At 36.4% G+C, this 144,179-nt stretch overlaps 1 long non-coding RNA gene across 1 annotated transcript; it reads left to right on the top strand.

The window, feature by feature from the left end:
- Positions 1-36,433: 36,433 nt before the first annotated feature.
- On the top strand, positions 36,434-123,434 carry LOC144377549 (uncharacterized). Its single transcript, XR_013438544.1, has 2 exons — positions 36,434-36,579; positions 123,110-123,434. It is a non-coding gene; the product is annotated as an uncharacterized LOC144377549 (long non-coding RNA).
- Positions 123,435-144,179: the final 20,745 nt, after the last annotated feature.

Here is a 144,179-nt window from a genome sequence, read left to right as displayed (position 1 = left end):
TGGTGGGACTGCAAATTGGTGCTGCCAATCTGGAAAGCTGTATGGAGATTCCTTAGAAAACTTGGAATGGAATCACCATTTGACCCTGCTATCCCACTCCTCAGTCTATACCCAAAGAACTTAAAAACAACATACTATAGTAACACAGCCACATCAATGTTCATAGCAGCCCAATTCACAATAGCTAAACTGTGAAAGAAACCTAGATGCCCTTAAATAGATGAATGGATAAAGAAACTGTGGTATACATACACAATGGAATATTACTCAGAAATAAAAGAGAATAAAATCATGGCATTTGCAGGTAAATGGATAGAGTTGGAGAATACCATGCTAAGCAAAGTAAGCCAATCTCAAAAAAAGGCTGAATATTCTCTGTGATAAGTGGATGCTGATTCATAATGGGGAGTGGGGTGGCATGAGAAAAATGGAAGAATTTTGATTGGGTGAAGCCGATAGAGGTAGGGATTGACATTGGGGGAAGGAAAGATAGTGGAATGAGATGGACATCATTACCCTAAGTACATGTATGACTGTACATAAGGTGTGATGCTATTTTCTGTACAACCATAGAAATGTAAAATTGTGTACAATGAATCAACATGTACTCTGCTGTTATATATACCTCATGAAAATAAATAAATTAATTTAAAAACCATTTTTTTTGTCTATTCAACAGGTTTGGCTCAAATATCTTTTGTCTGTTTTCAAAAATCAAATCTGCATTTAAAGGATAGAGATTCATTACAAAAATATAAATTAAAAAGATGCTATGACTTTAAAAAAAACATACCTTGGGTTCTGAGGCATTCCAGGAGACTGCTTCCATACCAGCTTTTGCTGGAAAGAACCCAGTCTTATAACTAATTAGAGTAGATAGATAGATAGATAGATAGAGAGAATCTAGCCTTCTAAACTGAAGAGTGAGGTGATGGCACTCCTGCAAGAATGCCTTCCCTGTGCTTGTCATGCCCAAAAGTGACTCTTGCAATGCAGAACCCAGAAGTTCTCTTTTAAAGGTGACATCTTAATAAATTAAAAGTATCGGGTTGGGTATGGTAGCACAATCCCATAATCCCAGCTGGTGGGGAGGCTGAGAGAGGAGGATTGCAATTTCAAAGCCAGCCTTCGTAAAAGCAAGGTACTATGCAACTTGGTGAGACCCTGTCTCTAAATAAAATACAAAATAAGGCTGGGGATGTGGCTCAGCAGTCTAGTGACCCTGAGTTTAATCCCTGATGCAAAAACAAACAAAAAAACAAAACCCTTCACTTCATTTTTATAAAGATAATGAAGACTTAAAAAAAAAAAACTACATTTAGATTTCAAACTTGAAATGATCTGACTTAAAATAATGAAGAGGCATACTAGCCAACACTGGAGCAGGGGTACCTCTAAGAAAGGGAAGGCATTGTCTAGGTGGATGATGGTCTTCCAACCTCTCATATGTGAATCCAGTGTTGGGCTTTGTGGTGCTTTATGTGTTTAAGGATGATTAAAGCTTCCTAGAGCAGTGTGAAGAAGCTGGTTTTTAATAAGATCCTCAACTGTAATGTAGTGCTGTCTCATTTTAATTTATCTGCTCCTTTTTGAAAATTGGATTAATAATTGTAAGTGACTTTGCCTTTGGTTATTATGTAATTTTTTGGAATGAATCACTTAACCATGTAAGTAAAATGGCTAATTCTGTCATGTAAGTCATACTGTTATCATTGTTATTTTTTGGAGCACTGAAGTAGAAATCAGAATACTTGCATTTAAAAGACTACATTTCAGCTCTAACTCTTCTTCCACAAATCTGGGCCACTTTCATAGTTTTCTGAAATGAGATGGAATATAAATAACTAATTAATAAGTTTTTTTTTTCCTGTGTGCCTGGGGAATTAATTCAGTTCCCTTGAAACTGAGTTTTATCATTTATGAAGTAGGAATAATAACAACTATTCCATCTCTTGGGATTGTGATGGGAATGTAATGAGGTAACAAATGCTGTGGGAACTGTGAGATACAAACTGTGAAGTTGTAGACATCAGCCTTTTGTCTTTGTTGGGTTTTCTCCCAAGAAAATCTTGAAATAGATAGTTGTATGCAGAGTTTGTTATGGGATGCTCTTAACAACAGGTTTTGGGAGAGAATGAAGAGACCAAGACTGAGCAGAGGAAGAAATTGAGCTCACAGCACAGGTCTCAGCTAATTACAGGTGGACGCTGAATGGTATTTTCCAGGATTGTCTTGAAAGGAAGTAAGAGGCCAAACATTTGTACACCCGAATCAACCCATCAGTAGCCCATGGGGAAGAAGGGTGATCTGAGATGAGGAAGTTTCTATGAGAACATAAAAGTTCCCAGAGAAGGACTCAGCTTGAACTCTCTGTAGGATATATACTGCCTGAATGAATGGCTGGGTCCTGAAGGTCTTGTGGATGTACCAGTGCATCCATTATAGAGCACCACTTAAGTCCATTTGATCTGAGAGTAAGTTCACTTCATCTGAACACAGCTCCTCCAAAATTCTAGTTTATCTCTCTTACTGTGGAAATTGCCAAAAGAAATTTATGAGATGTACTAAAATCCCTGTCCCTGTTCCTGTAGCTGACTTTGGGACAATGAGACAAAATTCATGCTTCTCATTACTTATTCTGGATTTTCTGTATCTTCAGCTAACACCTCTATTGGCTTGGGGGTGCTTTTCTTGGTGTGTGTCTACTTCATTTGCCCATTTTCTGTCAAATTGGGTAAGAGAATGCCAGTGGGCATCATTGCATTACCTATATACCATATATATTTTTTTCTTGACTCTATTTTGATGATCAGAGTACATTACATCTGCCAGGACTGGTGACTTCTTTCCTTGCCTGTTGATATTTTGGTACAAGAAACCCCAAGTAACACAGAATCAGATATAACTTAGAATTTCATGGAACTCTTGCTGTGTTTTGTGGTGGGCCAGGGGTATATAGATCCACAGAAACTAAAGTTGTAGTTCTTGTGAAGCACAGATTTCCCAAGGTAATTTTCTTATTGCCTTGGTGAATGGAATGTCTTTGAAAGCTTCTTCTAGGAATCTAGTCAGCTAGTCAGGGTTTTTGACCTGCTGTAGCATGCCCACTCTAGCCTCCATACTTTGTCTTAAGTTGGTCATGAATCATTCTCAGTCTATTCTTTCCTCTACCACAGAACTTCTAGGGTTTTTTTTTTTTGTTGTTGTTAGGTAGCATGAACCATAGGTTTTTCTTCTGTCTTCCAGAATGTTAGCACCATCAAGATGTTAAATAATGCATCATGGGAGAGTACTCTGTGTAGAACCTCCTTCTTTAATTTTATGTTCTGTGTCTTTCCATCCGGCATCCTTAATATTCATCCCCATACATGTGATTTGGTTCCTGTTGCTACATTTTGGCTAGATCCTGCAACTCCTTTCGCATTTAGTCCTTTTTCTTTTTTAGGAGAACTATTTCGCATAGATTGCTTTATTATCTTCAAGCAAGAGGGAGCATTAGCCTTTAACAGGTAAGAGTGGGGCTATTTTGCAAGTTTAGTGGTTTCAGAGAAATCCAGGTTTTAAAGATTTTTGAGTATATCAATCCTGATGTGCTGATCTCATATCTGAGCATATTCATCTAAACAGGGCCTTGATCTTGGCATAGGAGACTTGCTGACACAGAAATCTGAACTGTTTCTACAGTTGCACTACCTTTAAAATTATTCCTGGCCTGGTCCCCAGTGCATTCTGTTCTGTGGCTGCAGGAGAAGTGAATCTATATTAAATACTACCAAGGAGGCTCTCTCAGCTTCATACTCTTCCCTAAATTGGTGATGAATTATCCTTAGCCTTCGTCTTTCCCTAGTGCATCAGTGGCAATATCAAAAAGCCATGAGATATCGTTATCTACATAGTTGCTAGCATCCCATTGCAGTTCACATGGTGAAGGTTGAACAGCTGCACCACCCTGGCATGCCACGGGCTATCCACATTCCTCCCACTACCAGACATGGGATCCTCGTGGCCAGTTGCTGGTAGGTGATTCAGATTGGAAATCCTAATTTTAGATTCTGCTTCCTCAGATCATTAGAGGCACCACCTATTTTTGGTTAGGTTTCCCAGGAAACAAGCTCTGAGAAGAAGATTTGTGTATAGGAAATTTTCTAAATAATGCTCTCCTGTAGGCAGAAGTTATGCTAAAAGCTCTGGATGGTCCTTCAGAGAAGTCTTAAATTAAGGCAAGGTGATGGGGCCCCAGTACCCCTCATTTAGTCATTGATGCAAATTTGCGTCAGGGAGGTTATATGACCTCGGCAAGGAAGAGCCTTTTAGATGAGGGCAGTGAATCCCAGGGAAAGAATGAGCTGCAAGTTGTCTGTAGTCAACAGGTGACACTTCCAGGAGTTGGAAAAATAGATACCAATTTTTTTCTTTTTCTTTTCTTTCTTCTTCTTTTTTTTTTTTTTTTTGTGTGTGTGAAAGGAGCACATCTTAGCATCTGCTTTAGTCTTCAAAACCACAGGGGCAATTCTTCTTACTTACCAATTATTTTTAGAAGTAAAATTTAATAATAAAAAGTAAAATTTATTTAGTTCAGAGAGAACACAGGATACTTGTGGAAGTTGGCATTTGTGTTGTCTGTTAGAACCCAAACCCTTAAACTAACTGTTTTATGTACAGTTTAAGTCAGAAAATACAATAATTTTAAATAAGGGGAAATTACTTTAAAGATATAACATTGACCTGGAAATTTACCTGTCCACCATGATGCATAAGCCTTGAGTTGAAATGGGTTTAAGCCAACTGCCTTCATTACAGAGTGTAATTTGGTAAGGTGTCTGTAGAAAAGCCAGGTGAAAAAAATCATGTCAGTCGTCCAAGGAAGTGTATAGATTACTCTTTAAATCAGTGAAGTACAAGTCAAAGCAATCCATGCTTTGTTTCTTTCTTCCAGGAATTTGATAAAGGAGTAGGAAAAGTTGAGAATAGATAATATATTGCTTGCAGAATATTTGGTGAGGTGACATTTGATTCTTAAAAAGCAAATTATTTTTCATTATTATGCATATCTTGTGGCTGTTAATTGAATGTTTTCTGCCTGCAATATTTCTATTTTGTTTCTGTAAGTATTGAGTGCCTAGCATGTCCTCCAACTAGAATGTGTCTTCTGAATATTCCTGTTTGGCAATTTTTTGCTGCCACTAAGAAAGGATTATTATTCTCGCTGCCCTGGGGCTTGTAAAATTAGTCTTTGTTGCCTGCAGTTGATTGGCAAAATAACATGAGAAAAATGTAGTCTCAAAACAAGGCACTGGTATCAACTTGAAAAGTGATTCTATTTTAAATACTTAGGATTGTCTTGCATCTGAAGTATAACTCAGGTATAACTTTTTGTCATATTTGAATCAATTTCTGTTGATTTATTTTTTCAACAAATATTGAAATGTTAACAGCTGGAGATGTGCCTGATAAAGATTTTTCTTCTTAATATTCCCACCTGACCTAAAATGAACAAAATTTGAAAATCTTGGCAAGATGATTCCATATTACGACTTCAGATGTGCATCTATTCCTCCCAATATTCTAGTATTCACTCAGGGAGCCAACTTTTGATAGTCTTTCTTGTTCCAATTTGATGTCTCTTTGGTGAGGGATCTGACATTTTCTCATAGCTCTTGTTTAATACTGATAGTGTGTTTTTAATTATTGGAGAAGCCACAGGCAATGAGATGTAATTATAATGAGGTGAATTATAGAACCTTAGACCATTTCACCTTTTGCCTCCTGGTGAAGATTGTATAGTCTCAGCATCAAAGCATCTGATGCTTGTTTCTAATCTCCCTATTTGGATGAGGTGAGGAGAAAATCTGGCTGAGAAATTACCTGTTGTGCTATCACAAGATGAATCTTTGAGACTGACATTCTGTATATGAGATTTGGTGTGAAGTGTTATCCTGCTTACTTCAAGGTACAGCTACCTGCAGAGAAAAAACTGCCTGGCTTTTAAAGAAGTAAAGTCTTTCCTTTTTCTTTTTTAAAGCAAGTTTCATTTAGTAAGAAAAAATATAAATGCCTATATTCTTGGGCATAGTTTTAAGTAAATCTCTTTATTATCCCAGGAAACAAATAGTTTAAAAAACAACAGTTGAATTAATGTTAATGATAATTATATTGTAGCAGCCAAAAGTTTAAAGTGTGGATTCCACTGAAGAGATCACTGAAGGTCTAATGTTTTTTGATTTTTTACTATAGAGGGCATTTACCAATTGTGAAGTGTGGTTGCCTCTTGGGTGAGTGAGTTTTGGAAATCATGCATCTTCTTACCTTCTTTAGAATTCTCATTTGGCAGGCTTTGGTGAGTAGAATTAAATAGATACTGAAGCTAATTAACTGCCAAGTTATTTAATAGACCAACTCATCTCTCCTGATTATTCTACAGTCACTAATCCATTCTTGGAGGATTAAACTTCATTATCTCATATTTTCTGGAGAAGGTGTTGAAAAGATTTTGACTTTACAAGGACATTAAATTGTTCACATACTTGTTGAAGCATTTTACTTTCTTGTCTTGGGACACATTCACTTATGGACTTATAATGTATCAATGGCAAGGTCGAAAGCTTTGGTCCAAGAGGAGACTTCAAGGAAATAGGTTATGTGACTTAATAGAGTTTCTCAACTGATGAGATGACAAATTATACTCACTGAATAGACTCACAGTCTGGAGAAAAAGTAAGGGAAGTAGGCAAAGTACACTAGACCATTTTTCCATGGGGCACATGTTCCAGTGCCCCCAGTGAAAATCTGGAACATCAGATGGTACCAAGCCCTATCTATAATATTTTTTTCTATACATACATACTTATGGTTAAGTTTAATTAATAAATTAGGCACAGTGCTTTCTCGTGCATCATCTTGCCATCAATTGGAATGTGTTTTCTGTTCATATCTTCAATCTGCACATTTAATGCCTTTTCCATTTTAATTGGGTACATATCAGGTGACATGTGACAGCAAACTAGCTTGAATTTCTTTCTCCATTTTCACAATTTCATGGATAAAAGTTTCATTCTTACCAAAGAGTTTCGTAACCTCCACATATGATTTTGTTTTTCCTTATTAGGTTAAGACCTTTCACCTCTTCACTTAAAGGGAGCATTTTATAGTATTCTTCAAGAGCATATCTAAATTGTCAGCATCACTATTCTTGCACTTTAGGAACATCATTAAATATAAAAGTGTAGCTTGAACACAAGCACTTTGATAATCATGGACCATTGATCTGATAACCAAAACAGCTGTTTGGTCACTAAATGATGGTTAATGAATACACATCGGATAGCCTGGATAAAGGGATGCTTATGTCCCAGGAGGGACCTGGCAGTGTGAGATCTCATTACACTGCTCAGAAGAGTGTACCATTTAAAAATCATAAAATGTTTACTTCTGAAACTTATCATTTAATATTTTCAAACCTCAGTTGATTGTGGGGAAACTATACCATGGAAAATGAAGTCATAGATTGGTGATACTATTATCAAAGTTTATATCTAATATGATATACTTTTCTGTCTGGAAAGCATTCATTGGTTACTCCTTCCTATTTTTCTGTGAACAAAATATGTATATATAACTTGAAATTAAACTCTAGTGTCAATAAGGCCCAAATGATAAATTTTAGTTTTTTAAAGTCATGATTAAATCATTTTTATTTTGCAATTGAAATTGAATAAAGCACCTATTGGTAAATAATTGTTAAAATTTTTCTATTGGAAACATCTCTCAGTGAGATATTTCCTCTAATAAATTCATATATGTGTGAATGAAAAGTTATTAGACTGAGGAATAACTCAATGCTAACTTCTGTTTTAAATTTCTGTAATATTGACAGCTGAAACCTCATTCAGATTAAAAAGTAGATTGGGAGCTTAGTGGGTAACTCAATGATAGAGCACTTGCCTAGCATATATAAGGCCTGGGTTTGATTCCTGACACCACCACCCCCATTACACACACACAAAGAGCTTTTATACCAGTATGTGTGTTTGCTATTGTTTGCTGCTTCTAAACTCACCCCTCTCTATTCTGTAGGATGCAGACGCTGGCATCCTACAAAGTGCATTTCTTAGACCCCCTGCCCATTGGCTTCTCAGGAAGACTAACAGGCAGGAGAGCAAAATGGCTCTAGGTCAGGTTTTTGGTGTACTAGCATCTTCTGGTACCATTAGAACCAGTCTTGACCCCAGGTTCTGGGTACCAGCTCTCCTCAGTTGCTCTTCTGATACCCTGGATCAGTTGCTCTTCTGAGCCTCTAAGTATTGGTAAGCCCACCTTTGCTTGTAAGCCCACCTCTCGCCCTTGAGGTTGTGGCTGCATCCTGCAGTTATCTGCGTGCACCCTTGCTTTTTAACTGCACTCTGTACAGTGATCCATCATGACAAACTATTCTGAAAACTTGATTTGATTCGGCTTTAGTATTTTTTTCTCTTTGAAATCCAAGAATTGAGAGAGAAAGGAAAATGCAACTTGTAAAACTTTTTGTTACTTAGTAATAGGTATTCTACAGACCCCGCCCAGAAAATAAGATTTTAAGACTATTTGAATGGCTATGAATTATAGTCGTTAATAGTGGTATCTACTTTCATTGTAAATGTACAGAAAGCATTGGGAATAATGTTAATTTTATATCTTTGTCATTATCATATTTTCCATAAAATGCTTTTAATTATATAATATACTTTACATATGTTTTATCCTTACAGGAGCAGAATTAAATATTAAATTTGTGGAAAGTTGTTTTGCATTAACCTAATGGACAAAGATATTTCTGTCAATAAGCCAATTCAGACCTATTTTATTTTTCAGTTTTTGTTGGTCAAAAATCTGTTTTCAGATTCTCTAGCTTTTTTTTTAATTAACAGAAAATGCTTGTTTCCTAATATATAGGTTATCTACTATGTTTTGCTGGAAAATGTTTACCAAGATCTGTAACAAAAAATAAAACTGGCATAGGTTATATTTTCTTATATCTGTAATTCTCATGTTGACCACTTCAGTGTCAAGAGGGTGAGGTAAAGGAAAAATAAGGAGACCACTTCAAAATCTTCAAAGGGAGAAGGAAAACTACTTTTGTCTTCATTTTCTGCTTCTTAGATACTTTTTAGGGAAGGATTTCTCCCCTTTGATTGAAAGAATATTTCTTTAAAATTTCAAAACATGAACAAGATTTTCATATTGCACTGCTGTCCTTAAGATGTCACAACTACTTTATTCAAGAGGAGAAATATTCCCAGTGTCTCAGGAGGTCAAGGTAAGAGCACCACAAGTTCAAAGTCAGCCTCAACAACTTAGCAAAGCCCTAAGCAACTTAGCAATCCCTATCTCAAAAAAAAAAAAAAAAAATACAAAGGGCTGGGATGTGACTTAGTTGTTGAGCACCCCTGGATTCAACATCTTGTACAGAAAAAGAGTGGGGGTGGGTAAATATGCTTAATAAATTTTAAAATGTGGAAATGTACCATGTAACTAGAGGCATCAGTGTTGCAATAGTGCTTATCTCTGAAAAATAACGTACTATTGTCAAAGAATATAGGGTGTTGCATTCAGTTAGAATCATTGGCTCTAAATGGTGGTGCCATTACTTGGCAGAAAATTGCTGAAGTACTTCAAGTCTCAGTGTCTTCATCTATAAGACGAGCTAATAATGTTTACATTGAAGGATAGATTTGAGGATCAAGTGAAGAAATGAGCATAAAGCACTTAGGGTGGTTGTCTGGCAAAAGGTGGGAATTCAATAGCCACATGGTGTCTCCTATTGAAGGTCGTTTCTTACCTGATCTTTCACATGGATGTCGCATAAGGGTCTTAGCAGCCTGGTAGAGTGCACCCCATTCATTTCTATCTTCTGCTGATCATCTTCCTGATGCCCTTCCTATTTTTGCCCTGTGCCATTTTACTTTGGGATACATTTCACCTACATATATCAGGACAGACTTTTTATGATTGTCTTTTGATGGAAGTTTTACCTTAAGCTGTGTGTCTTTCCCCTGCATGCCTCTTTTGGCACAGGGTGTGACTGATACAATTGTGTCCTTCTCTTCCTAAAACAAGTGGTTCGTCGTTCATGCCCTCCTATACACTAAAATACCAGGATGTTCTTATATTTGTAGATCTTTATCTGCTATATGATCACCCTTTTCAAGTAAGCAGATGAGAAAATACATTCTTAAATATGGTAACCTGAATATTTGATATCCAAAGATAATTAGTTTAAGACACAGTTGAAAAACAATTACAATGATTTTTCAATTCTGCTTGCTTTTTATTGTCTTAGATTATAGAGTGGCTTTTAGCTTTCTTTTTAATTGTGTCTCAAAGATTGGTATTTGGGGAATTCTAAAAATTAAAATTATACTTCTGATTTAGGAAAATGTCAATACTTTCTATCTTGGTGATGTTAGAATCACAGAATAAATTTTCTTTCTCTCACCTCACAAATCCTCTATCTTTATTATCATTCTTATTCTTATTCTGGATGAAGGATTTCTCCATGTCTCCTCTCTTCAAAATGACAGACTGCTTCCAAAATGGACTGGCAAAAAGGAAATTGGAAAACTTAATGTGTCTCCTCTTTAAGTTAGAGGAGCAACCATGCCAAGAGTGACCCTGGCTTTGCCCTGTGACTGTAGTACCTCAGTGATATCAATTGATTTTTAAGGGAAAAATGAGAATCACTAAGGAAGAAAATCTTGGAAGAATTTATGTAAGCATCTATGTTTATTATAAACACAGGATCATTAAAAGTTTAAAGTGAAATGGACTCTTTAGAATTCGTTTTCATGGACATCAAAGAAAGCACATCATCCAGTTATTGAAATAGCCCACGTGATTTTCTGTATCATCTTTCAAACTTCCATAGAGGTGTTGTTCTCTTGGATTTGGTGGGTGTATGGATAATGTTTTCCCTTCAAAATGCAGTACATTAAAAATGAAAATGATTACTATGAAAAGCCCTTCTTCTGTTTCAGTAGCATTATAAGGTTTCTATCTCCTTGGTTTCTATTTCAATTTATCTTTTGAAATCAAATTAAATCTTTTTCTTTCTTTGAAATGCCGGGCTCCATTTGTGGTAATAGTTTCTGACAGTCCTTAGCTTTTACCAAAACCTCTCAGTGAAAATGTGTTAGATGATTTCTTTGTTCCTCATATTGTTATTTAAAAATGGAAAACAAAGACAAGACTGCTTTTTCTTTTTTACATGAAAGTCTAACAGAGTGTTGGCACTTCCCAGTAATGAGAATACAGTACCTTGCTTATCAATTTAATTAAGTTTATAAGATCTAAGTCTAAATATGCTTTTGGTTATGCTGCAAAAGAGAAAATTCAATTATTCCTACACTCTCACTGAAAACTGAAAATGAATACTTAAATGTGAATGATCATAGTCAATTACAAGCCTCACATATATTAGGATCAGAAGTGCTATTTTTAACCTAACAGATTTTTATAGGTGTTTTATTTGTGAAAACATCTACATATCTGTTAATCTTCAGAGTGAATAATATGAATATGCACATATATATCCATGCGTATGTGCACATTTAGTTGAATCTACATGTAGAAGTTAAATGTTGTGTTTAACGAGTGTTACCCATGTTAATTGAGGAAAGAAGATGGTAAATTTATAAAATACTTTGACTTTGTGATGTAGCCAGAGCTATTTAAATAATGTGTAGTTAATTTTGTTCTCATCCAGTGCAGATTTAGAGATCACAAACATTTTGAAGCTTGTTGGAAAATTTTAACTGTATTAAGGTAGCCAAAATATTTTACCAATTTTTCTTTTTTCTCTGGCTTATACTTCTCTTCTTGATGCCAAATTGGCATATAGGGACTACTAGTAGTTACAACACCACTAGCCAGTCTCTTGGTAAAGGGAGCTGAAGCCTTCATAAATACAGAGCTTTGTTTAATCATTAAGCCTTTAGTACTCAGAATTCTCTTTGGGTTCCTATATCTTTCAATTTAAGAAAGTGGGACAACTGCCTATCATTCTTTCAGTTACTTCTGAAAACATTTTAGACTCTAAAATGAATGCTAAATGTACTTGATGAAAATGTTCCTTTAATCAATGGCTGAGTGCTACCATGTCTAAAGCTTTCTCAGACATTCAGAGAAAAATAAGGGAGTGATTTTATAACATGCCAGGAAAATTGCAAATTAATGTCCAAAAATGTTAAATCTTGAAGGAATTAAAGGAATTTTGACTCTTGCCCATATGAGTCAAAAATTCTAAAGAATTAGAATTTCATGCTCTCCATTTTTTTATTTGATGAGTCTGAGCTGGGATGCTTGTGATAGTTGGAAGGTCTTAAAGAACTTTTAGCAGCTGTGGGCCAGCCCACCTTCCTTTTGATTATCTGTAGCTTTTCAGAACCTCAGAAGAGGAATCATTCTTGCCTGTGTGTCACTTTTAAAGAAATCAAAAATTCAATGGAGCTATAAGATTATCATATCATCAATGTCATGCAATAAATAGAATCGCTGGCATCATGAGTTAGCTGAGGCTAGGCCCCCTGCATTCTGTGGGAAGAATCACACCCAACTTAGCTTCCCTGGGGCCCAAATTGTTTTATCTCTGACTGGGGAGAGTAACGTATGCCCCGATGATGCTGCTAGTTTCTGGGTGTTTGGTTTTCCCAGTGTACTTCTATAAACAGCTGGGACCCCAAATCCAGGCTATTTGCTACCAGTAAGTCTTTGTGTTCCCTCATGGTTAATGGGGATGTCTCATGGGATGCTGGGGAAGGAAGAGGAGCCCCTGTGCTGGAATTTAGAGCTACACCGTGAGCCCAGATTGCAACTCACCTCTTCTTGATGATGGGAGGTTTGTGGGCTCAAGCCTTCTATTTTCCTCTTGATTTTTGGCCTATGATTTTCCCTCCTTTCTCCATTACTATTCTTATTTCTCAATCCATATGACAGAAAAGTTGTTTGGAACTTTAGTTGATAACAAGTGGAAAGCCAGAGTTGCCACCTTATATGATGATACTCCTTCCACAAAATAGAGAAAAAACAAATGACCAGTCTCAGAAACACCCAGCTCCTACTACAGTGTACATTTGTTTTACTATTGAAATGATTGAGCAGGCAGAGAAAACTTTTATTTTACCTGCATCAGGTACCAATTTATTATGCCAGTTTTTAAGACTGTATGATCTGTGAATTTAAACCCAAACTCAGGTTGGGGGGAATCTCTATTTGGGGATTAACTATGGAGCTGGCTTCCATCTTTGTCAGTTGATGCAGTCTATGGGGAGCAGCGAGATCTATGGTGGGATGTTTTCACCTGTCTATTAGAGACTTTCTTATTGCTAAGTTTAGAAATTTAGAATGATCAGAGCTGTTTGTCTTATTAGTGAAAATTTACAGCTTACAGCATCTTGAAAACTTCTTAATTTCTGGTTTGCCTGTTAGAACTGAGATTCTGGTGTCTTAGTTCTAGACATTCTCCTGTGCATAGTCATTTTTAAAATTTAAATTTTTTTTTTTGCCACTTGCTGGAGGCCACTGCTGCTTGTAGAATTGCTTAGGTTTGGGCCACCTGATTTCTGGGGCCAGTTTTCCCCTTGTCCTCACACTTGTTTCAGCTGGAGAATCACGCTCAGTGGTTATCTCTGATTGCTGAACTGAAGCTCAGTTGATTCCTCTAAAGCCTGTGCCCACAGGACCCTGGTGATGGCTGGGGCCTGTGCCATGTTCTGTGCCTTTCCTCAATTTTTGAAAGTCACAGATTTGAGTAGCTTTTCTTTCTACATCGTTCTCTCAAGTAGCAAGTCATCTTTTGTTCCTTTCAGTTCCTCCCATACTCTTCCCTGTCATTCCTCTTAAATTGACCTCTTTTCTTTAATAAATGCAGTATAAATATTGCTTGTTGTATCTCTGTATCACATTTTCTTTTGAGTTCTGGCCTAGGAATTTGTTTTTTTTTTTTCTAAAAATTTCTGGAGTCTTCCATAGCAAGAGAGGTGATATGAAGGTTCTGTGTCTGCTAAATGCACCTCTGGTTCAGGCAAACTTGCCCACCCCATCATCCTGAGTTGGGTAGTCCCACCTGAAAGAAGGTTTCCCATCAGTTCAATATCTGTGTCAGGTTTGGACTCAATCTATTGTTCTTTCTCTTGCTCTCATTTAACATATCTTCTCTTTTTGGTGCCTTTAATTAAATTTCTAATTCCTGAGCGCTCTTATGCATGTTCTCCTAGATAGAGGCTCACACAAAAATTCTTTAAAATTTTTACATTGATTTTTTTCTGCTGTTTTCCTTTCAAATCTACTTTATGTAACTTATTTTTTTTTAGCTCTCATTAACTTTAAAAATGTACATATCCAGTTATCTATTTGCTGAGATCCTACTGTTAATCCCTTGATGTATGTCTTTGGCCCTGGTCACCATTTTTGATCTGGAATAACTGAAGCGTCTTTTCCTTTCTCTCAAAAGACTTTGGGCGGGTGCATCTTCTTTGCCCTTTGTGTCTGTGGTCTTCTTTCAGCATGCCATTCTTTCTTTAGCTTTGGTCTGGACTGTCTTTCCTTTATCCCAAGAAAGTCTTTTTTCAAGTTTAACCAACTACCCTTTCCCTCTCCTCCTTCCTTTTTTCTCTTTTCATTCTACTGCCATTCCTGTTATGATAGACTAAAACTCATTTTTATATAGCTGCAGATCCACCTTGGTTTCCTAGTTGATATGACTCCAGAGAGACAGAGTTGTTGAGGTGCAGCAGCTGTCCTTTTTAATTACAGTTTTGGGCCCTTGGATTTATAGAAATTTTGTCTTCACCTCCCAAAGGTGATATATTCTTTTTAGAACCTTCATTCTTTATTATTTATCAATATAATCATTCCCAGAGTGAAGGGACAGATTGAATCTCTAACCTGTAAAGCCAGAGTAAAATAATGCAGTTAATAAATCCAGAGAAATGTTAGAATTATGTGGTTGTTTTAATAACCTTTAAGAGCCTGTAGTTAGCCAATGAATCTGGAAGGCTAGCATACTTAGCTTTCTCTGTTAGTCCTGGATAAAAAAAACAAAAACAAAAACAAAAAAAAAACATTAAGGTGAAAAGAGGAATGATACTTGGGAAATCTAATATAGCCTACTAAAGTACAATATTAACAGTTAAACATTTTTTTTTTTTGGTAGTAAAACAGACATAATGTGAAATGTATTATTTTAACCATTTTTACTTGCCGCAGCCCGGCTGCAGCAAAATAACCAGGGGGTGACGAACAACTTGTGTAGATTGATACAGCAGGAGTGGAAGCTGTTTATTGTAGGACAGGAGCAGTATTTATACACTCCACACAGCTTATCTAATTAACATTAACTAGATACAGCAGTCAACCAATAAGGAATCTCCACACTCAATGGCTCACTGGCATTACCTCACAAACCACTCCCTCTGGCAAAATGCCAGGCGCCATCCTGACTTGTTTACAGACTCTAATGTTTACTGACACAGAGTTTCATGCCATGAAGCCTCTTCACTTGGTTGTGCCTGTTACAATTATCTACCTCCAGACATTTCCATCATACCAAATTGAAACTCTGTCCATGAAATAGTTACTCTTCATTTTCCCTCACCCCTACTAACCTTGGTTTGCTTTCTGTCTTTATGAATTTTACTATTCTAGAAATCTCATGTAAATAGGGTCACAGAATATTTGTCCTTTTGTATTTGGCTTATTTTACATAGCATAATGTCTCATGGTTATTGGATTGCAGCACACATTAGAATTCTTTCCTTTCTAAAGCTGAATGATAATGCATTGTAAGTGTATGCTACTTTGTTCATTAATTCATCTACCCATAAACATTAGATTATTTTACCTTTTGGTTATTGTGAATAATATTTACATGAATATCAGTGTATCAATATCTATTTGAGACCTTGGCTTTCATTCTTTGGAGTATATAAACAGAAGTAGAACTGCTAGGTCATATGGTAACTCTGTTTATTTCTTAGGAAACCCCTTCTCCCATACTCTGCTCCATTGTGGCTTCACCATTTTATCTTCCTACCAGCCTTGTATAAGGATTCCAACTTTTCCATATTCTTGTTATGTGGTATGTGAAGTTGTATCTTATTGTTAGTTTTGATTTGCATTGTCCTAATGATTAGCAGTGCTTAGCATCTTTTCATGTGCTGTTGATTATTTGTATATCTTCTTTGGTGAACTGTCAACTCATTTCCTTTGACCATTTTCAAATTGGTTGTTTGTTGTTTTGTTGTTGAATTGTAGGATTTTAGAAGTATATTCTGGATATTAATCCCATATCAGATATATGACTTAGAAATATTTGCTCCCATTCTGTGCATTGCCTTTCCACTCTGTTGATGGTGTCTTTTGCACAAATTGTTTAATTTTGATAGTCTAATTTATCTATTTTTTTCTCTTGTTGTCTGAGCTTCCACGAAGCTGGGGCAGTTCAGAGTTTCCTCTTCAAACCCCAGTTCTTACAATCATGCCAGAAAGATTTCAGATGTGTTGCTCAGAGTAACTGGCATGAGTTTACTTACTTAAAAAATTTTTTATAGTTGTAGATGGACAGCATGCCTTTATTTTATTTGTTTATTTTTATTTGGTGCTGAGGATCAAACCCAGTGCCTCACACATGCTAGGCAAGTGCTCTACCACTGAGCCAGAACTCTAGCCCTAGCATGAGTTTATTAAAATGGATATTAAGAAAGGGGAGAAGGAGATGAGCTCAATGAAGTCAGTGGATCCTCTCAGAGAGAATAGAACATCAATCTTGCTCTCTAGTTTTATTAGGGATCCCACAGAAGTTTCCAAAGAGTCCTATCCAGGCCCATCTCTTGACTTTTGATTGATAGCAGGATGATATCAGACTTCCAAGTCCCCAATGCCATGACAATTCTAGGTCACTTTGGCCCAAGCTGATTGGTTCTAATTGAAACTTGTCCTCACAGATTTTATGGTCAGGAGGAATTATCCTTACCTTTCTGAGTTCCTGGATGTGGTCTGTATAAGGGCCACAAAAAATGCCCCTCTTCAGGGTAACTTGTGTTGTTCTTATCAGCATTTCAGGCCTGCATTTCTCTTGAAGATAACAGGTAGTTTGCTGAAGAATGTAACATATTGCAGGTGGGGGTCAGCACAGTGGACCCAGTGTATAGAATTATTCCCTAACCTCACCTTCCCACAGCTCCCATCTCTCTGTTCCTGGTCAATTACCAAAGCCAGTGTTAGAAGCTTTCCCCCTGGTATTTTATTAGCACCCAAAACATAAAGAACAGAAATCTCACATATGTTAGGTAGTATGTGCCAGTTCAAAGATCTTAGGGCTAAGTCCAATGAAGTCACAGAATATTTTTCAGGACACAGAAGAAATAATTAAGAAGGAATGGGGAGAATCTCTGTCAGGCAAGCAAGAATTTTCCAGAAATCCACAGTAGGCTCTGCTTCAGTCTGTTGACTAGAATGGTCACTGTTGTAGTAACAGAAGGTGGCTGGGAAATATACAAGTTGTGGTTTATATTCAAGCTGGGAACATCCCATCAAGGGTCTGCTGGTGAGAATGAAGAAAAAACTTGATATTAGGTAGAAAACATAGTGTCTGCAATGAGTTTTAATTTTCAGTTGATGCATCTAAAACTTTTTCATCATAACAGTTTAAAACTCATGGGCATATAAGCATTTCTCTCCAGAGACCAGTGTTGACATAGGATTTTCCCTATTTCTCTTTTTGTCTGTTCCTGGGGGTGAGAAATTGGTGGTGGTGGGGGGAGAAGCCAGTGAGAACAGGTTCAGGATGGGTATGCATGACAATATCATGTTCTTTCTGGGAGTCTATAAAGTATATATTATGAACTACATCTCTGAATGATGATTTTTTTTTCTAAGAAGAATGTAAATATTCTATCTAGCTTTACATACTTGATTTTCACTTTTACAATGAAGGCACTCTACAGAGCACCAAGCAATGACCTATGCAGCACCCAAAACATAGATACGGTTCTTTGCATGTTAGGGTTTCCTGTCAGCGGCCTCCACATTGAACAGGGTGCCCCTATCAGCCTAAGGGTAGAGCTCTCTTCCTACAGCAAACTGCACACCTTGCTCCCAACTCTCTTCTCTTGGAAAGCTATTCAGTTCCTCCTTAATCTGGTCTGTATGCTTGGGCATCAAATAGTGCTGCTCATTTGGAAATCAATTTTGCTTGGCTCTACTTAATTCCTACAGAAACTCTGGATTTGAATTTCCTTTCTGAATTTCAGAGCGTGTATATTTACTTCTTTAAATATATAAAATACTGCAGGCATTGTGATTTTTTTTATTGTTGGTTGTTCAAAACATTACTTAGTTCTTGATATATCATATTTCACACTTTGATTCAAGTGGGTTATGAACTCCCATTTTTACCCCGTATACAGATTGCAGAAATACATCAGTTACTCTTCCATTGATTTACATATTGACATACTCATATCTGTTGTATTCTGCTGCCTTTCCTATCCTCTACTATCCCCCCACCCCTCCCCTCCCCTCTCCTCTTCTCTCTCTACCCCCTCTACTGTAATTCATTCCTCCCCCTTGTATTATTTTTCCCTTGCCCCTCACTTCCTCTTGTATGTAATTTTGTATAACCCTGAGGGTCTCCTTCCATTTCCATGCAATTTCCCTTCTCTCTCCCTTTCCCTCCCACCTCCCACCTCTCATTAGAGACATGGCATCTGATAGAAGAAAAAGTTGGCTATGACCTACATACTGTGGGGTCAGGCTCCAAATTCCTCAATAGGACACCCATAGCACAAGAGTTAACATCTAGAATAAACAAATGGGACTTACTCAAACTAAAAAGTTTTTTCTCAGCAAAAGAAACAATAAGAGAGATAAATAGGGAGCCTACATCATGGGAACAAATCTTTACTCCTCATACTTCAGATAGAGCCCTAATATCCAGAGTATATAAAGAACTCAAAAAATTAGACAATAAGATAACAAATAACCCAATCAACAAATGGGCCAAGAACCTGAACAGACACTTCTCAGAGGAGGACATACAATCAATCAACAAGTACATGGAAAAATGCTCACCATCTCTAGCAGTCAGAGAAATGCAAATCAAAACCACCCTAAGATACCATCTCACTCCAGTAAGATTGGCAGCCATTATGAAGTCAAACAACAACAAGTGCTGGCGAGGATGTGGGGAAAAGGGTACTCTTGTACATTGTTGGTGGGACTGCAAATTGGTGCAGCCAATTTGGAAAGCAGTATGGAAATTTCTTGGAAAGCTGGGAATGGAACCACCATTTGACCCAGCTATTTCCCTTCTCAGTCTATTCCCTAAAGACCTAAAGAGAGCATGCTACAGGGACACTGCTACATCGATGTTCATAGAAGCACAATTCACAATAGCAAGACTGTGGAAGCAACCTAGATGCCCTTCAATAGATGAATGGATAAAAAAAATTGGCATTTATACACAATGGAGTATTACTCTGCATTAAAAAATGACAAAATCATAGAATTTGGAAGGAAATGGATGGCATTAAAGCAGATTATGCTAAGTGAAGCTAGCCAAGCCCTAAAAAACAAATGCCAAATGTCTTCTTTGATATAAGGAGAGTAACTAAGAACAGACTAGGGAAGAAGAGCAAGAGAAGAAGACCAACATTGTAATTTTTTTAACATTTTGTCTTGTATATCAAAGAGACAGTTATAAAGAAGGGAAGTAGAAAAAATTCGATTTAAAGGGTAAACCATAAGTAGAGAAAAGTAACCAATGTTTCTTGATGCTTTCAGGGAATTTGTTAGTTGAAAAGCCTCAAGAATAATTTGTTATATTGGTTTTTGTATTTTCCTAATGTTGGTCTTACAGTAAAATATTACCTCCGTGTATAAGGAATATAGCCTCTAATTTTGTTCCATTCAGTTTTCCCTTAAAGATCATTTGGACCTTTTGAACTATTTTAAGTTACTCTGAAGTTGCAGAAATGACAGTGTGTTGTGTAGCCTCTTGTTCCTGGATGGCCCTCACACTGTGACCACTTGCCTTTAAATGGAAATTTAAATCTACATCCACCAGCCATGGGAACAACAGAACCCTTAATAAAGAGAAATTTGAGAAATTCAAGTGTAGTAGGCTCAGCATTTTTATCCCTTTGGCTTATTTTACTCTGATTCTGTACCTTAATCCTCAGACCTGGAAGTTGGCTGTATTTTCTGATGCACAATGCCCCATTTTAAACTCTATTTCGAGAAAATGAGTCCCTGTTTCTCATTTCTCTTTCCATGGTGCTGATTTTGCTGGGATTAACTTCCTGTGTCTAATTTCTGGGCCTCAGCAGCTGATTCCCTATATTTGGGCAGGCTTTATTTCCACAAGTATTATGGGAAAGTGGAGTCAGCCTAAAAGTTAACCCCTGGCTGATCCACACATTGAATGGAACACTCTTTGAGAAACTGATTTGGGAGGGAGTTCTTTTAATTCAGTGTCCTACATTCTGCAGTGGTTTGACCAGAGAATATTTGGAGTGATGTTAGTGCAGAGAAGTGTGACAGCAACAAGCCTGTCCCTTGTTCACTTTATTTGATTTGATTGCCCAACCAAAATGGAGAGGTAGTTTTTTGATACAATACAACAAAAAGTTAATGTTGCAGTAATTTTCTGTTTTAGGATTTAGTGTAAATCTCAACATTTTGCTATATATTAGCTCACTACATGCTTACAACTACTGTGAATATTTGCTGTGGGGTTTTCACATTTTATATATGTGTATGTGTCTATATATATATATATTTTTTTTTTTAATTTTTAGTGACTTTTAATTAGAGAGGGAAACATATACTGTATCACCTATGCTGGTCTAGCATTATATCCTCTGACAACGTAGTTATTCAAAGCTTCAGTCCTAAGCTTTTGTTTCTAACTCCTTCAATACTATCTACAATCTGCCAACTTCATGCTTGCTTTATTTTTTCATTACATTTAATAGCTATGTTTAGTTTGGTTCTCTGTTTTTTCTCTTTTTTAATCGGCTAACTTGGAGTCTGTGATTTGTGGCTTCAGCATCTTGCCGTGATGATGAGTGGTATTTCAAATATGTTTTGGTGGGAAGGGTCATGCCTACATTGTGCTTAGAGCTGAAAGCATTTCCCGTTGGAGGGAATGATGACAAATCTGATATATCCTCTGTAATACCATCAAACAAACTGCTTTTAGAGTAACTCAGAGGTTTGTTTTTCTGCTTGTCCTTTCATTTATTCATTCATTCAGCAAATATTTATGGGATGTCAGCTACTGCTAGACCTTTTTCTAGACACCCGGGATTCAGCAATGACCAAACAAATTCCTTCTTGTGTGGAGCTTATGTTCTAGGTCAGTGGTTCTCAAACTTTGTTGCATATTAGAACAGCATTTGAAACTCCCAATATTTTGGTTTTGCTGAATGTTAATTAAATCAGAATTTGTGGGGATGGACACAGAAATCAGGTTTTTTTTTTTAAAAATGTCTCAGATAATCCCAGTGTGCATCTAAATTTGAGAACCATTCATCTACAGCAGGGTTTATCACATTTTAACAAAAGTCACAATGACCAAGAGGGCTTGTTAAAACTCAGAATGGTTTCTGATTCAGTAGTCTGGAGCTTAGCCTTGGAATGTGCATTTTTAGCAAGTTTCCTGGTGATGCTGCTCATTTGGGGACTAAAGTTTGAAATTAACTGATACAGAGGCTTGATGCTCCATGTGTGGCAACAAACATCATGGGTTTTGCCTAAGAGCTTTTTAGAAATGCAGAATCTCAGGCCCACCCCAGACCAAATGAGTCAGAATCTGCATGTGAATATGATCTTCAGGGGAATCAAAAGCTCCTTGAAGTTTGCCAAAGTGGGCTCTAGTGGACCTTTTCATGTGCATGTAGACAGACTACAGATTTGTTCTAGACCGCTGGATACATTCCCTTTAAATAAACCGATATCACTGTATTTGGAAGCCATGCTATACTAGTGATTTATAATGAGAAAACCTGTTTTTGTACCTCCTTCTACCACAAAGAGCTGGCAAATACAAAATGACAAATAAGAGGCTTAATTTGCTGTGCTGAAAACGCTGGAAGAGACCCTTGTCGGCTTTTCTTACTTTGAAAACTTGTAATTTCTTTCTCTCTTTGAAATGTATGCAAAACTTTTAAAAAGTGAAACAAGCCTCTAGCCAGCTTTATGAAGCAGGACTATCTTTCTCAAGGACTTGAGAACCACCTTGTTGAAATGTAAGATAGTGCCTCTGTTGCTGGGCTTCAGGGGTAAGGAGGTTATGAACCTTGCTTTGGTGGGTCCCTCTCTCCAAGTTTCAAAACTGCCTCTTGTCATAAGGATGTGAAAAGTTTATTTTTCTTTTGAATTCAAGCCAATTAACTAACACAGTGGCCACCTCATCTATCTAGTGGATTTAGGATGAATTCTGTGTGACAAACGGTGCCCTTAAAGTCCTCCTTGAGGATTGGTTATTGTTCACTTGAAAAACATGTGTAATGGGAGGATCTGCTTGACTCTGTAAGAGGGTGAGGTTTCTTTGTCCTTGTAGTCTCAGCAGATTGCCTATGACACCGCCCAGCACACACAGTTGAATGATTACTCAGTGATGAAATTGTTTTCTTTCTCTCCTGCCTTTGTGGAGAAGGTAGGGGATAAATTTTATTTTTAATTGTAGTTTCCCAACAAGATCTAGGCAGTATTTTTATTAACTTTCTAGTCTACTCATCTCCCCCTAACTAGTTGTGTGGTTCACATTCTGTATACATGACATTTTTCTTTCTTTTTTTTTGAGGGAGATACATTATATACTTGTAGAATATATTAGTTAGTCTTATGAAAACAAAATGGTCTAATTCAAACCTTCTGTTTCTAAATACTTAACAAAACTCAACAAACTTTCTTGTTAGATGTGGTGGCACATGTCTGTGATCCCAGTGACTCAGGAGGCTGAGGCAGGAGGATTACAAGTTTGAGGCCAGGGCAACTTAATTTGACCCTGACTCAAAATAAAGTTAAAAACAAAGTCAAAAAATTCCTCTTAATTATGGAGTTTTTCAATCATATGTAAAAGTAGGGAGAAAAGTACAATAAACTCCACTCCTCCATATACATTTCCTAATTTCAATAATTATCAAGATTTTTTTGATCTTACTTTGTATTCACTTTTGTTGTTTTGCTAAGGTGTTTAAGGCAAATTTTAGGTATCATACTTACCCTGGAATACTTAAATATGTGTTACTAGGATAGTACTTTAAAAAATAAATATAACTGCAATTATTCAGAATGACCCCAAAGTGGAAATAGCACCAGTGTCCATCAATGGGTGAATGAATTCATAAGCTGTGGTGGATACATACAATGGAATGCTATTTAGCCACAAAATGATGCTACAATGTGAACAAACCTCTAAAACATTATGCTAATTGAAAGAAGTTACACTTAATAAACCACACATTGTTTGACTCCATTAATATGTAATGCCCAGAATATATAAATACTTAGAGAAGCAGATCAATGATTGCCAGGGCCTAGGTGAAATTAGAAAAGAAGAAAATTCTTTAGCTGGTAAGGGTATCATCAGGGTGAGGGAACTGTTTTGAAAATAGGTAGAGGTTGTAAGACATTTTGATGGAAGTTCTTAGTTCTTAAGGATCTCTTCTAGGGCTCTAAGAAATGAAGTGGCAATTATCAGAGGCATTATAAATTATTAAAGGTTATACTAAGAACATTGGGCTGAGAGAGAAAATAATTGGGAAATTCTTTAGATGGCAAGGTGCTATAGTTTCAATCTGGAATGTTTCCCAAAGGTCTGCGTGTTAAAGGCTTATTCCCCAGTGTGGTGCCTTTGTAGGAAGTCATCAGATTATTGAGGGTTTGCCCTTGAAGGAGATTGTGGGACCCTGCCCACTTCCTCTTCCTGTCTGTTTTGCTTCCTAGCCATGAGCTGAGCAGTTTTGCTCCTCTGTGTGTTCTGCCATGATGTGCTGCCTCATCACAGGCCCAAAACAATGGGGCCAATCAATCATAGACTGACACCTCCAAACCTGTAAGTCAAAATACATGTTTTCCCTTTAAAAGTTGACTTATTTCAGGTCTTTGTTATAGTGATAGAAAGTTGGCCATAGAAGATCTTTTTTGAGGTTATAATGTTTAAACTAAGTCTTAGGGATTGGAGAGAGAGGCTACTAGCAGAGTCCAGGGGCTTGGAAAAGAAGAGGTTGCTTGGTTGAGGGACTAAGTGCAGGTGTGGGTAATTGATGTGTCTCTGCAGACTTTCTCCACAATCTGAGTAGGACTTTATCTGGCTTGTAGTGGACCAGGATAAATGGAACTCCATGAATGAATGATGGGTTGTTACATACTCTTCTCTCAATTCACAATATTACGTGGATATTTATGTAGAGTGGGTCAAGAACAAGTTTATTTTTATTTTATTGCGTTTTTCTTGTGTGAGAACAAGAAGTTTGAGAAACACTGATAATGTTCGACTAGAATGTAGTAATAAAATAATTTTTGAAGAATAGGATGAAAAAACTGCAAATCCTATTATCTGAGGAACCTAGATTTGGAGAAAGAAGTGGAAGACTGAAAAAAATGGCATGCAGAGGAGATATCCAAGCGGAGAGAGGGAAACCATCATCTCTCCTGTGTGGTGGATAGAAGAGGCTGGCCTACTGTGTCCCCCTACCAGTGTGCCCATCAGCAAGTCACTGTACCTCCAGATACATCACCTGTGGAATGGGAACCCTAATAACAGTAACAACACATATCTGCAAGGAATATGTGAGACCTGATTCAGATCATGATTGAACCTGGCTCAGCAGGGTACCTGGTAAAAAGAAAACTCTAAAGTATTTACTTCCTGTGGAAATTGCTGTTTGTTTGTTTCTCCACTTTCTAGACCCTCTCAAAGCCATGTTTTGTTCTTACATTTTCATACCCTGAATTCATATTTGGGCATTCTTCTTTCTGAGATTTTAAAAAATGCTCTCACAGAGAAAATTGTCAAAATTGCTAATGGATCAGGTTTTCTCTCCACTTCTTAAGTACAGGCTAAATAAATGAGATGCTTTTTTTTTGAGATGTGAAATAGATGAGAAGTCAGTACTTACATTACTCATGCATTCAAACAGCAAAATATTAAGCAAAATTAACCATTATTCAAAATATGTAGTTGTCAGAATTAAATTGCTTACCTATTTTGTGTATGGAAACTCAGGCTTGCTTAGAAGTATGAGTGCCAATTGTCAACTATTTGTTGAGTACCATTATAAAGCATGGTACTAGATGCTTTTAAGGAGATAGAGATGAATTGGGTACAAATAAGGCAGGTTTAATATTTTCAGCACCTTGCCACAATTATTAGCATATTATATCATTTGGCTCACAGCAAATTTTATGAGCTTATTACATCTTATAGACTTTTCTTAAATATGCAGAAACAGAAATTTGTTAAGGCAAACTAAGTTGCCTATGAGTAGCAAATTGTGGTAACTGAATCTGAATTCGTGTATTTCAAAGCCCAGTGCTCTTTTTACTGCATAGGAATCCAAAGGGATAATAAATACTCATTTAGCAGATGAGGTCAAGTGAAACTTCTCAAGTAACAAAGTTTTGTGCTCTAAATGATAACAGATACTCAATGTAGTGCAAAACCCTCCAAAGATATATTGCTCTAGTCTCAGCTCTGTCATGTATGATTTTTGGAGCCTTGGCCAAAGTCACTTAACCTCATGGGATTTAATTCCATCATCATCTTGTAAAGATAAGATTATGTGACATAGAAAAACCACTCTAACTAAAACGCTCTCTAAATATGAAATATTCCATTGAAAGTAAGATATTAATTTGATATTTTTAAAATGACCTCTTAATTTTTGAGAATTTTCATTTTTTTGTTTATATCATAATTAAAAGTATTTACAGAATGCTTTAAACCAGCTGATATAGGATGGATTAAACATGTCCATATAGGATGGCTTTGCCATGAAACATTTTAACAGTGTGAAGCTGACTTATTTGAAAGAACATTATTTATTCTGTTGTATTTCTGCATCCATGTAATTAGAAGGAATTCTTCTATACCCCATATATTATTCTTGAAAACACCTAACTATTCTTTTTCTTCATCTCCTCTGGATTCTAGAAGTTAATAGTTAAGTTCTTCAATTTGCCAAGTACTTAAAAACTACATCTCTCTTGTTAGGTTCTCAAATACTTGAAATAAAGTTTTATTCCTGTTTACCACTTGCATACTTTAGCTACCAGAAACAGTCACACTTCTAACGCCTCCAATTAAGGAATATCCTGATAATTGTTTTTGATTACCTGAAAGAATGCAGTTAACAACAACTCAAATTTTATCTTTGGAGAAATGAACATTCTTATGACTAAATTTGAGTTTGGGGTCTTGAAAGATTATCCTATTGAATATAATGCTTTTCATCCCAATGGAACTACTTGAAGAGTTAGGGTGAAACATCTTTTGCCACATCTTTTTCCACCGAGACACCTTCCTTCTTGAGGGGTTCGTCTTCCTATGTACCTAAATATGTAGTACCTGTGGGAGTTGAACTGTTGATTAATAGTTAAGCATCATTTTAAAAAATGTATGGCTGAAGGCGGAAAATAAAGTGCTGATTGGTTCATTAAGCAATTCAATCCCAAACCATAAAAAGTTTAAGTTTAATCCTGCCTGAAGCCTGACTGATCCTGTCATAAACACTTTTCATAAACTTTCAGCTTAAACCTGGTCTTGCAGTTTTATTAATCTAACAATAATTCAAAGTGACACCCCATGTAGTAGTATAAATCTGTAAGATGGATATCATAAAGCTTAAACCATTTCAAAACCGTGGATAATTATGTCAAAATGCAACTTTTCAGTTAGATGTGGCTTTCTGAATTGCTTCTTCTCCCTTGGTTAACAGATGTGTTGACCATAACACTATCTCAGTGTGTTGATATGCCTGGAGGAAAATAAAAAATTAGAGTTACTGATAAACACTTCTGGAGTTTTAGAGAAACTTATTTGCAAACCTTGGAACAGTTTAACGAATATTTACATTTGTGGGTATCATTCCTTTACTGTGTTGCTATGTGGAATTTTTAGCTTTTGGATTTGATGGCTCATTGATATTCTATAGATGGACTTGGGGATTGGGGGCATACTTTGAGGAACTCAAATGAAGTCCCAGTTATCATACCTTTTTTTTTTTTCCTCCCAGTTCTCAGTCTAGGGGTTAGATGAATTCTCAGACTAGATTATAACAGGCTTACCCTTAGAAATATCATATTACTCCAATCCTGTTATTTGGAACAGAAGACCACATATCTGTTTCATATGGGCAGAGAGGGACATTTCCAAGAATAGGCTTACAAGGAGCCTGTAAAAGCTGGAGGGTTTGTTCTCATCTGCCTGCCGTGGTAGTCACTCAATTGCAGCAGTCTGCTCTCAAATAAAAGTGAGCCTTGAGGGAATGTTCAAATACCTATTATTGAGCCCATGGGACATTTAGGCTTTTATAAGACAGGTGTTAGGGAACTGTCTGAAGCCATGAGATCTTTTTTTTTTTTCCCTCCCTGCATGTGATCTATGGCTCTCGATTGACTATACGTGAGAAAAAAGGACCACTTTGATGTGATAGGTGTTGAAAACCATGGTTGAATTATACACTATGCGTTAGTATGGTGACAGTTCTCGCTCAGTAAGATGTGTGATTGTCCGACTGTGAACTCCTTTCTCCTGCTTCATGGGGTGCTTGACACATGGTGGGAGCTCATTTAGCATTTGTTGAATGATTTAATCATTAAGGTCCTATCTGTACAATGGAAAGAAAAGTACTATATTTGGGGAATGTTAGCCATTTCAGTGGCCAACGATTGGCATTCAAACTTCACTCTTTAATTGTTACTATTCAATGGGTACATAGTATGGGTGTATGGGTGTGTTTGAGGGATACTTGTGTAGTGTTTGTAAGGAATGATTGCTGGAAGATGTTAAAAAGTCACATTTTATTTAATAACTTGTTAAAAATGTCAGTTTAAATAAAATTTAGTGTTGTCACGTGGGAGTTTAAGACATCCACATTAAGCGCCTGTGCTTTATTCCACATCATATTTGTCCACAAAAATTTATATTCCTTCAGTCTTCCAAATGTAGGAAAACACAATAATAGTCTAAATTCCAATATCATAAACAATTTATAATTGTTTCTCCTCTGCCTCCCCCCTGGTCTCCAACAAGTCAAGACAGTGGGAGTGTGGTCTAAAGTTCCTTTGGTGGTGGTAAAAATGGCGGTGGTGGTGAACAGAGGGAAACATGGAAAGAAGAGTGAGACCCTCAGAGGAAGCACTGAGAATCAGGCAACCCCCTTGCTTAAAAGTAAGAAGATAGAAATTAGGATCCCTTGTTCCCAATATCATCCCAGTAGTTTCTTGACCCATTCCTCTTGAAGTAGGCTGATGGGATCAACTCTCTCCCTGTCCACCCTGCCGTGACCCCCCCCCCCCCTGCAACAATAAAAACAAAACCCCCCAAACAAATCAACCATATCAAGTTTCCTTGAAGTAGAACAGAATACTGCCACCAGGGGTGTCAAACTGTAGCCAGACCAGATGGATTTGGATCAATATTTTACTTAGTTTTACAAAAATGGAAGCCTACATTTTACCTGTTTGTCTTTTGTTATCGGTTAGATTTTTTTTTTAAGTGCTGGAAATCAAACACAAGCATTCTACCATTGAGCTAGACCTCTAGCTCTCTGACATGCCCCACCCCTCTTCCCGGTTTGTTTTTTTCCTCCACTTACAGCTAAGGTACAGCTGGCTCCATTCATACATCAGCCATAAACATTTTGTTTAAATAATGAAAATGTAAGTTTCAGTAACTATTGACTGAATAGTCTATTTTTCTGTTGAATTATTTGGTCTATTACCATCAATGAGCAATTTTATAGTAAGTAAAAATATAAGCTATGCATAGCACAGAATTCCTATTGCTACGTGATCAGATACTAAAACAAATAGGTATTTCTATCTTCTTCCATCTTCAATGGGATAGAATGATCTTTTTTTTTGTATTTCATCTTCTAAGTAGTGCAAGTAATTCTTATTTACATTCATTCATCATATTTAAAGCTTGTCAGATCAATATTGGACTACTATAGAAGTAGCACACTTCAGAGCCAGAATCACAACTGCATTTATTATCCTAATTAATTTTGCTATCCCAATAGAGATACTTTTTAATTATCTTATTCAAATGAGGGGACAATCATAATTCACAATGGTAAACATTCCTACTCTACTAAATACTGGCAGCAACTATTTACAGAACTCATTGAGTTGAATGCAAACACCTGAATGTTTTGAAAATTGATTAGCAATAGGCCATTTTACTTTAACCTTTAAAGTACTATGATTTTTGTGTTTCTGTACATGGGGCCTACAAATCTGTCACTATCCATTTTGTCCTTTCCATGGTAAGGGGTTAGGACAGAAGGTGGACTTGTTTTCAGGGAAAGCAGAACTCACCATTTCTCTTTTTAGTGTTTTTATCAATTACCATGAAAGAAAATTAACAGTGGAACAATTCTTTAGAGTTTTTGAATGAACAGGGACAAGCAGAAAGAATTTCCATTCAGAAACAGAGGAGAACTTTAATAGTTCTGTCTTTCATTTATGCCTTTGAATAAGAACATGAGAGTTTTGCAACTTTAGAAATTTGCCCAGCTGCCTTTCCAAATGGTGTCAGGGTAGAAAAGAACAATATTTAGCAGCAAAAATTAAATGGGTTTGGTGTCAAAATTTAAAACAGACAAACCTATTTAAATTATTAAGAAAAATCTCTAAGGATCTTCATATACTGTCCCTCTTCTTATGTCATAAACAAATGTGAAGATTCCTTGCTGTTGGTTTCATGATTGTTCCATCTGTCGCCCATCTTCTGAGAGCAAGAGGAAATTCTGAAAATTTAACTTAAAAAAATTCTTGTCCTCTTTGTAGGCACACACAGCCAACTTCACTCCTTGCATTCAAATTTTGGTGTGAGCAGAGCTTTCATTTCTTTTGGATAAATACAGCAGTGTGATCACTGTGCTATATGGTAATGCATTTTTAGAAATATTAGAGCTTTTTGGTTATACATAGTAGTTGGGTTTGCCTCGACAAACTCATACAGGCATGGAAATCAATTTCTGTTCATGATCACTCCTTTTCCCTCCCGCCCCACCTTCTCTTTACTAGACTCCCTTTTGCTCTTAGGTTAATTTGTATTTGATTGGTTCTTTATGTTATCTTATCCTTCCCTCCCCCTTTCCTTTATTTTACCCTAGCTTCCACATATGAGAAAACATTCAACCTTTTTAACTTTATAGGAAATTGACAGGTTGTTTCCCAAAGTGGATGTATTATTTGATTAGGGATGTTGATTTTATATCCTGCTGTTTTGATGAATTCATTTATTAGTTCTAGAAGTTTTCTGGTGGATTTTTTTTTTTGCATCCTCTAAATATAGAATCATGTTGTAGGCAAATAGTGATAGTTTGAGAGTTCTTCTTTTCCTATTCATATCCCTTTAATATATAATATAAATATATTTATATATATGGTCTAATTGCTCTGGCTGGAGTTTCCAGGACTATGTTGAGTAGAAGTAGTGAAAGAGGGCATCCTGGTCTTATTCCGTTTCTTAGAGGGAAGGCTTTTAAGTTTTCTTCATTTAGAATGATGTTTTGCCTTGGGCTTAGTTAGCATAGATAGCTTTTACAATGTTGAGGTATGGTCCTACTACCCCTAGTTTTTCTAGTGCTTTGAACATGAAGGGATGCTATAGTTTGTCAAATGCTTTTCTGCATTGATTGAGATGATCATATGATTCTTATCTTTAAGTCTATTGATATGAATGAATAATATTTATTGATTTCCATATGTTGAAAAAACCTTGCATCTTTTGGATGAACCCCATTTGATCATGACACACTATCTTTTTAATATGTTTTGTATGAAGTTTAATTTTATTGAGAATTTTTGCATCTACATTCATCAGGGATGTTGGTCTGAAGTTTTCTTTCCTTGTTGTGACTTTGTGTGATTTTGGTTCATGGTGATACCAGCCTCATAGAATGAGGAAGGGTTCCCTCCTTTTCTATTTAATGGAATACTTTGAGGAGTATTGGTGTTAGCTCTTCTTTGAAGGTCTTGTAGAACTCAGCTGAGAATCCATCTGGTCCTGGGCTTTCCTTGGTTCGTAGGCTTTTGATTGCATCTTTTATTTTATTGCTTGAAATTGATCTGTGTATGTCCTTCTGATACAGTTTGGGTAGATCCTATGTCTCTAGAAATTTTTCAGTGTCTTTGAGATTTTCTATTTTATTTGAGTATAAATTTTCAAATTAGTTTCTAATTATCTTCTGTATTTCAATAGTATCCCTAGTGATATTTCATTTTTGATCACAAACTTTAGTAATTTGAATTTCTCTCTCCTTCTCCTTGTTAACATGGCTAAGGTTTCATTGATCTTATTTATTTTTTCATAGAACCAATTTTTTATTTTGTCAATTTTTTGAATTGTTTATTTTGTTTCAATTTCATTTATTTCAGCTCTGATTTTAATTATTTCCCGTCTTCTACTACTTTTAACATTGATTTGTTCTTCTTTTTCATTTGCAATGTAATGTGAGGTCATTTATTTGTTGACTTAATTTTTTTAACTAATGAGTTCAATGCAATGAACTTTCCATTTAGTACTGCCTTCATAGTGTCCCAGAGATTTTGATATGTTGTATCAGAGTTCTCATTTACTTCTAAGAATTTTTTCATCTCCTCCCTGATGTCTTTTGCTATCCATTCATCATTTAATATCATATTATTTAATCTCCAGGTGTAGCTTCAATTTTTTATTTTATCATTTCTAATTTTATTCCATTATGATCTGATAGAATACAGGGTAGTATCTCTAGTTTTTTATTTGCTAAGAGTTGCTTTGTGACCTAAGATATGGTATATTTTAGAGAAGGAACCATGTGCTGCTGAGAAGAAAGTGTATTCACTTGTTGATGGATAAATATTCTACATATGTCTGTTAAGTCTAAATCATTGATTGTATTATTGAGTTCTAATGTTTCTTTGTTTAGTTTTTGTTTGGAAGGTCTACCCAGTGAAGAAAGAAGTGTGTTAACATTACCCAATCTTATTGTGTTGTGGTCTATTTGATTCTCGAAATTGAGAAGAGTTTGTTTGATATATGTAGATGCTCCATTGTTTGGGGCATAAATATTTATGATTATTATGTCTTATTAATGTATGATTCTTTTAAACAGAATGAAATGTCCTTCTTTATCTCTTTTTTAATCCAATCTGCCAGTCTATGTCTTTTGATGAGTTTAAGCCATTAATATTTAGGATTATTATTAAGATATGATCTATTCTTGATCATTTTGGTTTATTTTTGTTTTTTAACTTGACTTGGTTTCTCCTTTGATTGGCTTTTCCTTTAATGTAGTTTCCCCCTTTGTTGATTTTCATTTTTGTATTGCATTTCCTTCTCATGGAATATTTTTTCTGAGAGTGTTCTGTAGTGCAGGCTTTCTAGTTGTAAAATTTTAACTTTTGTTTATAATGGAAAGTTTTTATTTCCTCAACAAAGATGAAGCTTAATTTTGTTGGATATAAAATTCTTGATTGGCATCCATTTTCTCTCAGAGCTTGGTATATGTTGTTCCAAGACCTCCTTGCTTTGAGGGTCTTGGTTGAGAAATCTACTGAAATCTGTATTGGTTTCCCCTATATGTAATCTGTTATTTTTCTATTGTGGGCTTTAAAATTCTATTCTTATTCTGTATGCTAGTTATTTCCATTATAATATGCATTGGTGTGGATCTGTTGTAACTTTGTACATTTGGTGTCTTGTGAGCCTCTTATATTCGATTTTCCATTTCATTCTTCAGGTTTGGGAAATTTTCTGAAATTATCTCATTGAAGAGATTGTGCATTCCTTTGGTTTGTATCTCTGCCTTTCTCTGTCACAATAAACCTTAAATTTGGTCTTTTCATGTTATACCACAATTCTTGGAAGTTCTGTTTTTGGTTTTTACCATCGTCACTGTGTGGTCAACCTTATTTTCAAGACCATATATTTTGTCTTCATTTCCTGAGGTTCTGTCTTCCAAGTGATTTAGTCTTGTTGGTGAGGGTTTATATTGAGTTTTTAATTTGGTTTATTGTTTCCTTCATTTAAAGGATTTCTGTTTGTTTTTTCCCCACAGAATCTCTATCTCTTTATTGAAGTAATATTTTGCTACCTGCAAAGTGATCTTTTGCTGCCTGCCTTTGCTCTCTATACCATTCTTTACTTTGCAGATCATTTTAACTACACACATTCTGAACTCCTTCTCTGACATTTGTTTTACTGTGCTGTCAATGAATTCTCTTATTGTAGCATCTTTGTTTGTTTGGGGTGATTTTTTCCCTTGTATTTTCATGTTGTTCATGTGTCTTCCCCTCTAGCAGTGCGGATCCGAGGTGTTACAGTTTCTACCCTACAGACTTATAGTGTCCCCGTAGGTTTCCAATACCTCACCTTTAAGGGGGAGATCAATATTAACAGTACCCAGTTCAAACAATTATTAACCCTTAAACTAAATAGATATTTAGTTAGATGTTTACAGTTTTGTCACAATAAACAAAATGTGATGTGTTTTATTATTATCTACAGTATAGACAGTAGGTTGGTTTGCAAAAGGGTCTAAATGTCTAATGGTGGACAAAAAGAGAATTGGGGGGTATAGGATGTGATGTTCATGAAGTAGGAGTGAGAATATAGAGGTATTAGGTCACAGGAAGTTTAATAAAGGAATCAAAAAAAAGTTGGCTGTTAGCAAGAGAAGAGAAAGAGAGTATGAGGAAACAGACAAGTGAGAGGAAAATATATAGAGAGATGTTAAAAATTAATAACAAAAGAAAAGAAGGAAGAAAAATAAAATTGAAAAAAATTTAAAAGAAAAAAATGAAAAATAAAAGAATATACAACAAAATTGTAATATACTCTTCTGACATCCCAGTCCTCAGCAGTCTGATGCATAAAAAATACTTGGTTTCGAAAATCTTGGGGATGTGGAAGTGGTAAAGAAAGGAAAAAAAAATCTTGAAGAAGATTTGAACAATCACAAATATATTTTTATTATTTGTTTTAGTCAACTTTTTCACTACGGTGACTAAAAGACCTGACCAGAGCAATTGTAGAAGACAAAAAGTTTATTTGAGGTCTCACAGTTTCAGAGGTCTCAATCCATAGACAGCAGCCGTCATTTCTCGGGGCTTGAGTTGAGAGGCAGGACTTCAGGATGGAAGAGTATGGTAGAGGGAAGTGGCTCCCATGATAATGAGAGAGAGAGAGAGAGAGAGAGAGAGAGAGAGACAGACAGACAGACACACAGGACACTAGATACAAAAAATATACCCCAGGGCTAGAGTTGTGGCTCAGTGATAGAGCACTTGCCTAGCATGTGTGAGGCACTGGGTTCAATTCTCAGCACCCATATAAATAAATGAATAAAATAAAGGTCCATCAACATCTAAAACAAAATACCCCAAAGGCATGTCTCCAATGACCCACCTCCTCCAGCCACTCTCTACCTGCCTTTATTACCACTCAGTTAATTCTGCTAGGGAATTAATTCGCTGATTGGATTAAGGCTCTCATGACCCAATCAGTTTACCCAATGATCTTGCATTGTCTCACACATGAGCTTTTGGGGGATATCTCATATAAAAACCATAATATTATTGATTTCTATTTTAACTCTATTTTGATTAGAGAATATACTTCCTATAACTTGAATTCTTCAAATTTACGATTTTTTTTAGTGGCTCAGAATATGGTCCATCTTGGTGAATGTTTCATATCCCTTGAAAAGAATGTGCATTTGGTTATTATTTGGTAAAGCATTGTATAAATGTCAATTAAGTCATGTTGGTTAACATTATTACTGAGGCCTCCTATATTTCTATTATTTTTCTGATTTTTATTTTTTATCAAATCAGGTGATTAATGTTTTCATTTATTTTTTTCACTTTCCCCATTTGTTTTGTTGGTGCATTATAATTGTACATAATGATATGATTTGTTCTTATATATTTACATATGTATACAATATAAAAATATAATTTGGCTGGTCAATATCACTTCCTGACACTTCTTCCTTACTGTTTCTCAGTGTTTGGAGGCTTTGAATTAGTCTCTTCTAGTTATTCATAAGCTACATAATGGGTTATTATGGATTATAGTCACCCCATTGTACTGTGGAACACTAGAATTTATTTCTTCTGTCTTTTAATATCAACCTCCCTGTGTATTCCCTACCCGCTCCTGACCTATAGTAATCACTATTCTACATTTGGATCAACATTTTTTTTTGGTTTCCACATATGAAAGAAAATAAGTTGTACTTATTCTGTGTCTGACTTACCTTATTTATCCTAATTTTCCCCAGTTCCATCTATTTTGCTGCAAATGACAGAATTTCATTCCTTTTCATGGATGCATACTACTTATACACAAACACACACATACATACACACAGACCTTTATTAACCATTCATGTGTTAATAGGAAACAACTTGATTTCATATCTTGACTAATGGGAATATTTTTAAAATTGATTATTGAGAGATGATTGTTGGATTTTCCAAGTATATTTGTGGGTTCATTTCATTTATTCAATTTTCTTTATGTATTTTGAAACTAATTTTTAAAGTAATATACATTTAAAATTATGACTTCTTTGTGAATTGACTTTTTCTGATTAAGTAAAATTTTTCTTTATTCTTGTAATATATTTTGTTCTGAGGAATACTTTGTTATTAATCCTGCCAGTTTTCTTCTATTTAGTGTTTCATTTCCACACAAGGCTGACTTTCCTCACCACCTTTTTTATTTTATTTTTTAAAATATTTTATTTATTTTGTTGTAGCTTTGCTCTGCTGTTTTGTGCATGTTCCGTGCATATACCACTCAGGGGCTTATTTTGACAAATGGGTCCTGTATTGTACTCTAGTTCAGCCCTCATAAACTTTGCTATGCTAACTTGGGTTTGTGTTGGATATGCAACAGGGGTGAGCTTGGAACTTGTAATAAATCAAAGACAGAATTAGCAATTTCTCTACACTCTACTCCTAGGCTTCTCTTGTTCTGGTTCTCAGTCCAGAAGGAGAGCACTTCTCTTTGAGATTTTTGCTGGCCATGCCCATTGCACATGCCATAACTGGGGCTATTCTCAGGACAATTCTGGGAAAGAAAAGATGATGTATTAGTTCCCTAGGGCAGTCATAACAAAGTACCACAAAGTGAGTAGCTTAAGCAATACAAATTGATTGTCTCAGAGTTCTTGAAGCTGGCAGTCCCAGATCAAGGTATTGGCAGGGCTCTGCTCTTCTGCTGCTGCTCGGGAAAGACCTGTCCCAAATCCTCTCATGGCTTCTGGAAGCTCCATGGTGGTAGTCGCAGACTCCAGTCTTCACCTAGCACTTTTTGGGGTATGTGTCTATCTTTATATCCAAATCCCCTCTCCCACTTTAAGAATGCTAGTCATTTGGATTAGGGCCCACTCTAATGATCTTATTTTAACCTGATAACCTACTTCCAAACAAGGTCACATTCTTAGGTGGTATTGGAGGTTAGAGCCCAAACAAATCTTTTAAGGAGTTACTGAACTCAAAACCCATTGAAGGGGGAAACCCAGGATACTTGCCTTTGAACTGGTCACTTTTTCAAGTTTTAGCTCCTCTTTTCTTCTTCTTTTTTTTTTTTTTTTTTTTTTTTTTTGTGGTGCCAGGGCTTTGTGTATGTGAGGCAAGCACTCTACCAACTGAGCTGGATCCCCAGCCCTTGGCTCCTGTTTTCAATCTACCCATTATTTACCTTTCAGAGCTTCCAGGTAGTTGCTTCATATTTTGACCAGAGTTTATTTGTAATCAGTACAAGAGAGAGTCTAGAGTGCACTTATTCTACTTTGGTCAGCATTAAAAATTGTAACTTGAAAATAAGCAAAGATCCTTTAATCTTAGTGTTGTACTAGTACTTCTAAGATTTGAGTAGGTGTGGCAATCAGAATGAAGAGTTGAGATATGAAACAGGCCCAAAGTCCATCTCAAGGAAAGATTTGAGTTTGGTATTTAGGACCTCTAACTAGACTGGGATAGAGGTGAAATTTATTCCAATCTCTTCAACATTCATGACTTAGAACAGGCCAGTTTAATATTCTAGCTCTCTTTCAGTGGTGCTACTCTTGATTGATTTCTTAGGGATAAGAATTGGCAGTGGGATTAGGACTAGAAAAATAAGTTTTACATTATTTTAAGTGGTTACCATTAATGATAAATGCTGCTTTAATTCATTGTATATTCACTTACTGCTTTCTGGGACTACAGATACATACTGGAGATGTTTCCTGAGATTAAAAGTCACAGTCTAGTAGGAGAGTCAGAATGTAGAGAAAGATTGTATTCTTGAGATGTTCCATGCTCTGACAGAGGGAAATACCAAGGCACACAGGATGAAGGAAGATGGGTAGGAGAATAAGTAATACCTAAACCAAGAACTGGAGAAAAAGATATCCTGTGGAAAAACTGGACAGACAAGAAGGGCTGTCTAGACAAAAAACAATTTTTGCTATACAAACAAAGCTACAATGCAAACAGCTTTAAGAGTTTGAAGGGTGTTCTGATGTTCTTTCTTTAAAATATCATTTATTGAAAAGAAGTATGTATTGATACTCTTAGACTTCATGGATTTGGTGTTAAAATGAGAGATGAACAGCATCTTAAATAAACAAAAAATGTTAATTGGAGGAAATATATTTCAGGCAAAGCACTTGCTACTGTTTTTGAAATTTTCTTTTAAGAATTGATCTTGAGAAAGATCACTCAGGATAAAATATAGAGGACCCCAGGAGAATGACCTGTTATCCCCACAGGCATATTTTTATTGCTTTGGTTCGTTACATTCAATAATCCCAAATGGTTCTTTCACAGCTTGATCTGATCATAACCAGGCAGAGAAGAGGATATAATTTATAAATTCCACCCAACATTAGGTTATGCCCCAAAGCCTTTTTACTGGAAATCTTGTTTTGAAGATAATTGGAGAGAGTGTTGGACAAGGCTGTGGAGAAAGAATTAAGTTTCTATGAAAATTGGTACTCAAGTCTTATGTGAACCATTTAGGACAAAAATCTATTTTAGTTTGCTCCTGCCACTTACCATCTAATAGAACCACAGTGATACCTCTTTATTATGTAGTAGGCCTACTAGTGGAACTGTTTGGGATGCCTTATGGTCTTCTTCCTAGCAGTTTCTTTTATACTGCCTGAATAGCCACACTTTCAAATTGCACATACAAAAATTATATTGAATTGATCATGTTGCAATTTTCTTGATTTAAAACAAAAAACTGTTGTTCTCAGTAGCATCAGAGGAATGCGTAGCCTGAGAATAGTTGGCTCGAATAAATAAAATAGCTTGGGCTTGGGATGCAGAACCATGATAATCCTCTGTAGTTCTCATAACCACTAACTATGAAAACTTATAAAATTTTATTTAAAATCACTTTATTTTATAACCCAATCAATAAATGGGCCAAGGGCATGAATAGACACTTCTCAGAAGAGGATATTCAATCAATCAACAAATATATGCAAAAATGTTCATCATCTCTAGCAATTAGAGAAATGCAAATCAAAACTCCTCTAAGATACCATCTCACTCCAGTCAGAATGGCAGCTATTATGAAGATAAACAACAGTAAGTGTTGGCGAGGATGCAGGAAATAGGCACACTCATACATTGCTGGTGGGACTGCAAATTGGTGCAGCCAATATGGAAAGCAGTATGGAGATTCCTTGGAAATCTGGGAATGGAACTACCATTTGACCCAGCTATCTGTCTCCTTGATCTATACCCAAAGGATTTAAAAACAGCATACTACAGGGACACAGCCACATCAATGTTTATAGCAGCTGAATTCACAATAGCTAAACTGTGAACCAACCTACATGCCCTTCAGAGGATGAATTGATTAAAAAAATGTGGCATATATGCACAATGGAATATTACTCAGCATTAAAAGAGAATAAAATCATGGCATTGCATGTAAATGAATGGAGTTGGAGAAGATAATGCTAAGTGAAGTTAGCCTATCCCCCCCCCCAAAAAAAAACAAATGGCAAATGTTTTCTGTGAAAAAAGGTGACTGAATCATAGTGGGGTAGGGAGAGCGGGTGCATGGGAGAAATAGAAGAATCTAGATAGGGCAGAGAGGTGGGAGGGGAAGGGAAGGGGCAGAGGGTTAGCAATGATGGTGGAATATGATGGCCATCATTATTCAAAGTACATGTATGAAGACATGAATTGGTGTGAACATACTTTATATACAAACAGATATGAAAATTGTGTTCTATATGTGTAATAAGAATTGTGATGCATTCCACTGTCATGTATTTAAAAAATAAAAGCAATTAAAAAATAAATAAAATCACATTATTTTAAAAATTTCTTATAGAACAAACTTCAGAGGTCCTAGAATCATAAGTCTTTAATGACCTCTTCCATTTATAACTCCACAACATGCCCTGCATAATTAGTAATTCAGAGTGATTCCCTACACCAACATACACCTTCTTATTCACATATTTCCTTAGCTTGAAATGCATTCCCTGCACTTTACCAACCACCCTGACCAAAGAACCTTCAATTCATAATGACTCAGTCCAAACATCACTTCTTCTCTACTGACTTTTTGCAGTTACTTTTCCCTCCCCATATATTCATCGTAATTTAATCACACATAGTTTTAAATTAAATTGCACTCAGTTCATAGCTTCATCTTTCTGTCATTTCTTCTTAATATGATCTTTTAAGATCTATGGCTTTGATTTCCCATTGTGTAGTAGAAGACCTAGCAAATACCATATGTAGAATAATCCTGGTTGAATAAATGAATGAAGAATTACATATTACATCTATAATTTTTAGAAATTCCTATTGAATAGACCTCAAATGTAATGCTACTGTTCCCTGTGTTTGCCCTTCCAGATCTGCTGTATCCCTCTTATATCTGGTCTGTCCCCCATGAGGCTGAACTTCACAGACTGATCAGTGAGCTCCCTTGCTCTTTGGCTTCCATTGAGTTTGACCAGTGAGACGATGACAGGAGATCAAAGGATGAAAGAGTGTGGGTCAGGATATTGATTGCCCCAACTTCTTCTTTGCTGTAGCATTTTGAATAGCTTAGGTTGCTCTAGGAAAGGCCATGTGACTTCTTTTTGCAGTTCTAGTCTGCTTTCCTGAGTTTGGTCTCCTTTCCTTCCCTTTGTCTCCTCAGGCCTAGGGTTGGGTGGCAGCAGTTCCTGGTGTTGCTAGACCCTGGTAACTGCAGCATCTCTTATCATCTCCTTAACCCCCTTTGTGAATAATCCCTTTACTAAGCTTTCCTCAGCGATCCAGTTTGAGCATGCTGGTTAGTATAATTTTTAGGTCAGGTTTTTGAAAACAAATGTTTTGTAAAATATTTTTCCTGAGGATATTTCTAAGTATGTGACAAGACAAAGTGTTCTGTGCTTAAGTGTTTAGGAAATAGAGTTCAACAAGTTTTGCTTTCTTGTTTGATGTTACAGTACTTTTCAAGTGTTCAATCATCTAGTATTTCTGAGCACTAGGTAAAGCATATAGTATTTCTTAAATGTTTTTTTTCCATCCTAAAATTTGGTTTGCTTGTTTTGTCTTGTAATTTATCAATTAATATATCTCAAGACTAGGTATTTTTGAGTTTTTGCATCATGAAGGTCCAAAAATTCTCTCTTGGTTTACTGAGAACATTCTAGTCCTTATTTTACTACCATTGGTTTTCCAGTTGGGAAGAATATTTATTTCAATATACTCAAAAATCTAGGACCTGAATTTACCTTTTGGTTATTGAATTGATCATTTGCTTTTGTCTTGAGCTCTGAAGAATATCTTGAACTACTTTTACTACACACCTCTGAGAGCCAGAGAAAATGATCACCACTAAGAGTTATAGGGATGTAAATATAGTGTCTCATGAGTTATTCCTTTTTGAAAGCAAAATAAATTGAGGACTATAAACTCCTTGTTAACAGATGTGAACTGAGAGACTTTGCTAATTTGTTTTACTGCCAAGCTTGTAACTATATATATCAAGACTGACAATATTTGCAAAGACATTTATTACTTAGATTTTCTCAGAAGAAATTAAAATTCACCTAAATAATAAATTGCTCCCTCTTTGATAAAATAATTTATTCTATAACAAAATATATTTCTTAAACTTGGCTAGATCCTAAATTACAGATTTTTGATCAAAGTATCAAATTATTCTCTGTTGATAACTGAAGTGGCTGTTAATAGTGTCAGTGATGTTAGGACATTTAATATAGAAATGTTAACATACTCAGAAGTAAGTCTCATTTTATATATATTATTTAAATAAATTCCTAATAAAATTGCTTTATATGATCAAAAATTGCAGGTTCAAATTTTTCAGTTACTTTAGTAGCTCTTAAAATATTTAGACTTATGTTACAACATTTCTAAAATTCAAACCCTGGATTTATAAAAGAAATGAGCATACATTCGGGAATGTATACTCATTGGCTATAGGAGAGCTGAAAGATTTTATACATGCATTTTTCATATTTTTTCTTTATATATTCTGACTTCAGTCACACAAGGGCTTAGAAAACATATTACCTAAGTAATTTTCTTAGAATCTTTCTCAAATAAGTTTTTCAGTCAAGCGAGAGATGACTCAAAATTAAGAATAAAAGGCTGAGGCAGGATAACTGTAGGTTCCCCAGACTAGCCTGTGTAACTTAGCTTGATTCTGTCTCCAAAAAAAAAAAAAAAAAAAAAAAAAAAAAAAACAGGTGGGGATGGGATATGGGATATGTATTTTAGTAGTAGAGTAATTGCTTAGTTTGAGTGAAGTCTCTGGAAGTGGTTGCAAACCATTTCTAATTTCTACAAGAAAATAATAGACAGCTACATTCACTAGATAAAATTAGAGAACAAAGGAGAAAATTGATCTTGAAATTGTTTTGGAAGTTGAGATCATTCGGAAAACTTTATAATCAAAACTCTACTAGAAGGATTGCAGCACCATTTTACGACTTTGTAAGTATCCCAGGCAGAAACAGTAAAGTAGTTCATTTCTCCCCACTGGGAAGCTTTATATGAGGTCTTCTTAACCTATTCATATTTACTCTAATGCCCCATATATAGTTCAAAGCAAATGACTAAAAGCAATGAATGATATAAATGTATGCCTTTGGTTAGATGAGACAATCTAGTACTTGTTAGGAAGAATAATGCTCACGTTACAACAGAGCTAAAAAATCACTTGGAGTGCTGATAATAGCTTTATGCTGTGGTTTCTGTATTTGTAAAGTCAGGGTGACAATTACCTTAAGTTTTATAAGATTAGGATAATAATATAACTACCTTAAAAAGTATCTATAGTGCTTAAATGAAATTACTGAGAGTGTGAGCACAGAACCTGGCACACTGTCAATAACATAATATATTTTATTTTAATAGAGTTATGCTCAAAATGGGACACTACTTAAGCTGTAATTTTAAATAAAAATTATGAGACTGGATATATAGTTCAATAATGTAAATGTATTTATCAAAAAATGAATAAAAATATAGTAGCATGTTACTTGTTGTCATTAGCCTTTTAGATATTTTTTCCTAAAATTTTCTTTGTTCTGCAAACATATAACCATAAATATATATATTTATTTTCACAATAAAAGTAAGCTTTAAAAACAAACACAGGGAATAACTACATGATAGCTCAAATTTTTTATATTATATATCCTTGCCTTTTTCTATCATTTTCATGTCAGGTAGCTGAATAAGGTTGATTATTGTATTACTAACAAACAAATTTTTTAAGTCTTAGAAATACTGAACACTTAATTCTTGGATGTCAGGAGAACAAGCATTTAGAAGCGGTAGCACATCAAAAGCAATGGGATCTGGAGTTGTCTATAAATTTAATTTTTATTCCTTATATTGAAAAAAACCCCACCCTTTAGATGAATTCATGAGAACTTTTACACAAGGAAGGCCATTCCCCATGAGAGAAGCATGTGCTGTGTCATCTGTATAGCTTGTGTCCCTTACTGCCATCAGAGATGCAGGTATTTGGAAGGGGGATGAGCAGTAAATTGTCCAGGACTTTTAAGGTAATAAAAGAAAGCATAGTCTGAAAAAGATGTTCTAGACATGATTTACAGATTTATTGTAATCATTTTAGATGCACTGAAACAAAACAAATGTGTAGAGAAATTATTTCTGATTGCATCCCATAATTTTAAAGGCATTCAGATGACTGAGGTTTGTGTTCCATGCAGAAACTCACTTTGAATGGTAGGTTTGGGACTTGAATAGAAAAAGGAGGAGATCCATATTTTGAGTAAGCTTAAGAGACACAAAAGCAGGAGAAACTTAGCAGGAAAAGTAGAAATCTGAGATCAGAGTGCAAATTGGCCTGGGTTGCCAGTGAAATAGAGATGGAATGAAAAAGATCCATTTGGGAACTGAAAGGAAAAAACAAAAACCAAAACCCAATAATTCATGGCAATATAGGTAAGGGCTAAGTGATCATATCCTAAAACTAAAAGAAGAACTTAGGGTAGAGTAGTGAAAGAGGAGGTGGGCCATAGATATTTGGTGGAGAAAAATCATGCTGAAAACCTGAGCTCTCTGTTCCCTCTTTTGATGTGTTTACTAGGAACCTTGGGAGTCACATTTTCCCTGACCTTTTTGTAAAAGGTGGACAACAGGACCTTACCTGTGTATCATCTGAAGTTGTTCTGTATGGGTTTGTGTGAGTTTTTTATTGGTTTCTGTAATTCATATCTTGTTTCAGAGAACAAAACTAATCTAGGTTTAATGACAACAGCAGAGGTAGGCTATTAAAAACAAGTAAGTGAGATAAGCTTGGGCTGGGGATATAGCTCAGTTGGTAGAGTGCTTATCTCACTTGGAGGGGAGGGGGAGGGGGGATAGTAGAGATCTTGGAGGGGAGGGGAGGGGAGGGGGGATAGTAGAGAATAGGACAGACAGCAGAATACATCAGACACTAGAAAGGCAATATGTCAATCAATGGAAGGGTAACTGATGTGAAACAGCAATCTGTATACGGGGTAAAGTTGGGAGTTCATAACCCACTTGAATCAAACTGTGAAAGATGATGTATTAAGAACTGTGTAATGTTTTGAACGACCAACAATAAAAAAAAAAATAAAAGCATAAAAAAAAAGGAAAAAAAAAAATAAAAATAAAAACAAGTAAGTGCACTGCATTCCCCAATACTCCAGCCCCTTCTCAACAGAACCACAGAAAAGAATGGCTGTAATGGAATTTTCCTTCACTGGAATTTTCCCATACCATTGCCAAAAGATGACCATCCAACCTCATTTTGAAATAAGATATACTGCACTGATGTCATTGACTTGCATTTTGCCATTTTATAAATCCTTTTCAAAGAGAATGAAAGTTTAATTGAATATGAAATGACCTTAGAGAATTTAGTAATCTTCTGGAATTTCAGGGAGAGGATATCAATACCAAGCTTTTAGATCATAATTACTAAAATTTATTTTTTCCCATTTTAAAGTTAGGGATATTTTTATAGCTTTGAATGCTCTGTTATTTGGCAGATGCCAGTAGCAACTCTCACATTAAATTATTTTCACCTTTACAATTGCAACTCCAGGCTTGCCCTTCTCTGATCCCTTTATCACATTGCTATCAGAATAATTAAAAAAAAACTGTTAATAAATGTCTCCTGCTTAGTCATTCAATGACTTCTCATTAGCTTCCACATAAAACTTCCAACTCTGCAGCATGTTATATAATAGATTCCATAACCTGTATATTTCCATATCAGTTATATATTGCTGCAAGAATGCTGTCTAACAACAACAACAAAAAAAAAAAACACCCAAATTTAGTGGCTTAAAAATAGCAAACATTTTTTCTTTGCAAGTCTGTAGGAGAGCTGGGGAGATTTTCCTGATCTCACTCAGGGTGGCTGACCTCACCGGGCTCTCAGATATGTCTTTGGTTATCTGGCTCTTAGCTGTGGTGATGAACTGAGAAGCCCACACATTTCCTTATTCAACTTCCTCCTCTACCTTGACGGCTTGTTCTTCAGTGGCTTGTTAAGTTTCTAGGAGGAGTGGAAGCCCACACACCTCATGGGATTATGTTTAATGTTGGTACATTACTGCTTCTGCTGGATTCCACTGGCCAGAATAAGTCATAGTTAGCCAGACTGAGGGGTAGGAAGTGGAGTTTTGATGAGAGAAACTACAGAGCCAGGTAGCAAAAGGCTTGTATACATGGAGAGATGGAAACTGGGAAGTTTTTGCTGCCAATCTGCTATCCTTTCCTACGTCTTCATCTTTGATTGTTGCTAAGCCCCAACTTATTTTTTATGTCCAGCACCAGTGAATTCTGTGTAGTTCTCCCCAAATGATATGCTATTGCTTCCTTTTATTTTTGTAGCTGCTATTCATTTTGTTTGGAATTTCTGTGCTTGATTAGCTCCTCTTTCAATAAAAACAGAATAACCACCATAATAACAAAATACTAAGTACTATATTGTGTTTAATGTATGAATATGTGACCATGAATCCCACTATTCATTAAAATGCACCAATAATTAAAAAAAACTAAAAAAATGAAAAACTAATGGAAATGAAAGAAATATTAAGTACTCACTGTATACTGGGCACTATTCTAAGTCTTTTACATGTAGTAAACCCATTCAATTCCCATTTTTAGATAAGTACTGTTATCATCTGGATTTTACAGATGAGAAAACCGAGGCACACTAGGTTGTGTATTGTGTCCAAAGGCATAGCAATTGTGCATGGACAAGTCAGGTTTGAACCCAGAAAGTCTGAGTCCTAAGTCACTTTCACAGTTACTGCTGATAGCTGAGGCCAGTGTGCCTTCCTGGGAAGCTTCTTCTACCTTCTTGACCGGCAGAAGCCTACCTTTGCTGGTTTACCTATTTTCCTGTGATCAGCCCTATCCTGGTTCTTACCATATTGTGTGTCCCTTTATGGTTCACTTTCTTGTCCTTCTTTGTGGATAGTAATTCTGGAGGAAAGAGTCTGTACCCTTTATTCCTGTGTTCTCAGCACTCAATAGTGTCTGGCACAGAGTTCAACAGTTTGGCTAATATTTCTTGGGTGCATGAATCAGGGTTTTTCAAGCTTGGCACTGTTCACATTTTTGGTCTGATAATTCTTTTTGTGGGGACCGTTCTGTGTGTTATAACATGTTCACCAGCATTTATGGCCCCTATGCAATGGATGCTAATATCACTTCTTATTGTAACAAAAGCATTTTCAGTCATTCAATGTCCCTGGGGGGGGGGGCAAATATCACCCTCAGTTCAGAATCCCTGACACAAATGAGGGGCCTCGAGTAATTTTAGAAGTTTCCCATCTCTCTAGACCAATTAACTGTGATTTCTGGGCATAGGGTCCAGGCCTCAGGATTTTTTTTGAGTGCCACAGGTAGTCCCAATGTGTGCCATATTTGAGAATCCCTGGCCCATAAGCTTAAACTCTTGAGGAAAATTCAACTAGTTCCTCATCTGTAAGCCCTGCCCCAAAGTCCCAGCTATGCTTGAAGTTGATTTCCACTGTGAACTTTTTGGTAAAGGACTATATTTGATATTTCTTTGGATTTTCCTAAGAGGTTAGCATAGTGTTTATATAGTAGTTAATTTTTCTTAACCTCTCAGACGACATCAAATTTGTATTAGGTAAAAAACAAAGTTAGCCATCCCCAAAGTCAAGGAAAGCCATCAAAGCAGGCTGATTTTTGTCTTTGGAAGTTGTTTGGGTAATAGTGCTTACATAGGTTCCAGAATTTCTCTGTTGAACTAATGGAGTGCTCTGTGCACAGTGCCTCTGCCCCACATGAGGTTTGCATGGAACGTGGTAGAAGAGCACTGAGCTGCCTCCTCCTACATTGTTCAGTTCTCTTGGGTGAAAAGGGATCATGCTACAGATGACACTTGTAGGCAGTTGTGAAAATTTTCTGCTTCTCAAATGAACCCAGGCACAAAAGTCTGCACAGGAGTCATTACTGTATTTGTCTGTGTGCTGGCATGTTTTTAGCTCTTTTCACTTTGCTAAAAATTCTTTTATTTTTAAATAGCTTTCCAAATGCATGTATTGTTAAGTTTGCTATTTGTTAAGCCAAATAACCACATCCTGAAAATGGGATTTTATACTATATTTTTATGCAGCGGGATATTGATCAGGACCAGCTTTAAGGTAAACCACGTCATACAAGGAATGCAATTTCATTTGATTTTATTCCAATGATTCGATGACTCCCACTCTTTTTTTTTTCTATTTGTTTGTTTATTTATTTATGGTACTGGGAATTGAACTCAGGTTGTACTCTACTGCTGAGCTACAATCCCAGCCCTTTTTATATTTTATATTGAGGCAGGTTCTCACTAAGTTGCCCAGGCTGGCCTTGAATTTGTGATCTTCCTGTGTTAGCCTCCTGAGTCTGTGGGGTTATAGGCATGTGCCACTGTGCCAGACACAGGACTTCCACTCTTAAAAGGAAAATAAATCGAATAAATAAATTGAAGTGAGCCTTTTTATTGAGTGGAAAGCAAGCGGTGTACGTATTGACCATCCATGACATTACATAAAGGCTACAAAGTAAACAGAACATGCAAGTATGCTTAAGATTACTTCGTTCTCAAACACTATCTCAGGTTTGGCTTAATTAAAAATCTTGACTGTTGGATGAGATCTCATCTTAAAAGTGCTGAAATATTACTGCCTAGATGTAATAAAACTGATGTTTCATTCTTAATAATTGTGTCTCAGAATGAGGGATTTGACATGCCTTGGCATGTTGTCTTGCTTATGTTACAGCACTTTGGATTTTTCTACCTGTTAAATTATATTTCTAACTTTATACAACTCGGTGATAAGAGATTCCTAGCTATATGTTTTACTGTTTGGGCTGCTATCACAGAAGAGCATAGACTGGGTGCTTTATAAATCATAACCTTTTTATTTGTTTGTGGTTCTGGAGACTGGGAAATCCAAGATCAAGGTGCTCACTCATAGATTCGGTGTCTGGCGAGAGCCCATTCCGATAGGTGGGAGCTTCCAGCTATACATTCCTAAAGTGGAAGGGGCAAGGCAGCTTTCTGGAACCTCTTTTATAGGGTCATTAGTCACAGAGGTCTGGTGATCTAGTCACTTTCCAAGAGATGGCCCATTTTAATACCCTCATGTTGAGAGGTAGGATTTCAACATTTAAATTTTGTGAGGACATACGCATTCAGCCCACAGTACTGGATAAATTTAAAATTTATGTCTTGAGCAGGAAGATACACCTGTAATCGTGGTGGTTCAGTTTTCACCTATCCTTCTTTTATTGTAAATGATTATCTATTAGGCTACGTAGTTGCAGTTCTCTATTCAATGGTGACTGTTCTACATTGCTTATTTATGTTTGATAACTGTATTAACTGTCTTGGCCTGTGATTTCTTTGGGAAATGTATAATTTTATGTCCCCAGTTTTCAGTGAAATCTATCTTAGAAAGTTATTTATCTTGGGCTGGGGATGTGGCTCAAGTGGTAGCGCGCTTGCCTGGCATGCGTGCGGCCCGGGTTCGAACCTCAGCACCACATACCAACAAAGATGTTACATCTGCCGAAAACTGAAAAATAAATATTAAAAAAACTCTCTTTGTCTCTCTCTCTCTCTCTCTCTCTCTCTCTGAAAAAAAGAAAAGAGTTATTTATCTAGAAAACGGCCCCTGTTTTTATTACTAAAGGTATCTGTATTACACAAATCAGATTTTATTTTTGTCATGCTAGTGTGACATTTGCAAGTAGTGTGGCTCCTCAGCCTAATGGGAAGCTAATGGAAAGATGAATAAATGATCAGAAATATTGTTTTTTAAAAAATTATTTTATGCTCAGGGGATTAGAGTATATTCACCTGGATGACATAGCTCTGGAAATGGTTAGAGGTTGTTTATAAATCAACCAATGGCAGAAAGATGGCTCAATGTATGGAAGGCTGGTTCTCAAGCTTTAGATGCCCACTGAGCAGTCACTCCTGGAATTATTTTAGGGCTGAGTTAGAAATCCCTATCAACTTAAAAAGAAAGACTTCTCTGTATTTTGACAAAATGTTCTCCAATCTAGGAATAGTATGTAATAATTGTACAATTGCAAAGTGGCAAATCAATTTCTAAACCAATCACTGTCCACAAAAAATATATAAATAGAACTGTCTGACTCTTAAATGGTCAGCAACACTTTTGTCATGTTGTTTTGACTCTTCACCAGTGATTATCTCTGACTGGATAGTACAAATCAGGGCAGAGTGAGTCATAGACAATGCCTCACTACATCCTAAGCACTTTAGAAAACGTTAAAAAAAAAGTTTTATGGAACTAGTTATGCACAAGGGAAATAATGATTATTTTTTTGTAAACAGCAGAAAGTGTTTATAGAAAGTTTGTTCTTTTAAGGCTTCCAATAAAAATTTCAGAATAATTGTATAAACAGGGCAACCATCACGGATGATTTCCAAAGTAATCATTACCCACGACCATTTTTAAACTTTAAAAATGATGGCAAATAATTTATTTTAACTTTTATTAATGAAAGGACAGAAACAGTTAAATAGAAATGTTCCTCTTTATTTCTGCCATCGAACAGGGCATCAGAAATACTTCTGCACCTGAACAAATTGCCTGCATCCTTGTCTTGTGTTTCAATAGTTGAACAATCACCAAATAATTGGGCAGGTGCAGACTTGTTTTTTCAGCATAGACTTGCACTCAAATTGATTTAAAATTGCTCTGAAAGATCTGGTGAAATTTTGAAGGTGTCAAGATTTGGATTAAAATGAGGTGTAAGTTAGCTTCAATTTTTTTTTTTTTTTGTCCAACAAAACCAATGAATAGGGTGATTAAAAAGAAAAACAAATAGTGGGGCTGGGGTTGTGGCTCAGCAGTATAGCACTCACCTAGCACATGCAGGACACTGGGTTCTATCCTCAGCACCACATAAAAATAAATAAAATGAAGGTATTGTGCCCAACTACAACTAAAAAACAAAAATAGCAAATAGGGTGCAGCAACATTCTGAGTTCATCAGCCACTTTGATGAATTGCTAAAAGGCTGTGCACTTACACAGTGCAGAGAACTGTAAGAAGTAAGAGGGCACCAGAAAACATTTTCTAAGCCTTATAATTTTAGGAGAAATGCAGATAACCTGGCTGAGATGATGCTTAGTCTACGATGTAAATTTAAGAGCATTCAACATAATTCTTTCATTTTATGTCATTAAGTATCAAATAGTAACTTCCCAAGGAGAGTCCTTTTTTTTTTCCCAAAAGATACTTTCCCTATGGGAAAGATACGCAGAATAGAAATGAAATAGTTTGCAATTGTTTTGAGTTGTCTAGTATGCTTCCTTTACTACAAAAGAATGTATTTTTCTTCTTTTAAATTATATTTTCATTTACCAGTTTTCCAAGGTTAAATTACCCTTTGCTGTGGACTGAATTATATCTTCCTAAAATTCCTAAAATCCCTGGCCCTCAATGTGACTTTATCTGGAGGTAGAACTTTCTCTCTTTTTTTTCCCTCTCTGTACTGGGGATTGAACTCGGGATCTTCCACCAAGCTACATCCCCAGTGCCATGGAGGTAGAGTTTTTTGAAGTAATTAAGGTTAAATGAATTTAGAAGGGTACGGCCCTAATCTGGTAGAATTGGTTTTATTAAAAAAATATATAAAGAAAGATCTTTAGAGGGATGTCTTTCTCACATCAGCATGTGAGGCCAGAAAGGTCAACTGTCTGCTAGCCAGGAAGAGAGCCCTCACTAGAAATGGACCATGCTGGCACCTGATCTTTAGACTTCAAGCCTCCACAACTGTGAGAAAAAAAATATATATTTCTGTTATTAAAGCCTCCAGTCTGTGCTGTTTAATAAGAATCTTAGAAAACTAAGATACTTATTAATGATTTTTTAAAAATGCTTTTAAAAGTTTTCTCTTACTGTCACCTTGCTTTTTTTTTTTTTTCAACTATGTTCCCATCGCTCTCTGAGGGTGGGAGAGTGCAGGAATATAAGATGGTAGACAACTTATCTAATGGTGAATAGGTCAGCTGTGTCTGGATGAAATAATCCATTCTACCACACTGTTTATTAAATGCTTAATCTTTACCAGGCATCATGATAGATAGTGTAATCTGTTCTCTAATTCTTACAAACATCCTTGAGTGAGAGGGCATGAGAGCTGTGCCATTTAGAAGTCCCCCCAGGAATACATGTTTTGGGAATGGAATGGACAGCCACAACTCTGGTATCTTTGGATCCAGCAAATATCGGATCACTGTGATAATGTTAGAGCCAGACTATTCCTGCCTGATGTGGAACTCTTTAATGAACAATTTTTTATTATTTGATTTGACTTAATCTACTTATTTACTTATTGCATGTACTTTACCCAGTAGCTATGGGCATTTTTTGCACAAATATTTCCTATTGGCCTGGCCAAGACTTTTACACTGCTCTGCAGTATAGACTCATCTTCACTGATTCTTTCTCCATCTTCTCCTTTCATAGGCCATATATGGTCAGACCCATATTATGGTCTGAAAGATCTCATTGGCTACTCCATCTTCCTCCCCTTTTATCCTCAATGGGAATCTCTCCTCAAAATATTTTGCAACTTTATCCCAATGTGTGGAGGATGTAATCATTTTATATATATAAATATAAATATGAGAGAGTGTGTGTGTGTGTGTGTGTGTGTGTGTGTGTGTGTGTGTGTGTTTGGACATGGGGTTGGATCAAAGGATGAAATCCAAGGAAATCAGTTAAAGAAATAAATTTCATGTGTTTGAGAGTCATTTGACTAGAAATGTCTTATACACAGTTCGATGAAGAAGTTTTAAAATCGAAATTTAAAAGAGATTGGCATAGATTTGAGAATTTTCAGCATGCAGTAAATAATCAAAGCCATGAGTGTCAGTGGAAACACACAAGGAATGGATACATATGCAAAAAAACACATAAAATTTTATATTTATGTGCTATGGTATAAATGTTTGTGTCCCCCAAATTCACGTTAAAATCTTAATTGCCAAGGTGATGCTATTGGGAGATAGGGTCTTTGGGAATGGAATCAGTGTCTTTATAAAAGAAACCCTGGAGAGATCTTTGTTTCTTCTGCCATCTGAGGGCACAGAGAGACGTTGGCAGTCTGTGTCTTGGAAGAGGGCCTCCACCAGAACCTGATCTTAGATTTCCATAAATAAATAAATTTCTATTGTTATAAGCCACTCAATCTCTGGTAGATTGTCACAGCAGTCCAAACAGACTTCAGACACAGGCAAGTGAAGATGGATTGGAGCATTCAGAAATCAGACCTGTGACATTTGCTCCCTGTTCTCTATGCCCGTCATCCCGTGGTCCCTCTTGCTGCCTCTTGTGCTGCCTGTGACAATGGGCTCCTGTGAGCATTTAGCATATCTAAGGCTCTTTGCTACCAGGATTGACACTGTTGTATTGGTCGTGCTTTATACCTCCATCTTTAACAGAAAAGTAGTAATTTTACTGTTCTGGGGCTTTTCTTCCAGGCTGTCTGTTAGAGGTTTGATGTCCTTAAACTCTCAGACATTTGAAGGCCCAATTCTCTGTGTTAGAGCAGCAAGTGCTTATTTTAGTTTTTACTGCTTGATTTGATTTGGTTAATTTTTGGCCCTTCCATCTTTCATCTAATATGGTAAGGATTTCCATTTGTTTGCTTCTGGCCATTTAGATTTATAATCAGCCCTGGTGGGGCAAGAACCTCCTCTTTTACAGCTCTAACTTTAGTCTGAGTTTCTGATGGAGAGCTTATGTTTGAAATTCAACACTGTTTGATATGCTTGGTAATTTCCCAGGAAAAAGCCACACCTTCTCTTCCAGCCTTACATTGGGAGCCTTTTATAGTTGTTCTTTCAGCCTTTGTGCCTCTCCATATGTTCCTAAAACTTTGGCATTCTAAAAAGTCTTGTATTGCCTAAGTAGCAGTATGTGTGAAACAATTCCTGCAAAGCAAATCCAGTCTTATTTGTGGCAGAATTATAGGCACACAGCAAGGCACATGTTTTTGTTTGGCCTCATGTTCTTTGCCTATTTTCCAGTGTAACTAAAGCCTGGCTAAAGATGCCCCAGTAATGGGTCCGGTAGGAAGTTACCGCATCACTCTGAACAACTTGTTTTTGAAACTTCACTGTGAACAAAGTAGATTGTTGCCTTCATTAAAGCAAAATAAGCAGAGCAGCAGAGCACTATTATCCTGAGAATGGCTTTGTGACTTCGAGTTCCTGTGTAACTAACCACAACCTCAGTATGTAGACAAACCAAAACCTAGGAGTATATCTTGATAGAAACTGCTGAATTTCAGCCAATCACAGCCAATCACAGACTGATCAGACCATGCCCAATTATGGCAATACCTCATCACATCATACCCAAATAAGGCTGATACCGAGGTGTAGCCAATCATGTGGTTCCTTCTTGTCCCATGTTTAGCCTATAAAAGCTAACTTCTCACACTGCTCGGGGGAGCTTTGTCAACTTCTGGCTCTGCATGCTGCCTGATTCATGAATCATTTTTTTGCTCAAATAAACTGTTAAATTTGTGAAATTCAGGGAATAAATAAACTAGAGATAACATTTGCACAATATTATTTTCATGGTGGCTGCCTTCCAAGGCTTGGACATAGCAGAACAATTACCTAGTCAATACTTAGATACTAAACATGTATTTTTGATGTGTAGGGACAGGAGGAATATGCATACAAATCCCAGAGATTTATCTCTTGTCATTCTCTTTGGGTAGGTGATTTACTTGGCAATACATTTAGTTGTACATAACTGGCACCAACTTCAATATTGTTTTCATATATCTAATTTCATTTTAGGCCAGTGGAATCTATACCACACAAGTGTTTGTCAAAGTCACACCATATGCAGGGCTTCCAAACTGGCAAAGTTTTATGAACTCCCTCGTGTAATCAATTTCATGGAGCATTGATAGGTCCTTTATTCTTATTACAAGGGTTTCTGACAATATTTGAAATAAATCACATTATAATATTATATTGAGATGACTAGTGAATATAGAAAACTATACCATATCTATGTCAAGTATTAACTGGGTAGTTGGTGACCAGACTAGATTAGAGGTAGGATGAATTGGAGGATATAAAAGAAATAAAATAATTTTGAGTGATAACTAACTGAAATAGTTTGAAGAGACTGAAGCTTTAAACAATGTGATATAAAGGCAGTTTGGAAACAAGTTACAGGCAAACAACTGACATTCTGCGAAAAGGAATGGTGTGACGCAGGCAGCCTCCGGCATAATACAGTTTCACAAGCAATGAGAGCCACTAGCTTTTTAATGTCACATAATTAATGGTCATAATAAATAGTGTTATTTTTTAAACCAATAAATATATGCAGGGCTTCTAAGCCTCTCTAGGAAAAATCCACTACCATCAAGATTTAGTAGAATTTTTACCTGGGCTGATAGTCATATTTTAGTCATAATTGTTTATTTATTTAACCAGTGGCTATAGCTCTTAAATCTCTGTTAGTGAATTAGAATACTCTGTCAACATGAGAAATTGCTCTTGTATTTACTTTCCATTTGACTGCTTCCCTCCCCTTTCCTGCTGCCTCTCCGGATAATTGCTAGGTTTTAAAATACCCCACTGATGGATTAATGTTAATCAATGGCAATAGTTAAACAGAACTTCAGTTTAAGAAAAGAAATGTTAACATGTGCATAATCCAATAATTTGCTCACTATTGATGGCCATTAGTCATATAATCAACTTTATATTATATGCTCTCAGAATATAATTATTTTAAAGTGATCTAAATGTTCACCCATTTTCAGATTTTTTTTTCTTTGTGAGAATGGGGCTCTATGACTCATAATTAGATCACCTTCTTTTCAAGCTGGATTAGTTAAATCGTCTCTTTGTCCCAAATCACCTTCTGGTAAATTAAACTAATGGAAAATAACCTAGAGAATTGGAAAGAATGTGAATTTATCCATGAGAGGTAAAAGGATTAAATACAAATCTGTTCCAATGGTCCTTTTAAGCATTTTCTGTAGTTGTAATAGTTATACTGACATAAGAAACTTGGAAGCTTTCTGAAGCCACAGAATATGAAAAGTGGGACAACACAGGTCCCCTGGAATTTAGCTGTGACCTTGGGTTTAAACTTTTGGGTATCTGTTTCCTCATTAATATATATATATATATATATATATATATATATATATATTAATCTCTATCTCACAATTGTGTAGGCATCTCCCTCCCAACCCTGAGAATCTATGGATTTAGGAATAAAAGTCTTTCATAAACATGTGGATTTAGTAATTTAAAAATATGTGCACAGTTTTATCCTCATCTCTTTCCCTAGGAAAAATAAAAGCCTCTGTTTAAAATTATTACCTCTTTTATTATGCCCAGTTCTGGAAACGCAGATTGAAGACAAATCCTTTGGATGGAGATAATGCAGATATAATTTCTGATAACTAACATGACATTTAGCTTATTTGATAGTAGCTTCGCTGATGCAGTCTTGTTGATGAGGCTTTGTGCTTGTACTTCATACCTGAAAATTGTGTATTTTTCACTTAATGTGCAACATATCTTGTTAAGTTCTACAGCCAGGTGCCATTTGTCTCACGCATGAACAACTGAAATACATGATAAATCTAGAAATTACCACTTTCTATCATTACAAATTCACTAAATGATCTAGAACATGGATTCTTATCAACGTTCCCTAAAATTGTAAATTGTTGAACATTGTAATATGTGTTTGGGGTGTGTGTGTGTGTGTGTGTCTTTAAAGAGAGGGTCCATAGCCTTCCTCTAATTATTGAATGGCATTTGTGAATATTCCATATGTTTGGAATCACTGACATACAAACAAGAAATGCTAAGAGCAAGAATTGAAAATAATGGAAGAGTAGAGTGGAATTTGGTTCTTTCTTTAAAAAGTAGTAGTATTAATAATAAATTCCAACATTTAGTCTGATTTTTATTTTACTTTGAATTCCTGTTGCCATTAATATTTTTAAAATTGAATGGCATACTATAAATTTATTGAATGGGATACTGTAAATTTATAAAGTTCTAAAACAAAAAAGGGTATTCACTGGTTACTGTATAAAAGATACCAATTTTACACATTCAAGTTGAATAAGTAGCATTGTTTTGTTGAAATTCTTTGGGGAAAAATCAGCAGGAGAAAATCAATGAATTGAATACTACCTTCCATATACAAATAATAAACACAAACTTTTTAACTGAACTTTAGTATCAGAATGATATTAAAAAACTCTTTTAAGTTTTGTATGTGAATAATATAGTAAGATACTGACTTAGAGCTTTTTTTTTTCACATTTTACCACTGGGCTACATCTCCAACCATATTTATTTACTGACACGATCTCCCTATTCATTAAGTTGGTGAGGCTGACCTAGAACTTGCGATCCTCCTGCCTCAGCCTCCCAAGTTGCTGAGATTATAGGCATGAGCCATGATGCCTGGCTTGACTTACTTTTTAATGATTCCAAACTAGATATACTTGGTCAAATTTTTTGAATATTGTCTTAATATAACAGAATGGTTAAAATTTGTTTTTCAGAATCATTTAGTCTACTTTCAAATCCCAGCTTCAGTAGTTATTGTCAGTGTAACCCTTAGCCAAATAAGGTAAATTTTCTATCCACAATAAATGAGGCAATACACACAAAGTCTTTGTGCAGTGTCTGGTAATTGTAAATGCTTCGTAAATAATGAAAGAATTAGTATTTTTTCTTAGAGGGAGGACAAAGGGACTTAGCATACATAAGAGATTAGTTGTGGGAGGTTAAAAAAAATGCTAGAGAGCTTGAGTCACCAAGGAATATGATTCAGGTTTTAATTTAGCAAATTGGCTAGTAATAGCTCTAAGAATCACTCTGTTTAGAGGTAATCATATCAAAATGGGTTTCTATATTTGATATCTTCATAGGCCTGAATAAAAAACAAAGATTAAATATTGAAAACCAATTTGTGACAGTTGATAGATAAATTTAAGTTAAACACAGATCATTAGTAAGCGTTATGAAGAGATCCTAGGTAAGGCAGAGAACCTGCTAGAGATGACTGTGGAAGAAAGACCTGAAGATGATGTAATTGATAATCCATGTAGGCACACAATTTGTGAGATAATGCAAAGTTGCCAATGCTATATACCTACTGTTGTACAGATTGTATTGTCTAAAGTTGTTTTCTATATATTGTACGAGAAAATCTCACTTATAAGGTAGTTATGCATGTACTCTAAGGAATAGTTGTTATATTTACATGCTGTATTACTTTTAGGTTTGGTTGTATATGTTGCAAAACAGCCTTGTTTTAGTTGGAATTATAATTTCATAATTCCACAGATGAAGGTGTCTTTTCCTATGTCTGTATGTCCAAGTACCTAGATGCCCCTATGGAACGCTTGGGTCCATTTAGATTCCCTCCTGGTGAGTCAGAATTGATTAGAGCTGGTGTGTATTTAGTGCCTTCTATTTGTAGGCACTAAGAGTTATTTTAGTATTATTTTGTTTAATCCATGATAACTCTGTGAGACAGGCACTGCCATTATTTCTATATCACAAATGAGGAAATTGGATCTTAGGGCAATTTGCTTAGGCATGTATAGTGAGAAGTAAAGCCAGAATTCAAACTCCTGTGTGATCCCAGGGTTCATATGCTACAAAACAATATTAACCTTGGGAGGGAATGCAGTATTCACTAAACATATCCATTGACTGCAGAACTTGCTACCAGTAAAAATCACCTGCACCTGTGTGCCCTGAAGCCACTATGATTTTTGCTAAAAGTTAATAAGAATACTCTCGGAGCTTCATAATATGCCATGTGCTTTCTCTCTAAACTCTTGGATATTTGTAAATTGCATTGATTTCCTCCCAAACACAGAATACATAGGGTTCATTCATTTATTTCACTTTCATAGAATATCCATAGAGCCAAGAATGTTCTCAGCATTTGGAATTCATTTATCCCTAAACAAAACACAAAACAAATACTCTCCCTTCTTGGAATAATTGTGGGTTTCAATGTAAGGAAATCCACAATACCTAGGCTCAAGGAGAACTTCTGACAAATAAACAAAACCAAATAATCATTGAGAGGGTCCTTAATTATAGTTTATTTCTTAAATGTCAGGTTCTCTGAATTCAGATATAACTGGATTAGGATTTCTTCCTTTTTGTTTTCATGGATTAGACCGCTATCATTTTTGGTTTTATTTCTCTCACCTTGTGAATAGGGCCATTAGAGAGAAACTATGTTTTTTTCTGTATTAAAATAGCTTATCTTTTCCATTTTTCTGACATCTTATGTTATTTTTTGGTAGTGGAAGTAGGGGAGATCAATAATCAACACTGTTAGTTCAAAGATGTTGAGTAAAGTTTTTATCCATGTGGACACCACTCTAAGTTCATGCATAGACAATAGAAAGTACACAAGAAAGCAAGCTCAAGGTCTTTCAAATCACAATGGTGTGGAGAACTGGTTTCTTACAATTGTCTTGATAATTTCTGTTAATTATTATAGTATGTAAGTTTTGTGATAATGAGATTGAAGGACTAAAACATGAAGATGGTTGGAAAACTGCATAAATGGGAAGCTTCTTCCTCCAATAGAGCTTAGTCAAGATGTGTACCTTTTACAGATGGTTGGAGTCCTTTAGAACTTCGTAGAGGAAGGCACAAATGCATATCGAGTACAGTGTCCTAAATTTGGGTGAACTAGAATGGTTCTCTTTTCTGTGTTCTCTAGAACTTGTAGAGTTTTCTGTCTTAAAGTGAAGGTCTTGGTTATGATAACATATTGCAAGACAGTAATCTTTATGAGCATTGGGAGGAGAAAAATGAACAAACAAACCTTCTAACTTGATATTTCCTTTTTTGGAGTTTCATTCTGGGGAGACTTTTACATCTGAACTCTTGAAGAACTTCCTATGCATTTATGAAATGACTCATTCTTTATTGAACTCTTAAATGCCTGTGCAAAAAACCCAATGAAAGCCTATGACTACATTCAGTATTATTAGGTTATGTAGAACAGTGAGTCATTTCTCCACTTTCTGTTTAATGAAACTTCTTTGTTCTGATGAACTTATGTGAGCTATGGATTTAAATGCAAAGCATTTCAAATAGAAAACTTAGAAGCGAACTTTGGGTAATCTCGCCATTTTGATGATGTTAGTTCTGCCTATCCATGAATAGGGTACATTTTTCCATCTTCTGAGATCTTCTTCTATCTCTCTCTTTAGGGTTCTGTAGTTTTCATTGTATAAATCTTTCACCTCTTTTGTTCTCTACAGGTTTAATGTGATGCCAATCAGAATTCCAAAGGCATTTCTTGTAGAAATAGATAAAGCAATCATGAAATTCATATGGAAAAACAAAAGACCCAGAATAGCAAAAGCAATTCTAAGCAGGAAGTGTGAATCTGGAGGTGTAGCGATACCAGAGCTCAAACTGTACTACAAAGCAATAGTAACAAAAACAGCATGGTACTGGTACCAAAACAGGCAGGTGGACCAATGGTACAGAATAGAGGACACAGAGACTAATCCACAAAGTTACAACTATCTTATATTTGATAAAGGGACTAAAAACATGCAATGGAGGAAGGATAGCATCTTCAACAAATGGTGTTGGGAACATTGGAAATCCATATGCAACAAAATGAAATTGAATCCCTTTCTCTCGCCAGCCACAAAAGTTAACTCAAAATGGATCAAGGAGCTAGATATAAAAACAGAGACACTGCATCTGATAGAAGGAAAAGTTAGCTACGATCTACATATTGTGGGGTCGGGCTCCAAATTCCTTAATAGGACACCCATAGCACAAGAGTTAATAACAAGAATAAACAAATGGGACCTACTTAAACTAAAAAGTTTTTTCTCAGCAAGAGAAACAGTAAAAGAGGTAAATAGAGAGCCTACATCCTGGGAACAAATTTTTACCCCTCACACCTCAGATAGGCCCTAATATCCAGAATGTACAAAGAACTCAAAAAATTAAACAATAAGATAACAAATAATCCAATCAACAAATGGGCCAAGGACCTGAACAGACACTTCTCAGAGGAAGACATACAATCAATCCACAAGCACATGAGAAAATGCTCACCATCGGAGAGAACATGGCTGCCAGCGAAGAGGCAGCACATACAATGCCTCCGTGGTAAGGGGATCAGAGAGACTCATTAATACACCCACATGCGTCCTGCTGGGAAACTTCAAGCAAATTTCCTCTGAAAGGAGACCTTCCTGGAACTAGTAAGTTTAATAGGAGGTGTCAGATTGTCACAAAATACTGAATCTCGGCAACCCAGAGCAGGGGCACAGTCCCGCCGGGGGCCGCCGAATGGCCGCTGCCTACACATTGCAGTGCGCATAGGAGCGGACACTAACCGCCTGGACCCCCGCGGGCGGGCTCTGTGAACCCAAGCCGACCGCTGCCCACACGCTGCAGCATTCGTGGGAACGGTCGTTGCCTGCCTGGGTCCCCGCGAGCTGGCTCGGTGAATCCCAGCCGGCGCAGGGCACACGCTGCATTGTTCTTGGGAACCATTGCTGCCTGCCTGGATCCCCGCGGGCGGGCCCTGTGAACCCAAGCCGACCGCCGCCCACAAGCGGCAGCGAGTTTAGGAGCAAGAGCAACCTGCCCGGGTCCCGCGAGCTGGCTCTGTGAATCCCAGCCGGCGCAGGGCACACGCTGCATTGTTCTTGGGAACCATTGCTGCCCGCCTGGACCCCCGCGGGCGGGCCCTGTGAACCCAAGCCGACCGCCGCCCACACGCTGCAACGAGTTTAGGAGCAGGAGCGGTCTGCCTGGGTCCCCGCAGCCCGGCTTTGTGAACCGCCCACACGTAACATCAAACTTGGGAGCAGTTGCTGGCTGTCTGCCTGTCCCCCCCCGCCCCGGGCTGGCTTGGTGAACCTCAACCAGCCGCTGCTCACATGGCGCAGTGAACTTGGGAGCTGGCGCTGCCTGCTTGGCTGCTTGGGCCCCCGCAGACCAGCTCTGTGAACCGCCGCTGGCTACCGCCAAGCAGCCGCTGCCTACACCCTTGCAGTGAGTGGGGGAGCAGGCGCTGCCTGCCCGGCCCTGAGGGCTCGACTCTGTGAACCTCCTCTGGCGGTTTAGAGCTGCAGACTACCACCCTCCACCTGCCAACCCAGTGCTGCAAACGACCCCTGACCAGCTCTGCAAAAGGCCCTGCCCACACAGCAAACAGCAGGAATGGAGACCCGCCCAATCCGGGAGGAAGTACCGCTGCACAGTGATTGACTCCCGCCTACTGAGAGGAGAAACTTGGCCCGGTGGGCATAGCTCCACCCACTGGAAGAGCAGTTAATCGAACTCTAGGACTGCATTTATAAATTTTTTTTTTTGCTGTCTTTTTAAATGTTTTTTAATCCATCTTATTTTATTCTATTTTTTAAATCTCATTTTCCATTTCTACTATTATTATTTTTCTTTAAATCCCTTTTAATCTTCTATTTTTTCTATCCTTCTTTTCTCCTGTCTTTACATCTCTTTTTAATTTTCTTATTCCCCCTTCCTTGAATTCTACCTGCTTACTCTTATTCTCTTTAGTGACTTCTACCCATCCCTTCTAATACCTTTCCTCCCAAGCTTCAAATATATTTATAGGAGTAAACAGTAACTCAGCAGTCAAACAGAACAAGAAACAATATGAACAGCATGAAAAAGCAAGGAAGAAAAGGAGTGCAAACAATGCAGGGCAGCCTAAATATTCAGGAGGATATAGAACCACCAGAAAAATGGTCATATAAAGAACTCATGGAACACCTGAGACAGATGGAACGGAACCTCAAAGAGGATACAAGACAGCAAATTCAAGCAGCGAAAGAACACATTGAGAATGTATTACACAAACAGATAAAGGAAGAAGTTCAGCATCTTTATCAGGAGATAGAGACTATAAAAAAGAATCAAACCATAATCTTAGAAATGAAGGAAACTATAAACCAAATTAAAAACTCAAATGAGAGTATCATTAATAGAGTGGAGCAAGTAGAAGCTAGAACATCAGATAATGAAGACAAAATATATCATCTGGAAAAGAGGCTAGCCATCTCAGATAGGCTGGTTAAAAATCATGAGAGAAGCATACAAGAGATATGTGATAATATAAAAAAACCAAATTTAAGAGTCATTGGGATAGAGGAAGGGATAGAGATTCAAACAAGGGGAATGAGTAATCTACTAGATGAAATAATCACAGAAAACTTTCCAAAATTAAAAAAGGAAACAGATATTCAAATTGTAGATGCATACAGGACACCGAACATACAAAATCACAGTAGACCAACGCCAAGACACATTGTTATGAAGATATCCAATATACAGAACAAAGAGAAAATATTAAAAGCTACAAGAGAAAAGAGAAAGATTACATTCAGGGGTAAAACAATAAGGTTAACAACGGACTTCTCAACTCAGACGCTGAAAGCGAGAAGATCCTGGAATAACGTATTTCAAACACTGAAAGACAATGGATGCCAACCAAGAATTCTGTACCCAGCAAAATTAAGCTTCAGATACGACAACGAAATAAAAATCTTTCACGATAAACAAAAACTAAAAGAATTTGCAGCCAGAAAACCAGCGTTGCAAAGCATCTTGAGCAAAACACTTCACGAGGAAGAAACGGAAAACAATAACCAAAGCCAACAGTGGGAAGTACCTCAGTAAAGACAGACGGAGGGGGGAAAACTAATCATGGTGAAACAAACGCAATTAAAAAAATAAAAATAAAAAAATGAGATAAATAATCAAATATGGCTGTAAGTACAAACCATATATCAATAGTAACTCTAAACATTAATGGTTTAAACACTCCAATAAAGCGACATAGGCTGGTAACATGGATCAAAAAAACAAATCCAACAATATGCTGTCTCCAGGAGACTCACCTGACTGGAAAAGACATACACAGGCTGAAGGTGAAAGGTTGGGAAAAAATATACCACGCACACGCTCCTCGCAAGCAAGCAGGGGTGGCCATCCTCATATCAAATAAAATCGACTTCAAGACTAAGTTAATCCAAAGGGATAAGGAAGGACATTATATACTGTTAAAAGGAACCATTAAACAACAAGACATAACAATTATCAATATTTATGCACCAAATAATGGCGCTTCGAAGTTTATAAAACAAATTCTCCTCAAGTTCAAGAATCAAATAGACCACAACACAATAATTATGGGCGACTTCAACACACCTCTCTCACCATTGGACAGATCCTCCAAGCAAAAGTTGAATAAAGAAACTATAGACCTCAATACCACAATCAATAATCTAGACTTAACTGACATATATAGAATATACCAACCATCATCGAATGGATATACTTTTTTCTCAGCAGCACATGGATCCTTCTCAAAAATAGACCATATATTATGCCATAGGGCAACCCTCAATAAATATAAAGGGGTAGAGATTATACCATGCATTTTATCTGATCATAATGGATTGAAACTGGAAATTAATGATAAAAGAAGGAAGGGAAAATCCAATATCACATGGAAAATGAACAATATGTTACTGAATGATCAAAGGGTTACAGAAGACATAAAGGAGGAAATCAAAAAATTCTTAGAGATAAATGAAAATGCAGACACAACCTATCGGAATCTATGGGACACAATGAAAGCAGTTTTAAGAGGGAAATTCATCGCCTGGAGGTCATTCCTCAAAAAAAGGAAAAACCAACAAATAAATGAGCTCACACTTCATCTCAAAGCCCTAGAAAAGGAAGAGCAAAACAATAGCAAATGCAGCAGAAAGCAAGAAATAATTAAAATCAGAGCGGAAATCAATGAAATTGAAACAAAAGAAACTATTGAAAAAATTAACAAAACTAAAAGCTGGTTCTTTGAAAAAATAAACAAGATTGACAAACCTTTAGCCATGCTAACGAAGAGAAGAAGAGAGAGAACTCAAATTACTAACATAAGGGATGAAAAAGGCAATGTCACAATAGACGCCACAGAAATACAGAAGACAATTAGAAACTATTTTGAAAACCTATATTCCAATAAAATAGAAGATAGTGAAGACATCAATAAATTTCTTAAGACATATGATTTGCCCAGACTGAGTCAGGAGGACACACACGATTTGAACAGACCAATATCAATGGATGAAATTGAAGAAGTAATCAAAAGACTACCAACCAAGAAAAGCCCAGGACCGGATGGGTATACAGTGGAGTTTTACAAAACCTTTAAAGAAGAATTAATACCAATACTTTTCAAGTTATTCCAGGAAATAGAAAAAGAGGGAGTCCTTCCAAATTCATTCTATGAGGCCAACATCACATTGATTCCGAAACCAGACAAAGACACATCAAAGAAAGAAAACTACAGACCAATATCTCTGATGAACCTAGATGCAAAAATCCTCAATAAAATTCTGGCGAATCGGATACAAAGACACATCAAAAAAATTGTGCACCATGATCAAGTAGGATTCATCCCTGGGATGCAGGGATGGTTCAATATACGGAAATCAATAAATGTAATTCACCATATCAATAGACTTAAAGATAAGAACCATATGATCATCTCGATAGACGCAGAAAAAGCATTCGACAAAGTACAGCATCCCTTTATGTTCAAAACATTAGAAAAACTAGGGATAACAGGAACTTACCTTGATATTGTAAAAGCTATTTACGCTAAGCCCCAGGCTAGCATCATACTGAATGGAGAAAAATTGAAGGCATTCCCCTTAAAATCAGGAACAAGACAGGGATGCCCTCTATCACCACTTTTATTCAATATAGTTCTCGAAACACTGGCCAGAGCAATTAGACAAACGAAAGAAATTAAAGGCATAAAAATTGGAAAGGAAGAACTTAAATTATCACTATTTGCAGATGACATGATTCTATACCTAGAAGACCCAAAATGGTCTACAAAAAAACTACTAGAACTAATAAATGAATTCAGCAAAGTGGTAGGATATAAAATCAACACGCACAAATCAAAGGCATTTCTGTATATCAGCAACAAAACCTCTGAAATGGAAATAAGGAAAACCACTCCATTCACAATATCCTCAAAAAAAATAAAATACTTGGGAATCAACCTAACAAAAGAGGTGAAAGATTTATACAATGAAAACTACAGATCCCTAAAAAGAGAAGTAGAAGAAGATCTTAGAAGATGGAAAGATATACCCTGTTCATGGATAGGCAGAACTAACTCATCAAAATGGCGTTATTACCAAAAGTCCTCTATAGGTTTAATGCAATGCCAATCAAAATTCCAATGGCATTGCTTGTAGAAATAGATAAAGCAATCATGAAATTCATATGGAAAAATAAAAGACCCAGAATAGCAAAAGCAATTCTAAGCAGGAAGTGTGAATCAGGTGGTATAGCAATACCAGATTTCAAACTATACTACAGAGCAATAGTAACAAAAACAGCATGGTACTGGTACCAAAACAGGCGGGTAGACCAATGGTACAGAATAGAGGATACAGAGACTAATCCACAAAGTTACAACTATCTTATATTCGATAAAGGGGCTAAAAGCATGCAATGGAGGAAGGATAGCATTTTCAACAAATGGTGTTGGGAAAACTGGAAATCCATATGCAACAAAATGAAACTGAATCCCCTCCTCTCACCATGCACAAAAATTAGCTCAAAATGGATCAAGGACCTTGATATCAAATCAGAGACTCTGCGTATGATAGAAGAAAAAGTTGGCTACGATCTACATATTGTGGGATCAGGCTCCAAATTCCTTAATAGGACACCCATAGCACAAGAGTTAATAGCAAGAATCAACAAATGGGACTTACTTAAACTAAAAAGTTTTTTCACAGCAAGAGAAACAATAAGAAAAGTAAATCGGGAGCCTACATCATGGGAACAAATTTTTACCCCCCACACTTCAGATAGAGCCTTAATATCCAGAGTTTACAAAGAACTCAAAAAATTAGACAATAAGACAACAAATAACCCAATCAACAAATGGGCCAAGGACCTGAACAGACACTTCTCAGAAGAGGACATACAATCAATCAACAGATACATGAAAAAATGCTCACCATCTCTAGGAGTCAGAGAAATGCAAATCAAAACTACCCTAAGATACCATCTCACTCCAGTAAGATTGGCAGCCATTATGAAATCAAATAATAACAAGTGCTGGCGAGGATGTGGGGAAAAGGGTACTCTTATACATTGCTGGTGGGACTGCAAATTGGTTCGGCCAATTTGGAAAGCAGTATGGAGATTCCTGGGAAAGCTAGGAATGGAACCACCATTTCACCCAGTTATTGCCCTTCTTGGTCTATTCCCTGAAGACCTTAAAAGAGCGTACTACAGGGATACTGCCACATCGATGTTCATAGCAGCACAATTCACAATAGCTAGACTGTGGAACCAACCCAGATGCCCTTCAATGGATGAATGGATTAAAAAAATGTGGCATTTATACACTATGGAGTATTACGCAGCACTAAAAAATGACAAAATCATGGAATTTGCAGGGAAATGGATGGCATTAGAGCAGATTATGCTCAGTGAAGCTAGCCAATCCCTAAAAAACAAATACCAAATGTCTTCTTTGATATAATGAGAGCAACTAAGAATAGAGTAGGGAGGAAGAGCAGGAAGAAAAGATTGACATTAAACAGAGGCACGAGATGGGAGGGAAAGAGAGAAAAGTGGAATTGCATGGAAATGGAAAGAGACCCTCATTGTTATAAAAAACTACATAAAAGAGGTTGTGAGGGGAATTGGAAGAAAAATAAGGAGAGAAATGAATTACAGTAGATGGGATAGAAAGAGAAGATGGGGGGAGGGGGATAGTAGAGGATAGGAGAGGTAGCAGAATACATCAGTCACGAGTATGGCATTATGTAAAAATGTGAATGTGTAACCTATGTGATTCTGCAATCTGTATTTGGGGTAAAAATGGGAGTTCATAACTCACTTGAAACTATTGTTCGAAGTATGATATGTCAAGAGCTTTGTAATGTTGTGAACAACCAATAAAAAAAAAAAAAAAAAAAGAAAATGCTCACCATCTCTAGCAGTCAGAGAAATGCAAATCAAAACCACCCTAAGATACCATTTCACTCCAGTAAGATTGGCAGCCATTATGAAGTCAAACAACAATAAGTGTTGGCGAGGATGTGGGGAAAAGGGCACACTTGTACACTGCTGGTGGGACTGCAAAATGGTGAGGCCAATTTGGAAAGCAGTGTGGAGATTCCTGGGAAAGCTGGGAATGGAACCACCATTTGACCCAGCTATTGCCCTTCTTGGACTATTCCCTGAAGACCTTAAAAGAGCACACTATACGGATACGGCCACATCAATGATTATAGTGGCACAATTCACAATAGCTAGACTGTGGAACCAACCTAGATGCCCTTCAATAGATGAGTGGATAAAAAAATTGTGGCAGCTATACACAATGGAGTATTTTTTTTAATTTTTTTTTTAAAGAGAGAGTGAGAGAGGAGAGAGAGAGAGAAATTTTTAATATTTATTTTTTAGTTCTCGGCGGACACAACATCTTTTGTTGGTATGTGGTGCTGAGGATCGAACCCGGGTCGCACACATGCCAGGCTAGCGCGCTACCGCTTGAGCCACATCCCCAGCCCCACAATGGAGTATTATGCAGCACTAAGAAATGACAAAATCATAGAATTTGCAGGGAAATGGATGGCATTAGAGCAGATTATGCTAAGTGAAGCTAGCCAAGCCCTAAAAAACAAATACCAAATGTCTTCTTTGATATAAAGAGAGCCACTAAGAATAGAACAGGAAGGAAGAGCATGAGGAAAAGACTAATAGTAAACTAAGATGAATGGAGGGAGAGAAAGGGAGAGAGAAGGGAAAACATATGGAAATGGTAGGAGACCTTCAGTGATACACAAAATTATAAGAGGTTATGAGGGGCAAGGGGGAGGGGGAAAAAGGGGGAGAGAATTGAACAACAGCAGAGGAGGTAGAGAGGGAAGATGGGAGGGGAGGGGAGGGGAGGGGGGATAGTAGGGGATAGGAAAGGTAGCAGAATACAACAGTCACTAATATGCCATTATGTAAAAATGTGAGTATGTAACAGAAGTGAGTCTGCATTATGTATTTGGGGAGTTCAAAACCCAATTGAGTCAAATGTATGAAAGATGATATGTCTTGAGCTCTGTAATGTTTTGAACAATCAATAAAAAAAATGGAAAAAAAAAAGAAAACTTAGAAGCGAGGGGAAAATGCAGGAAAGTAAGCTCCTGAGACACTGGAAAATGCTCAGAGTCCTAAAGTATAAGACAACATAATTTTGTGATGAATGAGATATATAAACCAGTGGGCTTATATTCTACTGAGAACATGTCTATATACATGCTTATTTTCTACAATATTGTTACACATTTAATTAATATTACTGGTTATTAACTCTTATTAATTCACATATTTGGCACTTACTATTTACCAGGGAAAAGACTATGCACCTTATGCATATTAACCAATTAATCAATTTAATAGTATGAGTTAGGTACTATCACTATTTCCAGTGTTCAGAGGAAGGCATTGAGGTACAGAGAGGTAGGGTAACTTGGTCATCAACATAGACACGATGGATAGTATAGTCAGAGTTTGAATCCAGATACCATTGCTCTAGAGCTCTTATTCTTAATCTGGAATACACTGTCTCTTAGTGGGTTACCTATTTTTTGTTTGTGCATTAGGCTGTTCATTAATAGCCTACATCAATATCTACACTGTTGGGTGTATTGTGTTGTTACATTGAAAATAACTGTTTTCCATTCTTTGGTGAAGTAGTTCAAGAAGAATCTGGAAGCTTAAATGATTATTTATGTTCAAGTTTAGACTAGTAGGTAAAGGGATTGATGAATAGTTGTGCTGTTCAACTGGAAATCAAATATATAATTTTTCTTTCTCTAAGAGAGTTGGCTACTTTCTGTGCCATCAGTCATTTTGGAAAATTGCTAAAATTAGTATTAGTTTATGCATTATTATTTTGGTAAATAGTTCAGCAGGAAATATATTATGGCTAAATTTGGAAATGCCAGGGACTATTTGTAATGGTGTAATGGAGATTGAAAAATTTGAGTAGTTTATCAGAACATGGCATTTAGAGAGGATATATAAAAAACAGTGGAAGTATTGATCCACTCAGCTACACATTGAAGATCTGCTGAGATTCAAATATCATCACTTACTTGACACTTGATGGTATGCAGAGGAGGAGAGATCTTGCTTTACTGAGCCTGTTATTCCAAGTACGGACTAGCAGTATTGACATTACCAGGGAGTTCATTAGAAATGCAGAAGCTCAGGCTCCACCTAGATGTACTATGTTAACCTGCTGATCATTATTATGATGAAATCCTAAGAAATCAACTTGAAAGGAGGAAAAGTTCATTTTGGCTAATAGTTTCAGAGGTGCCAGTCCATGGTTGCTTGGTTGTTGCTTTGGGCCTGTGACAGGACAGGATGTCATGGTAGAAGTGCAGCCACCAGCCAGAAAGCAAGAGAAGGAGAAAGAGGAGGGTCGTGGGTCCCCATATCCCCTTCAAAGACATGACCTAAAGACCTCCTTCCACTAGGTCCCACTTACTACAGGTTCTGCCACTTCCTTATAGTGCCACCAGCTGGAGACCTAGTGTTCAATACTTGGGTTGTTGGGGGACATTTGAGATCCAAACAATAGCACCGACTCAATCAGAACCTGCATTTTAACAATATCCCCAGGTGATGTTTTTTGTACATTAAAGTTTGATAAACATTGTAATAAAGGGAAAATACAATAGGTTCTGTCTTTTTGTTGTTGTTCTTCTAATTAGTTATATATGACAGCAGAGTGCATTTCGACTCATTGTACACGAATGGAGCACAACTTTTCATTTCTCTGGTTTTACATGATGCAGAGTCACACCATTCATGCATTCACACATATACATAGGGTAATAATGTTCTTCTCATTCTACCATCCTTCCCACAACCATATCCCCTCTCTCACTCCCCTCTGCCCAATCCAAAGTTCCTCCATTCTTCTCTTGCCCCACTGCCCCTTATGGATCAGCATGCACATATCAGAGAAAACATTTGGCCCTTGACTTGGGGGGATTGGCTTTTTTCACTTAGCATAATATTCTCCTACTCCATCCATTTACCTGCGAATGTCATAATTTAATTCTTCTTTAAGGCTGAGTAATATTCCATTGTGTATATGAACCACAGCTTCTTTATCCATTCGTTACTGAAGATGGCATGTAGGTTGGTTTCACAGTTTAGAAACTGAGTTGAGCTGCTATAAACATTGATGTGCTGCATCAATGTACTATGCTGATTTAAAGACCTTTTGGTATAAACTGAGGAGTGGGATAGTTGGGTCAAATGGTAATTCCATTCCAAGTTTTCTGATAAATATTTATACTGCTTTCTAGAGTGGTTGTACCAATTTGCAGTCCCACCAGCAATGCATGAGCGTGATAGGTTCTGTCGTGAAGGATAAAAAATGGCCTCAAGAACCTTTTGGTATAAATCTCATGTCTCTTTAAGACCTTAACTGCCTCATCTGGACAAAGGGAATAGTAATAGTGCCTAACTCTTAGGGTTGTCACAAGTATTAATTCATTAATCTGTTAATGTGCATAAGGTACATGGTCTTTTACCTGATAAACAGTAAGCGCCAAATGTATGAATTAATATACAATAATATTAAATGTATAACAATATTTTATAAAATATCTGTTTCAAGATTATAATCTCATATAATTTTCACTATTAACCAATGAAATCAATATTTTTACCTATATTCATTTTATAGATGAGGAAGCCGAGGCACAAAGTTTAGATAGCTTGGCCAAGGTCATTTAGCTAGCAAATCTGAGCCTAGGCCAGGTGATGTCTTTTGCAGCCTAAACTGTCCCTCAGCTAATGAATTCTTACCCAGTTTCCCTACCGTGACTTAATTTCATATCTGATTTTGCCATTATGAAGAAAAATGTACAGAAAGTCTGTGTGACATCCTTCCCAGATACATTGGGGACAGCCGTTAGGGTTCTTCAAGTCTTCTGAAAAATATAAGAATGCTTATAACCAAACTCTTCAGAAAATCTCATTTGTAAGTAATTGGTATATTTGCTTAGCATAGATGTAGACATACATTTGTATTATATAACATTATCCAAAAAAAGAGAGATAATTGTATGCCGAACATGAGATATTAAGACAAATTTTTAAGCTTTAAAATATTCATTTTTTATTTATTTGATGTAATTATCTACGGCAACCCTGTGGCTAGTGGGCTGGACACTAGGGCAGTGTACTAGAACTTGATGAGTAACAGAGGAATCATCTCTGAAGGAAGACTACAGTGCCTCCTGCCATGAGGTCTGACCTGTAACCTAGGCAAAACTCTACTGAACTTGGAGGGCAAGGCCTCTGAGCAGATGCCACCTTGGTTTATCCCATGGAGGTTAAAATGGAAAATATTTTCCAAATGACTCTATATTCTTTGACCTAAAACGGTTGATGAGTTTTTTTCCTTAGTGAAAGAATTTCTTAGTATTCTTCAAATAGTGGGATTTTTTTTTCTTCAAAAGGTAAGGCAATACTTTATCAGCTACAATGTATTCCCCATTTTATTATGGTTTTCCTCCATGCATTCGATGTCTCTTATGTTTTTTACTCATAAGGCCCTAAATCAATTAAAGCACTCACATACCTTAGCCTTGTACAATAATGTGTATCATCAATAAATTCAGATGAGGTTATCCTTGGAGTGACATCTTCATTTCTGTTATATAGTCTGTGAATCTTTTCATGTCATTTGGCCACAGCCTGATCATGCTCTCATATGTAAAGACCTTGGAACTTTAAATAAGTAACTTCTTCATCATTAACCAGTTGAATTCATTCATTTATAAATGGTTATTTCAAGTTCTTTCATTTGGCTCAAGCTATTGATAGATGTTTCTATGTGGCATTTTCCCCTTCAAAAAGCAGGAAGGGACAAAACTTCCCAATATCCTTTTAATATGAAAGCCTATTTTATGTGTGGCTCTTTCTGTACTCACTTGTGCATGACTGAGCTTAAATAGTTTGAGGACCTTATAGAACAAGTGGCAAAATGGCAATTCATTTTTTTTTTTTCATTTTGCTCTTTTATTTTTTATTTTTTTACTCTGTTTAGCTATGTATAACAATAGACTGTATTTTGACATATCATACATACATGAAATATAACATAGGATCCCGTTCTTATGGTTGTACATGGTATGGAGTTCCACTGCTCATATTCATATGTGAACATGGGAAGGTTATTTCCAATTTGTTTCACTGTCTTATTCCTATCTCCTCTCCCGTTGCTGTATTCCCCTTTGTCTAATCCAATGTGACAATTCATTCTTAAGGAATTAGATGACTTTGGGATTGTGGTGAATTGCATGTTTTGCCCCGCATCTCATCCTCGTTTAGGTGCTATTTAGTAGTTAGGCATGGGACAGAAGATGTTGATTCGTTTCTATGTGTTTCCAAAAGGAAGGCTGCTGACCTGAGTTAAGGAGTGGGAAGCTCCAAGCCCTTTCACCTTTAGCAGGTCCGTGGAGCTCTACAGAGACCCTCAGCCTGCCATAAACACCCACTAGCCATGCCGTGGCAGGCCTTCAGCAACAGACACCTTTTATTTCACTGACTGGTCCTGTTGATAGTAGTTTTTGCTTTGTGTTATCTGGTTGATTTGTTGGGGTAGAAGTATAATTTGAAGTTTGTCTAGCACAAGAATTGATATGATCTGAGTTATCTAAAAAATGTGCCACTGGTCACAAGGGGGTTTAACCTTTTGTTGCCACAAAGATAAGATGTTTAATCATGAGGAAAACAATATGTATTTTATTTGATTCATTTCCAAACGCCATATCTTTGAATTCATCAATTCTTTTTAGATTTAAAAATATATTAAGAAAAATGGGTAAAAAGGGAGATAGACCAGCACAATGAGCAAAGTTAGCTTTTTAAAATTATTATTATTATTTTTTTTGGTGAAGGCAGAGTATTCACAGGTTGCACAGTCTGCGTGCTCTGAGAGCTGAGGCAGTTTATAAGATCTCTTAAAACTCTTGCAAAAAGGAGATAATAACATATCCATCCTTATAAGCTTATGGAACTTACGGTATGAATGAAACGATTTATGTGAATTGCCAAACATGGTAAGTTTTTTTAAAACAAATGTTATTATTGTATGTGCCTGAAGCCATGCCAAACACAATCTATGCATAAGTTTATTTTCTCATTTTACAAATGAGAAAAAAAAGGTACTTTGTAAAGTTAATTAAAATTTACAAGGTTGCAGCAAAAGACCTTCAAGTGTTTAAGGAAATAGGCGCAGGCTACTTTATACCAAAATAATATATTTTAACTATAATTCTACATTTAATCATTTACATAGTTTTCAGTGCTATCCTGCATAATTTTATCAGGAAACTGAGAACCAGAGGGTGGGTTCAGTAAGTGAAGGACACCTGAGCTACTCAGCCACAGAGCTGGAGCTGAATGCTGTTTGCCCAGACTCCAGACTTTCCCTGCACATCACCGTGCTGCTCTGAAAACCACACGGGATTATGGTATTTGGGAAAGGGATTAAGTGTTTAAACAGTATCTTTCCTTTAGTTTTTCCTTAAATTATCATCTATATCCATTAACATTTCCAGTGTTGGTTGGAAGACTAAACATGCACTGCCTAAGAATTGACAATTCCATTTGTAAGAGGTAGTTGCCCAAGATAAATGAAAGCTTCTGTCCGCAAAAATACTTTATTAAAAATTCATGGCAGCTCAATTTATAATGGCTAAAAAGTAGACAAAAGAGATCCATCAATAGAAAATAGATAAATGGAGGTATAGTCACATGATGGAATGCTACTTAGCAATAAAAAAGAACAAGCTACTGTATCTATATGGATGAATCTCAAAAAGAATGGTGCCGAGTAAAAGTCGTACACAGAAGTTATATAACTTTTGGCAATATTATATGATCATCTAGGACAGGCAAAATTAATCTATGTTGCTTTTTCACTCCCCAAATACCCTGCTTCATGGGGGTGAAGATAAGAGTCCTTCAAGTGTTTAAGGAAATACCTGTAGGACGTGTAACTCTCAGATAACTGGTGAGGTCTTAAATGAAACTACCTTTGTTTATTCTAGGAAGCTTTGTGAAGGAATAGCTGATATTATTTATATCCATCCTATGGGCAGTTTTCCCTGAAACTTGAATTATCCAATTAGAAAAGCTGATAAGAAATTTGTCTCAGAAATTAGCTGAAATAATCGGTGGCATCTCTTTTGCCCTGAGGGCATTCACGCCAGCTTGAACTCACTGGCATGGGTTGTTTTGAATGATAGAACTAATTACTCTTGACTTCTTCTTGGAGTCAGTGCAGAGTCTGTACTGCAACCACTAAATCATCCTGTGCATGGATTCATGCCTTCCGGCAAGTAGAAAGGTCAATACAGAGTCTTAAGGAAAAAGGTACATGATTTTCTGACGTAGGCTGTGGTGGCTTATTAGATGGCCGACTGTGTCTGGGACCTGATTGAGACATGGGTTGAGATCAATATTGCTTGCACTTCTTTTCATGGGAGCTTTCATTAAATATTTTGTTAGACAAATTGAATACATCTCATCTCAGTTACTAATTAGTGACTGACAGGGTGGTATACTCAGGATAATTCATCATAGATGTCATAAAGATGAAAAGTGGAAGTTGTTGTGAGACAGTTTTCTATGTGTCTCTTGTATTTATTGTCTTCAGAGTAAAACACTAAGTTCCTTTGTTCCAGAACATCTTTTCAAAGATGTAAATTAGTGTGTTTGCTGCCCATTATAAAAGACTCAGTTTCCCCAAGAAACCAGAATAAGTCTTGAATACTACTTGCTATAATGGGGCACAACTGAGGCTGACTGATTAGCAGAAAGTCATTCCACCAAAGCAGCAACAGCCAGACACTATTTAGGCAGTTGTATTTGAACCTCCTTCCTGTGACCATGACTGCAACCATGACTGCAACCATCTCTCCATATTGCTCCATTTATCAAACAATACATTGGAGGACTATGTATTATCCATAGACCATTGCATTAGATCAACATGTTTACTGCCAATTCCCACAGTCTATTTTGTTAAATGTGCTCATCTTTCTTCTTCTAGAAATCCATTGTTTTCTAGCTTTCCATCCTCATTGCCTAATTGACAAAAGTATAAAGGGTCTGAGATTTACCCTACTTGCTAACTAGTAAGTTAACCTGCAGTTTCATTGTTGCTGGTCGATGATTTGATGCTTCCAAGTATTGAGGTAAAGGACTATTTGTTACTCACAGATATAGCAGTAAGCAGAGTATTATCACTTTTTTTTTCCAGCTCCCATAATGAAGAGAGCCAGATGATCTCTGAACATGAAGTAGTTCAGATTTAGAAGGGAAACCCTGAGTTTATGGTCCCACAATCTTTTATAACAGGCAGGTAACATGCTTGCCCTTTTCTTCAGAGATAGCTTGCAATATTTATTGAAATAAGGAGGGCCCATGGATTGTCTCCAAACAGAAAGCATCTTACACATGGCTTCATGATCCATGATCTGTTCAAAGTAAGGGCCTTCAACTCCATTTTTCTGTGCAACTTTCTTCTCATGAGTCTCCCTTTGACCTTGCCCTCATCTAGAAATGCTCTTTCTGTACAACCTATAAAGTTTGAAATGTCAACTGACCCAAATCTCCCACCTCTCTTTCTTACAGAAACAAAACTTTCTCTGATATGGTGTCAAGTTTTCCCTCCCTTGAACTCTGAGTGCCTTGTTTTTGTGGTCTGTCTTTTCTCCTCACTCCCTTCCCTTCTCAGGGTGAGTTCTGACTCTTCCCTCTTTCACATGTATCCTCAAGGCTTTTCCCCATTTTCCTTCTGGTGTACTTTTCTGATTCTTCATGATTCTTGAATTATCTATCTACTATTTACTTTCTCTTTTTCTGATGCCAGGCTTTTAAACAGATGTGGAGAACATGGAATGATCTTATTGATGAAAGCATTAAAAATGATGATTTCCAATTTTAGCAGCTTCAGTCCATCTCCCTAGTACACTTTTTTTTTATTTGTAAAATATTTTGGAGAGATGGGGTTGTAAGCACTATAGCAATGAAAACTGGAATAGGCCTCAGATAATGGTCACAATAAAATGTTTATTATAATGCTAGCAGTAAATATAAGAGGCACCATTTCTGTCTAACATCTACCAGGATAATGGAGTTAAAGCATTTTAAGTTTACCAAAGTGAACACAATTAATCCTTCCTTTAAGGTAGACTAAAATATGCCATACTTGACAGATCTATATTGTGGTTTTCTTTACTGAATTTCAGTCCAAGTTCAGGGAAGTAACTTTGCAAGGTGACTTGCAAATTTTCCTGTTTTTCATTTTGTTATTTTCTGTTAGACAGCTAAATGCATTACTGGGTGTCAAAAGCTTTTGCCATTAAGGCGGGTGAAGAAAATATGACAGTGAATACTCTCATGGTTTTAGTTTATGGTGCATTTCAAGCTGTGCCTCTCCAACAGTTAAATCCTTCAGCACTTTTAGTGGGATGAGCCATCATGTATTTAAGAAACTGAAGCACTTTTGTTTCAAAGAGAAAAAACCAGTCAAGTCTGATGTCAGTCGGTGAAAGCACAGAGTATAGTGGTTTCAGGAAGATCAAAAATTGAACAATGTAAAAGCATTTTGACATTCTTGCTTTATGTGTTCTCCCTCAAGACAGATCTTACTCAAAATCAAATTTGTGCTGACACTATCTATTAGGCTTCCAATATTTACATTCAGGATAATAACTGGGGGGAAAAAATGAAAAGGTAATAAAGTAGACACTGCTTCAGATAAGGGGAAAAGGGAGAGGAAGTCATGAGCCAGAATGGACATAGAAAATCTTCATTATTAACACACAAAAAAAGGAACCTAAAAAATGGTGTGTTTAGGAAGGTTTTCTTTTTTTCTTAAAATTTAGAAAATAGTTTTCCCTATAAGAGCAATGATAAAAATCTGAGTCTTAGAAACAAAAGCCTGTTTAACTTGCTCTGATCTGAACCACAGAAACTATAACATTAACAATATAGTGTTAAACCTTAAAATAACGGGGGTGGCCCTTCAAGGGTGGGGGGAGTTTTAGGCTTCAGTGCTATTCAGGGTTCCTTCATTAACTTCTATGAGCTGTTTAAACTTCTTAAGGTTCTTGAAATGAAGAAGGTGGATTAGATAATCCTTAACTTCACTTCCAGTCCTAAAATTCTTTTGTATGCCTATTAATTGTTTTCTTCCCTTTTCAAAAAAAAAAAAAATGGAAAGACCTTCTAGAATTCTTTGAAAGCAATTCCTTTTGTCCCAACTCTAGCATTAGGGAAAAATTAACAAGTCTCTCTCTTTTACTTTCTCTCTCTCTCTCATCAGAATAGAGTGTAGGTTCTCATTTTGTGGGCTATTATGTATTTGGGTGGTATTCACCTTCTTTATGCTTTTGAAATAATGGCAACGCTGTATTTGTGCTCAAACACTTTCTTTTGATAAAGATAAAAGCAGACTGCAGGATGCTGTGATCATCTCGGTGACAGTCCCTTGGGTTCTTTCTTTTCTTTCTTTTTTTTTTTTTTAAAGACAGTAATTTATTTCAGTAAAGCTCAATGATTTAATGTACATTAACTCACTGACGTTCACACGGGTCTGTCTGAGGAGTGGGAAGGATGATATTTTACCATTATGTGTTCTTGCAGACAGGCACAGAGGAGCTACTGAAGTGGAATGGAGTGAATATAATCTGACTAAAAGGCTTCTCAGGTTTTAACCCCCTCGGGGCAGGGCTGTGGAAAGAGAACTCCCAGGCCTTGGCCCTGCACAGCACTTAGCACATGGCATAGCATTTATTTATTTATGTTCCTTTCTCACCCACTGGGCTGTGAGCTTTTCAAGGACACTGCCTAATACCTAGTGAGACCGGCAGTGTTGTTTCCTGAAATGACATCTTGCTACCCAGTGTAACACAGCTTCATTATTCTACCTAGGCCACATTGGTAGAAGCAGTTTTGCCAGATCCTTGGCATTTCTCTACCAGGGGTAGATCCATGAGACCCTCTAAAACCCCAAATTTCAAAGCATTAGGAATATTTGTACAACTGACTGACTTTCTCTAGAATCACATGTCTGTAAATCTTGATCAATTTATTCACATTTTCAAATTTGAGAAAATAGAACTTTCTTACTTGTTGCCTGTTTTCCCCAAAGTCATGACATTTTATCATAAGAATGTCTACAACTAGGAAAAAAATAATGTCAGGTTGAGATGCAGATTATATACATCAGACTCCAAAAGTTCTGTGACAATGATGTTGATATTAGATGTTTGCTGCCTGTTTGTGCCATTGTGTTTTACACGAGTTTTTTTTTTTTCTCATTTACTTCTCCAAATAACCCAGTGAGGTATGCATCATCTTCATTCTCTATGTGGAAAGGAACAATAGAAATTTAGCATAATTTTGCACAAAATCAGCAGCTAGTTAGAGGCAGTAGGTTTTAAACTGGCAATATTGCCTGCCGCAGTCCGGCTGCAGCAAAATAACTGGGGGGTGACGAACAACTTGTGTAGGTTGATACAGCAGGAGTGGGAGCCATTTATTGTAGGACAACAGAGCTATTTATACATTTTGCACAGCTTATCTTAATTAGCATAAACTAGATACATCAGTCAATCAATAAGGAATCTCCACACTTAATGGCTCGCCTTTGTTACTTCTCAAACCACTCCCTCTGGCATTTTGCCAGGCACCATCCAGACTTGTTTACCAACTCTAACATTCCCCTGGCAAAATGCCAGGTGTTATTTTGACTTGTTTACAGACTCTAACACAATATATTCTTCATTTAGAGTTTGTACTTTCAACTGCCTCATTAATTTCAATATTTTCTCTTGAAATAATCTGATGGAAGGAAAGTAACCAAAATTTTGACAAAGACAACAGAGGATTTTAGGTAATTGCTGAATCCTTTGGAATCTCTAACCAGTGAGCCAACGTTTAATTGTAGATGATCATTTCTAAAAAGCTACCATTAATGACATTGTAAACTTCTTGTACTTGAACTACTAATGTGTGGTCTTGATTATTCGTGTGTCTCAGATTATTGATATGTAATTCTTTGTCATTTGATTGAGGCAAGAACTTGAACACTACCTGCTTTATGTATGTGGAAAGGGGTCAGTTATCTCCCAAACATTTGCTGCTTTGGTTATTGGATTTTTAATTCTTCTTCCTTTTGTTAAGAACTCTGATTGGGTTTCAGAGGAAACACCCCTACTGCACTTTCAGCTCCTGTTGTTTTAGCAAAGCAGTTCAGCATCCCCTTATTTGAGGGTTGGAACATACAACCTAAGGTTCTTCCAATACATTATTTATTTCCCCAGTTACAGACGTTGGTTTAAAGATGGGTACTGCAACACTTACCAGGGGGCCTTCATAGCTCAACTAGACATTTAAGCTCACTTTCTTTTTGGTGTGGTACAGAGGATCAAGCCCAGGGCTTTGTGCATGCTGGGCAAGTACTCTACTTCTGAGCTATATCCTCACCCCTTAATCATAAATCATCCTTTTCACAGAAAAAGAGGAGGTCTCTGAAGAAGAGTCTGAGGAATTCGCAGAGAGAAGGTAGAACTTGATTCAGGACCAGTGGAGTCCTTGGCTTAAATGACAAGAAAGAATCTCAGTATGTACTAGTTACAGGCATGAAGAAAGGTTTATTTAACAAAGTAGGGGGAATAGGGGCAACCTCAGGAGAGAGATACCTCTAGGAGTAAAATAAGGAATTCACATTCAAAGGAGAATGCTGGCCATCTGGAGAGTGAGAGACGCATTTTGCATTTTGGGGCTTCTTGACTTCTTTTAATGGAAACTTGGTGAGGAGTCGGTGTGGGAATGTATGTAGAAATATCAGTCTAGTCATCTCAAGATGGTTTCTGGTGATCTGTTCAATCATCTGTTCATATGATCAATAATCCTGAAGTGTCACTTAAATTAAAATATTATTTTATATATAATACTCTATCTTTCTTAAGCCATTTATTGGGGGAGGGTTAATCAACAGTGCACAGATGGATTTACAGATTTCCTAGGAATTTGGGAGTAATAGGCCTGGGAAAGAGATTGGCTTAGGGACTGATAGGCCTGGAAAAGTGTATAAAATTTCTGAATTAAAATCTTATTTCCTAGTCTTCCCTTTATGTCTCCTTTCTAGTTATTTTTATATTTCTTCTAGTCAACCTCAACTTGATACTACTATACTCAGAAGATTATGGGAGAGGAAACAGCTTGCCAGTTGAGTGGCATTAAACCTTCTTTTTCTACAAGAGTCCTGCATAGCAATAGCTTAGCAATAGATTAGAGAGAACAGATCAAAATATTGCATGTGTGAAGCTAAAAAAGTTGATCTCAGAGAGTAGAATAGCAATAATTAGGGACTGGGAAGGGAAAAGAAGGGGGTATGAAGGCAAGTTGCATAATGGAATTAATATTTACAGTTAGATATGAAGAACAAGGGCTTGTGTTCTATAGCTGACTATAGTTTACAACAACGTATTACATAATCTAAGCAGAATTAGAAAAGGGCAGTTTGAAGACTTCAAACACAAAGAAATAAGGAAATGGATATATTAATTATCCTGATTTGACTTTCACACATTGTATCCATGTGCTGAATGATCACTATGTACCCCAAAATGTCTAATTATTATGTTAATTAATAAAAAAATTATTTTAAAAAGAAAGAAAACAAGATCCACATTGCACAGATGAGAAAGTCATGCCCCATAAGAACCAATGTCATTAGTAACAAATGCATAGGCTTAGCTTCAAGGGCTCTGAGAAAAATGCCAGTTATAATTGTAGCTAAACTCAGGGAAGCCCAAAGCATGGCTGCCTCTCAGCTGCTTAGTCAGTGTGGGTTTAGAGCTCCTCCAAGTCCATGTGCAATTTCCTAATCCAGGGTTATTTTTATGGTAAGTAATGTTGTCTGGCAATATTGTTGACCTTTGCCCTTTGTTTTGGATGGATAAGAGACCAGAGCTGAGGTGACCACAGGTCAGATTCTCATGCAATGGGGAAAGAGTCTTATTAACCCATTATCCACAGACACTAAATTTTGAGACTTTATTATCAGGAGAGCAGATCATTTTTCTGCCTCTAGACTTTAATCCTGAAAGCATTTATCACAGGAAACTGCACTACATCACTACCATGTGGGGAGAGGCTGTTTAAGAATGGACCTAATTCAGATGAAGCAGAGCTTGGCTAGATGAGAAGAGAAACTGAGGACTGAACTGAAGAGAACTGAAACTGGTGGTTTCAGTTGGCCAGGATAGAGATCTTTTTACTTAAGGATTTTCAATCATTTGAGTCAACAATATCACTTGTTCTTTAAGCCATTATGTGTTGGACAAATAGAGCTGATTCCTGATATCTCGGTTTCAAGTGAGCATTCCATAAGTGATAAATAACTAAGTCAACATCAATGATTATTTCTGTTTGTTTCTTTTTGACTGGAAAAATTAAAACAGTTCTTTAAACAAACAAAAATATATAACAGGTAAATATATAACTTGAATATAACTTTATATTCAAGTAAAAACCTAAATAAAATTGAATAAACATTATAAAAGCTAGAAAAATCTCAGTTGAATGGTGCATCAGAGCTGGGCATCATTCAGTTGGATCAATTCATTCATTGCTTTATTCAGCAGCTAGTTATTAAAGAATTATGTGCAGAAAACAAAAGCCTTGTGGCTTTTAGAAAGTAGAAATGATCAGGTTAAGCTAATAATTCAACAGGGTTTAGTCTTGACTCTGTGAGTGCTTAAATAAGTGCACAGGGGTAGGTCCTTATTTAACCCTTTATAAGTTGTGTGGAGAGATTTGTATTAGTGAGCATTTTCTAGAGAAACAGAACCAAGCTGCCTTCTGCAAGCTGAAAACCCAGAAAAAGCAGATGATATAATTCAGCCTAAGTCCTAAGGCCTGATAGCCAGGAGCCAATGTTATAAATCCTAGTCTGAGATCTGAGAGTAGAAGATGAAATGAGATGTTCCAGCTCAATCAGAGGGATTGGGGGGCGGGGGGAAGAAGGGTGGGGAGGAAGGAGGGTAGGGGCAGGAGACTGAATTTTGCTCTCCTCTCTACCTTTTGTTCTCATCACCTCTCAAAGGATTGGGTGACACCTACTCACACTGAGGAGGGCTGTCTACCGAACCGAGTTCATGATTCAGAAATTCATTCATGTGGATTTAGTCTGGGCACCCCATGGCCTGGTGAGATAATTTACCCATCATGGAGGTAATGTGTGTAAAACTCCCGGCATCAGGTGAGTTTGTGCATGGCTTTTGTTGTGTGGTGGCCCTGCTAATTCTTGGTGTGTACTGATTAGTGTTAAAACTGTTCTTTTTAACAGGCATAAACCGTGGGATAGAATCAGAAGACAATTTTACTTTGGTGTTCTGTACTCCTTTCAAATGCATTCAGTGGAAATGTTTTCCCCATCCACTGTGCAGAAAGTCTGGAAGGTACTCCACTGTTGATTTCAAGTGAAAACCTCTTCTTAACCTCAAAGTTGCTATGGCTAGCTGTATGTAGACAGCTACTCCTTCCTGCGACCTTCTCCTTCCTGCGCTACTGTGTTCACTCCTCTCTCTCTGCCTGCTGGCCATGATTTCTGACTCTTGATGAGGGTGTAGGGATGCTGTAAAACAGGGTTGGGAAGCACTTTCTTCACTGGGACTGCAAATTCTGTCCTCCTTTTCCCTGAATTTGGTGAATGTTTAAATATGATTCTTACTGCTGTAGACTCATTATATGATCTTTAGAGATGCTCCAGCCCCTGGAGACCTCTCATTTGGAGCTGCCTTGATAACAGAAGGTGAGCCTTCACTGCACCTTGCCTCATATGGCTGCTGCTTCGCTCTGAAAATTCAGCCCTTTTTATCAAGCTACTAAAGACCCTTCATCTTTCCATCCCACTCTCTTGGACAAGACCTCAAATGACTTCACTTTAGTGCTCTTGTGCACACAGTGGCTCCCAGAAAACCCTCAAGAATCCTTTTTTTTTTTCCTGATGCATTCCAGGAGGGCAGGATAATCACCAAAATTGCTACCCCATCTTTGCTCTGCCTTCAAAGTGCTGGCTAGTGTCTGGCCTTAGAGTTCTCAAGTGTGAGTGAGATAAATTGGTCTCGCTCCTATTCTGAAATAGCAGTTATTAGGTTTTCTGAGTATTCCTGTGGAGGCCTTTTCACTATATATGAGACAAGAAAAGATATGCCTTTCCTCATTTTTGGGCAAGGTTGAGACCCACAGACCCAAAAATCTCTATCAAAAAAAAAAAAAAGACAAAAAACCCCACAACAATCTCAACAGTCTCTTCACTCTTGACTTTTTGTATCCTTAATGTACAATAAAAGACTAACTGGTTTTCTGATTTTTTAAAAATTGGCTTTATTGAGGCTTCTAATACCTTTTTTTTAAAAAAAAACAACTTATAATAAAATAGACCTATTTTAAGTACATAGTTCAAAGAATCTCAACAAATGGGCTCATTAACGTAACCACCCTTATAATTTTTATCACCTCAGAAAGAGTTCCCTCATGCCCCTATGTAGTGAATTCACCTCCCTGCCTCTGACCTTAGGCAACTTCTGCTCTACTTTCTGTCACTACAGTTTAGATTAGACTTTCCTGGAATTTCATATAATTTTAATCATAGTATGTATTCTTATGCATCAGTTCTTTTGCTTGCTATGATATTTTTGAGATTCAACCTTATTATTTTTGTGTCAATAGTTTATTGTTTTTTTTTTCCTGACTGAATAATATTATCTTATAGGGTTACACCACAATTTGTATACGTAGTACTATTTATGGCCATGTGGGTTGTTTCCAAGTTTTAGACTATTACAGATTAAGTTACTGTGGTATAGTCCGGTGATGTAGAGATGGTTCTATGATTTGCATTCTAGATTATCATTTGGGTTAAGCTTTCATTTTTGTTTAAAATTTTGCAAATTTTACATTGTCAAAGAAAAACTAAGCTGGGCGCAGTAGCGTACACCTGTAATTCCAGCAGCTCTGGAGGCTAAGGCAGGAAGTTTGTGAGTTCAAAGCCAGCCCCAGCAATTTAGCAAAGCCCTAAGCAATTCAGTGAGATTCTTCCTCTAAATAAAATATAAAAAAAGAGCTGGGCATGTTGCTCAGGGGTTAAGTGCCCCTGTGTTTAATTCCTGGTACCAATAAATAAATAAACAAACAAATAAAAAAATAAAGCAAGCAAGCTTCTAAATCTTTGAAAAAAAAAGAGAAACTAACTTCAGACTCATCATTTAAATGTCTTTTTTTTTTTTTTTGCTCACATATTATCATGTTTCATCACCCATCTTATCCAGACTATTATCTGTTTGTCACCTTTGGGATGTTGGGCCATTAGTAGTGGAGGGGATCTTTAGAATCTTATAGAGGCTCTGGGTGTGTGCCTCTCTGTATTTATGTGCTACCTTTGAGCTGGTCCTTCACATACCTACAGAACAACTGGCTGATGAAGATAAATCGGCAACACTCCCTTGCATTCCAGGAAACCCTTCTGGGTATCTTCAGTCTGTGCCTGCATCTGCCTGGCCATAGATCTAGGCTCTGATTCTTGTTGTTAATCTTGCTCTTGCCATCTCACAGTTATTATTGGTGTTGGTTGTCATGGGCTTAGATTAATTCTCCTTTAAGGATTTGGCTCAGACCTGCCTTACATATGGCCAGCTCAAAAAGGTTACTGCCCCTAAGCTCAGTTTAGATTCTAAATCCTACATGGTTCTAGAAGAGGTAGGTGTTTAGATGTGAGCATTTGAAATCATATCCTCTAAGTTTTTTCCTCTAAAAATGGAAGAAACTGAACATATTTAGCATAATAGAGATAAGACAATATAAAATTGTTGTCTTCAAATATTTGAAGGCCTGATGAGAAGGAATAAGTTGTTTTTCTTAGTGAGTGGTGTGGGCTCAGATGTAGAACTAGGATCATTACATAGAAGATTTTGGAGTTGCACTTTCAGGCTAACAATTGACTGAGAAATAGTGAACTAATGCCATGGCAGGTGTTTTAAGTTGGATTCAGTACTTCAAAAATTCCTTCTATTCCTGAGATTTCATGAGTCTATGAAACACATTTTTTGAGTGCCTGTTTGTGGGAATTGGTTCACACATGTTTCTGGTTAAAATAATCTCCTTTGTATATTCCTCAACTCCTAGAAAAGGAATAGTATAATAATGCTGGCAGAATTTTGTTTAGAGAACCATAGAGGTTAAGTTAGGGTATGAATTAGGAAGTTTGTAAACAAGCAAATGAACAATTCTTAGGATTCAATGTGGCTGAGTAGGTGATCTGTCACCTTACATGGGGAGGAAAATGAGATAAACAGACACCCAAACACACACACATGATGGAATAAAAATGTGGCCATAAGCACATTTCTCACCATAGATCTATGGGACACACAGGTACCTGGAGTATCATTAATGCGCTCTGCTGGCTTTCACCTAAAAAAACAAACAAATACAAAACAAAACAAAACAATAATAACATAGAAACAACTAGATTGACATCTCTTTCTTCTAATTTTTAAATTTTATTTTGGTAATACAAGCTCACCCTATTAGAATGCAGAACAGAGTTTCTGTTATTAGATGACCCATAAAAATTTTATAGCAACAATGAGGAGAAATTTCATGTTTTTACCAAGTGAGCTCCAGGCTAATCAGATTCTAGGGAAATGCTGTGCTAACTCTGACATGGTAATCAAGATGCAGTCACTGAATTAAGTAGATGAAAAACAGTTTGTTTTCTTTGCTTTCTTCTACTATTCCCAGGTCAATTTTTTTTTAAAGCTTCATTAGCTGATTTTACACTGTTACAGTTAGTTGACACAGAGTTGGTGTACAAATCCTTGTTTAACAGCATGTTGAAGCTTAGCGATATGCTTTTAAAAATCGCTATCTAGGATACATGTTGTACTATATTAGTTTTTTAAAAAATCAATGACAATAATATACTTTCATGATTATAGGTGACATTTATATTCTAGCTAAGGAAATTGTACTTAAGAAATTCTAGATGCTACTGCTGCTTTGTGAAGTTTTTCTTTTTCTTTCTTTCTTTCTTTCTCTCTCTTTTTTTCTTGTTTAAAGGACAGTTGCTCCCTAATCAGCTGAGTTTGGAATTTCATAGTTTGTATGTACCTCAGCACAATTTTGTAGGCATGTCTAATTAATAAAATTAGTGGCTGGGCATTTTAGTTCTGATATTTTACAAGAGGTTGCATTCATTAGCAGAATATATTCAAGCATGGAACATAAAGAATTCTGCCAAATGACACATTAGAGAGTCAAGTATTAGCTAAGAGATCAACTTTTGGATCATCCTATTAGGATGCTCTGGATTTCATCAAAGGTGGAAATACAGACTGGGAAGCACATGAGGGCAGCAAGATTTTTTTCAGTAGAGAAAAGTAGACAATCTTTCTGAACACTGGAGACAGGTCACAAGTTGGGATGTGAGCAAGCTGTTCCTGGGGTGTCACCCAGGTGGTCAAAGAGTAGCAGCACAGGTACCATGTGTTCCTGATGGATCCCTCCTCCATATACACATTAAGTTTAGATGATTGTAATGAAAATTCAGTTAGATTTATATTGTCAGTTTTAAAATATATTAAAGAATAAAAAGTAATCATAAGTAGTGAGGAATGCCTCTACTACTTTTTAGTTTTGTGCCAGCTTTGCTCACTTTTTTCCTAAGCCCCACAGGAATAAATAATCAATTCCCTTGAGCAGAGTGAGGTCCCCTCCCCTCCTCCACAGTAGTAGAAGCTCATGTGGGAAGGGATGTGGCTCATTTGCCTTTATAGTTGCTTGCTTGGGGTGGGGGATGAAGAGAAAGAAAGGAAAAGGGGAGAGGGTTGGAGCTTGTGTGCATGCACTTTTAAAAAGACTCACAGCTGATGACTAGAGAACTACTATGGAGCTCACATCCTGGGAGCAAATTTTTACCCCTCACACATCTGATAGAGCATTAATCTCTAGGATATATAAAGAACTCAAAAAGCTAAGCACCAAAAATCAAATAACCCAATCAACAAATGGGCCAAGGACCTGAACAGATACTTCTCAGAAGAGGATATACAATCAATCAACAAATATATGAAAAAATGCTCATTATCTCTAGCAATCAGAAAAATGCAAGTAAAAACTCCTCTAAGATATCATCTCACTCCAGTCAGAATGGCAGCTATTATGAAAACAAATAACAGTAAGTGTTGGCGAAGATGTGGGGAAAAAGGTACACTCATATATTGCTGGTGGGACTGCAAATTGGTACGGCCATTATGGAAATCAGTACGGAGATTCCTTGGAAATCTGGGAAGGGAACCACCATTTGACCCAGCTATCCCTCTCCTCTGACTATACCCAAAGGACTTAAAAACAGCATACTACAGGGACACAGCCACATGAATGTTAGAGCAGCACAATTCACAATAACTAAACTGTGGAGCCAACCTAGATGCCCTTCAGTGGATGAATAGATTAAAAAAATGTGGCATATATACACAATGGATTTTACTCAGCATTAAAAGAGAATAAAATCATGGCATTTGCAGGTGAATGGATGGAGTTGGAGAAGATAATGCTAAGTAAAGTTAGCCAATCGCCAAAAAACAAATGACTAATATTTTCTCTGATATAAGGAGGCTGACTCATAGTGGGGTAGAGAGAGGGAGCATAGGAGGAATAGATGAATTCTAGATAGGGCAGAGGGGTGGGAGGGAAAGGAAGGGGGCAGGAGATTAGCAAGGATGGTGGAATGTGATGGACATCATTATCCAGAGTACATGTATGAAGATATGAATTGGGTGTCAACACACTTTATAAATAAATGAGAAATGAAAAATTGAGGTATATATGTGTAATAAGAAAAAACCCAAACAAAGTACATGTATAAAATAAGAATTGTAATGCTGTGTATTTAAAAATAATAAAATCAATAAAACTTAAAAAAAAAAAACTACTATGGGTAGACCTAGGCAGGGGTAAGGGAGAAAGTCTTAACTCTTATTAAAAGTAGAGATCAGGTTTATGTGAGCCTGCAGGAAGACTAGTGAAGAAGGCTATTTCACTCAGTGAAAATGAAAGTGTTTTAGTCAGCTTTTTTGCTGCTGTGACTAAAAAATCTGACCAGAATAATTTCAGGGGAGGAAAAGTTTTGGGGGCTCACAGTTTCAGAGGTCTTAGTTGATAGAAGGCTGGCAACATTCATCAGGGCTTGAGGTGAGGCAGAACATCATGGCAGAATGTGTGGCAGAGGGAACCAGCTCAGATGATCAGAAAGCAGAGAGAGACTCCACTCTCCAGATACAAAATATGTACCCCATAACCATGCTCCCAATAAACAATTTCCTCCAGCCACACCCACCTGCCTCCAGTTACCACACAGTTAATCCCATCAGGGATTAATTCAATGATTAAGTTAAGGCTATAGTCCAATCATTTCTACTCTAGACCTTCTTGCATTGTCTCACATGTGAGCTTTTGGGGGTCATCTCAGATTCAAGCCATAACAGAAAGGGCTTGGGATCTATCTTCATTAATCATAATTTTAGATATCATTAAATATTACTAGGGAATTTTTCTTGCATATTTTGTTATTCTTAATATCTAGCACATTTTTTTCTCAAAAAGAGTTGAATAAGCCTGGGGATGTGGCTCAAGCGGTAGTGCGCTTGCCTGGCATGCGCGGGGCGCTGGGTTCGATCCTCAGCACCACATAAAAATAAAATAAAGATGTTGTGTCTACTGAAAACTAAAAAGCAAAAAAAAAAAAAAGAGTTGAATATAGCCATATGTATTGTTCTTGAATTCTTAGGTGACTCTTTCATCTATTAGAAAAATGCTTAGATGAATTTTGTCTAATGGAGCTGGGTTTGGTTCATGTTGTTCTCATTTCAGATTGGGTAGTAGTCAGTCATAGTAGCAGGAATAGAAGCACATGAAACAAAGAAAGGAAAAAGGAAGTAATTTTTATGCATTAGAAAAGCATTTTCTTCTGATTTAGACATTGATATACAAATATGCTTTCTGGTTCAAAAAGCAGAATCTGGTGTTTTGTTCATTGTTTAGTTTAAAAGTCCACATTTTAAATAGAATTAATCTTCCAATTTCTCATTCTCTAATACCTCTGAAGCACTTAATCTTTGATGAACAAACTGCCTTTTGATATTTTTCAGTGAATATTAATCCTTCCTAAAATTACAATTGACTTTTTGTTAAGAGTCTTCTAACTGGAATCCCTAACAAGTCATAACTTTGATAGGCTTTAAATAGAGCAAAAATATTTCTCTGAGAAAAATATTACATTTCATATGATGAGGCACTGTTTCAGAAATAACTTCATGAACCTTAAATTAGATATTTTTAATTATCCTTTATGTGGGACAGGATTTCTGTTTAATTTATCTGAGAGTGTCTACAGAATCATTGGGGATAAAAGCTCTTCTTATTTTGACAGGGTTATTTAGAGATTCTGTCAGTGCAAAGAGTGCTAATATTAAGAACATTTCCCTGGAAACTTTCTTAATGCCCAAGGGACTGTGATTTAGAACCAAAAAGTCACAGAAGGAACCTGAAATGTATAACATCTTTATTTATTCCAGCAGTAGAATGAATGTATATATATATAAGTATTTGGTATAAGATAGGCATGGTCTTTGTAAACATTTCCATCAATATGAGGCTAGTTAGAGAACTAATTGTCTAACATAATATCAAAAACATTATGATATTATTAATTATCTGAGATGAGTGCACAATAGTGGCTCAGTTGTCTGAACACTAAAACTACATTCATATCTATGGCCGAAGTAATATTTTAACTTAGTCATTATTAGTTGTAAGGCAATCTTCATGCTTCCTCCTTTGTTCTCCTCTCTTCAACTCTGTCAGACTTAGACCTAATTCTACATTTTGTTGGATGAAAGAACATAAAACCATATGGCTGAGAGAATACACTCTCTGAGAGAGTATCTTTAAGAGAGATCTTGACTTCTTTTCCTGTAGCAAAGGGGAATATACAGTGGTTAGACATATTTGGTGTAAAATAATTCTAACTTCCTGGTTTTAGTGAGACTCTGAGTATATTAGCAGACTTGGCTTGGGGTTATACATAGTAGGGAAGGAATAGGAGTGTGGACCCAAAAGCTGATTCACAGGGAATGCTACAAAGAATGCCTTTGGCTCTTACAGCTAATGGATCTCCAGGGAGAAGATAAACAAAGTTTTTAAGAGAGGCAGCAGTTTTTGTTATTTAGTGTTGATGGAGCATGGGAAAGTTAATTTACATATTGAATACCAAGGACTAAAGGATGGAAGGGGTGCAGAACAGCACAGTAAAAGAAATCTATGTCGTTCCTGCATTGGTTTGATCTTCTAGCTAGCTTTGTAACCATGGGAGAGTACAAACTCTGAGCCCCGACTTACTTTTCTACTACATGAAGGCTGGTCTAATCAGTGTTTTTCATATCCTTGGGGGGTGTTTTAAAATCTGTGGGGATGTTTTTAATTGTCAAAATGAGTGGAAAAGCTCAACTCACATTTTACAAGATGGAAATCAGAAATGCCTAATATTTTGAAATGAGTAAAAGGGTTTTGCATCATAAAAATTTGTCCTTCATCCAGAATGACTTTTGAATGTCCCTCTGAATGTTTATAGAGGCAGACAAAACCAGCTTATATATTTCTGAGCCTTGAATGTTACATGAACAACAAAATATTTTGTGTATTGTTTCAAGAAATACAGGTACAAAATGGAACAGATGTTACATATTATAGGAATCAGTATGTGTGCCTGGGGAGAAAATTTTAATTTATTTTCTTTGGGACTTTCAAAGACTTGTTTACCATCCAAGAAAGGATGTTCCAACAACACACTCCTCATGGAATTTGAGATGCTCATACTCCTGTTCAGTCTGCATTGGTAGCAGTGGTAATCTTAGTAATTTATTCAGCACTTAGTTTTCCTTAGTACATTTGCACCCAAGTATCTTCACTTTAGAATATGTCATTTATTTTAAATTAATTCATCATTCTCCTTTTTATTGCAGTTTAGAATTGTATATACATATTTCAAATGTGTGCCAGTTGGCTATATTATCTTTGAATTTCAATTGCAAGATAATAAAGGGACCATTACTAAATTATTGTTATTAAAGAGGCATTGGGTCTGATGGAGCTGAGAACCACTGGATCAGGTGTTCTTCAAAATTGTTTCTATTGTCATCAACCTGTGTTCCTAAATATTCTGACTATAGTTCATTCTCTGTAATAAATAGATACATAATAAATAAATAGATTTATTTATTTAATGAATATTTAATTTGTTCTATTAATTAATTATTTTGTTCTATTCTATGGGAAGAGATAACTTCATGGAAGACAAAAAAGAAATGAGTTAATGACTTGGAAGAGCGTGTGGTTAGAGATCAGTAGGGAAGAGATCAATATCTGCTTTGCTTGGATTACATAAATTTTGAAATTGTATAATGTGCCCCCTACTTTACTAAAAGTAGAGTTTAAGGTAAAGTAATATATGATTATTCAACAAATTGTAACTATAGATAGTTATTTCTCTAAGGTTTTACTTTTCTTGAGCATTTATCATCTTATTCATACCTTCTAGTGTATTATTATTCTTTTTTCCCCACTATTTTTATCTATATAAATTCATGATTAGTGACATTGAATCTTTTCATGTGCTTAAAAGCCACTCATGTTAGATGTATTACTCCTAATCTTCTAATTATGATAAGCTTTAATATAATGATTAGAATAATTCTCTGAAACTTAAAAATGTTAATATAAAATATTCTTACCAAAATTATTTTTTAAATTATAGAAAAAAATGTCACATTATAGATAGACTGGATTCTAGAGCATAGCACTTTTTCATGCTTCATGTCTGTTTGGATGTCATTTTCTAGGAGAGGACTTCCCCTCCCTGTTCTATCTAAATTAGGTACTTCATGGCATAATTTTTAAAAAATTTTATTTGAGCTAATTTTAGATTTACTAAAGATTTGCACAGATAGAACAGATTTTCCTTTTTCTCTTTCCCCAACTTTGCCCAGTGTTAGTATTCTATATAACATATTAATTAAAATGGGAACTTAATGTTGATAGTCTGTAGCTCAGTAAATATTCTATCTAGATTTCACCAGTTGTCCACTACTAATGTCCTTATTCTGTTTCAATGCCCAGTCCAGAATCTCTCATTACATTTGGTTGTTTTCTCTCTACAGTTGCCTTTGATCAGTGACAATACCTCTATTTCCTTCTCTTTCCTGACCTTGACATTTTAAGAATTCTGACCAGGGTGCTTTATAGAAAATCCCTCAAAGTGGGTTTCTTTGATGTTTTCTGATAATTAGATGGAGGTTATGAATTTGGGGGAAGATTGACAGAGATGAGGTGCCCTTCTCAGAGCGTCCTAACAGGGGCTACATGACATCTCCGTGTCTTATATTGGGGAGTTAACCTTGATCACTGACCAAGGTGGCATCTTCTAGGATACTCGACTTTAAAGCTACTTTATCCAATATTTGTTATGAGATACTTTGAAGCTATGCAAATACTGTGCTTCTTGTTCACCAACTGATGTTAACATTCTTCAGTGGATCTTACCTGCAGTAGTTTTTACTGTGGTGTTGAGTGGTGGTTTTCTATTTCTTTTATTCCCTCTGTTTATTAATTGGAATTGTTCTGAAGGAATAGTAATCCCTTGTCCTTTATTTTGTTTATTCAATCATCTATTTATATTGTATAAATATAAATGGTATGAATAATGGCTACTCATTTTTTACTTTGGGTTAGAATTTGATACTATCATTATTTATATTTTTGCTTACTTGCTTCAGTTTTGGCCATTGTGGGTTTCCAAGTCTGCTCTCAAGCCCTTTTGACATGTCGGTACCCTTTCTTCCCTGCTTTTTCCTTTAAGCACTTTCTTATGTTTAGGTATCACAAGATACTCCAGGCCCATATTGTACATTTTTTCTGCCTGAGCTCTAGAATCAACTACTTCTCCAAAGAGTCCTGTATTAAAGGATTATTTTTATGTACAGAATAATCATAGCTGTGTGTGCCACTGCACCTGGTTGATGGCTCACCCTCTCTGTAAAGAAATTATACTTCCCTAAACATATGCAGAAGCATGTGTATATGTATGGGATAAAGAGTGACCCATGTCCTTTCCAAATTCTCAAAGGATAAAAAAATAACCATTGAGCTGGGCCTCAGCAATTTAGTGAGGCTCTAAGCAACTCAGTGAGACCCTGTCTCTAAATAAAATGGAATATGGCTGGGGATATGGCTCAGGGGTTGAGTGACCCTGAGTTCAATCCACAGTACCCAAAATAAATAAATAAATAAATAAATAAATAAATAAACCCATTGAGATTCAATAGAGCTATCACAAATACATGAGAGCAAGTGAATTATAAAGCCATTTCAGTTACATTATGCTTATGCATTTCTCGTTATATGTGCTTGTGTATTTTGATATTTTTATAGTTTTGTAGAAAGCATATTCTGCACTTATTAAACATATTTATATCTCATGACATGATGTTATCAGATTATTTGATTGTTTAGAAAAAATATTGATATATAATGAATAAACTGATGTCCATTTCTTCACTTTCTAATTATCTGTGGCTTTTATAATCAATTTCTAAGTATTCTTTCATTACTCTGAGCAATCAAATTATAGACTGCATTGAGAAAACAAGTAATGATTAGCTTTTAATATGCCACAAAAGTAGTTTATTTTTTCCTTAGTGAAAAAGTTTGTCAGCTACCAGTTCATATTGATTCAATAAACAAATTGGAAAGGCAGCAATAAGTAGATAGCAGATAGTCAAAACAAAGCCAGGTGATTATAATTTGCTTCTTGAATTTTGAGATGTTCATGCCTCAGGATGTGGGGAGATTTTCTGAAAAGCAAATAAGGCCTGGCAATGTTTGAGAGTTTAACTCTGTTAATCAGTGCTGAGAGCATGCGGAGGGGCCAGGGAAGGGCAGGGTTTAGATGGAACCTTCACTTTCATCTAGAGCTCTTGCCCTGGAATTGCTTAATATTTTATTTAAATGAGGCATTCTACAGGGAAAGGGATTCAGAATCACTTCTATACGCGTGCTTGTATTTTATCAATAGGGCTTCTGAACAGATTTATAAGATTTTGAAAGAACCACTTAATAGAACCAAAACTACAATCTGCATGTCTCTGGAGAATAGCTCTGCAAAATGCAAATGTTAAAACATCAGTTAAGGAATTCAGTGATAAGCATGGAAGTTCACTCTTCTCTTTGAGCCATAGTTATGGATATTTTAGTGCATAAAAGGTGTCCTTCTGCTTGTTATTTTTTTCTTTTTTTATTTCATACATGACAATAGTGGAATGTATTACAATCATAATTATCCATTTACAGCACAATTTTATGTAACCCTGTATCTAAAGTATGTTCATGCCTAATTATGCCATTATACATGAGCTCTCTTTATTTTTTTTTTGCATTACAATTCTTAATGCACCTTTATACCACAATTTATCATATCTCTGTTTGTATATATAAGGTATGTGACACATCAATATTTATAGCAGCACAATTCACAATAGCTAAACTCTGGAGCCAATCTAGATGTTCTTCTGTGGATGAATGGATTAAAAAATGTGGCATTTATTGCTTTAGTTCTGATCACAGAATGGAATATTACTCAGCACTAAAAATGAATAAGATCATGGCATTTGCTTGTTATTTTTTTTTTTATGTCTGTCAGTGATTTTTGTTTTTTGACCTATCTTCAGTACCTTTCTTAGCTTTCAGTGCAACCTAGTGGTAAAAGACAAAGATACTCAGAGATGTGAGACAGGGATGACAGTTTTTGATCTTGGCAAGTGTGTTTAGTGGGAAAGACAGTGTTAGGAAGCACAATTGTGCCTAAATGACTATACATCCTTGGTTGTGGTTATCCAGGAATATAATCCACTGAGTAGCAGAATGTCTTAGTTTTTTTTTTCTGTCTCTACATATTTTTGGTTTCTAGGTAAACCAAAATTATGTTACTATTGAGAGTTTGAATAATGTAACATTATTAAAACTGCTAGGCCTAACATCCACCTGTCTTTTAAGGATATCCTAATTTTTTTTTCTGTAGGTGATAAGTTCAGGTGATTTGGTATGGAGGAAGACTTTGGAAAGGGTGACTGGGGAGACTGCTGACTAACTGGACTCTCTTCGGGTCATGAAAGTGAGAAGAAATTTCCAAAGCCAGTAAATAGGCAAATGACCCATGGAGAAGAGACCTTATTGTCTTAGACATTTCCCAGTATCCAAGTCTCTTGGGACCTAGTTGTGCTGCAGCTTTTTCCTTAACTGATAGATTAAAGACCATAGCTGTGTCACCCAACATTAGAATACCTTTTGTTAATACTTTTCTCACTAGGCTTGTCTTTGCTTTAGTTCTGATCACAGGTCAATTTAAGGACTAGGGGTTCCGAAGCAACTGGATACACTAATCCTTGGACCCTACTTTCTTAAATCTTATACCCTGCATAAGCCTTCATAATTAGTCTGTTAATAAAACGCTCCTCATATTGTCCCATTTGATTATATCATTTGTTCCTGGTGATACTCTTAATTGGGCAAAGTGAGACTGAGAAAGGATGACTATCACTCAAAGGGTCCAGATTTTCAAATGATACATTGATTTTGGTAAAAATCACATCGTGGAAAAGAGCGAGTGATATTATTAGGTATTGCAGGCTGAAAAAGGGACCTCAAAGATATCCAGGTACTAATTCCTAGAACCCGTGACTGTTACTATATATGGTGAAAGGAACTTGGCCGATGTGATTAAATTAATAATCTCAAAATGGAAAGATTATCTTAGATTATCTGGGTGAACCTGATATCATCAAAAGTGTTATAAGAAGAAGATGGGAAGATCCGAGTTTGAGAAGAAGTTGTAACAAGAGAAGCAAAGGACAGAGTAATTCTATTTCTGAAAGGGAGGCATGAACCAAAAAACACAGGCAGTCTCTAAAAGCTGGCAAGAAAATGGATTGTCTCCTAGGCACCATAAAAGGAATGCTAACACTTTGGAACTTCTGAACTTCAGAACTGTGGATGATAAATTCATGTTGTTTTAAGCCACTAAGTTTGTGGTAATTTGTTATAGCAGCAGTTGGAAACTAATACACTAGGGAATGGGATCAATAATTGGTTAGTTTCCTTCCATAGCCTTATTAATTTACATTTTTAAAAACCATTTGATCTTACCCCAAAATAGAGTAGTAGAATGGATTATCTTCTGCCATGGTTTGAAAACATCTCCTAGGACTCAGCTTCTTTATATTTGTAATGCATATTTATCATTCTTTTTAGCTTCCTAGCATCTGAGCCTCCTGTTTGGGTTTTGAGGAATTTCGAATCTTAAGAGTTCTTGGTGGAGGCAGGACTTATACCCCAGTGAGGAAGTTGAAATTCCCAGTTACTTGCCTTCGAAACATTGCTTGGTTTCTGGGCTGTAGACCTAAGACCCGGACCCTGCCAAACAGATGCACTGTGTCATTCTTCTAATTGAGTGACAGAATCAATGGGAGAGCTGCTGCACTTGGAGTTCAGATTCAGAAACAGCAGTGGGAGTCATGCAGCAAGACCGTTTCTCCTGACTGTAGCAGAAGTTTACAACAGTTCTGCTCTGTGATTAAGGGTTTTGTTGATAACTGTATAGTTTTGAGCCTAATTTTCTAGATACTAGATGATTTTAACAAATTATCTTCCTCCTTAAGTCAGCCAGAGTTATTTTATGTTGCTTGAAAGTAAGAACCATGAACACACACATACACCCCGTCCCATGTCTCTCTCTTAGGAGTGGGGGCCTCTTTACTTCAAACCTTTCACCCCTCATCCATTTGGCTAGAATGACTTAACACCAATCACTGGTCAGAAAACACAGACCGACATGAGCATTTTAGATCAGTAAGAACTCTATTACATGGCTCCATGGAGGAGGGTGAGTAAAACCAGAGCTTTGCTTAAAAGGAAGAAGGGTGGGAATATAGGTTATCTAATGACTCCGCACTGCTGGTCACAAGTGAAGTTTCTTTGAAGAATAATTAAGACAGTATGTGTAAAGCTTTTCACACTGCACCTGGCCTATTTGAAGCATTCAAATGAAAGCTTGCAATGCTTATGACAAAATCCTGTGGGAAAATTTTCAGAATACATATGACTCAGGCATCACCCAGACCCACTGAAACACAATATTTAGATGCAGGGCCTAGTAGTCATCAATATTTTAAAAATTTCCTCAGGAGATTCTCAACACAGCTTTGGTTAAGAATCACCAAAGAGGAATGATGGTAGCATTTTAAGTAAGACGAAATAGTGTTCCCGGTGGGGTAGTTCCTTAGAGCTGAATGAGTGAGAGACCTATTTATTAAATATGGCATTATATCGTAGAGGGTTGATGACAAAGAGAATCTGGAGAATGCAACTCGATTACACTTTATCTTAGGGATGGGAGTTTCAGAGCTATCTGACCCGAGTTGTTCTATCAAGGGAGCCTTCTACCTAGGTGAAATTTCCTACTGCTGCTTTCTCATAGGTCATGACTTAAGGTTAAATGGTTGACAAGTTAAAGACCAACTAGTAAAAGATATCTGTTCTCATAAAGAGCTATTGAAATCGGAGAAAAATAAAAGCTTGGAATGTCCTCGGGCCCAGCCTTTTGCCACGACTCTGTGAAAGGTGTATGGGTTTTCCTGGATTTTCTGAGTTACTCAGCTCAGTGGCTTTTAACTTAACTGCCATCTTTTTAATTGGTTGACATGACTGTTCAGGTTTCACCTGGAGTTCTAGTGCAAGGAACTGGTAGGGGCCATGTCAGCCCCAACTGAAAGGAATACATTTAACCTTGTTTGCTTTGGGTGTGGATAACCCTGTGCTGCTTGCTGGTCGGGAATAAAAAAAAAAAAAAAAAAAAAGTTGAAGCAGTGATAAAAGTAGTTACACATTTGACAAAGAACAGAGTAGATGAAAATGGCTATAGTGAAAAAAGCCATCAGATAGGAGTTTCACCTTTGAGGGTAACATGCCCAGGTAGAGGGCAGCAGGAGTTCATGCAGGGATTTTGGAGGATCCAGGGCATAAGCCAGGTTACAGCTTACTGGCTAGGAGTTAATAGGAAATGTAGAAATAGACACAGCAATCCTATAAGCCATTCTGTTAAGAAGTTTGGCCAAAGGGGGGAAATAAAGAAAAATAAGTTGGTTCTTTAAGAAGGAATAATAGTTTGATTTTTGATGTGCGAGACTTAAGGATGTGTAAAGGCTCCTGACAAGGACTCATTAGAAAGGTACATATGGCAGGTATAGGATATCAAAAGAATTAGGATGTAAGTTCCTGCTGTGGTATGAATGTAATGCCCCCCCCCCAAATTCATATACTGAAATCATAACCCCCATGGTGAGGATATTATGAAGTGGGACCTCAGGGAGTGATTAGGTCATGCAGATTTAGTCCCCATGATTAGGATTAGTGCCCTAATTAAAGAGACCCCAGAAAAACTACACTCCTTCCACCACATGAAGACTCTGCTAGAAGGCACCATCTATGAGCCAGAAATGGGCCCTTAGCAGACACTGAATATACTGCTGCCTTGATCTTGGACTTCCCAGTCTCTCTAGTTGTGAGAATTGAACTTCTAAGTGACCCCATTTATAGTATTTTGTTAGAGGAACCCCAGTGATCACATCAGTTCCAGAAAAGGTTGAAGGAACAAGGATATAGAATATATTTGGAGGACTGTGACCTAGCTAGGAGGGTGAGGACCTCTCTCTCTTGTTTAGGTTACTGTGTACAGAGGCTCTTAGATTTTCTGTTTTGCGGTGACAAGTTGAGGGGGTGTTTGTGTGACAGTGTGCATGTTGTCTGTGAGGCAGAGGGAGAGATGGCTTACTGAGATGACAGGGAGAGGCGGACTTGAACGGAGATTTGAAGATGCTGAGGAGAGTTTGGAATATGCTTCTCGGCTGATGGGGATGACTACCCAGGAGAAGAAGTCAGACTTAAAGATGGTGTTGAAGGCCCACATGAGTTGGTGGCCACGAATGAATAGTGTAGTGACGTCGGTCGGTTCCATAATGTTCTCTGGTTTCCTCCAGCAGTGTTCAGGGCCCTGGGGTGGAGTCGGGGGGGGGCAGGCAAACAAGAGATACATGTTTGTGTTTATACAGGTTTGGAATTTTACTAGGTAGGTTTGAGGCAAGAGTAAAAGATGAAAATAGTGTAGGGTATTAAAATGATGGAATATAAGCAGGACAGAGGTGTGAAAGTGAAAGAGGCAGGAAGAAAGAGGAAATGCTAGTGTGGTTCATGGAACAGAAGGAGCTGGGCAGAGAGACATATGAAAACTGGATGTAGACCCACTTGTCAGTAAATGAGGGAGGGTGGGATGACAGCCCTAAGGAGGGCTGGGGCACTTTCTAGTAAAATGCCACGGGTGACATAGTCTGGAAGTGCAACCAGGGAACATGAATGATAAAGAATCACTGCTGGACCTCAGTGTACAGGGATGTCTGGGTAACCAGCCTCCCCTTGATGGCACTGCAGGAGAAATGTTGTCTTTGCAGAGAGCCAGGTTTCAGTCCAGGGAGGAGGTGGGATGGCCTCTATCTCTCCCTCTATCTGCTGTCTCTTCATGTGCATCTCCAGGGATTCAAGTATAATGTAAAGGAGGACTCCTGGTACCAAAGCCTTACCTCAGGACGGTCTTTAGAGCTCCCTCCAGACAAGTACATCCTTCTGCTCATGCACAGCTCCACTGTTCCCCACATGCGATATCATCAACCAATGGTGCGCGCCCAAATCCACAGTACCTTTGTAGCATCTCTTATGCCCCCACAGCCAGTCTTTCATCAAACCTTGTCGGTTTTATCTCTTGAATCTCTTTAATCACACTGATGACACTTTGGATCCAGGATAAAATTTCATTCCTGAATTACTTTAGCAAACTAGTCTCTGAATTTAGCTTGTTCTCCACATTTCAGCAAGGGTTTTACCAAAAAGTCAAATCTGATCATGTTACTACACTGCTTAAAACAGTGTGTAGATGATCTCTCCTTGTCTTTAGGATCGTCTGACCTGGCATCATCCAGTAGAAATACAAAATGTGGGCCACATCAGTAACTTAAAATTTTCTAGTAGTCACTTTAAAAAAAATAAAAAGAAACAGGTAAAAAGGAGTTTAACAATAATAATGTATGTTATTTTAACCCAATATACCTAAATATTGCCATTTTTATGTAATCAATATTAAAATATGGAGCTACTCTACTTTCTTTTTGGCACTGTCTTTGAAATCCAGTGTGTGTTTTGTGCTTAGAACTCATGTCAGTTTGGAATAGCCACATTGCAGCGTGCAACAGCAGCAGGCAATTAAAGGCTACTCAGTTGGTCAGTGCATATGTATCAGTTCAAACTCTTTAAACTGACAGTCAAGTCTTCCCTTACTTAACTCCATAAAAAAATTGCTTGTTTCCTGTTTTTATTTTCTTACTCTTTGTTTGGTCATGTTAAGTTACACACTCTCAGAATTCTGGGTTTTGAGCTTGCCTCTCCTTATGTTTGCAATCTAATTCCTCTCCTTTATCAGAGTCTATTCACTTAAGTTTTCCAGAAGGGAAATCTGAGTGCAAGGCTCATGGGCTGCTTCTTTACCAGGGAGCCCAACTCCAAGGAGGACTGAGGGAGGGAGAGGGAGCGTGGGATGGAAATTTCTCTGCTCTCAGGACTGTTTGTGGCCTGGAGGGGAGGGAGGCTATGTCCACAGTCCCTCTTCCTTTCCTGGTCAGAGGTTTACTCCATTTGCTGTCTGGTCCCACACACTTGAGGTTGCACAGATGGGGGACCAGGTGTGGGAGTTGAGAGAGTTGGAGGCTGAGTTGAGACAACATGGACTTGTTTGGAGCCCACCAGGAGCTGGTCATCTTCACAGCAGCTGGAATGAGAGATGGGTGAGGTTGTGGGTACTGGCCACAGTGAACAAGGAGGACTGACAAGTGGGGTTCCCTCCACTTGTCCCTCAGGGGGAGAGAGCTCCCATCTCACTTTCTCTGGGAAGTCATCACTGATCCTAAAACAAAATTAGTTTCCTCCAGTATATTCTCACATTCTCCTACCTTTCCTGAAATATTTTGTTATTGTAAGTTATACTCAGGATTTGTTTTCCCCAGAAAATTGTGAGTACCTGGAGGTTCCCCTACCTTCTACCCAGCAGGGCTTCATAGAGTTCTTCATGATATAACGTAGGTGCTTATTAAATGCTTGTAGCATGGCTGCATGAAAATTTAAATTGGTAAAACATAAACTGCCCCTTCCTTCCTTCCTTCCTTCCTTCCTTCCTTCCTTCCTTCCTTCCTTCCTTCCTTCCTTCCTTCCTTCCTTCCTTCCTCCCTTCCTTCCTTCCTTCCTTCCTTCCTTCCTTCCTTTTTCTTTGTTATTTTTTTCTATCATTTCCTTTCCTTTCAGAGCAAGCCTGTTTAGCAGAGGTATTTTTAGAAGGTAAACTGATTACTAAGGTTAGTTTGCCTTGTTAAGGCTTTTATGGGCTGTCAGGCTCTAACCTGGAATAATGGCATTGGGTGGAATGTTCCTTCTGACCAATGAGGCTCTGTGTCCCCTTAGGTTCCCTTGTTTTGCAAATTAGATTTGTCAAGTTAGAAGTTCAAATGAAAGCTCTTTTTCACCCCTGCTCTTTGGCACATTGTAATGAGAGCCACAGCTCCTGAGTTGTTGCTTCAGCATTCACATCTAATATGAAAGAAACTGAAAGCTAAAAGGATACCTCCAGGCTCCAGAACAGCAGGTCTGTCAGACAGCAAGCTTGGCTCGGCTCTTAGGTTTTTGTCTTCAGTGAGAAAATATTCCGACTATTGCATTGTTCCTGGTGAGGAAAGCCGGGTAAAGGAGATGTCACTAAGGGAAGTAGTGTCAACTTTCATTCTGAACTCTTTCTGTGTCATCTTTAGTCAGCTTCTCTCATAGGGAAATCATGGTCCCCACCTGGGGACCTCATTGTGGAGTGATGTCCTTGATGCCAACTCACACATTCCAGCTAATTCCAACCCTATTAAATATTCAGTATTTTTCCTGGAACTAATTAAGCTAATGGGAGAAACAAAATATAACTCCTTTTACCAAGGAGCCATTCAACCAGAATTTTTATGACAAAAGAGTGGAAACTGTGTATATTATCAAGAACCTTAAAATGGATATAGAAGTGGGACATTCTGAAGTTGCATGAAGCGACTCACCTTATCCTGGAGAGGTCTGATATACAATGACTCACTTGCTCAGATTGGTAGCCATCATTTACCCAGCCAGGTTATTGAATTTTATTATTCTTTAAGTGCTTGGAACTTATATCAAAATAACAAAAACAAAACTCAGTGTAATAATAATAAAGACAAATTATGTATTAGTCCCTTTTGTGTTGTTTTAAGAAAAATCTGAGGCTGGGTACTTTATAAGTAAATTTTATTTGGCTCATGATTTGGGGGTCTTGAATCCAGGGCCCTGGTGTACTGATGAGCGCTCCCTTGCTCGTGTCTCAACATGGCTGAGATGTAGAAGGGAAAATGGCCCTGTGTAGACAAAGCCAAGCACGTGGGGTGGCCTCCCTTTATAACAAGTCACTCTTTTGTGAGAACTAATATGCTCCTGTGGGACCCCACAGGTTATGGTTTGCATGTAGGAATGTCCTCTGAAAAGCTCAAGTTTTGAAAGCATGATCTCCAATGCAGGATGGTACAGAAGTGGGACTTTTAGGCAGTGATAAGAGCTGTAACCTTATCAGTGGATTAATCTATTTGATGGATTAATAATTTGGCTGACTTGATGATAACTGATAGCAGGTGGGGCATGGCCAGAAGAAGTAGGTCACTGAGGTTGTGCCCTTGGGAATTATATCTTGTCCCTGCTTCCTTGCATGTGTGTTCTAATTCATTCTCATTCTCCCCCCTCTCTCCCCTCCCCATCCTCTCCCCTTCCCTCTCCCCCTCCCCTCCCCCTCCCTCTCCCCCTCCGTCTCTCCCTCCCTCTCCTCACCTTTCCCCCTCTTTCCTTCTTGGCTGTTTAGCAGCTTTCCTTCACCATGCCCTTCCACCATGGTATTCTGCTTCATCTCAGGCCCAAAGCACTGGAGCCAGCTGACCATGGACTGAACATCTGAAAACATGAGGCCCAAATAAACCTTTTCTCCTTTAAGTTGTTCTTATCAGGTCTTTTGGTCACAGCAACTAAAAAGCTAATAAAGAAATTCTACAACCTGTACACTCAGAAAAATGAGAAATTATATCCCATCTGATTCAAATGTATGATATGTCAAGATCATTCTACTTTCATGTGTGACTAATTAAAACAAACAAACAAACAAAACCCAAAAGCTAATAAAGGACCCACTCTGAGAGACCAGCATTAGTCTGTCCATGAGGGTACAGCTCCCATGACACACTAACCACCTTCCATAGGCCTCACCTCCTGAAGTTTTCATGACCTCAGTACCACCACACTGGAGCCGAAGCTTCTAGCTTTTGTGGTATAAACCTCATCCATACCATAGCAATTACTGAACTCTAATGCCACAGGAAATGGGAGGATTATAAAGGGGGGTCCTATACTATCTTGTGGATGCAAAGAGAGGAGAAACAACAGTAATCTTAAAAGGAAAGTGTAGACTACTAGACTTAAAATAGTGAAATTTTTATTAAGAAATACCAAGCTATTAAGTAGGAAGAGCTTTTAACTGGATCACTAAGATTATAAAGTTTAGCTACAAATTACTGACCAGATAGCACCTCCTGATATATTTATTTGATGAACACTCAATAAATATTACTGACTTATTGATTTCACAATTTTGTTTGGAAAAGAAACCCCTACAAATTCCTAAATAAAAGGTTTCAGTTCAAACAAATCTTTTATCTGGAATAGTCTCTATGAGATCTTTTAAAAATTATTTTTCTTGTTGTAGATGGACACAATACCTTTATTTTATTTGTTTATGTTTATTTGGTGCTAAGGAGCAAACCCAGTGCCTCACACATGCCAGGCGAGTGCTCTACCCCTGAGCCACAAACCCAGCCCCTCTATATGAGATCTTAAGACAGCATTGCTAATGAACTTCCTGTTCATGACGTTCTCATGGACTATAATATAAAAGTATATAGAGATCAAACATCCACAAAATTGGTTGTTGAACTCAAAGATCTTGCTTTTGAGAGTTTTAAGGGAAAAAAATACTTTTTCTTCACAAGAAAAAAATGTATTTTATTTTAAAAGCATAGGATATTTATTACATAGTAAAGTTTGGGGCCATAAACACATCTTTGGGCTTCAGAGGCAGGTTAGTGACTCATAGCCTCACATTTGGGGGAAAAGAACAACTTGGTCATTCTCTACTGATGAATTTTACTTTAGGAGTTTACCACACTGGACACAGTTTTTGATACTGTCCAGTGGATATAATGCTGAGTTTATTATAAATGTATTAGCATATATATATATATATATATATATATATATATATATATATATATATATATATATATATGCCTGTTTTGAAGATGTTTAGCACATGGTTGGTATTTAATAATAAGATTTAACTATAAATGATTGTGATTATTATTTCTTGCTGGGATAAGCACACCAAAGTGTTCTGTCTTCTCTTATTAACGCTGTGACATTGGCTTATTAACCCATTCCTACTTCCTTTGCACTTAGTGGACGACAGGCATGGTGCTGTGTGTTTTGTGCACGATATCTCAACAGCCCCTTGAGGGTAGTCTGCACGCTGCTTTGTGGATGGAATGCTGAGACTTGGGTAATGCCAGTTTCCCTAGGTCATAGGGCAAATGAAAATAGAACCTTGTCTGAGTCTAGAGAATTATCTGTAAGAGCTCTTATTACTTTTTTGTTCATCTTTTTGAAACTTAAATGTGTGTAAGAATCACCTAGGAAATTGTTTCAAGTGTAGGTTAGGAATCTTCCCCTGGAGCTTCACTTTTGTTGGGTCTAAGTCTGAGGTCCAGTGCATTTTTAACAAGTTCCCTTGGTAGTGTTTGAAAGGATCCCTTAAAGCTAAGTTAGAGTATGGAACTTCTTGGCCTAAGTGTTTGCTCACTTATTTATTAATTCACTAAATATTATGGGTGTTCTGACAAGCAGGAAGCACATGGGGTGCAAGAATCAGAATACTCTCAGTGTTCAAGGGATCCTCTTGTTGTTGTGGCCTTTAATTTTTAAGTGAGAGAGAAAAGTTACCTTAAGCTAGCAGTATTCTGTTAGGACCCAGAGTATTAATAGGAAAATCAGTGATAGCTACTGATTTATGTTTTTTATACCATATCTGGAGGAATCTTTCTTAAATGAAGAAAATGTAAAGCTAGGTTGAGAATCTTTTGATGAATAGGATCCTGAAGATTCATGTCCAGTTTTTCCTTCTCAAGGCTCTGTATAGAGGATAATTGGTTACTTTCAGGAGTTTATGAAACTGACACTCTATCCAGTTCTGGTTCAGAGCATGGTCTGTAGGCCAATTTGGATTTCTCTCCAGGAACTGTCCAAATGCTGCTGATTTCACATTTCTTACTTTACACGTGTCCGTGAAGGCATATAACATCCTGATGTTAACAATATTGACATAGAAGTGGCCCCCCTTTTCTCTTCCTGCCTCTACTTTCAAGCTACATGACTGATGCATCCTACTGGCTATACTTACTGTATTCCACTCTCTGAGATGACTGGGGGGGGGGTTTCACCACCCCATTCCAAGATTTCATGGACATCCTGCTACTCACTAGGTTATCTAGTAAACAGTCTCATTTCTAAAGTGGAAGCTTACTGCCCAATAGGTATGGTATATATCACTACAGTACAATCTAACACTTTAAAAAATATATATGGTTTTCCAATAACAAGAAAAATACAAATGCCAATATGTAGATTTAAACTAACTTGTTATTTCAGGAAAACCTTCTGTCTGTTCCAAGATGAGTATTTACTTGTTGTAAATTTTACTTTGTATTTTCTTATCCAGAGAGTTGTCATTGAGATTCATTGGTCTCTGAATCAATTTATACATTTATTTACTTTACGTCTCCCTGCTGTATCTTCTAGAATGGTCTGCACACCAAAGACACTCACAAATTTTATTGACCTGCTGACTGACTTTTTAGAAAGTGACACAGGCTGACAGATGTTTTACCAGCCATCTAGGGATTGCATACCACTGGTGGAAATTATTAACTTGAAGAAATCAATACTTGGAGTGTGCCATGAGCACTTACTCTCAAGTATTGCTTTTATGGAAAGGAATTTCATGGATTTACTTCAGAGAGAGGAACAATTTACTTTCCATTACTTTATTTTATAAACATGAACTTTGTACTTTTATCACTCATCTTTTTACCTTGTTAAAACACAATTTATGCAGTGCAGTGACAACAGAAAATTAGCTACATGCCCTGTCACCTAGTACTCTAAAGCACAGGAAATTTGACACACACTGGTAAGGTCTTCTAATGTCTTGAAATTCCTCACTGTCAAAAATAAGAGTAACATTTTAGAAGAATGAAGGTAGATAATTGCTCTTTAATTTTTCTTAAGGGATAAGAAGATAAAATGTATTTTTGGGAAAATAAATTATTTCAGATGAGGTTTTTGAATTGATTAAAGAAGTGCTTGGTGAAAAGATAGCAATGGTTCATAAAGACTGGTGTTTACTAAGGTGAAGCATTATTAAGGTAATCCAATTTCCTGTTTTAATGGGGTTCTTAACTTGGTAGGTTAGAGGAATGGACAAAATAGTGTGTTTGGGAAAATGCAAAACATTGGCCAACTCTTTCAAGATACCTTTGTGAAAAAAAAAGAATACACTCCAATAAAAAATTTTAAATAAATACCTTTGTGTTAAGCTGGTGGATGATGAATTGAGTTCTAGTGATATCATGTGAACAATTGACAGACTGTATCCAGGACTTACTTAAAACCATCAAGAGGTTTTAAAAGACACATTTTAGGACTCTATCCATAATTCTATTTTACTCGTTTTTGTAACAACTGATAGGAGCAACATGGTATGATATAGTGATTAGGTGCTAGTCTCAGACTATCTGCTCAAATTCTGTTTCCACCACTTAACTAGAGCATGACCTTGAGCAAGTAGTTTCCTTGTCTTTAAAATGGCTCTAGTAACAGTTTCTGTCTAAAAGGACCTGTGGGATAAATCATATAAAACAGTTAACAAAATAATAGTGCATGATAAATGCTCAAAAGTGTTGTTATTGTTATGCATATATAATTTCAAATCATCAAACTTTGAACACATTAATAAGGTAGAATGAAGACAGTAGATAAGGCTTGACTCTTTTGACTAATGGAACATGCTTACACACATCCTTTTGCTTCCTCTCTAAGCCACAGTATTTGTCATTCTAAAATAGAACAATGTCTAACAAGGTAAGCTTTTTCAGGAATGTATGTCAAGCCTTGAATAAATGTCTCAATACTCAAATGACCAACTGCTATATGTAGGATATATTTTAAAAAGAATATGTGAGAAAAATTTAGTAGTTCAAATTACCAGAAAGCTGAAAGAATTAGAAAGTTATGCAGTCACAAACACAAATTAACCCAACCTTGGCTGCTTTGCCAAAAATGTTGTTAACCTCAGACGGAAAATACGAAGGTTTACTATAATATCACAAATGTTTTATTGTATGTTGGACACCACAATTTAAGTGAGATAAGCTGAAATGGATTCAAAGAGTAGTGGGTTAAATGGCAAAAAGTCTCAAACCCACACTCTAAGAGGGATATTTGAAATGATAGATGTTTAACTTGGAAACATGGAGAAACAAAAGAATTTAACTGACTTTTTATTGATTCAATAATTTTTTTTAAAATCACCAATATATGCAGTTTAGGATTTTTCTTTATTTGTCTTGTTCTTTGTTGTGCTGCGAACAGTCAATTCCCCAGCCTTCCATGTGTTAGGCAAGAGCTCTGCCATAGAGCTACATACCAGCCCCAGTTCAGGGTTGAGCATCACATTGTTGAGTCTCTACATAAAAATAGACGCCACCGGCATGATTCCATCATGACATTCATCACAACCTTTGTGATACCTGGTTGGGGTGATTTCATGAACATATCATACTGTTTAAAAGTATGTTACTTCTGGTTTTCTTGAGCAGATGTTCCCCCTTCCCTCATTGTCTGAACTCAACTGGATTAACCTTTTATGGTAGAAATTTCAAGGAGAGAGGGTTCATCTCAAAGGAAGAGAAACAGTGTGGCTCTTCTTGAGGGGATGAATTCCCTGTACTGTGTTCAAGTTCAGACTAAATGACTACTTTAGTTGTTAGGAAATTCCAGGTAATCTTGAGTTGGTGAATCAAATCACCTGTCTCTCTTAATCATTTTATCCACCGTACAAACTAATAATAGTATCTTTCATTGTTTATTTCAACCCTATGACATTTAACACCTAATGTTGGGGATGGTTTCAGGGCATAGAAGGAAGAAATGCACATTTCAGGCTAAATGTTGTTTTAATTTTAGATGAGGATTGTGTATGGGAATCTGTTTAATAAACTCTTTTCTTTTGGGGGCCGGGGGGTCAGGGAGGACTGGGAATTGAACTCAGGGGCACTCAACCACTGAGTAACATCTCCAGCCCTATTTCATATTTTATTTAGTGCCAGGGGCTCACTGAGTTGCTTGGTGCCTTGCCATTGCTGAGACTGGCTTTGATCTTGCCATCCTGGGATTACAAGCGTGCACTATTGTGCCTGGTTAATAAACTCTTTCTTATGTTACCTAATTTTAAAAATACATAGACTTATCCATCAGTGATTAAAAGGGTGAGATTGTTCTTTTTTCATATAACCAAAAGTTCAAATTATTAGAACAAAATTTCACAAGTCTTTCATAAATGTCCTTTCCTGACCAAGAGAAATCTAATAATTTTGTTAATGGCATAATACTTTACATTAATTTGGCACATTAACTTTTATATATATTTTCACATGTATTATTATAAAAGTCTTCCAGCTAATGGCTTAGCTAATAAAACAGAGTATGGTTAAATGATTGTCTGAAATTTCATGGCTAGCAAGGGGCAGAGTAAGGACCAAACCTCCTTCTTTTCACCCTATCTTAAATTCTTTTTCTTTCTTTACATTAATGGTTTTAGATGTCAGCTATTTTATCAGTGAGAAGTTACTTTTCCCTTTGGTTAGAGAAAATTGCCTTTCCCTTTTGCAGTGTCTTTTTGCCTTATTGTGAAGTATATTTGTAGAACAATGCCAACTTTGAAATGTCATGTACTTTGGATTCAGAAATTGTGCCCTACTTGAAGTGATGTGATAATGTTTGCCCGAGGCAGTGGATAGCACTGGTTTGGGCTTTTGAGCTGAGCTGGATAAAGTAGACTATGCAGTGAGGCTGGACAGGTTCCCTGGGGACCAGGTCCTAGTGGCCTATATTTAAGAAGCATTTCAGAAAGGTCCAGCATGAGTGGGCTCAGAAGGGGCATCAGTGAGCATGGGGACTGCAACACAGTATTGTGTCTGGGATGTATGACATTGGCTGTAAAATTTAATCACAAGCTCTTTATTTCAGAGGCATATTCTGGGTGCTGTCAGACACATAGCTAGTTTGACTCAGTGAAGAAGGGGCATGAATTTATAAGGTCAGGTGAGTTGATCCCTCTTCAAGGTCCATGCGTTTTGATAAGGTCCTTGGCCTGATGGGAGGTGATTCTCCAACCACTGTAAACCATGAATCTATAAGTTCAGTTTTCCTGGGGGGACTTCCTTAGCATCACCTTCCATATAAGAGCAACAACTCTTGCTTTTTACTAATGGGCATGTTATACATGCTTAAAAGAGTCATAAATATGACATTCCCAAAATGCTCTTGGCAGCACAATTGATTTATCCAATTCTATCCTTTTAAACAGGGAGACTTTTTTTTAAAATTAAATCTGTACAAAAACTATATTAATGACAGATCAAGGAGAATCATTAAAAATGTTTCTAATTCTCAGAGGTCAGTTTGAGTCAGATACCATTGAACAGTTTCTTGTCAGTTTAAAATAATATTGTTGAAGATTAGAAATAGATTAAAAAGGAAGAGAAAGGTCATATATAAGAGAATGATCATGTACCTATACAGTTAGTTAACATAGCACCAAGAGCCTTTCAAGCTAATAATCATGATTAAATTCTCCTATCAGTTCATTTAGTCCTATACAATTAGTTTCTATTTATTTATTCTTTATTAATTTTTGGAATATACATGACAATTGAGCATATTTTGATTTATTTATACAAACATCTTATTCGAATAGGTTTTCAGAAAGTCACCTGCTTCTAGACTAAAAATGTCCTGGAAATCCTGACTGTCCTCTGGGGTGATTTGAAAATTGCTCAAGTGATATTGGCTGGGAAGCTGGTAGTCACATCTCTTCATGGAATTATCAATAATTAGAACATATAATGAAGTATTTTCCATGAAGTTCCAAAAATGTCCTTTTCTTTGAACACACAAATTTTAGCTTGTCTCCATTGTTATCAATTGGTAACAGAAATTACCAATTGGTGACAAACACAGTGTGACTGTAACAGGATTTGTTACAGTAACCAATAGTAACAGAGTGGAGGAAACTAAAGTTCTCTGTTGGCATATGGTAATTAGCAGTATTATGAGGGCTTCATCAGTGTCTTCCTGAGGACAAAAATATATCATGGGTAGTGAATACATTGATAAATACCAAGGGCCTACTCATAAAGTACACACTTTCTGAAATGATTTTGCTAATCTCTATTGCCTGTACACATTTAACTGAGCAGAGGCCGGGCATCTCTTCTGATTTTATAGTGTTTCTATGATAGCTCTTTCGATAAAGTTGAGGGGCCCTCTGGGAAATCTCAAGGATTGTTTTAGGTGTAAAGGACATCCTGGCATTTTACTTATTTATGTACTTACTCTAAAGTTTAGATATGATTCTTGGGAGGCAAAATCAAAAGTTCTTAAAAGACCCTTGTTTATTTGATCAAGAGAGTATCATGGATACCCGAAAAATAGTAGCTACCTAGTCAATGTGATGAAAATAGTTTGAAAGAGTAAGAATATAACAGAATTTTAGTGAAATGTAAGTCATTCATAAATGAAGTACTTTGTTCTTCAAATTTTTAATATAATGACAATTAATCATAATGTAAACACAAAGCACAGGATTATTCTGATAAAATACAGCATCTGTGCTAGCTAGGTGGGATCCAAAGAAAATAAAAAATATAAACCTGTACTGACTGTCCTTTGTTAAGCATTCTGACATCAACAGGAAAGCAAATCCTTGTTTTGACCTGATATAATACTTGGCAATAAATTTTCATGATTCACTGCTTCCTTTATTTTATTGATGTTTAATAAACATACCAAAACTGCATGAACTTATCAAAATTTTACATTTTAAGGTTTTCTCTCAAGATTCAGGCATTATAATCTAAGATAAATAAAACTTATTTTAAAACTCTTTTTGAATTTTTATTCTTGAGTTTTATCTTTTACTAGGATCCTTCATATTTTGGAATGAAGGGATACACTAGTGTCTCTGACAAGAAATAGCACATACACAGGTATATTTCCTGTGTCACTATTTGCCATTATTGGGGCAACCTATATGAGTGATCACTTTTCATTAAGGTAACTAACTTCATTTTCAAAGAAAAAACTGGGGTAGGGGATGATGTGTTACTTAACTGAAACTGTCATTTCTAAACGTTTTAGCAAACCAGCAAAAATGTTTCATGAATACATTTAACATTTTTTTCTACAGCCACATACATGCCTTTCAGACTTTGCTAAATGGATAAAATGTGAGCACACTCGTTAATAAGATTCAAAGACACACCAATTCCACAGGATATAAAAACAAGTAAAAGCATCTAAACTTAAATTAGTAATCAGTATTTATGTAGAAATTATTTAGATACCTAAGAATTATTTACTAAATCAGTGTAACATCAGTCATATGTTATTAGCTACCTATGGATCATAGAAGTTATCTTTAAACTATAGTACTAAAACTTATAATTATTATTGGTAAAAAAAGTTTGTTATATAGACTTTGTTCAATAAACTAAATCATGTTTTTAAATCTTAAGCATCATATAGGAGAATGTACATCTTATTTTACCATATCGTAAGTCAGAGAAAAGATATTTTTTCTTCTTAAGTTGCAGTTGATAACTGATTTGTTTGGTGGACCTTTGGCATGGGAACAGAACACATGCTAGAATTTCCAAGGAAAATGGGCATAATTCTATCATCAATTTACTACTTCCTTTATATAGCTCTGTATGATAATTCTTTGGCCAGCTTCAGTGTTTAAAGAAAACATTTGAAGATCTAGTAGATATATGGTTCTTAATCTGGACTCTGCAGGCTCTTTGACCATGGATATATGTGTGGGGTGTGTGTAGTAGTAGTGTTTGAAATATTTTTATACTTGAAATAATGACTGTACTTAACATGGTGTATTCACCAGAGATAAAGTTGCATGGGCTATTAAAATAATTTGTTTTGATAAGGAAAAGTATATAAAAAACACTGGATTAAAGGGAAAATATTAAAAGTTATTTATAGTCAAAAACTTTTAAAACAGAAATTAGTTGCTATCAAGTATCTTTAAAGGCAAACATGGGGCAAAACTCATTTTCTCTGCGTTATGAAAGTTAATATAACACAGAGTCCCTATGCAATATAAAAGAAGCCATGAGATGGTCCTTCATTTAAAGAACTGAAATCATACAGAGTTATATAAAGGAAGTAGTGAATTGATGACACAATTATACCCATTTTCCTTGGAACTCTAGCATTCATTCTGTTCCCATGCCAAAAGGTCCACCAATGAGCTGTCAGTCAACAGTTGAATCCATGCACTTCCTGGGACCATTACCTGACAATGAAATCTGCCTAGTGTCAGGCATGCCCAAGAATCCCTTACCTGGCTTATCCTGTGCTTCTTTATTGACAGCTCCAGAATGGAGTTTATTTCCTACATTTAATGGATTTGTCATAAACCTTAATTGAATCTTCCAGATAAAAGAAATTTCAGACAACTTCAATAGTCTAGCTTGTAGCCTTGCTAGATTTCTCAAGACCTGAATATCAATCTGGGCACTCAGAGGATGGGCTGGGATAATTGCAAATCATCCTTATCAGGCCCAAAGTATAAATCCTGTTTTGGTCTTTCTAAAGGTTCAGACTTATGATGTTAGGGAAGAGAAAATATTTCAGGAAAAAAAATGTACTTGGAGGATCAAGTATTCTAAGCATTTTTTCCCCTAAAGGAATATCAGATAATACTTAATTAATCAAAGTTACTATTGGGACATATACCCCTTAGGTAAACAGTGTTTGGAAATATAACCCAATTACTTTTTGAAATGGCAATAAATTTAAATTTGCTTTTATAAACATGATTTATAAATATAAATAATATAAATTATATATTTATATAATTTATATTTATATTTATAAATAATCAAGCATATAGTCAATATGCTATTTTTCCTAATCTTTTAAACCTTAACTTGGGCAGGAAGTTTGGAATTAACTACTATTGAAGCACATGCATACTTTTTATTACTTAGAAGCAAATATCTGATCAAATATTTTTATGAACAGAAAATTTTTTATTCATAATCAGGATTTAAAAATGCATTTCAAAGAGCTCTGTCTCTAAATACCAAATACAGTCTATTATTTCTTTTCTATGGCCAATATTTTTACTACTGAGTAAGAAGAAGAATAGAAGGAAACATCAGAGTTTATAAAATGATCAATTTTAGTAAAAGGCTTTGTTTAGTCAGTATTACAAATCTTGGGTATAATCAAATCAATTGTCTTTTTGACAGTTGTTTCTGAAGTGATATTATGCAAAGTCAAGATTTCTGGGGAATGGGAAAACATTATAGAACAATACTAGTTTTCTTGCAAACTAGAGGTGATTGATGTGGAAAATTGATACCTAAGGATATAGGGATATTTTGTCTTATTTACAACTTTCTGAATAGGCAATTTTATTTGTGCCCCTGTGCTTCAAACGAAACAGTGGTACAAAACATTCACTTTTGAGAACTTCCCTTGATGTTTTAAAAAATCCATATATCAAAGCTTCAGTACTTTTATATATGTTTGGAAATTAGATTCCTAACTCTGTAATTGATGTATCTCATTTCTGTCCTTGATCCTTCTTGGCTGATTAAGTTTCATTTTTATTTTTTTCTATATTCCTAGGAGTTCTTGAAGTTTTCTTTTTTTTAATAAACAAAGCTATCTGAAGATTTAAAAACTATGAATTAATAATACCTCTCTGCTTGCAAAGCTATCTTGACTCTCTTGCAAAAATTACCTTATTAGTTTCTATGATAAATTAATCACATGGTATTGTAATTACCTCTTTCATAACTGTTTCTCTAACTTGACTATGACTGTCTTAAGAGCAGATAACATGTTTTAAAATGTACATATATCAGCAGGAGCATGGTATCAGGTCCATAGAAAATGTTTTGTTTTTTAATTATTTGGACAAATAATTGGATGATGAGGAAGCAAGATTACTTATTGTTAGAAGGTTAGAACTATTTGTAGTTATTGCAGATTTGGGAATCAGAGTGGGCTAGATGAACATAGTGGAATGAATCCAGAAAAATGACATATCTCTAATTTTTAGGTTCTAAATTTTAATTTTCAAACAGAATAAATTATGACACATTTATAAACTTGAAGGATCTGAAACTGTAGGTAACAATGACATAATTAATTTTGAGCAATAATATTGAAAATTGATGCAATTTTTAACGTCCTGCCAGGATTAATTGGTCACACAAATCTGAAGCATAATGATTGTCATGTGCAAGAATAGTTAGGATGATATTGGAAACCAGTAATAGTTAACAGTGACTCAAAGAGGGTAATAAGGATATCTGTTACTTCTCATAATTGGAAGTCCAGAGGCATGATGGATTCTAGACATCAATGAGATCAAAAGGAATTTGTTTCGTTCAATCTTTTCATTGTGTTGTCACTAGTTAAAACTTTATCTGGGAGCTGGTTCTTTCTCTGAACGCTGATTTTTCTGAGGATCACAAAATACCTGCTATAATTTCAAGAGTCTATTCTAGACGTGATAATGTCCAAAAGAAGAGGTGTCTCATCTTTCCTTGGCTTCTATTATAAAGAACGAAAGTCTGAGATAATCAACTTTAAAGAAAAGCAAAAACAGTTTTAGATCTTTTAGTCCATGTTCAGTTAACCCATTTTGGGCCTCTGTTGGTGTAGTACATCATGGAGGAGCAAAGCTTCTCGCCTTCTGGCGGCTGAAAAGCAAAGAGAAGAATAAAGGGATTAGGATCCTAAAACCCTCTTCAAGGGCACATACCCAGTGACATGATTTGCTTTCACTGGGTCCCACCTCTTAAAGTTTCCATCACCTTCCCATACAGGGACCAAGAGTTCAGCATGTGGGCTTTTGGAGAAACTGAACTATATATATAGCAAGTTAACAAAACTCATAATTTGCACAGATTCATTAAAAACATTCTCAAGCAAAAACTGCATTTAGGCTTTTTTTTTTTTTTTTTTTCCCTGAAAGACCAGAGCATGGCTGGGAAGACTATATGATAATGAGTACTTGGTTTTGTTGCCTTCGTCTTGATTCCTGGCAGGGAACCTGCTGTATTGCTAGGCTTAGCTACACCCCCTGCTTGGAAACCAGCACTTTTACTCACCATGGCTTTTTGTCCCACCAGTTCAAGTACCAAAAGAATAAAAAGTAAATAAATAAAATAAATAAAGGCAAAGAACATCTTATTTTATGAAGAAAATAGTTTTAATATCTCAAATAATCACAAAAGTGTTCCAGGAACCCAAGGAGCTATAGATCACAGAGGGTACTGCTGGTATACAATATTCATTCTGCAATTGACTACATGATGCCTTCAAAATGTATTCAAAGGCTTTTAAACAATTCCTATATATTTTTGAAATTAAATTGACCTTGTGGGTTAAAAAAAAAAAAAAAAAGAGTTAAGCAGGCCAGGCGCAGTGGCACAGTGGCTCCAGAGGCTGAAGCAGGTTCAGGAGTTGAGAGACAGACTCAGCAATTTAGTGAGACCCTAAGCAACACAGCAAGATCCTGTCTCTAAATAAAATGTAAAAAAAAAAAAAAAAAAGGGGTTGGGGATGTGGCTCAGTGTTTAAGCACCCCTGAGTTTAATTCCTGGTAAAAAAAAAAAAAAAAAAAAAGATCTAAGAAAAATTTCCTGTAAATGCTCCAAAATATTTTCTCATATTTTATTGGCCAAGGTTGGATGACATACCCATTCCTAAAGCAAGAATTGGTCATGGCAATGGGGTTGGCTTGGTTCAGTGATTCTCAACCCTAGATAAAATTTAGAATCTTGGGGAAATTGGAATCTCTGGGTAAATCTGAGGCATCATATTTTTTAAAATCCCAAAGCTATTATAATAGTGAGGTTGAGACTAGGGATTTAGAAGTATATCTGAAGAAGACAGGTGACCATGATTGCTAGTTTCCTCCCTCAACTGTGAACTGAGACAAGGAAATTGCTCATTAGTATGCACTCTTTCCCCTAGCTTCCCTTGCGAATATCAGTATATGTGCAAGACAGCTGACCAGAATTAGAATCTGTGAACTGTGAAGATGATTGGATTGAACAAGAATTAAATCCAGGTCTTTGCTCATCTTAGCAAAAAATGCTAAATTGGACCAATCAGTCAAGGATAGCCCCAACAGATTTCCTAAAAATTTATGCTCTCTTCTCTACTTGACGTGTTGCAAGTTTTCAGGCCAAATCTTCAGATAATCTCATCAGTCCCTCTTGTCAGTCATGCATTCTCTTCAGTAGGAATGAGTACCTTACCTGGTTAGGTGTCAAAAACACATAAGCCACCCGAGGCTAATTTTATAATCTAAGCCTCATGTTACTTATCTATAAAACTGGTAGAGAAATGAAAGGTATAAATTTGTTTCAATAATTAGTTTATGGAAGAAAAGCACCTGGATAAAGTTCTCAGAAAATAAGCCAGTGATAATTATCTGACCTGCATTGCCAGTATTAACCCAAAGAACATATTTATGCATTGTTTCTCTTGATCCATTCTTACTAGAACACTTCTGTATGTCTATTATGTATGTCTCTTCATTTTTATACACTCACAAAATAAGAATTCAAATCATATTTAAATTATGAATTTCTCCATCAATCAATTTATTCACAAAATTTGCTATTCGTAAATTTATCTTGTAGTCTTTCTTTATGCTTTGGTTCCCTGATGAGACTTGAATGGATGATTTTTTTGTTTTGTTTCCCTTTGGTTAACTGTGCTTATAACCAACACATTCATTTTGCTCATTTTTTTTTCTTTTTCATTTAATGCTTTATTACCTTTTGCCTGAATGGAGTATTTTCAAATTGACCTAATGGTTCATTTTCATGATATATTCTAAGAGGTTTCAATGCTAAAAAGTTGGCTGCACTTTTATCAATGCAAAAATGATAAATGTGACCATTTGGAAAACTTGCAAAACACAGGAATGCCATTTCCCAGCGACTGTTTTCACTGTCCCCCACAGTGTCCAGTGCCTGGAATGCTGAGCTCCTTTCATTCTGCAGAGTCCTCTGTGCTCTCTTAATCTGATCCTTGACAGGCCACACCCTCTTCCTTTACTAATGACCTCCTTCTTCACCTGTCTTCCTGCTAGCTGTCCCTTCTCATCTTCCCTTCTGTTTCCTGGTTTACCTACCTTTCCTGACCTCTTACTTTAGATGAGGCATCCCTTCTTGCTGATTTCTGCATCCTTCGTTTCACTGCCATATGATCACACCACACATGAGTGCCTCACTGTCCCCTTTTCTGGAATCCATACTAAGGACATTGGTGTGGCTTGGCACAGAGCCTAGTGTAGGCACATTCTTACACTAAGGAAAGCTGTTTCCTCTAATGACTGCATATGTACAATGTAGGTCTATAGGATTAAGGGTAGATTATCACGTATCTTTATAATATTCTATTGCTTACAGATTTATTTACCTAAGATCCCTCCAACAGCACATATCCAACTGATTTTATTGGAAAAATTTTTTTTCCATGTCTGTGACAAAATTTACACTTCTGTTGTGTTCCTAATACAACTTGTAGGTCTTCTTTCATTTAGGAGGCATCTCTATCTAGCCCCTTTCCCAGTGGTGGAATCACATTGCTTCCTTTTTCAGCACTTCTAATATAATCCCAGCCTAATTTGGGGAAGATTTATCTTGCATTTCCCTGCTGAATGATGTCATCTGAGCCTGTTTCTGTGAGATGTGTTAACTTCATTTTGAGATTTCAAGTGAAGAGTTTGAATCCTCTGCACTGGAACTAGCAGTATGACCTTAGAATACTTTAGCCAGTTTTTAATGCCTTGTCTTTTCTCTGTTCTTTTTTTGCTAAAGGCATATGGGTTTTACAAACATATGGGGCCTTTGAACATAATCATCCCAGTGAGAATTCTCTGAGATGTACTTGAGATGTGATCATTTTGGATTAATAAAATAGTATCTTCTTTGCTACTGTCTTAAAAATATATTTTACTATCAGAATTATACTTGTGTTTTAAAAGATTATTTTTAGTTGTAGATGGATCCAATGCCTTTATTTTATTGATTTATTTTTATGCAGTGCTGAGGTTCAAATCCAGTGCCTCACTTGTCCTAGGCCAGCACTCAATCACTGAGCCAAAACCCCAGCCCTAGAATTTCACTTTTATTCAAAGGATATTGTTGACTTATTTCCATATTTTTTTTCAATGTATGTTCTAGCTTTAAAGTTTATTCTATCTAATTTCTGTAATAGGACATTATCATATTCAAAATAATCTTATAATTCCTGGCTCTTAGAATATTAGAATTGGGAAAAGGAGGGTTGCAAGAGTAAACCATCCTTCAAGTATATTATTTGGATTGTAGAATAATAAAGTTGGTGAATAAAGAAAGTGAATTTGGGAGTGTAAGTTCTTAGGGAAGTACCGGTATAGAGGGAAGTACCTGGTATAAAGGGAAGTACCTGTTTAAAGGGTCTTGTGAAATTCCATTTACTAAATTAAATGACTTGGTTAGAAATATCACCAATTAGATGAAAAGGATGGCCAATATTACATGTTGAAGTAATTAGATTGCCGTTAGTAGAAAGGTTCAGCTTGGTATCATTATCACTGTTTTGGAATGTCATGGAAATGAAAAAAGAAAAACAATAAAAACTCTGTGTAATTGAATAATAGAAAATATCATTAAAGTCTTGAAATTTTATGAAGTTTAGACAGTTATAAATGTGATCACTGTATTAGTTTTTGTTGTTGTTGTTGTTGTTGTTGTTGTGACCAAAATACCTGACAAGAACAACCTGGAGGACAAAAGATTTATTTTGATCAACAGTTTCAGAGGATTTAGTCCATGATTTATAGGTTCCAAGGCAGAAGAAACATGTAGAAGGGTGTGGCAGAGGAAAGTTGTTAAGCTCTTGGCAGCCAAGAAAGGGGTGAGGGACAGATATTATCCCCAAGGCCACGTTCTCAGTGACCTACTTCCTTCTGCCTGACTCTATCTGCCTACAATTTAGTCCATTCAAATTATTCATCTGTTGAATGGATTTATCCTCAGATAAAGTTTTAGCCCTCATAATCAAGTCATTTCCTAAAAGCCTTACCTCTGAACCTTTGTTGCACTGGGCACAAAATCTTTTTTTTTTTTTTTTTAAGAGAGAGAGAGAGAAGGTGGGGAGGGAGGGAGAATTTTTTAATATTTATTTTTCAGTTTTCAATGGACACTGCATCTTTATTTTTTTATTTTTATGTGGTGCTGAGGATTGAACCCAGCGCCCCGCGCTATGCCAGGCAAGCACGTTACCACTTGAGCCACATCCCCAGCCCACAAAATCTTTAATACACAAGCTTTCCAGATCCAAGCCAAGTACTCACAGAACAACAGAGCAAAAGCTAATTAGAAAAATAAAAATGGAAAGGATGATTTTAAAATGGAAAGGATAGAATTGTTACATCCACAAATGATAATTTAAAAAACAGTAAAACCAATACTTGAAATATTTCTTCTTTTATGCTTCATATTCTTCGTGGCTACACTAGGAACATGCCATAGTCCTACCATCTTTCCTCCTTCCTCTAATCAGAGAAACTGTCTGTTCTGGAGACTTTATTCAACACATGTGGGTGACAGCTTACTCTCAAGATCTGCAAAACCAGGTCAAATGTTTGTTGCTGTATCTCCATCTAATAACAGAGCACACTTTCTTTTAGTATTCTGTCTTTATACGAAACCAAAACTAGAAAACCTTTAAAATGCTCTTATATTTTCTCTCTTAAGTTCTCCCCTCCCCACAACATATTTATTTCTATAAAGTGTCTTATAGGACTGAAACTAAATAAGCTTAGAATTTTTTTTCTTTTCCATGTTTTCTCATGTCCAATTCATTCATCTAATGGGTCCTCTTCTTCCACAGTATATTTTTCTCATCAGTCATATTCTCAGTTTCATAGCAAACTAACATTGCCTCTGTAAATAGTTTTCTATCAGTTTCCCTACTCTAGGTTGCTATTAGTCCCTTTAATTTTTCTTCATGTTTTGCATCTTACTATCCTGTTCTCCAGAATATGTGGTGGGCACCTTTGTTTCAGTCTAGTGTTTTGTTTTATTTGCCTTTTTTTGGGGGGGGGGACTATTTATTTTCTAATACTATTGAAATGACTAAAAGTCTCATGTTCCTTTGTGAATGTGTGTTAAAATTACTGTCAGTGATGTAACAGAAATGACTTCGAGGAATTTGTAAGAAGTTCATTGAAGATAGGCTTGTGGCAAATTAAGTGCAATTTAGCCTATGATTAAATTGAGGTAAAGACCTAGAGAAAGTATCTGGGCTTCCACAAGAAAGCACAGTGAACCCCTAAACCAGACCAAGAAAGGCTGGAAATAAGGAGTCAGAGAAGCAGGAAGAAAACCAAAAGCTTGGAGAATTTACTGGAATCTAATTCATGGTGATAGGAAGGGAGACCGTTCACTCTGAAGCTTTGTTTGGTAGTGAAGGCGGGACTGTAAGACTGGAGCTACTATAATGAGTCAGGAGTAAGGGCAGATGAGGCAGTTAGCGAGAGGAGGTTCTCCACCAGCCCGCTTCATGCTGCGGTCACAGCCACTGGACTCTCCTTTATGGTCCATCAACCATAACTGGGGTAATATGGCCCCACAGAGCTGCAAGAGAGGCTAGAAAACAAACTTGTCCTCTTTTCAGCCACTGTAGCAGTAGTGACAAAGGGAAGCTGTGTTAAACAACTGGCAATGTCCTCACAGAAATCCAGAGTAAAGCAAAAATAGTGAAGGAAATTGGAAAGTTTATCCAGGAGCTAACCCCAATAAAACCACTCACCTCAGAAAGATTTAGAAGATTTGGTTCCTCCTACTACATAACTTATGGAACTAAGATAATTCCAACATATATCAACATCTTCTAAAATATGAAAATTTATGAAGACTAAAAATTTAAAAATAAAATATCAAATGAAATTTAACTGTATATTCAGGACATACTCTAATGAAATCAATTGAGAGTTCAGTAGTATGTGATACTGTGGTCCAAATGTATTTCTGCAAACTTTTTCTAAGGACTGCGAAGTAGACTTGAATAAATGTGAGGAGTGTAAAATATCTAGAATTCATTTAACTGTGCTCTGACATTGTTTTATTTTATTTTTTAAAGACAGAGTGAGGGGAGAGAGGGAGAGAGAGAGAGAGAGAATTTTTTAATATTTTTTTTTTTAGTTTTCTGCGGACACAACATCTTTGTTTGTATGTGGTGCTGAGGATTGAACCTGGGCCTCATGCATGCCAGACGATTGTGCTACTGCTTGAGCCACATCCTCAGCCCTCTGACATTGTTTTAAACATTTCCTTACATGTCAGTACTTAAGGAAGAGCAAATATTTGCTGAGTGTTTTCTTTGTATTGGAGACCTCACAGACACAATATGATTCAACCTTAGTATTTCTCAAGATGAGCATTATCCTGTCTCCTTTTTCACAGATGAGAGAAGTGAAAGGTTTTTTGTTTGTTTCTTTAGTTGTTTATTTATTTGTGATTAGCCTTAGCTTAAGCAGCCTTTGTCAGGTCTTGGATTTGATATTTTCATCTTTAGAAATCACTGTTCCAAGTTTGTTAATGTCTCCTGGGAGCTGCAGAAGTCGTGAACTAGGAGAGACCCAGGACCTTGTTATTCATGTCACGTGATCACCTACATTTGTGCCAGTTCCTCTTCCTGCTGCAGACTTATGGGGTGGGCATGTAACAGGACTGCATGTAATAGATTCTACCGCAGCTGAGGAACACTGAGATTTGTAACCCACCGCTTTTATACCAACAGGAAGGAGGCCTGCTCTTCCTCAGAAGTGTGGAGAGGAAGATGTTATTTCATCTCTCAGAATTACCAGCTGCATAACAAACACTGAGTGATGGATTGAGTGAAAATGCACTTAAGGCCTTCTATCTTGGCATCAGAAGACATCCAAAAGAGCAAACAATTCAAGCACTGCTATCTCTTTCCAAAATCTAAGTTTACTTTCCTAAAGTTTTAGCAATCTTAATTCTTGAACTAATATTTTAATTGCTTGTGGTAAAAATGATTATTGTTTAAAAAGTTGATGTTCTTAAATTAAAAAAATAAAAGTCTTGCTTTTTTCTAGATTTAATTATATTGCTTGCCTACATTGATTTATAAAATCAAGGGATGGTTAAAATATTCAGAAAACAAAAGTATTTTGAAATAGAGTTGACATTTTTAGAATCTCAATGTAAAAGATACATCTAGGTTATCATTTCAAGGAAAAGAAAATATTTTTTTAAAAATGCAGTGATGTGCAAAACCCAGATCAATGACCATATATCATATGACATTTAAGAATAAGTGGGCATGTGACATTGTATAGATTTAGCATAATTCACTTTTCAGATAGAGGATGTATTTATATCAGTAAGTAATATACTTGACACCTTTCTTAATTTTATGTCCAAAAAACTCTTCCAAACCAATTTTTTTTCAGATTTTCTGTTATTTTAACTTTTAAAAACCTGAGTAGGAAGGAATGAGCAATGAGAGAGTTGATCAATGGCTACTAAGTTATCATTAACTAGAAGTAAAAAGTTCTGGTGTTCTATTGCATAGTAGGATGACTATAGATAATGATAATGCACATACACTTCAAGAAACTAGAAGGAAGGCTCTTGAAAGTTATTGCCTTAAAGAAATCATAAAGTTTGAGGAGATAGATGCATGTAACCTGACTTAAACATTATATAATGTACACATGCATTAAAATACAGAACACTTTGTAAATATATACAATTTTTGTATATATCAGTTAGATTTTTTATTAATTAAAGTAGCTGTTTCCTTCCACTTGAAAGTGACAGATTGCAACTCAGAGAACTAGTCTTGCCAGTAAAATGAAAACTATATAAAATAGAACTCAGCTAAGATTTACTCAAATGATCTGTTATTATTTGTAATCAAGTGAACTAAGAAAGGTGATATGTTTAAACATACCTTTGATCCATGTTTTCTAACTGCTTTTGGCAAATTCCTCATTGGAAAGTTTCTTAGAAACAAGAGTGCTTAGTTTGACACTTCCTTCTTTCAGCATTGTATGAGAAGTTGGAACATCTGTCCTGCTGTTGGATCCAGCACCTGTCTTATGACTTATTTTGTCTGCTTAAATAAGCCTCTTTGCTGAGGCAGAAGTAGGCTTATCATGTCTATTCTGTGACTAACATTAGTCCTTTACCTAATCTTCACTTTCTAGCTGCTGACTCTTGATAGCTCGGGTAACAACTCTAATGTAATTTCTGAGTTGCTGCTTGCATTTAATAGGTATTAAATTAAATGTGCAATTGGTCGACTGGAGATAAAAGTATCATCGGGCTTTTGGCAAAAAAGCTGAAACATATATTACATTCCAATGGGAAAACCATTAGCTTTAATAACTGAATATGAATTGTTGGCATTTATTATCCTTGTCAGTATGCTAATGCTCATTAGATTTTTAATGAGAGGATGGCAATAAAAACATGGCATAGAGTTAAAAATGGATATTAATTAGGGTAGTAAAATGTCCTTATTTATGTAGTTGTGAAGAGGAAAGCTGGTAATTGAAGAAACACTGATAATAGAAACATTTCCTCACTGCATTGATTTCCTCCTCTTACCTCTACTCTTAAAATACTATGCAAACAGAGGAATGGGGGTGGGGGGAAGGTTAAGTTATAACCACGTAATGGTAAATCTTCATGACAAGCCCCTTGTGATGGTCAGGTATATATATATGATGCCAGACAATACAGATTTTAGGTATAATAAAGCACTGATAATTTTATAAATGAGAAAATAGACATAAATTACCAGGTTGAAAAGCATAGCTTTAGGGCAGTAAAATAATAATGAATGAGAGTTATGATGCTTTAAATTCTGACTTTACCACTCACTGGCCACATAACACAAACTCTCTGAACTTCAACTTCTTTATCAGGAAAACAAGAATTAAGGTTAAATGCAATTCTCCATGTAAAGCATTTAGCATATTTCCTATCACATGGTAGGGAAGGCCAAATGATCTGTTGTTATTTGTAATCAAGTGAACTAAGAAAGGTGATGTATTTAAACATGCCTTTGATCCATGTTTTGCTTTTGACAAATTCTTTCATTGTGCCGATTTTGCTAAACCTTTGGACCCCAGGCATCCACATTTCCTGCATCTCTCTTCAATGTTTCTTTAAGTAAATCAAACTTCATGACCTTTATCAGGAGCCATACCTCAGAGTTTGTGCCAGGTGTATGGGATGCCCCAATAAATGAGAAATAGCCTCTGCCTTCAAGGAGATAATTAGACCAACTATTAGCAAATTCAGTAATTTGGGTTTTGTTCAGTTTTTACTGAAAACTAAGACATATTCTTTAAATAAAAAGTATCTTTTAAACAAAAGCATTTTTAAAAATTCTCTTTTAAAAAGTCTTTTTAAATAAAAATATCTGTCATTATTGTCCTTCTATAAAATAAATATACAAATGTGTATAAGTTCTATACACTCATATTTCCAAAAAATTGACCAAAATCATTTATCTTTTGACTTATGGCATATTTCAAGAAGACAAATGTTTAAAAAAAACCAGTATGTTCTTATTCTTTATAATGGATAGATGAATTGGGGAAATGAATGCATATATAGCATTCCTTGTTTATAGATATAACCTCTACTAAATATTTTTTGTTCTAATTATTTATACATGATAGTAGAATGCATTTTGACATGTACCTAAATGTATAACTTCTCATTCTTGTACAAGATCTAGAATCACACAGGTTGTGTAAAAATCGTATATGCATATACGGTAACAATGTCTGATTCATTGTACCAGGCTTTATACCTCCCTCCCTTCCCTTCACTTCCCTCTGTCTAATGCAAAGTACCTCTATTTTTCCCTAGCTCCTCCCTCCTTATTATGAATTAGCATCTGCATTATCAGAGAAAACATTAAGCTTTGGTGTTTTATGGATTGGTTTATTTTGCTTAGCATGATGTTCTCTAGCTCCATCCATTTACCTGCAAATGCCATAATTTCATTTTTTTAAGACTGAGTAATATTCCATTGTGTATATGTGCCACAGTTTCTTTTATTTCTTTTTATTTTTATTTATATATGACAACAGAATGCATTACATTTTTATTACATATATAGAGCACGATTTTTCATATCTCTGGTTGTATACATATACACCAATTCATGTCTTCATACCTGTACTTTGGATAATAATGATCATCACATTCCACCATCATTAATAACCCCATGCCCCTCCCTTCCCTTCCTACCCTTCTGCCCTATCCAGAGTTCATCTATTCCTCCCATACTCCCTCTCCCTATCCCACTGTGAATCAGCCTCCTTATATCAAGAAAAACATTCAGCATTTGTATACCACAGTTACTTTATCCATTCATCGGTTGAAGGGTATCTAGGTTGATTCCATAGTTTGGCTATTGTGAATTGAGATGCTACAAACATTGATGAGGCTACATCACATACTGCATTGCTACAGTATGCTGATTTTAAGTCCTTTGGGCATAAACTGAGGAGTGGGATACCTGGACCAAATGGTGATTACCTTCCTAGTTTTCTGAGGAATGAATCTCCACATGGCTTTCCATAGTGGTTGCACTAATTTGCAGTCCTAGTAGCAACATATGAGTGTACCTTTTCCCCTACCTCCTTGCCAACATGTATTGCTGCTTGTATTCTTAGTAATTGCCATTCTGATTGGAATGAGATGAAATCGTAGTTTTAATTTGCATTTCTCTAATTGCTAGAGATGTTGAACATTTTTCATGTATTTGTTGATTTATTGTATTTCTTCTGTGAAGTGTGTCTGTTCATTTAGCTCCTTAACCTATTTATTATTGGGTTATTTGTTTGTTTGCATTTTTTGGTGTTTTTTGAGTTCTTTATGTATCCTAGAGATTAAAGCTTTATCTGGGTGCATGTAGAAAGAGTTTCTTCCACCATTTATGTTCTCTATTTAGTTATTGATTGTTTCCTTTGCTAAGAAGAAGCTTTTTAGTTTGATTCCATACCCTTTTTGGGGGGGATTAAACTGAGGCACTGAGGATTGAACTTAGAGATACTGGACCACTGAGCCACATCCCCAGCACTATTTGGCTTTGAACTCTTGATCCTCCTGCCTCAGCCTCCCCAAATAGTGTTATTCCATCCCACTTATGGATTCTTGATTTTGTTTCCTGCACTTTAGGAGTCTTGTTAGGGAACTCAGTTCCTAAGCCAATACAGTGGAGATTTGGGCCTATTTTTCTTCTATTAGGCACAGAGTCTCTATTATAGTGCCTAAGTCTTCAATCCATTTTTAATTTGTGCAGAGTGAAAGATGGGGGCCTAATTTCATTTCATTAGGTATGGATTTGCAGTTTTCTCAGCACCATTTATTGAAGAGGCTATCTTTTCTCCAATGTGTATTTGTGACACCTTTGTCTAGAATGAGATAACTGTATTTATGTAGGTGTATCTCTGTGTCTTCTATTCTGTACCATTGATCTAAGTGTCTGTTTTAGTGCCAGTACTATGCTGTTTTTGTTACTATAGCTCTGTGATATAGTTTAATGTCTGGTATTGTGATGCCTTCTGCTTCATTTTTCTTGCTAAGGATTGCTTTGGCTCTTGATCGTGGTGCACTATCTTTTTAATATGTTTTTGTATGTGATTTGCCAGAATTTTATTGAGAATTTTTGCATTTATGTTCATCAGAGTTATTGGTTTGAAGTTTTCTTTCCTTAATGTAGCTTTGTCTAGTTTTGGTATCAGGGTGATACTAACTTCATAGAATTAGTTTGGAAGGGTTTCATCCTTTTCTATTTAATGGAATAATTCGAGGAGTATTGCTGTTAATTCTTGTTTGCAGCTCTTATGGAATTCAGCTGAGAATCCATCTTATCTATAGCTTTTCTTGGTTGGTAGGCTTTTGATGGTATCTTCTATTTCATTGTTTGAAATAGATTTGTTTATATTATGTCTGTCCCCTATTCAGTTTGGGTATGTCATATGTCTCTAGAAATTTGCTGATGACTTTGAGATTTTCTATTTTAATGGAGTATAAATTTTCAAGATAGTTTCTAATAATCTTCTGTATTTCAATAGTTTTTATTATGATATTTCCTTTTTCATAATTAATTTTGGTAATTTTCTCTTTTTCTTTGTTAGTGTGGCTAAGCAATATTCTCCTTTACATCTGAGTATTTTTTATTTCTTCCCCGATTTCTTCTATTATTTATTCATCATTCAGTAGCATATTATTTCGTCTCCAGGTGTTGGAGCAGTTTCTAATTTTTACTTTATCACTGATTTCTAATTTCATCACATTATGATCTGATAGAATGTAAGGTATTATCTCTATTATTTTTTGTTTGCTCTGAGTTGCTCTGTGACATAGATATGGTCTATTTTAGAGAAGGATCTATCTCCTGCTGAAAACAAAGTGTATTCACTCATTGATGGACAAAATATTCTAGATATAAGTGCAAATTATCAGTTGCATTACTTAATTCTATAGTTTCCTTGTTTAATTTTTGTTTGGAAGATCTATCCAGTATTGAAATATATGTGTTAAAGACACCCAGTATTATTGTGCTGTAGTTTATTTGATTCTTGAAATTGAGAAGGGTTTGTTTGATGTATACAGATGCTCCATTTTGGGAGGCATACATATTTATGATTGCTATGTCTTATTTATTTATAATTTTCTTAAGCAGTATGAAATGTCTCTTCTTTGTCCTTTCTGACTAACCTTGGCTTGAAGTTTACTTTATCTGATATGAGGATGGAAACCCCTGCTTGAGTATGGGGTCCCTAATCTGAGACTGAAGGCTTCTGGAAACTCCCTGGAGAATCACTGGCAGAGTCCACTTTGGAAGAGTGAAGGAGCAAGAGTCTGGTATCCTCAGGCGATCACAACAGCAATCAAGAACCCATTCAAGAAGAATCAAGCTTACATCTGGTGCTTCTTCCTTGTTCTTCCAACTTTTATTCCATTCAAGCCACTGTCCTATTGGATGGTGCTTTCCACACTTAGGGAGGGTCTCTGCTTCAGTTTGCTATCCCACATGCTAATCATTCCCAGATATACCCTCAAGACACTTCTTAATCATAGGCATCTCTTATTCCAATCACGTTGACAATTCAAGTTAACCATTATATTCTGTATGCGAGGCATTTTCATTATAATGTGACTTGGTGTGGGTCTGTTTTAATTTTGTATGTTTTGAATCCTGTAAGCTTTTGTATTTGTTTTCCATTTCATTTGTCAGGTTTGGGAAATTTTCTAATATCATTTATTTGGGAAGATGGTGCATTGCTTTGGTTTGTACCTCTGTGCCTTCCTTTATCCTGATAAATCTTAAATTTGGTATTTTCCAAGAATTATGATCCCATAATTCTTTGAAGTTCTGTTCATGGTTTCTTATCATCTTCTCTGTGTGGGTCAACTTTATTTTCAAAATTATATACTTTGTCTTTATTGCCTGAGGTTCTGTTTTCCAGGTGGTTTAGTCTGTTGGTGAAACTTTCCATTGAATTTCAAATTTGGTTTATTGATTCCTTCATTTCTCAAATTTTGGCCTGATTTCTTTTCATAAACTCTATTTCTTTATTTTAGTGATCTTTCACCTACCGAAATTATCTCTGATTTCACTCCTTACATCATCCTTTATGTCATGAATCAGTTTAACTGATGAATCAATTTAACTAACGAACTATATTCATTCTGAACTCCTTCTCTGACATTTCTTCTGTGTTGTGAATGGATTCCAGTATTAGAGCATCTTGGTTTTTTGGGGGAGTGTTGTTATCTTGTTGTTTCATATTGTTTGTGTGTCTTCCCATCTGGCACTGTTGATCTGAGGTAATACAGTTTCTACCCTGTCGACTTATAGAGTCCCTGAAGTTTTTCAGTACCTCTCTTTTAAGGAGATCAATATTAACAGCACCCAATACAAACAATATATAGCCTTACACCACATAGCTCCTATTAAGATGTTAGACACCTCTCTCGCAGGCACTCCTGAGGGCTGAGCGCTGGACCTGTGCACCTGTCTGTTTCAGGCAGATCAGGACCAGGCACCGAGAGGTGTGCACTGGCCACATAGCTGTTAGTGCTGGGCTGGGTTAGTGAGTGGATAGGGAGGGGTTTGGAGACTGGGTCCGGGGCAGGAGGGCCCTGTTGGGTGAAGCCAGGCCTGGCAGTACCAGGGGATAGATAGATTCTAAACTGGGGAGGCAGACCTGGACTGGGATGGTGCAGGGTCTAGCACGTGCTGGCCTGTGTGGGCCCAGGAAATCCAGTGGATGCTGGACTGGCTGGCTGGGCAAACAGAGCAAAAAGTCCTCACACCCTGTTTCAACTCTCTGACCTGCTATAGCCAGCGCCATCTATCCCTGCACACTTTAGGACTCACAGAGCTGGGGACAGCCTGGCTTTCTCCTGCCTTTGCAGCAAGATGGTGGCCACCAGCACACCCAGTAGGAAGACCTCAGGTGCTACTAAACCCACAGGCACCCTGACAATGGACCTCCAGGCCCTGGATGTTGTCCCTAGATCGAGGCTGCTGTTTCTCTAGATGGCAATGGTGGCAGCCATGGTATCCCAAGACGGAGGCAGCTGCATTTGGAGATGGGATAGCAATGGCAGGCCCTCTACTAAGTTTTAGCCATGGTAAATATCCAGGCGAGTAACACAGCTTCCAGCTATTCACAGGTATGAATTACTCAAGCCCTGATTCTAGAGTCAGACATACCTATGATTAATTTTTTTTTTAGTGGAATACTGGGCAGATTTTCTACTTGAGGTAGTCCTCAGTTTCTGTGTCTATAAAATGGGGATAATGTTACTTCTCAAAGTGTATGTGAGAATTTGATAAGGTCGTATAAAAAGTGCTTAGAACAGTCCTAGTACGTAGTAAGTACTGTGAAAATTCAATTTAAAAAGACAATCATTTCTTTTTCAAAAAATTTTAATGTTTCAATGATTGAAGTATCCTAATATGTCTTTAATTCCTCCCATTAAGACTGATTTACAGAGTATCAAGATAAATAGCATGTTACTATAAGAAACAGATATATTTATTGACAATATAATGCTCATTTAGCCTCAAATTTGCACTGCCTGATTTTTCAATTGTGTATCTAACAAATATACAATTTGTTATAACACTAGAAATCTTGAGAGAACAGTATATGAATATTCAATGGACGTATACAATGCAGAGTCAAAAACATGAGAGTGTGTTTCAGTGAATTCTAATAACTCTGCTTATGAAAGAGAAGGAATGATCATATACAATTTATAGGTGTTTCTTTCTAAATGCTCCAAGAGCTCATTTGCAAGTGTCAGTGTGTCATATCAACAGTGTTGGATACTTTAAATCCATCCTTTCAACCTCATCTGCAGAGGCCCTCCCTGCCTTCCAGTCATATTGGCTACTTACCATAAGTCTTTTGCACTAAACCTTATTGCATGTAACTGTGAAAACTACCAGTCTTTTGAGAAACCTCCTGGAAGCTTTAGCTGATATATTACTTTCATAACTCCTGACAGAATTTTATATAAGTTGTTACTTATATCTTGTATAAACCCCTATTTTGAAAATGATGATATTAGTAATAAGTACTAATGTGTACAGGCTTGCTGTGTGCCAGGCACTGCATTCAGGAATTCATGTACATATTCTCATTGGCTCCACACACAAACCCTTGAGGAGCTACTTGAAGTCAAGGCTAGTATGACTGATTCTGCATAGTTATAGTCTTGCAAAGGGTGCCAAATGGTGTAGCAAGGATGCTTTAGCCAACAAATCTAAATAGTTCTTATAACATGCAGCTTAACCAAAGAGTAATCAGGTACAGTCCCTGGCTTCGACAAGCTCACATTCTGATGAGAATGTGACAAATAACTGTAGGCTGAGACATTAGTATTGCCATTTTGGAGGTCAAAACTGGTCAAGTAAAAATACTATATTTTTTCACTTCATATTATATAATGCAATAATTCAGGATGCAAAGGCATCTGAATGTTTGCTTTAAAAACTAAAAAATGAAAATAAGAGAAAGGCTGCTATAGTTTGTCATTCAATTGTCTATTTTACAAATGTATGTGAATTTAGCCCCTGCAAAGATTTATTCAGTATTATGATAAATGCCATTTATTTCAAGAGAAGAATATCAAACTTTGCAACCACAGTGTTTAGACTATTTAAAGTAGAAAATAAATTGCAAGAAGTATTGATCTATGTCAAATGTTTCTATTATAAGGATATATAGGTCAAAATAGTCATTTTTTTCACAGTTGTTCCTAATAGAGAACATATTGAATTTTAGTGAATTTCAGAGGAACAGACTTTTTAAAGACATTATTTTACACATGTTTCTTAAAATTTAAAGAGAATAATAATCATAAGAGTTTCTGAACTTCCCATGGGAAAAACAGTAGGATAAACAAAGTAAAATGTTGTGACTAATGTATTTACAAGTATATTCTTACATATCAGTATTTTATATTTATCAACAATATTTCATCTAAGGATATTTAATTAAGTTGTCAATAGTAAGAAGTAAAATGAACTGTTCCTTCTATTATAGCAAAACTTGACTAGGGCAATAGCAGACTGTCTATGGGGAACATTATGTGAATAAAACTACAGTAGACAAATAATGTTTCCAGAGATTAAAATTTGACAAAAGTAGAATATTCTAAGCCCTCCAAAGTGCTTGAATGCTAAGGGTATCTTATAGTCTAGACTGGAAGGCCAAGACCATTATCTCTAATGTTGAGTTCCTTATGCCTAGCACAGGCTTATTCACAAAAAAAAAAAAATGCCCAGTCAGTAGTTGTTGCATGATTAAATTACCAGATGAAACACAACAAAGTATGGACTTTCAAGTCTAATGATCTAATTAAAAATTAGAAAATATTTGCAGACATGAAGGCATTTGTTATATTTGTGGAAGCAAGTTAGTGAAGATAAAAATTTGTGTTACAAGAAAGAATAAGAATGGGAACAGGAGTCTTCAGATTAAATGTTTAATCTTATTCTTTCAAACACATTAATGAATATCATAAGATTCATTTTAAGGACTGCACATTTTATTAGATGATTAAAAAGGTGATAAATCTTTAATCTCATATTTCATTGAATATGCTAAGTAAATAACATTTGAGGGGAAAAAAAACAGGCAACTTTTCAGATTTTAAGTATAGCACACTGTCTTAGTTTGAGCTGTTTATAACAAAGCATCCATGGATGACTTCTCAACAACATAAATCCGTTTCTCACAGTTCTGGAGGCTGCAAGACTGAGATCAAGTTGACAGCAGGGTCACATTCTGGTGACTGCCCTCTTCTAGGTTGCTAGCTTTTCATTGCTTCCTCCCGTATGCACAGTGTACAGGGGCTTCCACTCATGACAGCTCCATGATCATCATCTCATTTCCTTCCAAAGGCCTCACCTAACACTACCACTTTGAGGGTCATAATTTTAACTGATGAAATTTGGGGGTACACAAGGATTCAATCCATAGTACACACTAAACAGACTTGCAGGGAGAAGCAGAGATGGAGGCTAGTTCAAAGGAAAGGGGATAAAAACTTGGCTTTACTTTATCTTTCTTTTGATTAAAGTGTTTGATCTTGGGCCAATGGCTTACAACCTAAACTCTTCCAACTGCCTATTTTTACTGACCTTAGTTCAAACATTGGGAAAACAAATACAAAATATGATTTTATATATTAAGTTTATCATAAGAATAATCCTTTACTAAATTAGGTGCATGGAAAAAAGTAAAGTTGGTTAAGAAAGTGCCTAGGAAGAGAGTAAATTTCCAGGTGTGCATTGTAGCAATTTTTTATAGTCTCCTACCCCAGAAGTCCTCAGCCACAATGCACTCAACAAACAGGCAGCAGTCCTACTGAGAGAAGATGAAAAGTAAGGATAGGAAGAGTGTATTGTAACTGAACTCTGAGCTAGATCTTACAAAAGTTGTCATTAATTGGAGTCACCAGCTTAAGGTTGAGAATTTGTGGAGCTGACTAGGTTTTGAACCAGGCTGTTGTCAATACCATAATTACAGATATTTCTAGCCAATTATCAAAGATATGGAAATCATGGTCCACCCCTAGAGTATGGAAAGCTGATAAGATACAGGTAGGATACCACGGACTTATGTGGGTTGAATATTTATCTTTACCTACCCCATTGATGTTGAGCTTGGTCATATGATTTGCTTTGACCAATGAAATATCAGCAGATGTAACAGTCGCTGAGGTTTTAAAAGTATTTGCCCTAATTTTTACTCTATGGATCCCTCACAAGAACCCTACATAGTGGCTAGGATATTAACCTGGACCTATGTTGCATACATGTAATGCAGAACTGAACCCAGCCCAAAGCCTAGGTCAAAACTAATTGACCCACAGTCTGAAGCAGAGCTGCCCAGCCATAAAAGTTCAGCCTGACTCAGTGGAACCACAGTTGACCCTCAGACCTTAGGAAATACATCACTATGATTATAAGTCATTCATTTTTGGAAGGCTCTATTTTTTTTTTAAACAATGTCATCACGATGGGCGTCTAATAAAATTTTTGTGTGTGGACAATTCCCTTTTAAAGATTTAACATTATCCCTGAGTGTTACTAATACTTAGGAATTTTTTTCAATAATAATTTTTTTTCATTATCACCTTTATTCCTAAGGATTCTCAGTCCTAGTTCACCTGGCAGAATTACCTTAGGGGAAAAGGTAACTACCCTTTAGTTAAATATTCTTAGTATTTCTAAAAGATTTCATCAAAAACATAAATACACTCTTTCACCCAATGAATCCCAGACATGATCTGTTAATGTATTTGCTTTTCAGAGAAAATGATCTATCAGCCCACATGTTTTAGTAAAAACACTGAGAAATTTATTATTTTCTTCAAGAACATCTGCCAAATAATATTTCTGCCAAATAATTTATACCCAGAAGATAGTTTTTATGCCACATTTTTATGCCATTTTAAGAAGCAATTATATTCTATAGGAAAGAGTGGTAATAAAAACTATTCAGCATGATCTGAAAAAATTGTCTAATCCCTGGACCATCATTACATAATTTGAACTTAAAAGCATTGTTTGATATGTAGATATGTTTTTGTTTGGGGGCTTAAATTTTAGCAGGACTGATTCTAAACTGGAAAACTTTGTTAAAATAGAAATAATTTCCTATGAGGGTGAGGAAAAGATGACTGTTAAATCCACTTGGAAACTTGGAAACTGTTGCTATAAGTTAAATGCTTATCCACAATGGAATTTTTGACATCTTTTAACTTTTAGATAATTAACTGTATTTTATACACACACACACACACACTCTCACACACTCACACACTCACACACACACACTACATATATTTAGTATGTGTGTATGTGTGTGTGTGTATATAAAATACAGTTAATTTTATTTATTTGTATATATGTGGTGCTGAGAATCAAACCCAGTGCCTCACACAGGCTAGGCATGTGCTCTATCAATGAGCCACAACTGTAGCCCTGTACTAGCTTTTTAATGTTAATACAATTGACCTTATTTTTCTTTCTTAATGTATATCATGAATAAGGTGCATTTTTATGTGCATGTTTATTTTTTTAAACTATATTTGAAGTTTGTATTATTTTCCTAAAGAAAAACATTCATTTTAATTTATTGTATAATCATTACTCTTTTCATTACTAAGAAGATATAATTCAATCATTTAAGCAAAGCATTAAGGATTCTGTGTTAGTTGGCCTTTTGTCTTGGTGATCAAAACAGCTGACAAAAACAACTTAGAGGAGGAAAAACTTATTTCTGCCTTACGGTTTTGGAGGTTCAGTCAATGGTCAGTTAAATCCATTGTCTGGGCCTGAGGGGAGGCAGAACATGATGGCAGAGCGTGTGGCAGAGAAAAGCTGCTCAGCTCATGGTACCAGAAAGCAAGAGAGAGACACAGGAGACAGGGGAAAAATATAATCCATAGGGGCACTCCCTCAGTGACCTACAGTGACCACCCAGTAGGCCATTCAAATTGATCCATCAAACGGATTAGTCCACTGATGAGTTTATAGCTCTTCTAATCATTTCATCTGAGCATTCCTACATTGCCTAACATGAATCTTTTGGGGGATATCTCTTGTTCAAACTATAATAGATTCTATAGAAATAATAATTATATTAACAAATAATAAAACATTGGTTAAAGGCCTACTAGGTACTATGCATTCTTCTAACAGTTTTATATGTATTAATTCATTTATTTCTCATAGTAACCTCTGAAATGGGTCCTATCACTATCTCAGCTATATTGTTAAGAAAAAATGAGGATTTAATTAACTTGCCTGTGAGAGTAAGTGATAAAAGCAAGATTTCAACCCAAGCAATCAGGCTTTAGAGTCTGGAATCTTAAACATTTATATTGGTCAATTACTAATGCTACAACTAAAGGTTGAGCTAATTAGGGTACTTATTGGTCATCATTTCCCTTGCAAGGTACTGGAACTGCTAAAATTCATCTTCCGTAACTGGCAAAGATCATCTTACTGGCACAGTAAAAGGTCAGAATACTGGCAGGTGAATATTCTTTAGTCAGAGGCTGAGAACTCAAATATTAACACGAAATTAACTACTTTTGCCAGAATCCTTGGGGCAGAAATGATCAGAAAAAAATGGCAAATACTTAATTTTGAGTATTTTGAATAAAGTATTGTAAAATTGTATATTTTCTGTATTTTAATAATTTCAAATTAAATTACCAAAATCTTAAATTTGGTAAATGGTAATTAAAGGAACTGGATAATCAACTTGTGACAGAAAACTTAGGGAAAAAAATCTATATGCTGTGGTCATAAGTTCCATGTGATTCAGAACAAGATGGAAATAAATATTGTCTGCATATTTGGCTGGTCAAATATTTGTCCTGCAATGGAACATTAAAAGGTTTCTAAGTTCCTGTCTTCATGGGTGAGCCACTAGGACATCTATTCAATATAAACCTCCCCATCTCTAGGATTCTCTAGACTAGAAGCTGTGGAAATAGGTCCATTTTATCAGTTGTGGTACTTAATGAAATTTTACAAGAGTGAACTTGTGGAGTCCTTTCTTGAAAAGGTGGATCTTGACACCTTTTTCTGAAGTGCTGTATAGAGACCTATATTTAACTTCTGTGCTGTATAGAGACCTATATTTAACTTCAAATAATGGTGGAACTTATTAGTTTTCTCTTTTAGAGTTTCAGAAATTCTGCAGAGCCAAAATAGTGAAATCAGAGAAGTTCATTTATAATCGGAGTTTGAATTGAAATAAAATTGGACATTTTAAACAAGGCAGAATTCCATCAAAGGTTATGCACTAATCCAAATATTCTTTTTACAGAATATTAGATATTGTCAATTTATGGGGAAGAAAAAAATCACAAAACTAGAAGCTTAAGGATAATAAATATCCTATTTTTAAAAGGTAGGTCAGCAAATTAATAGAATGATGAATAACAATGTATGTCTCATTAGCTCCAGGGATGACCAACCATCTCCCAGTTTGCTTAGAAGGGAGAAGAGATATCCTGGAATATGAACTCTTCAGTATATGCAAAAAAGCGATGCCTAATAGCCATAAGATATCTAAAAAGCCTCATATGTTTTATTCTCCACACCCTTTTTCCTTTTTTTTTTAAAAAAAGATTATTTTTTAGTTGTAGATGAACACAATACCTTTATTTTATTTATTTATTTTTATGTGGTGCTGAGGATAGAACCCAGGTCCTCGCATGTGCCATTTGAGCGCTTTACTGCTAAGCCACAACCCCAGCCTCTCTCTTTCTCTCTTTTTTTCCTTTCTTTTGGTTGTATAAAATAAAGTAGTAGTATTTTTTTTTTAATGTCCTTTACTTTTGTGTGTGCAGGAACTAATAATTGTAAAGACAACTAAGTCCCTTCCTTCAAGATGCAACCTAGATTAGTTGAAAATTTAAAAAACTCTTCTGAAATAAACCAAATGAAAACGCATAATCCATAACTTAGTTAACACTAAATATAAAATTGTATTGTTCTGGCTCTTGGCATTTTCAATAATATAATTCCTCTTGGCATTTTTCTATTGACTATTATGGAGTAGCCAAGCAGGTTATAACCATTTTATGTCTTGTCCTTCCACTTTGTTACCTCATAGTCTCAGTTATTAGTTCATTTCATTGCCATATAGTTTTCTAGATCCTGTTTACATTCATTGGCTCTCTAGCTGTTTTTTTTTGTTTTAATGGAGTCTTATTCTTTAAAAGACATCCCTGGCAGGCTATTTTTAAGCTCATTTTTAGAGATTCATCTACCCAAGTATGGTAAATGCAGTTATGATTAAAGCAATTGTTATGTTAGATAAAGTAACTTATAAAATGTTGTGTTTGAAGAAGAAAATTGACATACCAACACTCCAGCAGCTACACACTCAGCCTTCGGGGTGGGTCATGTGAAAGGCCTCCAGCTGGACAAGATGGCACAGCATGACTCTGGAGGCTGAAGCAAAACCCACTCCCCCAAGACTGCGGCTTCTGTTGGCTTGCTTGCTCTCCAAGTGCCCATTGTTCTCTGATTGCTGAGGCCCTCCTTGCTCCATGGTTTATTTTTCATGTGGAGATTATATCACAGAACATAAATCAAAGTGCTGGGTGTGCTTGTCATCGGTTCACTAACGTGCTTGCCATTTGGCTTAGTAAGAGGAAAGCCAGTTTAATTGCATTGTGACCCTCAGGAAGAGAGTCATACATTTTCCTATGCCTTATGTATTCTTTGGTGACAAAAACACATTTAATCCAACTAAAGCACATTAGTTTCTTCCTTTCTTGAGTGAAGTTGACAATGTTTTGAGAAGTACTGTGGAGCTTCCTTAAGACCCCTAGGGCTTTCAGAAGTGTGGCATCGTGAGCTGTATGTATTTGGTCTTTGTCTCTCTTGTTCCTTGACATCATCTCCTAAAACCCCAGTGAAAGACTTTATTAGAATGTTTTTTTGTTCTACTATTTTGTCTTTGTCCCTAGTTCCTGACTCAAGAGTTCCCAAACCTCTTGGAATTTCCTGGTTGATAGGAGCATCTTTTGCTGTAATGAAGGAACTCTTGGTGGTCCCCTCACAATGGCTTCTGAATGGGACTTATCATAAGAAAGAGTGAGTTTTGATAGAAGCCTAGAACTTTCAGCCCTACCTTTCCAGCCTCTGAGAGAAGAGAGGTGCTGGATATTGAAATAATAACAGATCAGGCTTATTATAAAATGAAACTTCACAAAAATCTCTAAAGGATGGGCTTCAAAGTGCTCCTGGGTTTGTAAATTCATGTGTACGAAGGTGATGCACCCTAATTCCATAAGACAGAAGTTAGGTTCTGATACCTTCCTTTCTGACTGCTTTTGTCTTTTATAATAAACTAGTAAACATAAGAAAGCACATTTCTGAGTTCTGAATCATTCTAGCAAAATGAGGAGGAGGTTATGGGAATCTCAGATTTATATATAGTTGATTGAAAGTAGAGATTGACCTGGGATTTGCAACTGGCATTGAAGTTGGGGACAGTCTTGTAGGACTAAGCCTTTAAGCTCTTGGGTCTGTGTTAGCTTCAGGCTGCTAGTTCCAGAATTGAATTAAATTGTTAAATGTTCATATGGTATCCAGAAAACCACACAATTGGTTGTTGGTATTGGAAAATACCTCAAAAGGAGAAAATTAAAAGGTTCCTATCTGATTGTGCATTTATTATCCCCAGGGGAATTCATACACACACACACACACACACACACACACACACACACACACACACACAGATGTATTATAGCTGTGCTAAAGCTATATCTGTTAGAAGCAATTAAGTATTAGATGGCAATTATCATGATAGAGATATGTGAATGATGAGAATAATAGCCATAATTTATTGAGTGCTTACTAAGATCAAAGTGCTTTATATATATTATTTAATCTAATAGTAAGACCTTTCTAAGAGACACCTACCATTATCTTTTCCATTCTGCAAATGAGGAAACAGTCTTGCCAACATTAAATAACTCTCTTTGGGCCAAATATCTAGTGTGGGCCTGTTTCCCAGCCAAATTAGAGAAAAAGGAGCTTCTGTAAATATTTCTCAGACAGACAGCTATGAATGTGGGAGGAACAGCTTCCACTTATCACTGAGGCTAGGTAGCAGAGCCCTCAACTTGCTTACCAGCCCAAAGGAGGAAAGCCACGTTCATAAAAGTATAAATATTTTCCTCTGGGGGCATAATGGAAAGATGTGAGAGGAGGAGGATCAGTAGGAGGTTGAGTCAAGGAGTTGGGGAAGGGAAACCAAGGTGTTTTGTGGATGTGTATACTTGAAGGACTGCTGGTGTGAAGAGTAAGGGTTTCTAGAGCCAGAGCAGGAGGTGTTAGTTGGCCATGATATTTCCAAGGGAAATGTGTAATGGAAACAGATTGGGAAGACTTGGAACTTTGCAAGATTAGCTTCAGGATGATATATGCTGCCGGACCTTAAGTTCTAAAATAGTGGTCAGAGGCTTAAATTTTGGTGCTGATACAAGCTAGATGAAGCCCTAGGGATCAGAATCTGGATCCTTTGAAGTAGAAGACTATGGTTTGAGTTTTGTAAATCCTCACTGCAGGTGTGTCTGTGAGTAGTGGCATCCTTACAGAATGCATGGTGTTTGTTGTGGGCTAGAGGTTATGCCTCTAGGGATGAAGAGTTAGTGCTGGGTATTAAACAAAGGGTCTTGTGCATGGAAGGCAAGCACTCTACCAACTGAGCTATATCCCCAGCCATGAAGGGTTGTCTTCTATGCTGTTTGAATCAAAAGCAAGGGTGAGCTTCTTACCATTTGAGCAAGAAAATAGTAGCTGGGGAAAGAAAAGAGAGCTTTACCACCATAGTGTTAGCAACATTATGTGTATTATTTATTTTAATCTTGAAACAATGTGCTAGTTGGATGTCATTTACATTTTATAGAGGAGAATAAAACATGGGACTTGGATAAATTCAAAAAAATAGCCCAAGGTTGTATAAGTATTGGGTATATCTGGGATTAAAATCCAGCTCAACAGACTCCAGATACTTTGCTTTTAACATAATAGCATATGGCAAGACATATTTTTACTAGTTGGAAGTCTATTGCCCGAGTCTGCTAATATGAACTGTAAACACATGTTCATATCTGAATCTGATCTACATCTTTTGCAAAGACAGAAGCAACCTCTGTGACCCATGATTTTTTCATTTTCCTGAAGTTTGACTCAATATTTTAGTGATTGCATATTTATAGCTAGCTTTTATACAGGACTTTCCACTATCATTATTAATAATTCTGGTAGATGATGTGAGGGTGGACTTGAAATGGAAGTTCAGTAACTTTGGGAGAAGATCTTGACTTTTCATTATGCAGAAATGTTGGGAAACATCTGCTGTCATCTCATTTGTTCAGAAGGCAGAGTTCCTCAGAACTACCCACCCACATCATCAACACAGCCTCACTGAGGCCCTTTAAAGTAGAAGCAATAATCAAGGAGGAAGAATCCAGTCACAAAAATCAGTCCAGAGTCTGAGAGGTCTTCCTAGGTCTCTAATCACTGCTACCATGATGTCACTTTACATACCACATTATGTCTCTTTTATCACTAGTACAAGGAAAGTACCAAAGGAGGGACACTGTTCTCATCCCTATATCCCCTATACATTCCCCCCCCCTTTTTTTCTTTTTGGTACCAGGGATTGAACCTGGTGCTTAACCCCTGAGCCACATCTCCAACCCTTTTTCATTTTTCATTTTGAGACAGGGTCTTGCTAAGCTCCTGAGGCTGGTTTTGAACTTTTAATCCTCCTGTCTCAGCCTCCCCACTGGGATTGCAGGCGTGGGCCACTGTGCCTGACTGTTTGTAATCTTTTTAAAGGTATCTAAGTAATTGTCAAAATGAGGAACCAGAGCTCAAAAGATTAGCAGTTTTCCAGCGATGCCTAACTGAAGGCTCTTTCATTAGGCATTTGACTCCAAAGGGAGATAATGAGAGCCTAGCTAGAGATGTTGAAGCATAGGCAAGGAAGGACCTGTGGCTGAGAATTCTGTAGATAACCTTTGAAAGGTTCCTTCCTCAACTTGGGATGCAGTTTCCAGGGTCTAGGTACTCATTTCACCTTTGTAATTCTCTTGCAAGTTTGCACAGAGTCCTTGACTCTGTTGCTTAGTTCATTATTTACTACATCATCAGGGCACATTTGCTTATCAATGGATGGTTTAAATCTTGAGAGTTCTTTGACTTTTATGAATTACCTCATGAACAATACATGTATTTCCTGGGCAATATGTGCATTCTTTCTTAGAAAGGAGTCTATGTGTTGAAACACTAAATCTAAATAACTCTAAATCATAAGGAACAAATGGGAGTAATCAGTGTAAGAAAAATAAAAGGAGACAGAAGCAAAGTGCAGAGGCAAAAGCAAAAGCTGCTCCACTGAGCTGCCAGCTTTATTTATATCTGTAGGTTACTTTAGGTCATTGGCATCATTAGTACATATTGTTCATTGTATCACTAGGCAGGTTACAGACTTAGCAACATTATTCAGCTTATTCTTCAGTTACATACTAAGTTGCAATGTTCAATGTTGGGAGCTTTATGGAGCTCACAAGAAAGTCCATTGTATAAAGTTACTGTTCTGTGCTGCAGGTTTAAGCTCAGTGAAATTTTGTGGTTGTCTAACAAGAGAGTTCCTTTATTCCCAGGAGCTGTGTGCCTGTGATCAAGGTCAAAGCTATTAAGATTCTAACACAGAGCCTCCTCATGAAGGACAGTACTACAGCAGCCAGGCATTCTGTGTCACAACAACCAGGAATTGCACATTAGTTATCTTACTAGTTCCTAGGAAAAACTGCAGGGCATTCTAAGAGTGGGAAACAGAGAACCTGTTACCCCCGCTCCCCTCGAGTTTCCTCACCAGAGAAATGCTTCCCTGTATATTTCACAGTCACAAATAAGGTCGCTGGAAATCAATTTTCAATTTTCTTCAATGTTAATGTCTGGCAATATTTTTAAAAATATTAATTTTAGTGGTAGCACCTTTCATTGAAGTGTAATTTAAAACATTTATGTCATGTATACCTGCTCTATTCTAATGAAGTAAATGTTTCTTTTGGGACATTTGTCTCCAAAGGACTATCTCTAGAAATAAACCCAACCATTCAGATGCATTATAAGGCAACTGTCTTTCTGTATACAGAGAGACGATGATCCAGGGAAGAAGGAGGATACAGAAGGGAAGGGAAATGAGAACTGAATGAGATGTTATTCTGTGTATGCTTTCCTTTTTATTCTTGTCTGTCCTAAATAGCCTCAATTGAACTACAGCTTAGTCTCTTGTTTTAGATCATCTGGCTTTGAGTAATCTTGAAATATTTTTAAGTTTTTCTGAATATCAGTTCCCTAGGCAAAAAAAAGGCATAAAAATAGACCTATTTCATAAGATTGTTGTGAGGATTCAGTTAAAAAATACCTGAAAGGTGGTTAGAAGAGTGCTTGGAACATGGTACATATTCAATAAATGTCAGTTATTATGATTATAATTACTGTTAATGTTAGTATATTCTGGATTGGAGTTATGGTAGCAGAGGCAAAGTAACTTTATCTCATACTTAGAAATAAAATGGCTCAGAGTTATTTTGTGATGCATAGAACCTCACCAAGCCCTTTTAATTCCATTTAATCTGTCTGCCACTTTCACCCCAGACTTTTTATCTTTGCATTTAGTATATTTAATATCAATGTATTCAAACCATCAATACTTATGCTATGGTAATAGTCC

This window comes from Ictidomys tridecemlineatus, chromosome 5 (genome assembly GCF_052094955.1).
Source record: "Ictidomys tridecemlineatus isolate mIctTri1 chromosome 5, mIctTri1.hap1, whole genome shotgun sequence".
Lineage (NCBI taxonomy): Eukaryota > Metazoa > Chordata > Mammalia > Rodentia > Sciuridae > Ictidomys > Ictidomys tridecemlineatus.
This window is presented reverse-complemented; position numbering and strand designations above follow the sequence as displayed.